The sequence below is a fragment of the Pezoporus wallicus genome, unplaced genomic scaffold (genome assembly GCF_028554395.1).
Source record: "Pezoporus wallicus isolate ANWC-B61680 ecotype Strahan unplaced genomic scaffold, APGP_CSIRO_Pwel_v1 contig_3486, whole genome shotgun sequence".
In the NCBI taxonomy this organism is placed as follows: Eukaryota; Metazoa; Chordata; class Aves; order Psittaciformes; family Psittacidae; genus Pezoporus; species Pezoporus wallicus.
The window spans coordinates 1,354,345-1,489,174 of record NW_026642292.1 but is presented as its reverse complement, the minus strand read 5'-3'; the positions used below and the strand labels follow the sequence as shown (position 1 = coordinate 1,489,174).

Here is a 134,830-nt window from a genome sequence, read left to right as displayed (position 1 = left end):
TGTAATATCTACATTGTTTTTAATGGAATTATAGTCTTTGAGTAACTGTAATTAAATTGAGCATACAATAGTCTGATCTTTTATAATGGGTTAGTAGTATCCAGAAAAACATAATGGTAGAGCCCTTTAAACTGCTAGCTACTACAGCTGGAAACTGCATGACTGCAAGTGCCATGTACATACTCCCCAATTAAAACTCAATTTTATTTCATATTCCTGATTACAAACGAAGGCTGCTTCAGTGAGCTGAAATTCAGATCACTGAAGGGCCCATATTCACCAACTCTGTGAGATGGTCTTAAAAAAAAAAAAAAAAAAGAAGATTCTGTCTTTAACACCATTAAAAATCTACAGTATTACATGATAATTAAATCAAGCTGCTTATTTTGGTGAAAGGCACGCTTCCATTTTTTGTTGATTCTCAGCACACTTTGAAACCAGAATTGCTGGAAGCCATGCAAATAATAATTTATGACCTCCTCTTCTGTGATCTGTACTTACCCAGTATTAACCAGAAACATAAGGGTAACTTAAGCGTGTGCATCAGCAAATTTCTTACTCTTGAAACAGCTGCATTTGGAACACTTTGGTTTTGCCCGAGTCCCATACAAAATGTTATGTTTGGATGTAACCCCTGCCCCCAGAATCTTTCACCCTCCTGATACTGGAATAATCATTAAAGGAGAAAAAAAGGCTTCCTGAGTACCTTTATTTAGTATCCCTAGCAGCAGCTAAGACAATCAAGTTCTAATGGACATTTATGCTACAGACTTCATACGTACCACTGTACCAGTGAAAAAGAAAAATCTAAACTGAAATTGTATTTTTCAGAAAGAAAGACTACATTTATTTTAAAAGTGCTTTTAAAAATAACATGGCTCACTTACTTCAAACCTCTTTTTACTTTAAAACAAACCAGAGTATTTGTTCAATTTGGAAACTAGTAGGATATTGGAAGGATGTGGTATGCTGGATTGACTGCAGTATGCTTTTGAATTAATACAGCTGTTCGCTGTTACTAATAGATGAAGGATATATTTACACACGAATGAACTTTTTTATCTCCTATCATTGCATGTATTTTGTCTATTAAAAGAATTCTCTGATACTGCTTTTATGAACAGAGTTTGGTATTTCTGGTTTATGTCTTGCATATTCTCTCTTGTGTTTTGTTTGGTAAAAATATTTTAAAAGCTATTAGAAAGATCCAGGAAATAGACTTAAAATAATTTATTCACCAGACTTTTTCTTTAAATGTTTGTATTCTATAGATACTCTGTTCTATTTCTGCTCTGATCAATCCCTTCAGCCATTTTTGGTTTTGTGTACACCCTTATGTAACACTTGCTATTTTAAATCTGTCTCAGCAAGATGTATTATAGCTGGCATTCAGTACATATTTTCTCTAGAATACTTCAGAAATAATGTAGAACATTGGAATAAAATGTTTTGTTTGAAATTTTAAGAGGTCCTGAAAGTTTTTTTTCTGAAGGTTTTAAAATAGTTTTTCTATTTCTCTTGCACTCATCTTCATTGTTCCCCTTGGCGGGCCTACAGCCAAAAAGATTGACCACATGACACACAGTTTGACAGAAGTTTGGGGTTTTTTTCCACACCACTAGTTGGGAAAGGGATGTCCTAAATGGCCTTCTCAGACAGTGCAGCAGGGATGGAAAGGAACTGCTGTAGTATTGCTGAGCTCTGGGGTTCCAAAACCATCACCAACCACATTCAAGATAATCAGAAGAATCACCTAACAACCATGAGGTCCTCTTCAAAAGACTGAATCTGGAATCTGATTATCTTTTCCATTCTTCCTAAATCTGTACGCGATAGCCGCTGCGACTAAGGGTTAGGTACTTTATGAGAAAACATGTAGTATGAAGTTTGTGTGGTAGAGACCCTACTGCAGTAATTCTCAGAATAGCAGATCTTCCCATATGCGACATTACAGAACATCCCTCCCTCCCACAAGGTCCTCCCTCACAGCAAATGTCTCTTGACACACATTTGCCAAAATTTATGCTGGCAAATTTTACATTCAGTAATTCTCATCCATGTGTTTGTGATTATCTGTTATTGAGATCCTTGCAATACCTGGAAAAAAAGAACACTTGAGAGAGAACTCCCACTGCTGAAAAATGTTGAAGTGCTCAAATGAGTTACCTCTTGACATACCCTCTCAGTGCCAAAAAAGTCATCTGACTTCAGTATCTGTGTACCTTGCTGCTGCCTGTAATTGTGCTTCCCTCCTACAGGAAGCTTTAGGTTACACCGAAAGGTTTTTCTCAGCTCTAGATGCCAAACGGCATCAGCTAGAACAATTAAGGTTACAAGCAACAAGAAAATCCAATGGGCTGACAAGTGGCAAGGAATAAACAGTTCTTTCTAGGAGAGCTATGCTGTTCAGTATGTGCATAAGAAGCCTCTAAAAAGGACTGAACAGCAAAAGAACAAAGTCTGCCATAATATTAAGATACTCAGAGCAATAAGAAAAAAAGACGGCTAGGAAGAACTGTAGGAAGACTTCCTAAGACGCCAGGCAACTCATTCTAAAACCACTCAGTAATCAAATGGTTTCTGGTTTGCAATTAAAGTTGGACAGGGTGAGGCACAAAATTAGTTGGATATAGTGCTCCTCCTTGTCAGAGATTCTGAAAACATATGATATTATACTGCACTTTGATGAGGCTTTGTGGGCTAAGCCAACAAGGTATTGAAGGGCCATCATCATGCCCTGGAACAGAAGGTGGTCAAGAGGTCTCAGTGATACACACTGAGAGATTCTGACAGCATCATCAACCTAGAACTCACACTGATTCAATAACGCACCTGCATAATGCTGAATTATTTTGGATCTGTTTAGTCACTTCCACCTGACCCCACTTATTTTTGTGTGACTAGAAATCACGATTTGATTTCTAGTGAACAAGTAGAGGTACTTTAAGGTCACAATATGCAGAGTATTTCATCAGCAGAACCCATCAGTTCTAGCTTTTTATTCTTATCCCATGCCTGCCTACCCCCCCAACCCAAATTGCCACAGTACCTCAAATTAACAAGTTCTCAGACTAGACAGGATACCAATCCTGTGGAAATCTCCAATTTTTTTAACTGCCTGTCCTTATTTTCCACCCTGAAAATATTGGGTAACTATTCAAAACCATTGGAAACTCATCAACCACAGTGCAGGACTTGGACCTCATTGGGGCTATCCTGAACTTAGTCCTTCCAAGAGCTTAACTTCTGCAGGATTAATAAGAATCAACTTGAATCTTACTCTTCTTTCTGAGCAGGAGCTTTCTGTGCTCTCTGGACTATATGTAATGCTAAGTCTTTTATGTGTTATCTGAAGTCATATCCTTAATGTTGCACATCTGTGGCATTCAGCTGAAGCTCATGAAGCTTTGTTAATTTAGGAGAAGAGGAGCACACTTATTTTGGTTCTCATCTATTCACTACACAGCTGTGATACGGAGTCTCCTCCAGGTTCTCTGTTTTTCTTGTCTCTTTTAAGGAACTAAATCTGTTGTATCAACTTCATTCATCGCACATTATCTAACAGCGTACTAAACAGTCATTACAAAGTGACTGGAATTGCCAGATTGTTACTTGTGTATATACTGTGGTACTTTTTATCAGACCTACTTTGCTGCCAAGAGCCTCCCTGTTGCAAACACTGATAACTGGCTAGACTGCCAAACCCACGCTGGCCTCCTTACAGCTGAAGTTTCAGCTGAAATTAGAGCTGATTTTCTTTCTTAAGTGACAGCACTCCCTATCTTTTGTGAAGGCAAAGCTGCAACAAATCAAAGCAGTTACATGTGTTCTAACAAAAAACGTCTCACTGCAAATTCTGAGGCACTGTCTGAATGCCTGTCTTCTCCACTGCTCACTGTTGACTAGCATATGCATGACAGCACTGAAGTATCAAGCAGCATGAACAAACAGGCAGTTGTGTTTGTGCTGCATGTAAAATGCTGGTTTCAGTTTTACTATAGTTAAAGAATTACCTAAAGCATATGTGGATTACTGCTGCTGCCTAGAGGGAGCCATGGAAAAAACACATCAGTTATTTTTCAGCCAGCTCTAGATTCCCAATTAAACCCTGCAATGATGTGCCAGTATAAAGCATAAGGAAGTGTATTTTGATAACCGGCAATTAGGAGGTGCCAGATGCACATTCCCATGAAAAGTCCAGGAAAAAGGTATTTTTTTTTATTCTTATTCCTTACGTATACTGCTGAAATTTGAGTTTGTTTGCACTTTTTTTTTTTTTAAGGCTGGCTACCTACTTTTCTTTGTCCTCTGTGCACTCCATTTCTTCTTTCCAGATTCTCTTTATGTCTCCTTTCTCTACTGTGGAAGAAACCCAATGCTCTATTTGATGAAGGACTTTAGATTTTCCACCAACAATCTAGTTATTTAGGCTACACGGCAACATATGCACAGCAACCTCAGGAAGAAATTACAAAGCTATTTAATAATATGACAGTGATTTAGGACAGAAAATGAAAGCCAAAAGATATTCTGACTAAACATTAACAGCAACTTCTGCGAAAATTAAGAACTGCTCCACTTCCCTTCTGCCCCCTCTCAAAACCAACTTGACACATGCAGAAGCATCTGTGATGGGAATACATTTCTTCTTTAGCTAACCGATTTTTAAAATCAGTATCAACATCACACTTAACAAGCTGTTCGTCAACTGCCTACACATACACAGGAATTTACCTGATGCTGCTTTAATGTTTTAAGATTAAAACTACTTATTAAATTAGAAAGAAATTCAATTCATAAAAACCAGTATGTCAGAAATATTGCTCCCAGCACTAACGCTTTCTCTTTGTTAAAGCTTGAACAAGGTAAGCTCACAAGGGAAGAGCTTCCTTCCTGCCAAAATTTGAGTTTTCAGGGGGAATGGAGAGGGAAGCAACAGAAGACAGAACAAAACCTAGAAGCAGTGCTTCCACAGGACAAATTCTGTGATACATCCTTTTTAGAAATGCTGTACTCCCCAGAACACTGTTTCCCAGAATACATTACCTGTTGAATCCAGATGGCCTACCTGAAGTCAGCCAGCTGTTCCTCTAAGGGAAAGGCCTGTACAAGAACCTCAGACACAGGTATGGCAGGAAACACAAGGAACCCCGTTTGCGGGGTCTTGCATCAGGATCCTACGACAAACAGGAATAAGACTTTGAAAAACCAGGAAGCCAGGCGGTTCATCAGAAAAGACTGCCTTCCTTGTTTTGCTAGTCCAAACCATTTTCTCCATCACCAGCTAGGAAGGGTTTTACTTTACCTTGGCATTACATCCTCCCAGCTCCGGCACTTGTAAAGCAGCATCCCAATTCTCTTGGGATTCAAATGTGTCTTCTGTTCCAGACATCTAGAGGGCTTGTCCGCAGCGCAGTTCTGCTTCATTTGGTACCTCTAGCAAAGGAAAAGCATTTCTACCTTGACAGAATCACGTGTCCACACATGACATGTTTTTTGTGTTACAAGGTACTTCTCTTTTTTTATTTTTACAATTTAATGTTAAGTCTTTGTTTTGGAGTTGTTGTTGAAATATACTTCTCCAAATTAAACACTTGCTGTTTGCAGTCGATAACTTCTTGTTTACAAAATTGAACTAAAAATGAAGACATAAACTGGAAAGTATAAAGCAAATACACGCAGTTACACATTTTTTAAATAGTTACCAATAAAAAACATTTCAAAATACCAGCTCACCACTATCCATCTTCAGAGAGAGGGGTTTGGGCCTATGGAAGTGAATGGGCAACTCAAGATTAATATGTGATTTTTTTTATATAATGCTGTGATAATGTTAAATGGAAGATCTGCAAGGCAAACTCAACATGTAGGTGACAGTGAAGTTACCTGTGTGTGATTAAAACAAATTCAGAATCTTCAGGGTTATTACACAGTAATCATTAAGCCTCATACATTAAACAAATGCCATGTGCAAAATATTAAATGAAGTGACAAACATTTTTAAATAACATCTTTAATTAAAGTTTTTGCAAAGGCAAAATATTAAACTTAAAATAGGTCTTAGTACATCAAAATACTAAGTTCTCTAATTGTATTCCAAGCATGGCCTTTGAAACATAATATCCTGTATATCACAGAGGAGCAACCTTGATCTGCAATTGTACAGAATGAATTTTACAAACATAATAAATATATTTACCCCCTTACACATAACAGTATATGTACAACAGCAGTTGACAATAGTAGCTCAGAACAGCAAAAAAGGGTATTCCCCCATTCCATAATCTATTGGTACCCTATGCACTCTGGAACACGTCTCATTGGATGACTGCACATATAGCTAACCCAAGGTAGTTCTTCCTGTTAAAAAAAGCTCCTTTTGTTCCACAATGTCTAACCCACCAACCAATAATTAAAAGACACACTGCATGAACTGCCTGAAAAAAGGTAGACAACAGGGAAACCAATGGACTGTTTTTTTATATATTTCCCAACCAATCACAGCAATGGGAAAAAGAGACTGTAAATGCCAGGCACCAATACATAACAATATGCAAGTTTCTCCATTTTGTATAGTCACTAATCTCAGTCTGAAAAGAACTCTTAATTTCCATTGGGGTGTATGGGCAGGGTGGGGTGGCACACAGCAAACCCCACAACGCTGAGTAAGGCAGTCCACTATCAATCCAGTGTGCATTACCCTAAAACCACTGCTCACTTCCTGGACATGTTACTGCACTCTATCAGGAAGCTTCTGCTTTGGGGGAAACTGAGGAGAGGCTTTATTTTTAAAAAAATCTTTTATAAATTGAAGAGATTGAATCAAAATGAACTTCAGTTACCAAGGTTTTTAACTCTCACTGGAATTAAAAACCTTTACTCTGGTAGTGTTATGTGATGACATAATTACTGCTAAGCAGTGGAATTATTTTCACGGACTCAATGAAGTTTAACACTCCAAATTGTGCAGCAGAAATACACTTTTATAAAGAAAAAAATCTGTTACATGACACAACATGTTTTTTTCTAGAAACTGTGCTTCAGAATCACATATCATGTCCTTGGAAATAAACTCGGACCACAGTTACAAATTGCGTTTAGGAAACGGAATGATGTTCAAATGCAACTTGTAAGTACAATGCAGGAACAAGAGTATGAAACCTCAAAGAAATCTTGTGGCTAACCAGCAATTGAGGGGGAATAAAAACATATTTTATTTAAATAGTTCAACATAAAGTTCCTTATGTGACTAAATTCTCTATTATCTCCTTAACAGAAAACATATTTCAATTTGTTTTCAACTTAGATGTTTCAAAATGATTGCACACACTAAACCCCAACAGAATTAGAGAAAAACAGTTGCTTTTCTGATTGAACCACTGCAGGAAATGTTACGCTTTCAGGAATCAAACCAAAGTATTGTCATACTGGCAAAACAGGTATTCTACAAACTGAAAAGGCACAACACTCCCAAGTTTGCCCAGTTGCTCTGCAAGTTTCCATCAGCTGTCATGGTTACAATTACAAAGTTATCTTTCCCATTTTTTTCATCATAAGAAGGTGCTCCATTATCTGTGCAAATTTTAACATAAGCCTTTTTGAAATCATTAACTGTTTCCATAATACTGAACTATTTAAATGGTGTGGGGAAAAAAAAAAAAAAAGAAACACAACCAGAAACACTATTTCTGGGGGGTTGGGGTGGAAATAATCACTTATGAGCTATGGTATGGGAATCCCTTGCCCTCTGAAAGGAATGGTTTCTTTGGAACCTAAAGAAATGGTCTGTTCAGTTACGTTGTTAAAACCACAATTAAAAATTCAAGTACAATAATAAAATTAAGCAAACTACATTCTTAGAGCAAGCTGCTACAATAAAATGAAATTAAAACATGCTTTTTGATTTAAAAAAAGGAACACTTGATGCAGCAATAAGAGCACGGTTTGGTATGTTCATGTTTGACTGGCTTTCCGAAAACTTCATAGGTTATCTGTTTTTGAAGACGAAACTTCTCTGAAAAGCATACCACACAATTAGCTCATAGGAGACTGTGCAAGTTCAGAAAGCTTCTAACATCCTTCAGAACAAGCTAAGCTTAAGTTATCTTTAAAGTTTTGCTATTCCTTAAAAATAAATAAAAAGGATATGCAGCTTCTAGTATATGTATTTGAGTGAAAAAAATCATTAAGATGTATGAAAACAAAGTTTGTACAAGTAATCTGGGTTCCAGTAGTATAAAAAGGGATCTATAGCTAAAGGCATTTTCTTCCTTTTATTGGTTTGGTTGTGCAGCATGACAGGAATTTTTCTGAAATCTACTACTAAAGACCTACTGGTAAGGATACGGAAAAGGTGAGGGAAAGAATTAACTGGTACAGTACTGATTTCATTGCAGCTGTACAGAAGTGTCAACAGTGGTAAAAAAATAAAATATCTGCTTTGTTTGGAAGAAAGCAAACACCAATCAGTTTGAGACAGCTTGAAGCCCCAAGCCAAAAATGCACTCTAAATGATGATTCCATTACTTAAGAATGAATCGGAAGAAACATTTAACTTTTCATAAAGCTTACGCACGTAGATGGCTTACTGACAACCATGCGGCTCTAGATACAGCCTACAGGCAGTTTTTGTCTGTATCAGAGAGCACAGGTGTACAAAATCACAGAAAAAAAAACCCTCTTTACAATGTATAGGTTTTTCTATGTACTACTGAGACTATGAATGCACTCGGGGGCATGTAAATCAGAATAAAAATCAGAGCAGTCATTATACACCACTAAAATACACTGACTTTCTTAAATAATATTCAAAATTTCATTCTCAAGCAAAAAAACTGTCAGAAATTATGGTTCAAATGTCTGCTTCCCTGTGGTTTTTCCTGAACACCCAATGAAACAAATTTTTTTTTCAAATGGTGAGCCATATGAGCATCCTTCCTCCACACTTGCTGAAGTATAATGCCCATTCCCTCTCCTCATTGAAAAGCAAAAGCAGAGCTTGCAAGAATAACCTATGCATGACAAAAAGGTGTTCACAAAAAGGAGAGAAAGGGAAGGAGTGGGGAGCAACCTTATTGCTTTTCACAAAGGAAAACAAAACCCCACCTCTGGAGAAAGCAAGTGAAAAAGTGACTGCACAAAGTTTACTGCATCCAGCTGCCTGCTTTTGTTACCAAGACAGTCTAAAGATACTAACAAAATTTGTGTTCTCAAAGCTGTAAAGCTCTACATGAAATTACATGCCACCTGGACACCTCAGAGAGATTAACCACTGCAGGTAACTTATCGCTACAATTTTAAGTAAAGCAGATCTTTGATTAACAGAGTTGCAGCCAGGATGTTAGAATTTTTATGCAATTTTCTATATTAAAATTTAGTCATTCTTGCGGTCTGTTGAATTATTTGGGGATGTCTGGACTATGGATGACATTCCTTCAGCAGGTGAAGGAATGCATTATATTATGCCTGCATTTGATCCAAAAGGTCTGCAAAGCCTTTAAAAAAAATAATTAAAAAATAAAATAATGTCAATGGACAGTTAATTAGTTGTTTCAATTTAGTGATGCTGAACCACAACCAAACAGCAAGAATATAACTAACAAGTTAAGCAATCTGACTTGCGTGGGGGGAGTTGCTTTGTATTTAAAAGCCACAGCCGTAAATAAAAGGGATCACATGAAATTAAAATAATTTTGAAATATAAATGATCATTCTACCACTTTGTAACTGCCAGGAACAACCACCTGTTTATGGGGAACCGAAAACAACAAATAGATATAATAATTAATGAGCATATCAGAATTAAAAATATTTTCCTTATACAAGTTATTTAAAATTTAACACCTTAATTCTTACCCTTCTGTACAAAGCTTGCACGCAGTTTAAGTAACATTCTGACCATCCTCACTACCAAAAGGAAGTGTTCAAAGCAAAGATTTGTACACACAATAAGCATTTTCAGATTAATAATCTATCAAAGGGAAGAGTTCCTTCAATCAATGGAAGAAGTATTTTAAAATTGTAAATCAAGGGAAGAAGGGAGGGAGGGGGGAAGGGGAACAAAGCCTTACATGCTAAATACCAGCTGTAGGTACCTGTATGTAGAATTGATAATTAAGGTATTCCTAACACACAAAACCAGCTCCCAGACAATGCTATAGCTGCTACAGTCCATGGCTTGCTCAGCTGAAGTAGTGTCTTTGTTGCCCCATTTTACCTTTGTTCCAATATTTTTGTTTATTGTTTATTTCTGATGTGCAGATACACATTTGATTAGAGTACACACATCCAAGTCTCAACCTTTCCTGCTTTTTTTTTTTCCTTTTACAGGGAGTTTTTTTGTTTTGTCTTTTAAAACTTCACCATTCTGCATCCCCAATGGCTTTGGAAAATACATAATCTCTTCCGTTAAGATTCATGATGCCATCTTTGAGATGAAATTTCCATTTGTTTTTACTTCTGTGAATCTAAAAATGGAAAAAAGTCGAACTATTAGTCTGTATCAGATATAAATAATAACGCGTAAGTAAATTTTAAGGGCAAGAAAAAATGATAATAACTATTAGATATACATTACTAAATTACTACAAATTTCAAAAATCAATTCTGCATTTAACTATGAAAACCAAAAATTATTTTTTATTACAACAGCCACAAAGCTCCACCTGAAAGCCAGAAATCCCTTTTCAACCACTGTAACAGAAAGACTAATGTTTTAAACCAGCCCTGAAGGGGTGAAACACTAAGTTTTATTACTTGGACCTCTTGTGCAAACTCTTTTCTGCATGAAAGCTAGTTTGATTATGTTACATATAGATAGCTGGCCTGTTCATAAGGGGGCGGACTAAATAAAATCAAGAAAACATCAAATGGTTTGGGCTGGAAAGAACCTTAAAGCTCATCCAGCCCCCCTGCCACAGGTAGAGATGCCTTCCACTAAACCAGGCTGCTCAAAACCCCATTCAACCTGATCTTGAACAGTGACAGGGATGGGACATCCACAACTTCTCTCACACATGCCATCGCCACAGTGGGGAAAAAAACCCAATCAAACTCCAAAACTAATTCCGTTCTTCCTCCCCAGAGAGTCCATATTTGTGAAGCCCATAACATAATGGATCTTCAGGTTATAACGGGTATTCATGTTGACATAGAATAAGAATAAAACAACAGTTTTATTCATATTTTCTTTAAAAAAATAATCTGTCTCAAAGCAACTCTTCTTTCTTTATGCCTATTCCCAAACAAATACTACCGAACTACAGGAAGCAGGTTGACCAATGTGCTGAAGAGACATCAGAGAAGATAAAAGAACAAGAAATAGCTGTAGTCTTAAGATTTCAACTGTATTGCCTACTGCGCGAACATCTATATGCAGGATTGTGGCCATTTTAGGTATTATACAGTCAAGTGCTACTTCATGAGGAAGCCAAGTCAGGAACCCACAAAATACAAAATCCCCTTGGTTCAAGACAGCATGCAGGGTTTCCATTAGAAAATATCACCAAAACTAACAGCAACTATGTACGACAAGCATTTTCCCATGGGCACCAGAATAGATAAGACCATAGCCCTCGATCAGTTATTAGCGGCATCATTTGGTCTGTGCTCACTTTAAGCTAAGAAGTCAGTGGAAACTGAAAATGAAGAAGGAAGGGTCTGGCTTACATACTCTACGTACCCTTCCAAATGGCATTGAACAAAAATCCCCCATCAGAAGCATCTGAGCTGCCACGAGGTAAGGAGCAAGGTCCTCAGATGAATAAAGATGGAAAAACAAGGGTAAAAAACACTGTTTCTACAGTGAAATGAGATCATTCCAGAAAAGATTTGTGCTGGCTGGAGTCTGCACTGTTTAAGAATTCACTAATCATATGGAAAATGACAAAACATCACTGACTGTACAGAAGGACAGTTACTACACAGCTGCAGACTGATGCTACTGCCCTAACTCATTGTGTCATAAAACAATGGTGGCATTCAAAGTATAAGATAGTTAACAATATAAAAAAAAAAAACAATTCCAACTTACATGGATAGAAAAAATGATGGGTTTAAAGTCGACAATTACAAGTCCAGAATGAGATCCCCAAGTTCTAAGACTCCTCCATGGGAACATCAGCTCCGAGTTCAGTGGGGTCAAAAGCACACATGAACTACTGCTGAACATTGCTACACCACTTAATAAATGAAAGGTTCACCTGCATTGTGAGTATCTCTGATCCTCCCCCAACCTTATCTACTTGTATCAAGTAAGATACAGAAGAAAAAACAGATCTGGAGAATTAAAGTAAGAACAATCAAATATTTGCACAACTGAAAAAATAGCAACCAAGCAAAGTGTAGCTCTGATTTCAAGGAGATGACTGAGGAGGGTTATGATGGTCTGCAATATCGTAAAAGGCACTAAGAAAGCAAAGAGGGAACAATCTCCTAAATAAACAAGTAGAAGGTATCATATGAAACTAATGGGATGAAAACTAGGTAATTCTCCACACATCATCTATGAAACTTCTTGTCATAAGACAAAGATTCAAAAACAATCTAATTAATTTCTGACAAATTAAGGAAAAAAATCCCCTGCTGGCCATCTGATACTAAGCCACTATATCTCCCTCAAGTTCACAGAAGGATGCTAAAATGTTCCACATGAGCATCACAATCTGCCTGTCTCACTGTTCTAGAGGCACCCACCATCAGCTGATGCTGGACACTAATACAAGAGGGAACTCTGCTCAGAATAACTGAGCTAATCCTGTGTATTTTACAGAGACAAACTGAATAATGATTGTTTGATAAGCGATGAGGGTCCTTTCAAAGTATGTGGTGCTAGAGGTTAATGATGGACAGTTCTCTACAGAGTTCACATTCTTAACTTTTTAAGAGGATGAGGATTTCAAAGTAGTTCCTGACGCTCAGCTTTAACAGCTCCCAACAAGATTTTCTGACTGCTACTTTTAGGTTCCTCACCGTCCTCACAAACTGCCCTAAAACTAACATTTTTGGATTACAGCCTTGAGAAGACAGATGGCTGAGATGCAAATACTGATACCACTTTTCTCTATCTTAAATTCTCTGTTGAATCTGATGACAAGTCTAAGCAGAGTCTGGGCATAACTTTAGATCTTCTAAGTGAGGCATTCTTCACAACATAGGAGTTTTTATTCAACAAACTCAGAGATTTTCTTTCTCCTTTAAAAAGAATCCTTATTCGTTACAGTCCAATTATTCTAGCATAGCAAAATAAAGAAAATCCACATTGAATAATCTTTCCGCATACTACTACCTCACTAAAAAGTTGATTGATATCCTCTAGATGCATTTAAAATAATTCCAGACATGGTGAATTCTTGCATACTCCAGGACAAATATGCATGAAGAAATTAGTCATTATAGAGGAAGCAAGACAGCTATGCAGAATTTAAAGCAAGATAAGCAAAAGCATTCCGCATGGCCATTTCAGTAAAGAATGCAAAGCACAGAAAGAACCGTCTCCTCTGATAACTATTCATCAAGAAGAGATACTTTTAGTGATCAAGGAAGCTTTCCACAAGTGTAAATCGTAACTGCTTTTTCCATTCCCCATCACAGCAAATGTACAAACTTCTTACAACAGTTCACTTCTCCTCAGCCCAGAGGACTGACCTTTGCTAAAGGTCATAAAAACACATGATAAAGAAAAACAAAATAAAAAGAAAACGCACCCAAATCCATCTAAACTTTACTCGTTATCAGGGTTATACAAACGTGTCACACAAACCTTGTTTTAAAAAACAAACAACAGGCAATTCTAACACAACCATTCACATTATAATCTTTACAGATCTACTTGTACTTAGCAGTCACAACGATATTTCCTAAAAAATATGATTTGATAGTAAGAAGAACAAAGAGTAGACTCTTTGGATTCTCTTCAGTAGAGTTTACCTTATCATACTGGCACACAACAACGTTTTCTGTATCAAACAGTTCTTGTCCTTCCTCATCACTCACATCATCTTCACTGTTAAGAGGCTCCTGAAACACATGCAAAATGTTATGCTGATTAGTAAAATCAAAGTACTTTGATTATTTACATAAGACTACAGTCTTGTGTATGAACTATAGGACCTAAAATTCATTTGAGGTGGTGAATATCAGGCTTTCCAGCAGAAGGCTGATGTACATACACTTCATTCCTGTGCTCCATCCTAAGATACCCTTACCAATTTTATTTGGTACTTCAGCGTCCAGGCCAGACTCTGGGCACAGCAGCTTTTTATCACCACAGCCATTCCTGCTCTTTTCCTGTAAATGTTCAGGTGATTGCAATTTGTCTTTACAAAAAATTTGCCGTTACACAGATTTTTACATACAAAATAACTTCTCCAGACCTAAAATTTATTTTCATGTCCCTTAAAAATTACTTTCCTTTTTTTCCCCTCTTTCTCCTAACACTCTTCCAGAAAAACTTCGGCGTTTTCTTTTTCATCTCATGTAAATACACACATTTCAAAGTTAAAACAACCTCTAATAAACACAGAGCAACTTTTCCAAAGTCTTCCCATGTTTTCACAAATATGCAAGATAAATGGAAGAGAATGCTAGTGAAGAAGAAAAAAGTTCCAGTTCCTTCCAAATTAAGACTTTAAGTGACTTCAAAAGCTTTATGGAGCTGGTCCAGTATTTAAGTAACTGTGGATGAACATGGGTAGCAGAAGTAACAGGAGATGTCTGGCATGCTGATAATAAAGTCTTGGCATATTCAAAAAAAAATCCACAAGAATGCTACCATTAAGACACTATTAGAGAATACTTAATATTTAAGCATGATGACCTACACTTGAGGCAATTATTACAACATTCAAACTGACATCAATGCTGATCAATATAGTGGAAAAGTGACATGAACCCAACCTAAGTTGTAACAGAAAAATTCTATTAGACATCACTGTAGAGGTACTACAGAAAGCCTGATTTAACTCCTTGACAAAAAATTAGAATTTTTACATGGATCTACTACATGGGTAACAGAGACTGTGAAATGCTACATATGCTTCTCATGCTGGCATTTTTAATGGAACCTTAATTAGAAAGGTTGCAGAAAACTGATTTGACAGTTCAAAATGCATTTTAGGGACAGATGTAAGGAGTACCAAGTTTCCTGTCAAAGACTAAAATAACAGTACTTTCACCTTATTAGCATTCCCTCCCCAGCTTTAAAAAAAAAAAAAAAAAATCTAATTCTTATGGGACATTTTGGTGCCCCAAAATTTCGGCACACCAGAATTTAGTAAGAGCCACTGGCTCAAGTCCAAACCCAAGAAAATTCAAAGTCTAAATTAAGCACATATTGTTAAAAATGCAACAAGTCATGAAGAATATTCACTCCTGCTCCTATCTCCTGACTTCATTAAATCAAGGTCAGGTGTATTTCCAGAAGGTGCTTTATAATAAAATTTGAGTTCTCAGGCTTGTTCTAGTGTAACAGAAAGCAATGGAATACCCAGCGAGATGAAGGTCTATTTGTTCTGTCACTAAATATATGCTGAACTAAACTGTCTATTAGTTCTGAACTAAATATATGCTCTCCTTTCTGTCAGTCTTCGTAACACCTTTCTTTTGTATGCACTTATTCCCAAGTGAGTTGATTATTTCTGTTTCCAGAATTCCATGGCTGACCTCTCCATAAGATCAGAAATATTATTGCTTAATTTTTAAAAAGGGCATTAAAGACAATTAGCAGTTTTTGCTGCATCTCCCCACTTTTCCCAGCTGCACTTCAAGGTGCTTTGCTAACACACACAGTTTCTACAACTTCGATATATGAAATAAAGAAATTGAAGTACAAGGATAAAAGTAATATTCTCAAAATTACTGGCATATAAATACAATATTATTTGAAGCATATTGTTTTCTTTCAAATATTGCAGATAAAGACAAAACAAAACAAACAGCATGCTCCAGTCTTCTGAAACAAATTTAAGTTTACCTCTTCAACTTGGCCATCTTCACCCCCATCTTTTTCTTTGTCTTCCTCTTCCTCATCATCATAGTCTTCTTCCTCATCTTCTTCTTCTTCAGATGATGTGTCCCCTGCTCCATCAACTTGGAGAACAAGCGGTGCTTGTGGTTGTGCCGGCTGTTGTTGTGGTTGTTGTTGACCAGCTGCAGGAATCTGTGCTTGAGCTGGTGTAGGGGCAGCCACTGTTGTAGGTATGACTTGTGTTTTATTTCCTGTAAACAGGATCTGCTGAGGCTGAATAATCACTCCTGTCTGCTGGGAAATCCCTCCAGGGATAGGAGCCAAAACCTGATGGAATATCATTGCAAGTGCTGTGGCTGCTACCGTAACAGACTACCACATCACTCACAGAAAACAATTAAAGCATATTAATCTGACTCGCACCTGCTTAAGATAAGTATTATGTTCAATAATATACCTGCTTTCACTACTTGGTGTTAATTTTCTGCATTTTGCATTGCTGAATCTAAGAAAACCTGCTCTCATTCCATTCTAAAACATTAGCACTACTGCCACACCCGAGTGCCAAGCACAGCAGAGGAATGTTTAAATTCAAGTAAAAGATTATTTTTCAACCTTCTTTATAAAGCATTTAACTTTAAACTCTCTACAAAGTGTTCTTCACGCTTAAATTGCAGAACTGTGTGACGCAGTGCTAAACTCAATGCTTACACAGTCAGGACACACAGCTGAGCTTGTAGCTGAACAAAAATCATTGTAAAACATCCTGTATTCACTACTAAAATAATCAAGGGAGTTGTGTATGTTTGCTTAGGTATTTTCTTCTATATCTTATGTGACACAATAATTTTAACTGATAAACGCATTTTTAGAAAGATGTAGACTAGGATTATGATGTAGCAGTCATCAGGGGATGCACAAAAGAAATTTTAAACTGCAGCCAGTCAGAATTTGACAAGAATAAAAGTGACATTGAAAACACCACTTCAAAACTGTGCATTTTTTAAAAACACTTCTTAGCACAATTCTCTTTTTTTCTTTTTAAATACACCCTTTCTTTGTGTTCTATTACAATTTGCTCATAAAAATGCAACCCTCTAGTAATTACTGCAATGTTTTTTCTTTCAAGTGTACCTACTGAATTTTTTTTTACCTGCTGTATAACAGGTGCTTGTACTCCACCAGGCTGCATTTGTGGTATGACCTGCTGCTGTAGAACAACTGGCTGCTGTGGTTGAATGATATACTGAGCTCCATTTGCAGTTCTAACTACTTGGAGGATCTGGCCTGTAATAAAATAAATGTCAAACTAATCAACTGTAGAAATCACTTTTAGAATGATCATAATTTAGAAGCTTGTTTCCTGGAAGAACAGCAATGATAAAGGAGAGTATTTACATTTCACTTTCATCAGTGAAAAGATACTATGCTGCAGCAGCTGTGTCTGAAAAAATACAGTTGTTTATCATCTGAATAGGATCATGAGGTATGCAATCCAAAAATAAGTTCATATATGCAAGCCAAAATCTAATCCTTTAACACAGCACATATATTAGCTCCCACTTCTGAACATTAATCATGTTTCAAAACATGATTTTACAGACAGAAATACAAATTAACATATACCAAAGTAAGAATACAGGTATTCACACCACAAAGCCTCTATCCACTGCTGACGCTGTCATATTTCCAGGGTCCTGTCAGATTATTTCCTTTCCTCACATTTTTTCCTCTAATTATCAAATTACAAGAAATTCCTCCATGCATAATTTTCTTTGCAATATTATTATGCAGTTGCCTTTTTGAAAAATCTATCCCTACAGCTACTATCCAACTCACCTTTCTCTTCCCATAACATCTGCACTCCATTTTATTATCCTATAGATTTATCATTATATCTTTCCTCATTTCACAGAACGCATCTAAGACTCAGATGCCTTTGGAAATGACTTCCACGTCTGAAAAGGAAGCGCTAAGATATATTTCAACATTAGTTTTTCACACTTCTGATCAGAAAGATGTGGGAGAAGAAATTAAATTAAATAATCCTGAATTTCACACATTTCCTTCAAAGACCGATTTTAGTTCTTGTTCTCCCTCCACAGCAAAATGCCAAGCCCTATTTACTGAAATAACTAAGTATATCTGAAAGAAGAGTCTACCCTAGTCCCTTATTTAAGAAAACGAACAATAAATATTTGTAACTGATGAAAAAAAATTATGACCATAACAAAAGTAACAAATGAGAGCCACAGATTATTCTATGCTATGACACAGACGTGCTTCCTGAAAAATTGAAAAGATGTTGGTTTCTAGAACAGCTATGCATATAGATTTTATTTCAACTGTATATACATTAAACATTCAAATGTTTAAAGCAGGGAGGTTAAGTCCCAGGTGATTCTGAGCAGACTAGATGAATCACCCTTGCCTGCCTTCTTGCTTCATGCACCTCTCTAAACAGCGGGGAAAACTTGCACAAAATCTAACCCAGACCACAGTTAGGTCAGAACCACAAGGCTCGTTAAGTCTACCAAGTCAATGAACTAAAGAGTCCAAAACTCTAGTGGAGAGGCTGCACTGCCTTCTAAGCGTGGATTCCCAGGTTTTGCTTTATCAATATATAACAGGGAGTAAAACCTAATTTTTCCCTCCCAAGCACCCTCAAAACCATTGATCTGAATGTTACAACAGTTACCTGAATTTGTAAGTATCTGCTGAACAGGAGTAACACCAGCAGGGAGAGCCAATGTAGCCGCAGTGGCTGCAGCACTCTGTAATGTAAGAACAGCTTTTTAACCACAGACATTATTGCCGGTGCTCCATCTTGCTACATGCTGCCTGAAAAGACATACCTTTTTAGTGCCGTTTACAGTGTTTGCACGCAAGTTTCTGCAGCTACTGTAATGCAGGCATTAATCAACTCTACATTGTACTACGTATAAAAATTATTTGCTTTCTTCCTTAATAGGAAGACTGAAGTAGCAATCACAAGGCATAACACCTTAAAGTAGGTCCACGTGGTTTCTTGCTTTATCTGCAAGCTCAGATTTTTTTCCTCCTCTGCCAAGTACTCTAACAGAGTACAACACTGCACTGCTCATGTGGCAATTTTACTTACACTTTTGTAAAGCAGCTAAAGGTATGCCGACAAATCTGAAAAAACATACAGTACTGAAGCAGTGATCATGTTCCCATCTTGTTTTCACATGGAGCAGTAATCAGGCTTGCACTCTTCATTCTGTAAATGATCTGCATTTCACGTACCACATAACACAGCTCTTTTGACTGAATATATGCATACAGTGTACTGACTGTTCACAGAATGACTATTTTTTTGCTCTGAAGACAGCTAGTTAGAAGCTGAAGACTCTCAGTGAGTAGCGATTTGAACTTAAAAGGAAACTGAATACCAATACAATTATGGGAGCTCCAAACACAAAAATGTGCATTAAGTCCTTAACTCACAGAGCAAGACAGACTTCTCCATTTCAAGGGTCTAACTTCAGCTGCCTATCAAAAAGCCTCCCTTTCCCTACTATAAAGGAACCAGGGCTGCTCCCTCTTTGCTACGGAAAGGATGTAAATATTTTATTACAGAGTACACACTTCCTGTTTATAAGACATATGAACTTCCTGTATTGGCTGGTTAACATAAAAGTTATAACTGCCAAAAGCTGAGATCACCAAACAAACTGAAAAGCGCTTGTCCACATCCTCATGTCCTAGACAAAGGCAGATGAATAAACTCTCAATACTCTCTGCCTTCCGTAATAGTCAAGCTCTGTCAGATCCATTCTTTAATACCATCTTAAATGTTTCTAAAAAACCACACATAATAATTCCAAATTGATCGTGTAATTATTTACTGAACAGTAGTCTTCTGTGGTATACAATTCATCTACATTTTGACAGCAGCGGAGTTTTAAAATACGGCATACTCATTTTTCCAATGCCCATCAGTAAGATCTAACTGAATAAGACGTTTAACTGTTGAACTTGGGAAGTTACAAATCACATTGAAATGACTGTAAAACATGTAAGGAAAAGGTAGATGTTAATGTGCTCACAGGCTCTGGGTTAAATCATGCTACACAAGTAACAAAGTTCAGGTTTTTTTCTATAGTAAGGTCAGCAGGTAAAGGAGAAGTGAAGCTAAGCAACCTGTTGCAGCTTTGACTAATCATGAAACAGTTTCATGTGCTTTTACCATGAAAGTAGTAAGAATATAATGTAAGAATTCCAGTCTTAATACACGTATTTAACTTGTATTAGCTGTTGCCTTCATCACTTTGCAAACAATTTTTTTAATTAAGCCAGGGCATTTAAAGCAGGATAAGATAACCAAAATAAACCTCTAGAGATAGAAACTGCAAGAAAGGGATGACTGATGATACCATTTCATATGCTACTATAAAAATTAGTGAATCAAATTAACATGACAAGATTGATGTGAATTGCTAAATAATCTCTAACTTGATATAAGATTATGTTTCAGAGTAGTTAATGATTCTTCCTACATCTAGCCAATACTGTACACTTGCACTAGTTAATAGTGTTGTGTTGGTAGATGACGAGCACATCATCATGCAGATTCATACCCACAGTACTCCAAATTATGTTTAAACAAAAAACATGTTAAGCACATTTAAAGCAGAAAGTCAAGGTAACTCCTAGATTTGTTATCAAAGCTGAAGACCTAGGTTACTGTTCCTGGATTGTCAGTGCAGCAGTAAAACTCAGAAAGACGGCAGGCAGCTATGTAAGTGTGGCCTAAATTACTTCTAAGCACTGATGACTAATACCAGACTTCTTGTTTACTATTTAATCAAAACAACTTACATAATGACAGTGTATGCGCATATAAACTTCTGCTTTTCTTACCATGCCTGACGCATTCATGTGCGGTATAAGCTTGGAATCTGGCACGATAACTTGCTGCTGAGCTGCTAGAAACAAAAAAAAAAATAGCATTTCATGAAAACTGTGTAGTCTGTCCAAAATAACATCAAAGCCAGAATAACTTAGAAAGAATACCACCCATACATAAGCCAAGCTTTGTAACACAAACAGCTACTGAGCAGTCTCTGCTCTTAATAGAATAACAGAATAGTTAGGGTTGGAAAGGACCTTAAGACCATCTTGTTCTAATCCCCCTGCCATAGGCAGGGACACCCCACATGCCACCCAAGGCTCTGTCCAACCTGGCTTTGAATGCCAACAGAGATGGAGCATTCACAACTTCCTTGGGCAACCCATTCCAGTGCCTCATCACCCTCACAGTAATGAACTTCTTCTTTATATGTAATCTAAACTTTAGAAAACTTTTGGTAACTTCAACTAGGGAAGACACCGAGAGCAGATAAGGATAACTGCCCTACTCTAGGTATTGGTCTAGTCTGAAGAGAGCACCCACATCAAGTTGATGTAAGCATCACCATGAACTACTCTAGAAAAATATATTCCAAATGAACAACAGTTCAAGAAATATCTAGGAATAAGGCACTTGAGACATTTAACAGACTGGCTACATATTTAAACACACATTATGGCTCAAAAGTTCTTGCTCTGGAGGAATGAACAGTACTGTATGTGGGAGAAGGGGCTGCTGCATGCAGAACCCACTGTCCCTTCATACAATTAAGGCAGCATTGTGCACAAGGAAGCATAGCAGGACATTACTAAGTTTTACTCTGAAGACAGTATACAGCAGCAGCTCTGAGAAGCTGGCTATTCTGCCTTCACAGATTTTATTTCAAGGGCTTCAGTTACCTATTCAAACCCCAAGTAAAGCAATATATAAAATATATTTCTGAAAGTAAAGGTATAAGTGGAATGTTGATAAACTTGCAGACATCCAATATCAGAGTTCTCCAAAAGCATCGATTCACAGTGACTAATTCTTAAAATTGACTTAAGCAAGATGAAGAATATGTTAACAGAATGCAGCAGTTAGCCTGAGTTACATCTAATCAGCATTAATCTTATGATCTTAATAGTCTTCCTAATGCAGCAGAAGCAGATGAAGTATAATCAACCACCTGTCCCACCCAGAAAAATTACAAAATAGTTTTTAAGGACTAACTGAAATAAATAGCTTAACTATACAAATAACCTGCTGATAATCTAGAAGTGCAAAAGCATCCTAGTATGTGGAACAAGCAGGTTACCAGTGCTAACACAGTGGCAGCAAACTGGAAAATGACAGAACAATTTTAACAAACTGATCATCAACAAGGTATTCTCCATCCAATCCTATAAAACAAGGACACTTAAGAATACTGAATTTCTGGAACAGATTTGGGGGAGGGAAGGCCCACAACCCTGCACCAAGACCTGAGGCCATCTCTCCAACTTTCAGAAAATCCAGGGAGGGCAAAAGAGCCCCAGGACATCTTGTGATCCTGTGCCAAGACCACACACAGGACAACAGGAATCACCTTGCCAATTGTCCTGATCTCTCTCTGGGACTGCAACAGGTCATGCAAAGAACTACTACACCATCTCCCCCATGGAACAGAGAAGTCAAGTAATTCAGAAAACTGCATGTCTGTGATCAAAGGGTTTTGATATTCTAATTTCATTTAGCCTTTAGCCTCCACACTGTCATTTGGTTACAAGCCACAGCATGGAGCAACAATAAATCAGTTTTAAACGTACTACTACAGGCAGGATCTTTTCTACCCTAAGACACACGCAAGACATGGATCTCCCTATTAGCAAAATCACAGCTGTTCCACTAAGGCGCCACTAGAGGTCTTGGTGAGCAACTTTCCCAGTTCTGCTGACTGTAATTTAAACCAAAACACTCGGATTATTTGAAGCCACGTGTATTTACGGCTCTTTATCTCAAAATTAGATTAAACTGAGATATGTCCAGCCAAAATACAAAGTACTGTAAGAAAGGTAGAAAAGGAAAAATACCCAAACAACCCAAGCAACAAACAAAAAAAACAACCAAACAAAAAAACAACCAAACAAAAAAACCCCACCCCAACAACAGGTTCTTGTCACACTAGCTCTTGTCCCTTTTGAATATACAGTGGTTGGGTTTGGGGGTACAGAGAGACAGCTGAGGAACCACCTCATAGCTGTCTTTTGTACCTATAACAACAGAGGTCCTGATCTATGAAATCTGATAAAATGACTGAAGTCTGTGACTACCACAGACAAATATTTTATGCCACAATTTTAGTAGCACACTGAAAACTCAACTCAAGCATTTTGCAGGCGGCAGATTTGTTTACACAGCATATACACAGTAAAATCCAGCAGTATTTACCTTAGTTTTCAAATGAAATTGTAATTGGCAAAAAAGTTTCCCTTAAATTAATGTCTCCATTAAACTAATGGAGAATACACAAGGCAATGATTGTAAGAAACGGTTAATGACTAGCTAAAATATACTTACACAGTACACAATCTTCCAAGACCACAAAACCACCCAGCCATTATGCTTTTTACTCGAAACTTACTCTAGCAGGAAAAAACATCTTCCAAACAGACTCTTATACAAGTATTTTTCACATCCCAGCATCCACTTACACTAAACAATATGGGGGTTTTAAACTAATTTGCTCCTAATCACACTAATACCTCAGGACTAAATTGTCAACTGCGTATGTGTACCAGCTTGAAATTACAGAGCTGCTAACGAATCTTTGACAAAATCTGGAAGTCATGTGCTCTGAGAACATAACTGACATAGTAGAAGATCGAAAGAAAAATTTCACTTTTCCAAAATCTTCTGAAGAATATGGCTAACACAAATACCAAGTTGTTATCACCAAGCCAGCTCTCTTGATCCACTAAATAGACACAAGTAGAGACAAAGTTAACATCAAAACACAAAAGCCATCCATCAGATAAACATGCTGCCCTAGATTTAGAACATACTAAGGAGTTGGTCTAACTTTAGAGCCTTTTGCCAGAGAGGTTAGAGAAAAGTCTGACCTTGCTGAGATGCTGGAATAAGGACCTGTTGCGGCTGAGACTGCTGCTGCACAGTCTGCTGTGGCTGAGGTTGTGTGTGATGATGGTGGTGATGATGCTGCTGTTGCTGCTGCTGTTGCTGCTGTTGCACCTGCAACAGAAGTTGCTGTTCTTCTGAATGGAAGCCATCTACAGCCTTGGACTGCATCAATTTGTTCTCCCACAGCTAGTTTGGAAAAGGAAAGAGAAATCTCCATGTACCATTTTTACTCAACAGGATTTTTAACAATATAAAAACAGTACTCCAAAACTGAATTTTCACAGTTTATCTTGTGCTGCCTATTTAGCCCAAAAAGCCCTCACGAAAATACAGACTGGAGAAAAAACTCCAGACAGGTAATGTTTTAAGAAGAGGAACTAAATATCCCATAAGAATTGTCAGTCCAAGCTTAAGTTTTAACATTCTTAATTTACCCAACTGTGGAAGATTTGTAATAGCCCTAACTGAAGCATGAATAGAGAAAGACTGGGAATTTTAAAGTAGCCTTCAAGTTTTCATTTCTCTACCTTCTCCCTTTCTTACCTCTTAAATCACAAAAACAATTCTTTATGTTCTTATTCTTTCCTCAAGCCATTTCTTCTTGGAACTCCTCAATAAAAGCTGCTCAAACACTACTGCCTTACAACAAAATTCAACAGAAACTAACAGTATTCCTAAGATAATACCTCTGTATAAGCATTTATGTAGTTTCTATCACAATACCAAATTCAGCTTCTCCAGCCCTTCAGTTCTTGACCTCAGCTGACATATCTTCGAAGAAAAGCAGCTCTGTACAGACAGCAACACAAGTATTCCGTAATACAACAAAAAGACTACAAATAGGGCTCCTGTCATGGTTTAAGCCCAGCTGGTAACTCAGAACTGTGCAGCCTCTCACTCACTCCCCCCAGCTTCTTCCTCCTGCTGCTCCTGCAGGGATGGCGAGGAGAATCAAAAGAATTTAACTCCCACGGGTTGATCAATAACTAAGGTATAACACAAAACTACTACTGATACCATCAATAATGATAAAGGAAATAACAAGGGGAGAGAATACAACCATTTACCACCTGCCAACCGATACCCAGCCTGACCCAAGCAGTGATCTAGCCCTTCCAGGTAACTGCCACCAATTTATATACTGGGCATGACATGCTGTGGTATGGAATACCCCTTTGGCTGGTTTGGGTGAGGTGTCCTGCCTCTGCTTCCTCCCAACTTCTGCTCCTCCCTGGCAGAGCATGAGACCCAGAAAGTCCTTGGTCAGCGTAAATATTACTTAGCAAGAACTAAAAACATCAGTGTTGTTCCTAGGCTGAAAGTCAAAAACACAGCACTGCACCAGCTACTAAGAAGGTGCTACTGCTGAACCCAGGACAGCTCCCTCAGCCTTCCTCTTCAATAAACTCTTTTCTTCTCGGCTCTTCCCTCATTCAACCTGTTCTAACATCATTTGCAGAACACGTCTGTGACACAGACACCACAATGCTTTTCTTACAGTACTCACTTCATTATCACCAAAGCAAGATCATGGTTTCATGGAAAAATTCTTTACCTGTTTCTGTCTAGTCAAACTCAACATTCCGTTCCCACTCCATCCATTTTTTAATAGCTCAAAAATACTGAGAGCACAGGATGTCCTGCTTTCTGACGAAGTCCTTATTCAACAACTGAGATAAGTGGGCACCCAAGTTCCCAGCTTCCTTTCACTTTATTTCTTCCCCTTTTCTTTTTTTCTTCCTTTTCTCTTGCCTTTTGAAGGGCTTCTTTTACTCAGGAAGAACATGAAGAAAGCCATAGTAGACCCATTAGAGCTCAGTTCAACATCCTCCCCTTTCTTTTAAATCCTTGATAACAGCTCAAACCCACTGTATGCAAAACAATTCTGAATCTGGGATTTTTGGAAAAGCATGACATACACAGTGCAATTTATTATGTACCACCCTCCAGAAGCAACACTTCAGCAAGCCACAAACCATACATGCAAAAATCTGACAATGTAACTCCCCTTTCTTCAGAAAGACAAAAACCTCAAGCAGAGCAGGCGTTTTATTTTTCCTGCAGAGAAACCTTAAGAATTGTCTGCCTCGAAAATAAGACATACCCTCTGCCCCTCCCCTCTTTTTTTTTTTTTAAGATACAACATTTTGGGGACACAAAACCCACTGAATTTGGATGCCTGCTCTTAGTTTGTATCTAAAGTTCAACATGACAGAGAAAATAAACAAGGTGAGCAGATCTCTTTATACAGCAGGGTAGTTCAAATTATACAGGGCTACAGATATGCAGATTAATGCAATGCTTCACTAACTAAAAATTAGTATTTTTACTGCGTACAACAGTAGCAGAGCCAAAAAAAACAACTGCTGCATCGGTCTATTAAAAAAACCTTTTAAGTTGCAACTTACTGTTTTGAGTTCCATAAGAACTTGCTCATCCACTCCTTCATCCAGGAAAACTTCTCTGACATCATTGATGACGTCTTCAATTACAGACCTGTACAATTTAGGCTTAAAAAAAAAGTAACTGATCAGAATTGTTTTGAAAGAAACTTATCACTGTAACATTGAAATAGGATTGCCCCCATCAAAAAAAAAACCTCTGAAAACTGTACTGCAAAATACACTGCATGTTTCTGAATAACTAAAATATCCAAGGAGGCATAAATCAGCAAGAATTGCTCAAATGAGGTGAAAACGTAAGGGAACATTTGCTACCTTTTGTGACATAACTACAGCATGAGTTTTCAAGCCCTGAGGAGCGTAACTCAAAACAGAGGAAAGGAGATTATTTTCCATCCAGTCAATTTGTTACCTGCTCACCAATGTATATACTGAATATTCAAAAATATTTGCATGTGTGCAAAATATTAATCTCAAGAAATGTTAAAAATTCAAAAGGATATTAGACAAATACAGACAAAAGAAAGTTGTTAGTGCTTGCTAGCTCAACAGGAACTATATATGGCTCAGAATGATCTCAAGCTGAAAAACACTGAAGGCTCAAAAACCTGGATGTATTCATGTGAATCTCCTATTCTTCCTTTGGCATCTGTTTACTAAACTACTGAAGAAACTATATAGGGCTAGACACTTCTGTTTCCCATCAGTACTTACATTTTTACATTAGAAACTTTTCAGAGAGACTAGGCTATTATGCGGATTTTAGGCCTACACTGTCAATGGTGAATTGAATTCTCAATTCACTTAAGGTTGCCAAGAAGAATTGTGGAGTTTCCACTCCTAAAGATACTCAAAAGCCAACTGGACATGGCTGTGGGCAACCAACTCTAGGTGGCCCTGCTTACGTACAGGTGTTGCAAGATGACATCCAGAGGTCCCTTCCAACCTCAACCATTCTATGAATTTTAAAATGCAGGTATATTTTTAAGAAGAGCATATACATACTTAACCTGATCAATTAAAGCACAAAATTTAATTCACAGGACCAGAAGATAATAGTACTATACACGTTCTGTACCTTTTAAACAGTACGGCTTGGACCTCTCTCATGCATGTGAACCTCAACAGTATTTTGGTTGGGTTTAAATATTCATACTATTTAACTGCAAGGCAGCACTATAAGCTCTAAATTAGGGTTGATGAATCTGCAGCCTGTGAACCATATATATTTCACTGACCAACACCGCTGCTTGGGATGGGGCTAGGCCATTTTTAAGCTCATCTGAAAGTAGCTACAACTTTCTGTAAGCTGATCTCTTCCTCTATAAAGTTCCGTAACTTCCTTAGGGAATAAATCCCAAATGATGCCACACACAAGATATGTTGTCTACATGCAAAACAATCACTCTGTGCTTGTGCAGTAGGTCTGGCACCCCAGGAGGGCTATGACTCAAATACACACATAGAAACCCTCCACGAAGTACATACTGGAACTACAGCAGTGCTGGAACTATGCAGATTTACTGCACACACTTGAAACATGTATTTTATGCATACACAGTTGCCTGATGCCTCCCAGAAGTGTTGAATTTGCTACATATATTCTAAAGATTATATTGCACATGTTAGGGAAATTGTTATGCCTATGTTATGGAATAATGGAGGGGGAATAACATCACATGATGTACTAGTCTGGGAAAACGCTGAGTGGCCAATAAGCACAAAAAAAAGGTGAGTATCTTTGCGTTAAAACGGTAAAAGAAAAAAAACAAACCACAAAAAAACACAAAAAAAAGTCCCACCACAACAATAACAAAACAACATAAAGGAATGCACTGATATTAGATGGGGAGAAGTTAACCTATTTGGAAGCCTGGAACTAACAACTAGGCAGTCTGATGGCTGCACAGTGCATTATGTCCTTAGAATGTAAAACAAACTCGAACTGGGACATAGTCAAGTGACTTTTCTTAAAAAAAAAAAACAAACAAAAATTAACAACAAACAACAACAAAAGCCCAATGAGGAAAAAAAAATACCAAAACAGTAATAATAAACAATCAGTAACAAGCCACTCTGTGTTACTGATCCCACATCAGTATTTTGGCAAGTGACATGCTATCAGCAACCTATTTTTTTCCTTCATTTTATATTTCATCAGTTTGCCACTTTTCAGCTTTAAAACATGCTGCTGCAAAATCAAGTAACTGAAGCGTTAGAATTCATCCTTTTGTAACTTGTCTCACAAAAAATTCTAGCCCTAAGCAACAGTAGGTCTGCCATCTTTGAAAACTACGCTTACAGCACCTACGTTCAAAACTTCTTCAAAAGAAACAAAACGTGCCAGACTACTTGCATACTTTTCTGTTTCAAAACAATGCAGCATGCTCATGTTATCCAGGCTTCAAGTACAGAATTAATTATGTTTACAGAGACATTTAAAACAGACTTTCAAAGCCTATTTAAGTGCTATCATTTTAAATCTACATAGTCACTTAAAAATACCAAGCATCATTAACAAGATTATTTTTCTGCTTGGATTTAATTCATAGCAGATGCAAAAAGCCATTTTACTTAATGATATTAAGTCCTATTATTTATATAATGAAACAAATCACATAAAGCTTAAACGATCCAACTAGCACAGAAATGCTACTTAACCTATTCCATATATTGTTCCTTATTGTATCAAAAGCATCTGCTGCTTAATGCCAAAACCACATTCTGCAAATAAACATGCTTAACCTCTGGCATGTGATCTGCTTTACTTCAGTCAAGAGAACTACCTGCATGTCTGAAATTACGATCAAAATTCCTGCAAGATGGAGACTGCACTTTCTCCTTCAATCTTCCTTTCTTTAAATCCTCTATTAGGTCCACTTTCCTAACAAAGCAGATTTTACATAAGCAAACTCTAAGAATTTCCCCCAGCAGTTACCTTCTCCTGTCTCCATAGTCAGGCATTCTTGTAATGCTTATTCATTACAAAGCCTCCTCAGTCTATAAAGTCATAGGAAAAAATGCAACATTCACGTTGATATTTGTAAAACAAACTGACCCTACAGTCCAACAGTCTGCTTGGGAATGTTTCCTTCTTTTTCTGCTTAGTCAGGAAAAAAAAAAAAACAACAAACAAACAAATTTAAGCAGCTGGGTGCTGGTTTCTGGCGTCCAGCATTAGTGTAGCAAGAGAGCAGAAAGACAGGTTAAGAGCATAGATGTTCATTCTGCCATTGACACAGCATCCTTTTGCACAACTTCCAACAGCCCAAGCAAGCAGCTAAGGCCCACAAAAGACAATAGCACCTCGGGTGCAGTGACCCTAGTGCAGTGCTTAACAAACCCACCAGCAGTTTGCACATGCATGTGTCTCTCCACATGAGCCACACAGTGCACTGGATATAAAGATGGGTCAGAATTTTTGGATGATGTTCTAATCACGCAGTATCCCAATATATGATACAGTCATGGCTGTATACTTAGAAAGGAGGGAACAGAGAGGAAAACATCTGCACACTTAAAATTAAACAGTGTCTGTTCGATTTTACCTATACATGTTTACACAATACTCAGAAAAATCCTGTTTGGTTGAAAATATTCCCTTGTGTGCAGTCCTACTGAACATCCAGCCCAGGTAGATGCAACACCTTTCACAGAGGGAGCAGCAATGCCTTCAAGAGCCATCCATAGTGGAATTTTGAAAAATATCACAGGATGCTCTTTTCCTACTTCAACAGAGGTGAATCCAGGAACATTACAAAACAGCCTTGAGCCCCGGTCTTGAAAAGGAAGCACACTGTACGGTTTTAGATATGCGCTAAATGTTGGCTTTAAGCATTATTTATATGCTGTTCAAGCTGTTTATACAAACCAGTTGAATGACAAAATTATTTTCATATATTGCTTACTCAAAAAAATAAACATGGTAACACAATTACTGAACAGGTCTGAAGATGGGACAGCAGGTGAGTTAAGCTTTCCAATAAATTTCTGCATTCAGCCAGCAAAAGCAATGAGAACGTAATGGAAACTTTAAAGATTGCTATTAAAATAATCATGCTTTCATCTGGTTTATAAAGTGCCTCCCTCATAAAAAGTACATGGCTGTAAATTTCAAGCTCTTTTAAAAGCAAAATACTCAAATCACTCTTCAATAAACACTATTCCAAACACTTACTATAGATTAAAGACAACAATTAAAATTCCTGATTTATTAGATACAACCACAAACACATAGAAAAGATCTGAAATCTAGTACTTCCCCCTCTGGGAACATAAGGAAATGATTATTATTTCACTTTCTCTGTGTATCTTGTAAAGAAAATGCCGAGTATGGTGAGACTGCTACATACACACACGCTACAAATCCAAGAAGCAACCAGCATGCTATTTTAAGAAATGCCACATGCCTTTGGGAGCTTACACTTCCTACATTCCTCCAGTTCAAGACTACAAAAACTGCATCTCTTTGTAATTATTATCACAACACTTGGGATTTTGGCAATAACCAACACATTATGGAGAGATATACCATGGCATGCTTTGTGCACTTGACAGTAGTTTGTCTCTGGTTGCTTCGGCAGTTATCCCCGAATACTGCTAATCATTCTCCTGTCTGTGCAGTTACAGATGGAAATTAGCCTGTTCGAGGAGCACTGTAAAGTTTTAGTCACAATTACATCAAAGATGTGCATAATAAAGACTGTAAGCATCAAAATATTTATATCTTGCCATGAACTTTCACAAGTAAATTACCTTTGTCACAGAATGTTATCCTGAATATAACTTAACATCTTGTATTTGTCCTTTATTAGGAAATACAGATTTCTAGCAATTCAGACTTGATCAGATGCTGACGTGGTACTGTTGCCACATTAGGCTCAAAGTCTAGCTTCCTAAAGTTATCACCTGGTTGCAGTATTTCAAAATGTTCCTATTCATCTTTGGTAACCCTAAGGTAAGCACTGTGATCCTTGCTATGGAATGAAACTTGAATGTAACAAAGCTGACCACACACAACTGCATAGTTTTACTACTTAATTCAAAATCAAACTAACGCATACCTACTATTTGAAGCACGTTTGGTTTAAGCTTGGATTTTGCTATTCCATACCCAATGCTCAGACACCTTTCAAGAGAACTTTGCAGAAGTTATGACAGCATAGAAATACAGCCAAGAGAAAGCAAATCCTAGTAAATTGCTGAATCGAAGACATTTACAATACTCTGTAGATTATTCAAGATATGTATTTTGTACTAACTTGGCCAAAAAAAAAAAAAAAGCAAGCCCTTCAATTTAGTGTATGAAAATAGATCCTTTTCTTGTAATAAAAAAAAAATAAAACCAGAGATTTATAACAAAAGGACATCTAACAGATTCAGATCGCACACATTCAACATGCATCCTACTGAGTAACTGTCGTGCATAATGGCTGACTACTTCCCTAACATGTCCTGATAAAAAACGTGATGAAGTAGCAAAGCAGTGCTGCTACTTTACAATCGCATGACCCTAACTCACAGGCAAGTCTCTAAAATTTCAGATTTGGAAAGGAAAACTATGCTGCTTTCCATTCTTTTTTGTATACTGTTTTGCAGAATACCAAATATTGCAGGTAAACTAAATACTAGTGAAAATTCTAAAACCCTTGCCCTGCCTGGACTGTAATTAAAAATATTTGTACGCTTTAGTCACCAGAAATGCACAGAAATCATTGAGTACTATCTGCGGCCCTTGACCCACAGACTGAACTTTAATATTAAATATTACTTGTAGGGCAACAACTGTAGTCAGACCTTGGCAAAGCGCCATAAAGTAAGGACCACATCTCTCCTTGATGCGCTAAGGACCGTTTAAAATCTTTTTCCCACCCAGCAAAAAAAAAAAAAAAAATACTTCTAACAGCTTATGGGGGCACTGCCATGTGTGCTAGCAATATGCTGCGGACAAAGAGCAAAAAAATAGAAACAGGCACAAAAAAAAGGAAAAAGACGTAAAAAAGGCAAACTGTTTCAAATGCACGAGAGGGTGAAAACTGTCTTTGTGCAATGCATAAAGCAAAGAAAGGCCCATTTACACCGGCCGGGGCCAACATCACCCCTCCTCAAGCCGGTGGCGACGGGGACGGGTGGCTCAGACGGAAGGGAAACCCGGCGAGAGCCCGGCTGGGATGCGAGGGACCGGGCGCCCGTCCCCCAGCCTCCGCCGCGGACTCATGCACCTCCCAACCCGCGCTCCGCGGTTCGCTCCCTATTTAAAGGCTGATGTGGTGTTTAAATGGAGAGGCGGTGACGTGGGGCTGGAAAGCACCTTCCCATCCGAGCAGAGTCTATATTAGAGAGCGGCAAAGCTCTATATAAACAGGGCAGCCACAGGGAGGAGGAACACAAGGAGCAGGGAGGCAGGAAAGCAGGGGGAAGCCATGATGGATCTGAGAGCCACAGACAAGGGGGCCGAGCCCGCCACCAGGACGCCGGGTTTGTCTCCTCCAGCGCTTCGGGGCGGGGGTCGCGGCCGGGGGCGCGCCAGGGGGAGCAGAGCGCGGCGGCCGTGGCCGGAGCCCGCGCAGGGCTGTGTGACTGCTTGTTGCAAACCTCCGTGAGCACAAGTGCAGCAGCGAGCCACCCGCCACGGTGCAGAAAGCACGAGAAGGGAACGGGGAAAGGGGATTTTTTTTTCTTTTTTTTTTTTTTTAAATAAATACTGCCTCGCTCCTCGACGGAGGGAAGTTGAGGGCTTTCGATCCGGCTGGGCTGGGATAAGTGCTTTACAACCATCGTCTCCTTCTTACAAAGCAACATAAAATGGCTCCAGCGGAGCCCGGGCGGGCTTCACAGACACCACAAAACCGAAACCTGGCTTGGGCGCCCCTTCCCTTCGCCTCGGGACAGCGGCGGACCGGGCGGCAGCGACCGCGCTCCCGCCACCCGCTCCGGCTCTCGCCCCTTCCCCTGGCGGCTCCCTCCGGCGGCAGCGCCGGCGCCCCCCGCCCTGCCCTTCCCCTCCCCACCAGACCCCCGGCCCGCGGGCGGCGGCCCGACCCTGGCCTCCCCCACGGGGCCGCCCTGCCGCCTCCGAGCCCCCGCCCCGCGCCCCCACCGCCCCTAGCCCGCCACCCCCGGCTCCGCTTTCTCCCTTCCGCCGAAGCGGCTGGCGCCGGGCGCCACAAGTTGTATCGCCGCCTCGGGGTCGAGGCCCCTTCCCGCCAGGGGTCGGGACCGCTCGAGGCGGGCGGGCGGCCTGAGCTTGCGCGCGGCCCGGAGCGGCCGTGGCGGGGCAGGACGAGGGGATCGCAGGGGCAGGTAGTAACTCGCCCCGGTTGAGTCCCTGGGATCTCCTTGCTCCACGGCAGTCGAAACCCGCAGCCGTCTGCTTCCGGACAGAAACGTCTCTTCCTGGCCTACAAGAAGGGGGTGTTAAGTCCTGCCTGGCCCGGTGAGTGCTGGTGCCTTCTCTCACATCCTCTGTCTTCATCACATTTGTCTATGGCAGCCTGTGAGCGGCATGTAATACAGAAGTATCTTTTCAACCATTATTCCATTAAAGTTAACTTAACCACTGCCACTTTCACTTGGTCCTTAGCACTACTTTTGAATTCCACTCATCCCTTAGATCACCATTCACTTGAGTTAAGTACCTCTCAAGCATAAGTGACAACACTGAATTCTGATGGGACATACACAAGGGATAGGAGGGTACGTATCTGCAACACATAATGTGGTGCAGACTGCAGTTGTTGTGTTACCTTCAGCCTGCAGTCCTGCCTATTAATTAGCCCAAGTAACAAGTTCAGGAATTCCTGCCTGGTACCTTTTGGCAGGAAAGATTTGTTAGTGGGTAGAGGAAACCTGTCTCTCCCATTTCTCCAAATCCTTAATTTCATCAGGAACAAACACTCCCCTTCTGGAGTTCAGACTTTGTAGAGGGTTGTGACTGGTTTCCATAGGCCAGCTAATGAAGCCACTGTTCACACTGCTGGAGCCCCAGATGACAAATCTAAAAGGTTCAGCAGACTACAGAAGGCTTACCCAGAAGGTAAGACCTGTGTGCATAGCCCTGTCAGTTTCTTTTATATTAATATCAAGTTATAGTGCAGCACTGCAAACCCCAAGTGCTTCTAAAGAAAATTGTTGCAAACAAAATCAAGCCCTCACAAGAAATGCCCCATTGAGTCAGACTAATGGTCCATCTAATTCATGGCAATTCAGCTGCTGCTTAGGGAGAGCAAGCAAGTTAGTTGCTTGGTGGAGTCTGTTAACTTTGGTTTTCCCCAGCATCACAACTGCCATCTGTATCAATTTTAGGGGATTCTACTTAATTCAGCTTTTTTCTGTAGACTGGAATAATGTACACATTTTGTATAGAATCATTTAGATTAAACCTTAAAGTTCATCTAGTTCCAACCCACTACCGTATGGGACACCATATGCAGGGGTTTAGTGACACCCCGTTGCTCAAAGCTCCATCCAAACTTGAAAATTTCTAGGAATGGGGCATCCACAACTTCTCTGAGCAACCTGTGTCAGTGTTTCACCACCCTTACAGTAAAGAATACTTTCCCAATATCTAATCTAAATTGACCCTGTTTCAGTTTAAGCCATCCCCCCTTGTCCTGTCACTACATGCTTTTGTAAAAAGTCCCTTTCCAGCTTCCTTGTAGGCCCCTTTAGGTACTGGAAGGCTGCTATAAGGACGTCTGGAGCCTTTTCTTCTCCAGGTTGAACAAGCCAAACTCTCTCAGCCTGTCTTCATGAGAGGTGCTCCAGCCCTCTGATCATCTTCGTGACCCTCCTCTGGGACATGCTCAAGCAGGTTTACATCCTTCTTGCGCTGGGGGCCTCAAAGCTGATAACAGTACTACAGGTGGTGTCTCATGAGCAGAATAGAGGGGGAGACTCACCTCCCTCGACCTGGGAGTCACACTTCATTTGATACAGCCCAGGATATGGTTGGCTTTCAAGGCCTCAGGTGCACATTGTCAGGTCATGCTGAGCTTCTTGTCAAGCAGTGCCCCCAAGTCTTTCTCCCCAGGGCTGCTCTCAGTCCCTTTTCCACCAAGCATGTAGTTGTGCTTGGGATTGCCCCAACCCAGGTGTATGACCTTGCCCTTGTTTGTAGCAGAAGAATCCCTTGCTTCTCCTCAGCAGAGCAAGCTACTTACTACTGCAAGAGTAGCTTGCCAAGTTAAAATAAAGGGTCTTGGACATTGAGACGGTTTTAGTTCATCTCCTTTTTTGGTCTATCACAGAACTACATCTTTTAGAAGAGAGATTTGTTAGAACTTGTGAGGAGGAAGCTGGCAAAGTGGCAGGGGGGGGAATAAATTCTCTTCAGTATGATTTTTAGGTTGATTGCATTTCCATTCTAAAATTCTAGGGGAGTACTAATAATTGTTCTTCACAGTGTATCTTTCAAGTAGATATTCTGCAAAGAAATAACTGATGTATAGGTACTTGCTAATGAGAGATGTGACACACTTGAGTCTAGAAACTCAAAGATGCTAAGTACCTGTGATTGCCACCGAAAGCCACCAGGTAGCAATTCAGATGAAAATAAAAACAACACAATCTTGTTGCTAAGTCAAAACACAATAAATTTCAGTTGTGATCTTAATTTTTTGTTTATTTGTGTTTTGTTTTAAATAGAGGATTTTTGGTTAATTTGAAAATGGTAAAAAAAACTGAAGCTACTTTTATGCCTCCCAAAAGCAGACAGAGAGTAAATCTGATCTCCTACACCTGAAGAAATCAGTACCAATGAGTATCAGTATGGCCTCATTTGTAGAATCATAGAATCATAGAATAGTTACAGTTAGAAAGGACCTTAAGATCATCTAGTTCCAACCCCCTGCCATGGGCAGGGACACCTCACACTAAACCATGCCACCCAAGGCTCTGTCCAACCTGGCCTTGAACACTGCCAGGGATGGGGCATTCACAACTTCCCTGGGCAACCCATTCCAGTACCTCACCGCCCTCACAGTAAAGAACTTCTTCCTTATATCGAATCTAAACTTCCCCTGTTAAAGTTTTAACCCATTACTCCTTGTCCTGTCACTACAGTCCCTAATGAAGAGTCCCTCCCCAGCATCCTCACAGGCCCCCTTCAGATACTGGAAGGCTGCTATGAGGTCTCCACGCAGCCTTCTCCAGGCTGAACAGCCCCAACTTTCTCAGCCTGTCTTCATACGGGAGGTGCTCCAGTCCCCTGATCATCCTCATGGCCCTTCTCTGGACTTGTTCCAACAGTTCCATGTCCTTTTTATGTTGAGGACACCAGAACTGCACACAATACTCCAAGTGAGGTCTCAGGAGAGCAGAGTAGAAGGGCAGGATCACCTCCCTTGACCTGCTGGTCACGCTCCTTTTGATGCAGCCCAGGATACGGTTGGCTTTCTGGGCTGCAGGCGCACACTGCCGGCTCATGTTCATTTTCTCATCAACCAACACCCCCAAGTCCTTCTCCACAGGGCTGCTCTGAATCTCTTCTCTGCCCAACCTGTAGCTGTGCCTGGGATTGCTCTGACCCAGGTGTAGGACCTTGCCCTTGGCATGGTTAAACTTCATGAGGTTGGCATCAGCACATCTCACAAGGTTGTCAAGGTCCCTCTGGATGGCATTCCTTCCCTCCAGCATATCAACCGAACCACACAGCTTGGTGTCATTGGCAAACTTGCTGAGGGCACACTCAATCCCACTGTCCATGTCAGTGACAAAGAAGTTGAACAAGACCGGTCCCAACACCGATCCCTGAGGGACACCACTTGTTACTTTTCTTTGAAAGCATTTCTGATCATACAGCAAAGCATACAGTACCTAGTATGAAATGTTGCTGACAGTTGTTTATAATTTCTTACTTCTTAAAACAGAAAAGCATGTTAAGTATGATCATGTTGAGTATTTCCACTCTGACCCTAGGAGGGCTGTTAATCAAGAAAAATAAAAATTTGTTTTAACTCTATTATGGGAGTACAAACCTTAACACGGATGGCAGAACAAGGTTTGCTGTAAGCATGCCTTCTAGATTTGTCACCATAGCTCTTATCCACATTACCTGTTATGACCACATTGCTATTACATTGCTGTTGTAGTTGTGCTGGCATAGTCTCCCTCTGTGGGTATGAAAACAACATACAATATTACACTTCCTCCTTAAAAGCAAACTAAGCCATTGAACACTTTTCAGAAGGTTTTGGCAATGTAGTATTATTATTAGTCGAGGAAATGAACTTTCTGACCCAATCTCTGAAATGGCAATTTTCCAGAAGAATGAGGAGATACATATATAACTTTAAATTACAACAGCATGTGTTAAAAGGATAAAACAAGAACAAACACAGAACCAAGCCAGTCTAGAAAATATTAACAGGGAACAAAGCTTCTTGAAGTTATGTTCACACTTTGTGAGTTTAGAGCTTCACCTTTATGTTTAACTTGCTCTTGCTGCTTCCACTCATTGTACCAAAGAGAGAATATAACATTAAATAAAATTTGAGCTCAAAAAAAAGAAACAGTAACTGACCCAAACTGCAATCCAAAACTTCAGGCAAAGACAGAAGTTAACAACTTACACATCATACCAAAGATTTTCTGGATGCAAGCAACCCTGAAGAGTCAAAGAGATGCTGACACATAATGGAGCTTTTCTAATACTAGTTTTAGAGACTGTTCATTTACTGTATAAACATTCTTTAATTAAAAAGTATATAATTTATAGGGTGACATTTTCCTTCTAATATCCCTCATTTTCAGCACTGTTTCCCCAGAAAAAATTTTAAGCAAGGCAGAAATGGAATGAAATATCTCCCATCACCCTTATTCCAACAGATCTCTGTTTGTCTACATGAATTTACTTTCACATTTAGAATTTGAAGCACAGCAATATGCTTTACTAAAGTACACTATCACCAGTTTTAAGGGTCTAACATATGCACAACTCAACTGTCTTCCTCACAGCCCACAAAGGACCAAACCATGTCATCCTCAAGCAATGTGGTTTGTCTCTAGTAACCTTCTGAGGGTAGGCATTCATGCTTCATCAGATTCTCAGCTTGAAGTGCTAAAGCAGGCAAGGCCTTCAGAATAGCTTGCTACACGTTAAACTTTGTTTCATGATTAGACTCCTAGAGTCTCAGGCTTGCTCTGCTCTTACCAAGTGCTTACTCAAGCAAAGTAGGAAGCACAAAGTGTTTTTCTTTAATACAGACTAAGACTGTTTACTGTTTAGGATGCATATAGTTGTTTGAAAACAACTGAATATACACCTTTCTCATTAGGGCATGTCTAAACAGGACAGTAAAACTATGTACTTAATTGCACAAAGCCACATAACTACCAACATTAGAAAGCTATCTTCCCTCCTCCAAAGTACAGAATTTGTGTCTTCACAGAAGACTACATTAGCAGGTGACCAACTACTATAGTTGTTTTGTTCCTGTAACTCCTTCTGTCCCCATGTATCTCCAACATACCTCTCATGTTTTCAAAGGCCAAGGAACACCAGCACAAAACACAGAGGCCTGTAAATCAACCAGAAGACTTCTAAAGCTGCCACTAATTGCTAGACACTCAATACTACAATTTCTCCCCTAGCAAAATTACCCCTCTCTCTTTTATACACAAACTCCATGTCAGATATTGCAACACTTAATTTTCTAAACACCACTTGTACCCCCCACACTGCTTAGAGGATTGTCTTTCCTTAACTTTACTCAGCCCATCCCTCAAAAAATCACTTCACACAGCTGCACCATGGTCTTTATAACAGCTGTTTCCAGTAAATGATCAGTGACAGCTGGAGGAGGCAACAAGCTCTTTTCTAGGCTGTTGCCATGTGCTGCATACATTTACACCTTAGCAGAGGTTTCTGCTGACATAGATTTGTCAATCAGAGTTTCTGTGTTTCATGTGTCTGGTTGGCAAAGCTTAATTGAGACACTGACCCCGTGGTTCTCATGACCCCCATGCATTCAGTGATAATGAGGATTTCAGGCAGTCGTACTTCCTTCCCATACCACTGAGTGCTCATTCTGTCCCTATGCCATCACGTTCTGCTTTTGCAGTTGTGCCAGTTCCTTGCTGTGAGTTTTTTTAATTCTCCTGCACTGGCTAATTTTTAACCCGGATCAGTTTCCTGATCTGGTTCATCGGGCAGCCCCACAAAAGATGCTTAGTGAGACTGAAAGAGCTGACAGGAGTAGAACTAAGTGACCAGAAGAGGAAAAAAATCAACATTGTTGCCAAATGCTTTGTCATGTAGAAGAGTCTCCAGGCTTCCTTTTATTGAAGACGAATTGGCCATTACTAAAATGCACACCCTGCTTGCTGTAAGCAAGCTCTAATGTTTGTAGTAGGAAGATCATTGGTTTTAGGGCAGAGACCACCCCTATTTTTCACGTGTATACATGTTTGACCTAATGCTTAGGTCTCTACAGACTGAATTAATCATAATTTGAATACAGAGTCCTGATTCTTAAATAGCTAAAAAAAGCCCCTAAAATTCTGAAGGTTAGAGCTTCTCTGCAAGGGCATAAGCTCAAGGAATAGCTTCAAGTTACACATTCTGTCAGTACTACCTTGCTTAAGTGCTTTTTAAGTTGCAGCATTAACCACTTGGACTGCGACTGTTATGAATCACAACTACTCAACTGTGATGAAGTTCTGACAACAGCCAAAATACTACTGGCTCTGATCCATGATGTCAAGCAACAAAGAAGTTAGGTAACAAAAAAATCTGCACTTAAAATACCAATTAGTCTTCCTACACACAATGTCATAAAATCGTAGATTCATAGAATAGTTTGGGTTGGAATGGACCTTAAAGATCATCGAGTTCCACCCCCCAGTGCCATGGGCAGGGACACCTTCCACTAGACCAGGTTGCTGATTCCTGCTAAGTTAATTTGCTAAACCTTCTAGTCAGTTCTCTACACTTTATTCTTGGAGACATTTGCATTGATTTGCCATTTTAGACCCAAAATGTGGGTGACGTTTTTTGGTTAGGGGGTTTTGTTTTGTGGTGGTTTTTAACTACAGGTGTTTACCATTTGAAAACTGTGCTGAAAGAAAATACCTTGTGGGACACTACCATTTCTTGAAGTGCACATGCTGCCTGGCTTGGCCCTGGATACTGAAATACTGATGAGCTCCTGTGAAAGGCAAGAAGCCAGGAGATCACCTTTGCACAGGAGCTGCAAAGTAAACACAATTATTTTGAGACTGAATAAACCCACCAGCTCAGCTGAACTGAGCCATCATGAGTTGCTGCACATTTCTGTTGGGTCTCCACACTGAGTGGAACTTTAAGTTATAGTGATAAACGTATTGCTGGAGCCACCTAGACAGACACTGCATGTCCTACATAATGTCCTACATTACTGATCTAAAACAAAGCTTTACCTAGCATGCCGATAAATATTTTTACTGATTACTGCCATATATTCCAGCCAGCAGGTATGATGTGCAAAGGTTCACAGCAAAACTGAATTTGCTTCAGCAAAGTTATTCCTCATAGATAACAAGCATCAAAAAGTGAAATATTCATAGAGAAAAATTTGCACAGAATGATCCATAGTGTGGCTTTACAACCCTTACATACTTCAGGCACCACATGGTCACTTAGGATAAAGTAATCACCCTAGAGTATGCCACAATACAAATATGCAGCATATAGCTACGGCACGGTGCTGGTCTGTGTGCATGATAACCCTGTGATTCCTTAGAGAGTGTGTGGGTTTGTGTAGCCTTGGCTTTCCTCACACAGCTGGCAGGATGGGAGACTGCACACAGGCAGCTACTGCCAAGCAGCGATGTGCTGTGGTGTATCTTACTCAGCAGTTTGTTCTGCAGCCACACATTCACATGTTCATAAACTAAAAAGGCTTTTGTGCAAGGAAGGATTCGGATGCTTACTGCCTCCTGCTTAGTAGTCTGTTCCTCTGTGCCCAAGGGAGTGTCCTTGCAAATCATGCAAGCTTCTGACTTACTGAGGATCCAGTAGAGCTGCTTTAAGGGCAAAGAGGCAACAGCTTTAATGGAAAAAACCATGGGATTGCCATACACTTCGCAGCCTAATCAGAGGTGATCATATGTCCCCTCTGGGACCCAGCAATGGGAGGCATCAGGCAGACAAGCCGAATCTTTTATTTATTTTATTTTATTTTTTTTTTTTTTTTAACATATGTATTTTTTCTCCCCTAAATGAATTGTAGGGTTGTTTTTCACAGGATTTGGTGGAATTCGCAGGAGACAGCTCCAGTTCAGTTTTGGCTGTGTTCAGCCTTCCCAGAGAAGATGAACTCCATTGTGGCCAACCTATGGCTTACCAGCAGTTAATGTGCAGTTCCCATGCTGAGGCTAATTATCTAACTGGCAAACCTATGCTAGTGTGAGGGTTGCTGGGCAATCCTAGTCCCTGGCTTTGAGAGAAGGGAAAACAGCAGGAAGGAGCCATCCCAGCTCATCCTGTAATGGAGCTATAGGACCTTAGGCATTAATTGCCGTTTCTAACCTGTGACCCATTTCCAGAGCTCCTTTCCACTTGAGTTTTCATGCTAAACGATGTGTAATCTGGGAGTCTTGGGCATACCAAGATTTTGACAGCTGCAGACATGTAAAAAAATGGGAAGCTGCACTTACAGACCACAGTTCACATTTCCCTCAGCTGCTTGTTCCTACTCCTTCTTTTGCTCCTTTGGATGAAAGATTGTTTTTCCATTTTAAGCATCATCTTCCACTATAAATCCTCCTAGATTTGCAATATGACCTACTGTTGTCAGCCGTCTCATTTCTCCCACAGACTCACCCTAGGCAGATTAGTAGTCAGCACGTCTGTGTCTGTTGAATGAAAATACTTCTAGTGAGGCATGCCATCACAACTGCTATACCTGCAGTTTTGCTGCTTGCTCTCTGTTTCATGTTCTGGAGAGAGCACATGATGAGCAAAAAACAGCACTTCTAGTTTATAGAGTTTCAAGAGATATGCATTTCTGCTGGAAAGACTGATCCACGCTCTGGCCAGATGCAGTCACAGTATTAACAACTACAGGGCAAGGTCCCAACACTGCTTTTATTCTCTGGGGTCTGTAAGCACCACTGATGTTTTTTTTGAAGTTGTAGCTCTTGCTGCAACCAGCCTCTGCCAGAGTCTGTATGGGGCTGGGCTCAGCTCACATGAATGTTTTCACTGGCCAGCTGCCAAAGAGGTGCTGATGGGTATCATCTAACTTGAAGCAGATGAAAGTACCTTCAAAGCCAAAGTGATAATATATTCACAGCACCCGGACAGTTTTGTAAATGTATTGAATCGTCAAAGCCAGTCCCTTGCCCTGCTGCCAAAGCCAGCTGAAATCAGAGATGAACTTGGAGGATGCAAACAAGTAACAGTGGTGCAGATCTATGGAGGCACTTTTTCTAGACCTAACAAAGCAAGAAGACCAGCAGTAGTGTTTAAGTTGTGCAGCTTATTTATTCTCTTTCCTATACTGTAGACCACTGCTACAAATTTTCAGGTCCCTCCTAACTGCTTTCCAGCAATGCCTTTCAAGACACAATTCACATGTCTTTCTGTATGCTGGGGCAGGCAATGTGCTGTATTAGTATCAGTGTATATTACTAAGGAATAAAGAATACAAGGGCACAGACCAGAGACACTCAGGTAAATCACACTACTAATGCTTAAGTCTGCTAAAGGACCTTGAAGGAAGAAGCTGTTCTTCTGGATTGGGAAAAAATGGAGGGACATTAGACTTACATTCAGCTAGCTTAGCTTTCTTATTGTCTGAGAGGTACAGTCTTTTATTTCAGTTAACTCTTCAGATAGTTTAATTTCTTAATATTTGAAAAGGACTATGTGATATTTATATGGAAGGTGATATGTGATGTATGAATGGAAAGTGATAGGAAAAGGACAAAGTGATATCCTAAAATGTATGAGCCATGAGTTTTTGCATTACTTGAAATTATCACATCATCTGGAATATACCTTAATAACTCTTAGGTGGAGTGCAGATGTTTGGCTGTCTTGATTTTGAACATTCTGGATCAATTACAAAATGTAACCAGCATGAATTATCACAGATCTTATCAAACATGTTCAGTTGTTCCCACATGAAAGTGAAAAAGAATCTCTCCTTTATATAGAAAATTATTGTATGAGAGATGCTCAACGTAATGGAGTTGTTTTGCCAAATTTCAGGAGGAGGCTTATTATCAGGAAGGTAACTGTCTTGAACTCTGTGGATGCATTGTAAATGTTTCTTTTCCAAGTCGAAAGTAAAAGATGTAGCCACAAGAGGGAGGCAGAACTCCTATGCCGGTATAGTAACCCTAAATCGGAGCCATGTGTTTTCAAAATTTGTCAAAATTTGTCCACTCAAAATTGAAGCACTTTTATGACTGTTGGCTGTAATCCATAAAAGTAGGTTCATAATGCATAAGATGAAAATTAGTAACTAATACATCTTTTTCTTAAATCTAAAATTTAAGTAAGAAATTATTTCAGGACAGATTGAAACTGATTTTCATGTGCTGTTTGTGGATGCTGGGAAGGAAAACTGTCCCCATGCTGTAAAGAAGGCATTTACTTCAAAAGCTGTAGAAGGATAACTTTTAACTACTAAAGCATTTTCTGTTGGAGGTATTTGAAGTGCTTTATGGACATAAAATTAAACTGATTCTGTGCATGACTGTGCAGACAGGTAGGCACTACTTAAGTTAAAAGCAGCCAACACCACTGAAAAATTGACTTGTTGGCCTTTCCTCAGCTAAAGATGGACTCAATTGAGACAGTCAACTCTTACACGTAGTTTTGAGATCTAATGGTTTTCCGGGTGTCAGCAATGGACCAAATTCTGCATGTAGGACTGCACTCAGTCCTGAAACCCAGTGAGACTTGGGTTTCATTGAGTCTGCTCAATGCAGCAGGTCAGTAGTCCAGGCAGAAACCTGGCAGCTTGCAGTGACCACTAGAGAGCAACAGTCCCTTAGCTCCTGTGAATAGAGAGAGCGTGGACACACAGCTGAATGCCTTTTTGTACCAATCTTCTAGTTCACTTCTTCAGGTAGGACCCATACCACAAATTACAACTTACCCACGTCACGGTCAACTGACACTTTCATCATCCTGTATCTCTAAGGTCCTCTGCCTTGTACAATTTGAGAGCTGATTTTGGCAATGTGGTTCAGTTCCAAATCCAGTTCTAGTTGTTCACAAACCTTCTGATCTTTCATAATATTTATACTAATTTTTTTACTATCTTTTCCTTTATTCTCAGGATCAGGGTGTGTAGATCAGGACTCCTGAAGTCACATTTTGTTCATAGCTCTTGACTTGTCATGGGATTTCATGAGGTATTAACACACATTTTTCACTGTTGAGATTGTAACTTCAGCGTATCCTATTTTGCCACCTGTGCTCCCCTGGTTGTTCCTCTTGCACCAACTGTCACTTCCTGACTGCCAGGGACATTACTCCCTCCTGGGCAAAGGGTACCTATACCTATTTGCTTGGAAAAAAAAAAATAAAGCCTGCTGACTGTCGCAGTGCAGTTTAGGCAAGATTTTGATCCAAGGAAGGTGGAGACAGAGGTTGCTGTAGCAGTTGTATTGTACTAATCTCTTAGTTGAAAACTGTTTGCAATTTTGTTTTTTTTTCCTCTTGACCAGAAGCCAGAACTCCACTGCAGTTCTGCCTGCATCTGTGCACTGACATGAGGCTTTCCCATTCAACTCCTTTTTAATCTGGGCACTCTATGTATTAACTCAATTGCTGAACTGACGACTCCCTAGCAATCTTCATTGCTTCTACACAGAGTAGAAGCTTTCCTTTTCTGTTCTGCATAAGGGAAACCTTTATGAAAGAGGCTATCACCTTAGGAAATTACTTTCAGCTGTATTCACCCTGGATTCACCTTTTTGCTTCTGAAGCTCTTTAGGCCAAGCTGATTGCTCCCAGTTTATCTACAGGCTCTGAGGCAGTAGCAACTGGAAGACTACAGAAAACTAGACCAGGAAAGGATCCCCTGAATCCTAGGGGTCCTGCCACTTGCTGTAGCACCCTAGTGCAGCTGCAGGCAGTGGTATAGTCACCTATCAGGCTTTGCTGTCCCATTATTCAGGGTTGAGAAAGACAACACCTTTCATAGCTGGTGTTTAAAGTACTACTCCATCTGCTTTTTTACATGTGGCAGCTGCTGCTAGGCTTCTGCTACTGTGACCAAAAGGACAGGAGTGTCTCTGGGACTGGTGTGCTTTATGTTTCAGACACATTTGCTGTGACACAGACCTGCACCTAAGCTGAAATAATGAGCTGCTGATCTGTCTTTTGCTTTACCTCGGCTGACCTTCAGCAGCTTTTGTCCTACTCATAAATACTACATGTCCCGATTAGATGGTAAAGCCAATCATGGCAACTAAGAGCAAAATAAAAGAGAAAGAAATCTGTGGGATTTTTTTGTCTCCAAATCATGCTATCTTACTATAGTGATGCCTTTTGTTTGGGTACACATTGTGCTGGCGCTCTGACTTCTCCGTCTCTTGCAGGGTGTTATTTTGGCTTGTCTTGAAATACTACACTGTTGCCAGGGAACTTTGAGCACCCTTGTTTCAAACTTTCAGCTTTTTCTATAACTCTCTTTTTTTTTAACACCATTTTGCATATTATCTAATTATCAAGGTTAATGTGTTTTATAGTATAATTTCCTAATGTCAGTGAATATCTAAATTATAGGAAATAAACTATTAGTAACAGTCCCTGAATCTTTCTATTTAACCTTCCTTCTTTCTTCTGCCTGACCTGACTTACCCTTGAACATGAGGCATTGTTCCCTGCGTACCTCCATTTTCTTATACTGTAAAATGATTAACTTACTATCACTTGTACTGAGGCATACTACAGAGAATGTGCTGAGCTCAGAGCAATAATCTGAGCAGCCCTTATGATGGGTATCTGATTTTCTTTGGTCAACGAGACTGCTCAGGTCTTCAGTCTGATACAGGGAGTGCTTTTAAGAAAAACAGCAGATTGCAGCTGGTCACAGTGAGAGAAGTGGAAGGATGTATGAAATATGTGGGTTACTCAAGTTTCAAATAACACAGAGAATCATAGCAGAGGACTCTCTAAATAGTTTAGACCCTATCCTTACACTTGCTTTGCAGACAGATATTGTCATCGCAGGAAGATGCTGCTGTTGCTGGCTGACTCCCGGCTTTAGCAGTCAGAGAACAGAAGCAGAAGAGACTGAGGAGAAGGTTCAATTCTCAATCACTTAGTTTTAGGATGGCTTCATTCAAATGTTGGATCATCTATATTATGTCAGCACTGCTCCACATCTGTTATGTCGCTGAAGCTCTGTTTCCTTGCAAGCCTATCATTCAGTGTGGATGATAAAATGATATAATCTCTTTTCTCTATATAGTACCATTACTTTCAATTACATCCTTTATGCCATTACCCAGGGAATTACAGACCAGTCAGTCTCACCTCTGTGCCTGCAAAATCTTGGAGCAGATTCTCCAGGAAGGCATGCGAGGGCACATGAAAAACAACCAAGGTGCTTGGTGACAGCCAGCATGGCTTCACTAAGGGGAAATCCTGCCTGACCAATTTGGTGGCCTTCTATGATGGGGCTACAGAACTGATGGACAGGGGTAGAGCAGTTGATGTCATCTACCTGGACTTGTGCAAAGCGTTCAACACCGTCCCACACGACATCCTTGTCTCTAAATTGGAGAGACATCAATTTCATGGATGGACCACTCGGTGGATAAAGAGCTGGCTGGATGGCCGCACACAAAGAGCTGTGGTCAATGGCTCAATGTCCAGCTGGAGACCAGTAACGAGTGGTGTCCCTCAGGGATTGGTGTTGGGACCGGTCTTGTTTAACATCTTTGTCGCTGACATGGACAGTGGGATTGAGTGTGCCCTCAGCAAGTTTGCCGATGACACCAAGCTGTGTGGTTCGGTTGATACGCTGGAGGGAAGGAATGCCATCCAGAGGGACCTTGACACACTTGTGAGGTGGGCTGATGCCAACCTTACGAAGTTTAACCATGCCAAGTGCAAGGTCCTACGCCTGGGTCAGAGCAATCCCAGGCACAGCTACAGGTTGGGCAGAGAAGAGATTCAGAGCAGCCCTGCAGAGAAGGACTTGGGGGTATTGGTCGATGAGAAAATGAACATGAGCCGGCAGTGTGCGCTTGCAGCCCAGAAAGACAACCGTATCCTGGGCTGCATCAAAAGGAGCGTGACCAGCAGGTCGAAGAAGGTGATCCTGCCCCTCTACTCTGCTCTTGTGAGACCTCACTTGGAGTACTGTGTACAGTTCTGGTGTCCTCAACATAAAAAGGACATGGAACTGTTGGAACAAGTCCAGAGAAGGGCCACGAGGATGATCAGGGGACTGGAGCACCTCCCGTATGAAGACAGGCTGAGGAAGTTGGGGCTGTTCAGCCTGGAGAAGAGAAGGCTGCGTGGAGACCTCATAGCAGCCTTCCAGTATCTGAAGGGGGCCTGTGAGGATGCTGGGGAGGGACTCTTCATTAGGGACTGTAGTGACAGGACAAGGGGTAATGGGTTAAAACTTAAACAGGGGAAGTTTAGATTGGCTATAAGGAAGAAATTCTTTCCTGTTAGGGTGGTGAGGCACTGGAATGGATTGCCCAGGGAGGTTGTGAATGCTCCATCCCTGGCAGTGTTCCAAGGCCAGGTTGGACAAAGCCTTGAGTGATATGGTTTAGTGTGAGGTGTCCTTGCCCATGGCAGGGGGGTTGGAACTAGATGATCTTAAGGTCCATTCCAACTCTAACTATTCTATGATTCAAAACATTCCCTTTTTCTCTTCTGAATTTAAGACTTCTGACATCAGATTATACAGCAGATACAATTTCAATTTCACAGTGAAAATGTGGACAAGATGTGTCATTTTAACATTTATTTAAGTTTTCCCATAGTTCAAACAAAATACGACATCCCATTTCACCTGATAAAAGAAAAAGATAAAACACTTCTACAAAGTTAGCCAGTGTATAGACTTTCTTATTTTACAAAACAAAAAGGTAGCAACATGTTACAAAATAATCATCAAACCAATCAATGTCAATAGTGCAAAGAATGAACTGCCAGTATAGGAGAGAGATGGAGGGAGGGTAGGATGGATGGGAGGATGGATGGATGGATGGATGGATGGATGGATGGATGGATGGATGGATGGATGGATGGATGGATGTGTGGGTGGCTGAACAAAACAGGAAGAATAGGAACAGCTGTGCCTGTTACCACACAAAATTTTGTATCTCACACAGCTCATCATGTAGATTGACCTTTAGTGGCAGAACAAGGTAAACACTTAATCCATAAGTGATCTCTGTCTGCTGCAAATTCTTGTGCTGGCTAGTTCTGGACATGAGCACAGTTCTAGACACAAGCTGCAAAGAGTCATTGAAAGGAATTTTTCACCTTCTGGAACAGAGGTGATCTGTCAAGGGCTTGATCAGTTTGTGTGCATTCAAGGGCTAAGGAAATTACTGAGAATTTAATGCAAGCAACAGAGCAAGTACCTCCAGGCTGAGCTTTATACACTTTTTCCTCTTGCTTTCATGCAATTGCTCTCTATCCTGGGAGGTGAATGATCAAGAGGGAGTTTTAGCAGCTACTACATCATGTGGACACGTAGACCAACAGGTCTTGGGTGTCCTATCAAGTAAATATGCCAGCCACCCACCAGAAAAGGTAAATTATTTCTGCAGTTTCTTATGATACTACTGTATCTGTCCGTTTCATAGGATGACTAAATTTGAGTCTAAATAAAATAAAGGACAAAAATAACACCAGTCAGTTACAGTATTTCTCAGATGAATTTGCCCATTTTCCTTTGCTAGGAGGGTGTCCATAGTTAATAAATGTAAGAAGCATTCACTAAAATAAACTCAGCTGCCCAGAGGTGGTGTTCATCTTTACCTCCTGTGATCAAAGACTGTTTATTTTCTAGACAAAATTCCCTGCAATACTTCAAGTCTTACCACAGTCAAAAATGAAACAAAACCATCATGAAAAATAGAAAGAAAGCTGAAAGTGGGAACAGCTTCAGGGAGTAAATGGATGCTTACCTTGAAGGCACATTTCCTGCATGAAGTACTACAAAGCTTTCAAATACACCAAAAGACAGTGATGATACCTTTTTCAAAAGAAGCATTACACCGAGACTATTAAAAGAGATTTTTCCCCAAGATAAAAAGAAAAAAAATCATTCCCACTACAAGCATAGCTTGTATCTAAATTATTTCTCCTCTAAAACTGACAAACCTCTCAGATCTTTTCTCCTTACTCCCATCAGCAGTCTATCCAAATTACTGATGTAGCCCCATGGATGAAGAGTATATGGTTCATGTACATAAAGTTCATACGTGACAGTATCTAATACTAAAAAATTGGCACTGTTTAATCAAGCAAGAACAGTGGAAGCCTCAAAAAGGGCACTTAGGATCCCGGTGTTCAAATGCTCAGAGCTTGTAATAGTGCTGGACTGAAAAACGAATTCAGTGGTGATACCTGGTGATACCAACACTAGGTTTTCTAAAGATTCTGGCTGTTAGTGCTTGTTTGAAAAATCAAACTACCTGAGTGCTTCACTGGGAAATAAGACCTTTTGAAACTCTGGCCAAGGTATTAATCCTAAACTCTTGAAAATTCAGCAGCAGGTCCATCAGAAAAATGTTCTTCAGTGATCAGAATGGATTAAAATAACTTTTTTATAAACCAGAACACTTTTCCAATTTTGCCTGCATAACTCCAAGGAAGGACTGGAAGAGATACTTCTCTTGTTCTACTAACTACCTGAGAGAGATCAGAGACAGGATCATACTCTTTCTTTCACTCATTAGCTTTGAATAAAAAAAATAAATAAATCAGTGATGAAAAGGTGGAGAAATTACGTAAATCCAGAAGCTTCTGATATGTTCATCTTTCAGTTTTGTGGGCATGAAATATTCTGTGGCTGGAGTATGATAAAGACTGAATAGTTTAAGAATTCAGAGATGGAAAATTATATTCCTTTAATTCTCTCCCCTCTTCAAGGAGTACAACATTGTTTATTTGCTATTACTTACTTGTGTTTTCAAGGGCTGGGCGGCAATGGGCAAACATTCAGACACTAAGCCTGCAGATCAGAGTAGGAAATCTCCTGACTGTTTCTTTCACAAAACATTCCTGAACTTCCTCAGCAAAATCTCAGCACTCCTTCAGCTTGGTTTTGTTGGATTTCTTGCTGGTCCTTTTCAGAAACTAGGAGCTACAGTGAAAAGCAGGAAAACCACCCAGAAGTTCTTTCAAAAGAAGAGTGAATCTTACATAGGAGTTGCCATGCAACTCACCACAGTCAGCCTGTAACAGAGCTGAGAATTAGTCATGAATTCAGTACTGTGCTCTCAGGTATCTTACAACCGATAAAAGTAATCATTTAATAAATAATTCTTTGTACTTTATCAGGAATTTTACTCCACTGATATCAAAATGGTTCATAAAAGTTGATGGTATTCTTCCATTTACAGAGAGATGTTGCAAATGTTTAGTACTAACTGGTGTGCTCTGGGCAGCTCCCTGGGCTTCAGTAGAATTACCCGCAGTAGAATATTACATGCTTATTATAAAATCCTAGAAGGACTGAGACTTTATGTATTTACAGAGGTGTACCTATGTAAATATATGCCACTAAGTTCACCTAGGATTGAAATTTAGGTGCATAAGTTCTCGATAATAATTTGTTTTAAATTCTACCACTACCAGTTTTAGGCTAAATGTAATTAAATCAAGTTTCATTTGGGATTTTAACATTGTAGTGATTTTTAGAGAAGTCACAGTGAAAGTAGCAAATTGAGAATGTATTAATTTTCTGTTATATGAAATGTCAAATAAATCTATAAATTTATAAAAAAGCTTGCATTTTCATTCATTATGATTTTAAATTACATTGCCAAGGCTTTCTGAATGTGTGATTTTAAAGTCAGCAGTAACCTTTCAAAAGATAAATGACTTAATAATTTTTTTTTTCTTTTTACATTTAAAATTACCTCAACATGAAATATTACACAAGCCAGGGACACAGTTACAAAAATTGGGTACTTTGAACAGTTTTCTCTAAAATTTATATGAATGTGAATGAGAACTTTGCCTTCTGCATTTGTATTTAGAAAGAAGCTTTAAGACTTCCTGTTACCTTCAGCTAAGTGAACATAAAAAAATCTCCATGATAGAAGCTTGTTACTAATTTTTGAAAAGAGATTTTAGGTGCCAGTTAGTGGGGGTTTTATAAAGATACAAGTTACTTCTGTTGTAGGTTCAAGATAGAACATGAAAGTGATATTGTGCTGTACAGACTTCCAAGGATTTTCAGGAAGGCAAACAACATTGTCTGTTTGAAGTAATTTTGTTCTGTCATTTTCAATAACCACCCACCTTTCCCACCCCAGAAAACATAAAAAAACCCAAACCCAAAGGCTAGTGTTTCTCCCTTAAATATCTTTCTAGGCAGGAATGATCTAATCTTAGCCAAGTTCCTCCTGTATCACCTCTATAATAAGACACATTCCCTGTTACTAGCAGCCATTACCATGTTCAGTCAAGATAATAGAACAGACTAACAAATAAAAAATTTAAGAAATTGCAGAGACTTTCTTGTAACTTGTGCAGACCCATGAAAATGTGCACAATGACATGTTGTCATTCAGGGGATGAGACAGCAAGGGGTGAACAGAAGAACAGCTACATGATTAGCTGTCCTGTCTGTAGTTCATGTGCTTGCCCATTTACTATGTTTAAGATGCAGAGTTTGTTGATTCTTCAGAATGATGCTCAGGGTTTTCACTCTGTTGATCACTTCAGAAATGAGATTTTACATCATTTTTCACTTGATGCTGCCTGGGTTTTATTTGGCAGTTCAGAAGGAAGTGAATCTTCCAATGACCAAACCCAACAGGCATACAGCAACAACAACAACAAAAAAAGGCTTAATGTAGGAGGGCAAGATTTAAGTGTGATAAAGGCTGCTTTCTGGTTTGACTGTGATGCTTGTCAGACCATACTTCAGTGCAGAAACTAAATGGTGAAGAGGCAGAAAGGCGGGCTTGACTGTAATACAAGTCATTCTGTCTATCCCCCAAATGTGCTTAAATTGTTCCATGGGTCCACTCCAAACAAACCACACACAAGCTTCTTCTCGAAGTACGGGTCATCACAAGGAAAAATAATACTCTTTGGAGCATTATTTTGAGAGTAGTACTGCATACTTTTTAAAAGAAAAATACCAAATCCCTGCAAGTTCTTTCTTCCAGGTTTTTTAATTTGACTACCCATCTTGTGACTTGCAGACTGGTCTTCCTTCACTGCATAGCACATTCATTGACATCTGCTGTATCTTCTCCCTTCAGATCCTCATTCAAGCTTTTTTTCCGCTCTATTTCGACCTGGCAGAGGAGAAAGGGGAAGAATATTGGTGATGAGAAAGGAAACCAAAAGAATAACAAAATCTTTAATGGCAATCCATGTTCCACTAAGGTAAAGAAACTCTTGGTAAAATGAGAGTGCTTTGAAGAGAAATAGACTGAGGGAAAGCTAGATTTTATACTCTTAAGTGTATAAGTCTAATCCAGTGTTACAATTCAACAGTGTCATGACATCTTTTCCAGAAGAGAAAAAGTCATGCAGAGAACTGGTCTCATGTGATTTTATATTAATTACCATCTCTATTTGTACTTTGAATCCAAACCCAGAACAAAATCTGCAGAGGACAGGTGGCTTCCTAAGTGACAGAAGACGACCAGCCTATATTTTAAACTCTGATGTGTAAAGCAAGAGCTTAATCTTCAAAATGCACAGAATCACAGAATCATAGAAGATCTTGAGTTGGAAGGAACCTGTAAGGATCATCGAGTCCAATTCCCTGCTCCTCGCAGGACTGCCTAACACTGAACCAGACATCGGCACATTCTTGACATTCTCAGGCTCAGGTGCTTTGGGCTACAGATGCCAATTTGTACTGTGATGGGGCCAAGGTGATCTACATTTGTGTTCTAAATTTCAACACCTCTGAAAATTCAGGAATGATCCAATGTCCAGTTCTTCAGAGGAATGCTTAGGAAGAGCAATTACCTTCTCCAGAGAATTTAAAAGACTACTAAAAACCTATTACCATTAAAAATATTTGCCATGAGGATCTTTTCATTATCTCTCACCTCTGTTCTTAAAGAAGGCAGGTAGGATGCCAATTTCTCTGCTGAGAATCAGCTAACATGCAAATTTTGGCATACTGAGATTCTTGGCAGGTATCTATGTAGTGCGTTTTCCCATCTGCTCCTCTCCTCAGGGCAGGCAGGAAGAAGAAATATCTAAGCAGAGAAACAATGTGATCCTTTTGTGTGCTGTAGCACTCCCACTGTAGCTGCTATGAAGAGCAGAAAAACTCTGTTCACACTTTTACTGTATTCAGCTTATCTCCAGTATCCATGAGCATGCTTTTCCACAAAGCAACTGCAAGCAAGGTTATTCCATCTTTGCTGAGGGATAATCTGCTGCTTTTTTACCATGAATCAATAGGCTGCACATGGGTAGCTACTGCACAGAGCCTAGCATATGTCAAATTCCCACCGCATCCGCCCATGGTATTTGTCTGCCTAGAGTTTTCAAGACAATTAAGCATGCAAAGTAACCACAGTGATTGCCACATACTCAGTTTTACCTTGTAACTGTAGTGTGCTGAATAGTTGACCCATTTCCTCACATTGGTCTTGTCCTCGACAGAGATGGACCGAACAGTGGCTTTGGAGGCAGAAGTGGTGGGCATGTCAAATTCCACATCTACATAGCGGACAAAACTGGAAGGCACTTCCCGGTCAGAGCCAAGCTCTAGGTGACAGAAGAAGCTGTGAGGATGGCCAGAAGCTGGAATAAAAGCGCAAAGAGACATGAAAGTTGTGTTGGATGGATGTCCCGGGTTCAGCAGCAGCAGTCATGTTTCTCCTTCTTGGTAGCTGGTGCAGTGCTGTGTTTTGACTTTCAGCTCGGGAACAGAGCTGATAACAATGATGTTTTGGTTTGGCCAAGGACTTTGTGAGCCTCATGCTCTGCCAGGGAGGAGGGGAAGCCGTGAGGAAGCAGAGACAGGACACCTGACCCAGGCTAGCCAAAGAAGTATTCCATACCACAGCACATCATGCCCAGGATGTAACTGGGAGTGAGCCGGAAGGGCTGGGAGACTGCGGGGTTGGAGGAGGCATTGATCAGAGCTTGGTCGGTCTGGGGGGGGGGGGGGGGCTAGTTATGGGTCAGCTGGTGGTGAGATGTTGTATTCTCTTCCCTTGTTATTTCCTTTATCATTATTATCATTGGTGGTAGCAGTAGTGATCTGTGTTATACCTGAGTTACTAAACTGTTCTTATCTCAACCAGTGGGAGTTGCATTCTTTTCAATTCTCCTCTCCGTCCCTCCGGGAGTAGGGAGAGGGAAAGAAGTGGGGGGAGTGAGTGAAGGAGCCCTCTGCCTCCTTTTAAACCATGACAATGGATCACAAAAAACAACGTTTAGGAAGAAGCAACACCATGAAACTGCAAGAAACTGAGAATCTGCCTGGCTGAACTAGTTCACACCAAGTGACAGTATCTTACCTGTTTCAGTGCTGTAGGAATTTCCAGAGGAATTAAACAAAACTGCAAAAAGGATTGCCAATCACTCTGGTTTTCTTTTAGTGGGTGAAAATACAAGATGTCAATCAAGCACAGTAGGGTAAAGGTATTTCCCCTCTTCTGATTCCCCCAGTGCATGTAACATGTTAAGCGCATTGTGGCATATACTTCTGAAATGTGTGTATTGGTAATGAGGAAAGGTGGGATTTCGCAGGTATTTCACAGTTGTTTGAAATTGTTATCCTCATTTTTAGCAAAAGAAAATATACTGGATAATGTTAAATAACTTTCCTGGGTTCAAAAAGCAAGCTCATGCATAGCTTGTATGTAACTGTTTATTCTTTACCCCACGACAAGGTGGCTAGTTATTAAAGATTGCAAGGTGAAGAAAGAATCACATTTAGCTCTGTCATCTGTAAATGATAACCTTTGTTATTATTCCCCCCCGTGTTTTGCTGGACAGCAGTGATGTTTAAAAATTGAAGTAGGGACTGCTAGTCAAACTAGACTGGTTTTATTTCTGACTGCAGCCAACTCCCTAACCTCTTGAGCAAGTCATTTAAGGTCTGCACCTTAATTTTTCTGTCTACAAAATGAGAAAGCAAGCCTTCAAAGCCACTTTGGGCTTTTCTGATTGAAGGGATCCAGAGTTCCCTCACAAGTGGAAGGTTTAACAACTTACGTCCCTGCAACAAATCCAAGGAGAGGCTATGCAGTTCAGCAGAGACAGCACTGATATGCAGCACCACAGCTGGAGCCATGTTATGGGTGCAGTTATCAAACAGACTTAAAAACTTTAGTTCTGCAAGCATTAAATTATATCACCAGGACTTTCATCAGGATTAATTATCCCAAGCAGAGTGCTGACTCTGGTTCTAGAGCTGGGAGCTCCCTCTGACAGCACATCCTGGCTTTTTATACCTGGAGCATGCTTTCCCTGGGTAAAATCAGTGGCACACAGCAGACCTCAAAGATGATGCCCACACACCATGAGCCAGGGGCAGCTCCACTGCTCCTGTGGAGATCACTGTGCCTCTAGCACTGCAGGGCTTTTGCTTCTGGCCAGTTCTTGGGCTCGGCTGTGGTGGACACACCTGTGGTGGCAGCACACTCCAGCCTCTGCCATAGGACACTCAGGTGCTGCTGCACACACCTGGTAACCACTGCTCTGTGGTACTGCATTATGAAGATGCCATTCCTGGCTCCAAATTTCTGTGTTCAGCACTCAGTGCTGGCAACCAACTCCCAGTCTCAGGCCCCTCATTTGATCATATCTCTTCACTCACCCTATGCCAGGCTCAGCAGACTCATTGCAATCCTTCCTGCTCATCTGCTTTGCTATGCTTTTCTTCTCTAGATTGCAGTGGGCTGCTCCCTCCTTCAGGCTGCCTGGATTGCAGTGGAGGTCCACAGCAGTCTGAAGGAGTGGCAACACAGCACTGGTGCAAGCCACTGTCCTGGCTACAAGGTGTTCAGCTTGCAAGGTGTTCAGCTTGCACTGCTGCACTCCTGAGCTGGCATATGCTCAGTTGCTTTTGGGATGGACACATGTGAAAGTAGGACTGGGACGTGTTTAACAAGGCTTGAGGACACTGTGTGATGGGTGCTTTGGACATCTGAGCTTTTAAGCTATTCATAATTTCAACCAGACACATGGAACTAGCAACCAGTCATCTAACACACATGTTGGTGGATATTCACAGGCTCAAAAAAAAAGGGGGAGGGAAATAAAGGGGGGGAAAGGAAGAAAAATTAATGCAGTGCAACTTACAATGCAATTTTCCAATAATTTAATTTCTTCTAGTAGTTTTGCCCACTAACAGAAAAGACCATGCGCAACACTCAAACAAAATACAGAAGTTATTCATTTAAACCAGCACATCATGGTAGGCAATAAGGTGAAGTGATTAATACAGCAAGTCCTTCACCAAAGTTATAGCAAAAAATACACAGCACCCAAGTGTCCATCCGTGAGGCACATGAGGCACAACTTCTGTAGACTCTCCATTCAACAGGCTCATTCAGAGCTCTTTCTTGAATGGACAGGTATAGTTTTTAGTAAAATCAGTCAACAGACTGCTTTTGCTTCGCAGCTTCTGCTGCCTTAAGCTATTAACATTTCATTCTGGCAATCAAGCATCTCATAATATAATTCATATATATGCATGGGTTACTGTGATTGGAGAGAATCTGTTCCAAACAACTCTGATATCCCAACAAGTTTGAATTAAAGGATTTAATTTACTTCAGAAAGTATACCAGGTGCCTGGATCCACAGCCAAAGTAAAGCAAAGTCCAGATATCCAGATCCAAGGTTCTGCACATAGACTACATCCCTGCTTCGCTGGAGGCGCATTCTCCCATGATTGAAGACCAGGTGGATGTTTTCCTAATATTCTGCTGGTAGATTAAAAAAACCCAAACATGTGGAGCCCAGCCAGCTGCAACTGAAGCTCTGCAGAGCCTGTAAATAAGCTTTCTTTATCAACTGCTTTGATCACATTAATTGTGATTATGAGAAGGGCAATAAAGATTGACAAGCTGTTCTGGAAAGGCTTTTAGCCATGTGGTTAGTAGACTCCAGTCCATAGCTTTTTCTTAGGATAAATCACAGTCAGGGTACACACTCTCCTTCTTTTGTCATATGCTTTTAAGTGTCCAGTCATAAGCAGCCACTTTGGCTATAGAGGGAACAGATAACAACTTCCTAAAGTGAGAATGCAAAGGGCTCCATCCCATTAGAAAGCACAAGGAGAAAACATTTGGATGAGACAGCAACGCTACTGAAACAGTTTGGGAGCTAGGACACTACAAACTGAATGCAAGCAGCAAGCTTTGGGAGGGACCAGCTCTACTCTTATGTAGATGAGGCACTGGCTGTATTTTTCTACTTAATGCTTGAGAACAGCATCATTTATATGGACTTTTGCAAATAGGTGGAGGTGAGTTATTATACGACTTGTGGGTAGGGCTGGATATAGCCAAGCATACACAAGGTTGGGAGTAGATCACACATTAGTATTGTATGGTCACAAGAGTATGTGGTCCATCAGGAAAAACTAAGGATCAGGAATCAGTGCTTTTCAGTACCATTTATATCCCTCATTGCTTGCCATGTATTTTGAGTAAGGAAAACCATGGGACAAGTGCCATCAAGAAATGTAAACAGTCCCTGAGAGGCAAGGTCAGATTTAAACTACGTTTAGCCTGCCCCGTCATCAATTTTGGATTCCCTCCCTCTCACATAACTCATGTGTCCTGGCCAAGACAGTGCTTGGCCCTTCCTTTCCCTGAAATTACATCTGACCTGACCAGAGGGGTGACGACACTCTCTTCCTCTCAGGATGTAAACAAATACTAACTGCCCTGAGTTCTGCACGGTGACAATGATGGATAGATGCTCTGTGGCAGGGCTCCAACAGCAGCACTAAGTCTGTGATGCATTTCCTCCTGACATGGGGATATATAATAGAGCCTCATACTCGGAGAGACAAGATAAAGCACACAAGAGGCATAGATCAACATCTCCCTCAAAGTAGTGATGGGTAAGGAAGCATCACATCATAAGAGGCAGTAGAACCTGGAGTTCTGCCTCTTCTCCGGGTTTGCTACTGGCATGTTCTGTGACTATGTTAAAGTCTGGGGGCTTTCGTTTCCCCAGCTGTAATGTCTGGATGGTATACTGAGATTTTTGGAGAGAAGATGCCACAGAAGGCCCAATTTCACAGCATGCAGATGGCATAGTGAGATTTTCCTCACAAGCATGTTACTGCTCATAAACAGCCTGAGGTTAATTTTGCATTGCAATATTTCTCGAGTTCCCAAGCTCTCTCTTCATATGTCTCATACTACAGACAACATGGAGCCTTCACTTCTGTTAGCAATACCCCTCCAAATTTGTAATCTATGATATAAGCTGGTGTCCTTGGGCTGAAATGTGGTCCAACAGATTAGAAGACTTGGATCACTGTTCTGCTGACACTATAGCTTAAACTCAGGAAAAAAATATGTCCTTAAAAGTGCCAAATCTGGTACTGAACTTGCCTTCAGGGAATACTGGATATAGAAACCCTCCCAGTCACCCAGCTGCATTACTACAGCATTAATACATTAATAAAGTCCATGTTTGTAAAAAGCTAGTCTAGATCAGAGAAATTCAGAAGTAGAATTCACTATGAATAAAAGTAAACCTGAGTTGTCTAGCTTTATTGCACACTGCAGATGAAAGGCAGGAAGTGGAATGACTGGCAGTGATGGCCAAAGGGAACAGTAGTTTGCCCATAATATTTGAATGTTTAATTATGAACATGTTACTAAAATTACAAAGAATTGTGGGGTTTATGCTGGTATTCCCTCTTCAGGTTGAAGCTGTCTGCACTGGTTACAGAAACACAGCCACAAACTGGTGCTTGGAAATGTCTTCTTTTTTAATGGTTGCACAATATTTTCTGTCCTCTTATAATCCCCATTGCAGATACTTTCTAGGCATTAGCTGTGGTATATGCATTGAAATATACAGCACCGGCCCAGCATGCTTGGCAATGCATGGAAAAGAAATCACATGTGCTGGATGAACTACAGCAATTTACGTGGTTCTGTGATTCAGCGCTGTCGCATAGTATGCTGCCTTTGCAAGTTACCTGAAAAAGCCCCGCTTTCAATAACAGTGCTAAGCCCACAGAGATGTTCGATGCCTAAGTTCCATGAGGTACGCATAAAAGCAAAGCAGAAGGCATATTTTTGAATCTGGAAAACCTAAATCTTTTTTATCATGTTTGTAGGATACACAAAACTACTGCAATTAAAGTTTAGAAAAATGTTTCACGAAACTGATGTCTTTTGGTATACTACAGGTGACTTATCCCTCACTATGTAAGCCCAATGTTCTTTATCTTCCAAAACACGTAACTCCTTCTAGTTTAGGCCTGCAGAGACGATATGCACCACTTACCTGAGTTTTTGTCAGGCAGTCGGTTTATCCTCCATACGATGGAATTAAAGGCATGCTCATATTTGGCAGTTCCCAAAGTTACTCTCATTACTGGCTCAGAACCAGACAGACTGGTTGATCCAAAAGCGGCCCCCTTGTTCACCTTGGCTTTCAAAGATTTCTCCCCCAGGACACTCTCCTTGCGGAAGTTCTTTACCCACTTGTTTGGCACTGGGTAGCGGATCATCACGTTTTCACAAGGGACCTGAGCTAAAGGGTCACGGTTGGAAGAGAACCCAGTGGACATCATCAGCCAGCTCTGCACCTCCACCTCAGCACCACTGATGCTGGCAGCTGTCCTCAGAGTAAAAGGCAAAGTTTTCTCAGCAAAGACAGTTCTGAATCGCATCAGTTCAAACCGGCAGGCATCCAAGGGGTTGAACAGGATAATACGGGAGTTATTAAACACATCTTCATCCACACATGAATGGAACCGACAGCTGTATAATTTAATCCACTTAGTGGTAGTAGTGGGCATAATATCCTGCCTTGCAACTATTTCATTCCCTTTGATCAGGATATCATTAAGGCCTAGTCTGCATTCTGCCAGGCCAGAAAGGAAGCTGAGAACATAGATATGGGTCAGCACACTGTGCTGGAGAATCACACTGTCCCCTTTGGCCAAGATGCCATGAAACTCATCCCTGACATCAACTGTGATTTCTTCCTCCTGATAGTTCAGTCCTACTGTGCTCAGATCTGTTGATGAGGCTGGCAAGTTCATCAGTGTGTCTTGCACAGCACTGATGAAGCTAAGGAAGTCTTCATAATCTGTAGTCCCAAGTTTGATAATTTGCTCTCTCTCTGCTGTGTGAGCAATGGCTGGCTTAGGCTGATACTTCTTTTTCTCCTTGTAGGTTGTGCGGTCCAACCGCACACTGTGTATCCTTCCATTCTCATCATAGTTCTGGAGTTTGCGCTCTGAAATCTCATGATTGATTTCAAGTTTGAATTCCCGGAAAGGTTTCTCCAGTCCTTTCTCATAATAAAGCTGTATACATCCACTGTCAGTCAGCTTGACATATATTGGTCCCCAGTGCCTGGATGACATAATATTCTTCTTCTCTGGGATCCTGAGCATCATTGGCCATCCATCCTTTGGCTGAGCTGATGCCAGATTAAAAAAGGCTGCATCCAGATCATATGGCATCATGGGGTCATCATCAGGCAGGGTAGGGGTGCTCACATGATCTGGGTCTCCAATCTGAAGTTGCTTGAGCTGCTCTACAGCATCTGTGTGGGTTATATTTTTGCTTGCCTCATGGAAACTGATGATATCAGATTCTTGATGAAGAATAATGAGAGAGTCTCTTTGGCTTTTGCCTGGAGCACTGGAGACAGAAGAGCTTTTGGAACGCCTGTCTTGCTCCTCAAAGAATGAGCTGAATGGGTTGATGGGTGAAGGCTGGACATCTCGCAGAGATTCATCCAAGAAGGGATTAGTAGCACTCCATGGTGGTGTTTCAACGGAAGGCAACTTGGTTAAGGAGGAGAGATCGAGTTTTTGAATTTTGGAGAGGTCCCCCAGTGTGCTCTTGGGACGTTCTCTTTTCTTAAAGGATGTAGTGAGGTTAAAGTTAACATCTGGAGTCTGTGTTTCTGCAGGTGGGGTGTCTGTTTTCAAGGGAGAAAGGTTTGCTGGTGAAAAACTGACTTCATTGTCGTCAAAAGTCACCCAGCTGGGAAAGCGAGCTGTGGTTGGGGTAGATGAATGCCCATTCATGGAGGTGTTGTTCAGCTGCCAGTTGACAGCCTCCATATCTATCTCTTCATCTTCCTGGAGAGATGAGGAATTGTCTTTAAAAAAAAAAAGAGGGGAGGGGAGGAAATTTCAGCTAATTACTCTGAAGTTATCTAGTTCTCTTCAAGTACAGAAAACTACAGTCTGCACAACAGTTTGCATGCTCAACAAAGGCATTTTCATATTCTGGGCAAGAAAGATAATCAGAAGACTTGGCTAAAATGCTCAAGAGTCTGTCCAGAATTAACAAAGAAATAGACAGCTGAACAGAGGAAAGGAATACAGTAAGAAACAGAAAAGGAATGAGAGCAATGATTGTATTGCTCTCATTCCAACATGACTGAAAAAGAGAAACTTAGCCCACATGTTGCAGTGATTTTTTTAAAACTTCCCTCTCTAAGCTTTCAGGCTGCATTTCTTCTCTCCACTTACCTTCTGCCATTTGTACCCTCTTGCTCTTGTTCTCATTTTTTCCCTTTCTGTCCCCATACCCTTTGCTCTAGAGAAGAATACAGTAGGGGAGGGAATGAACACTGAGGAAGAGCTCTTCTGCACTTTGTCGCTACATATTTGTCTGCACATTTGCTGTTAACACAAAAGCACATGGGATATGGTGAAGACACCATAAAGGGTATGTAGGTGGCATTTTTGCCCAGGATGTGTTCAGCAAAGAGACTTTTTGGGTTACCCAGGGAGAAAGAGTCTGCCAGTCCTTGGATGTCTTTGAAGAATCTCTCAGAGAAGCCGTGATCTAGGGATGTATGTTAGCATACAGAAAAACACTTCTTTTAACTTATGGAATCTGTCCCCATACTCTGTCAGGACATGGCACCTTTGACCACTATTTTCCTAATCTTGGGCTCTGCCAAGACACTTCCCAGAAGCTTACATCTTACTGTGCTATTTCAATCCTAGCTCTTCCTGGTGGATATAGCTGCAGTGGTAAATAAAGTGTTTTCCAAAATGAGCATACATTCTCAAGAGTTCAGAAATTAAAGGGTTTTCTTCCCATTTTCTTCCCACTGAGTGAATGAATAAAAGTGCTTCTCAAAATGAGCAGCCAGCATGAAATTACACTGCAGCTACGCCATGGGTTTGCTCTATGTATAATACAACAGTACTAGCATTTGTGCCTGTTGCTTCTGATAGATATATAGGTCCTATGTTTTTACCTAAGTCACTGTTCTTCAGTACAAGCAGAGAAGTGAGTGTAAAATGTAGCACTTTGGTATGGATGCACACCTGTGATATTTTACAATATTAACAACAGCAACAATAACAACAACAACTTATTTAAGTCATTATTTAAATTGCCACCAGTTCCCCACAAAAGATGAGCTTCGTTTCCATTCTGCCTCAACCATAATAAGACAATTTGAATTTTCCTTCCAGTTATCATTTAGGATATGGAATAGGGACTATTCATGTTAGCCAAAGTCACACCACTAGCTCATTATAATGTCATGAGTAACTTGATTTTCTGGGCCTCTCATCCCAGCTGCATGGGAGCTCACTCAACTTTTTGACCTAAGGATAAAACACATGATCCAAATTCTAAAGGTTAGTATAACTCATAATTACATATGAAGAGAATGATACCAATTTTTTTTCAAGCCACAATAACAACAAAGCAATAACAAGAATAGATAGCTTTTATAGACTATCCATGCATTTCAAAGTATATTTGAAAAGAAGTGGCACTATCTCAATTTCCCTGATTTTCTTCTCTACCCTGACATTTTACTTCCAGCTTTGCGCCATGCTTCTCTGTAGTCCCTGCTACTGTTTACACCACTGGATGCTCTGCCATCTCCAGTGACCCACAGTGGTAAGACTTTTATCTGTTAAATTTTGCCACAAGACTATAGATTTGTGAGGGGAAAAAAACAAGCCACCTTATTACCATTCATCCAAACCATCTTATTATCACCCTAAGAGAGAAAGTAATAAAAACCCCACCAAGAACAATCTGATGTTGTTCTGATCCTCAGGTCCATACCAATACCTTCCTATGTTGTCTCATGCTTTTCCAGCACTTTGGTTAGCAAGCATGTAATCCTCTGAAGCACAGCAAAGGCAATGGAAAGATGTGGTAAAAGTCTCTGATTTTATGGTATTTCTGGGAAAACATTCCCCATTTCTTTTAGGACTTCTAGAAGTCCTATGTTTATAAGGTCAGGGTTTCTTAAGAGTGGATCACCTTTTCCCTGCCTGCAATTATAATCTTCCCCTTTCCTATATCTTAGCTTTTGAACTACAGAAATCAAATGGGAATCCACAAATAAAGCAGTAAAAAAATAAATAGAGGCAGATGAGAAGACCTCCTTGAGAGTCTATGTGAAAAACACAGAAATCACCTGAAGAATTTCTTTCTAAACTGAACAAGTTTTATAAAATGCTTGTTTTGACTCAGATACCCAGAAATACAGCAGAAGCTCTACAATAAGATGGTTTCACATTTGTAATCATTTGTGTAATTTTATTTTCTAGAACAAATCAGTAAACTGTTATTTGATTTGATATGTGGAAGTGTCAAATCTGGGAAGTGAAACAATCCTTCTTTCTCAAACTAAAATCAAAAGCAGATTATTCTGCTGCCAAAGAACCATATGGTTGGGTTTACAAATGTTTGAAGAATACAAAGGTGGTTCTAGGAAAGAGAGGTTTTTAGCTCTGTAAGGGAATGGCTAATAGCAGGCAGTTTAAAAAAATAACCATATGCTAATGCAGCTAAGTGTCCAAAGAAAGTTCCTGAGAGCTAGATGAAATAGTGTGTTTCCCAAGAGAAATATTGGAACCTCTGCTGCAAAGGCAAATATAGCATGGTGAAAAATCTTGTCATGGCTATAAGATGTCTTAGACAATTACTTCAGATTTTCCCTTCTTGACTTTTTATGAATTCCTGAACATGGGTGATAAAGTTTAAAATGTGAATGTCCTTCCATTTGGCAGCACCCCAGTAGGTCTGGGAGAGGACACTTAAGAAAGTGATTTCCCAGATGAACTCCCTGCTTTTCTAACTGCTTTCAAAATTCCTTCCTACAAAATAAATCATGAGGATTGGTTGCTGATGGGGTGCGTTCTTCAACCCAGAGTGATTCCTGACTAAGACTAGATCTGCATAAAAAAAAGATGTGATCAAAACAAAACACTTGTTTTTTTTTCCTTTTGATTGACTGACTTTGCTTTCTTAAGTAAATGACTTGGATAAGTGTTTTCTTTGCAAAATTAAAACACCTTTTAATTGTCCGTTCTTGTCAGAGTCCAACCTGACAGATTGCTCCAGCCAGCTACAAAACACAGGAGCAGATTTACGAAGGTGAAGGTGCCAGTAGCTCTGTTTCCTTTCCCAGTGACATCAGCAATGTAAGCCCTGGGCAAGCAGCCTCAGGCTACCCACACAACTATGCATCTCTGCATTCATTCCCCCACCTAAGTGGTGCCTGCAACCAGCACTGGCTGTACCTTACTATATACATGTCTCAGTATAATTACCAAGCCATTAAATAATTGGGAAACTTAAGTCCACAGTGAAGAATAAAATGCCAACCTGCATTGTAATGGTTTTTTTTTGTCCACAGACCTCTTCATGTTTTGTTGATTTTACAAGGGTTCAGTAGGGTTCAGTAGCAAAACAGTTAATAATTTCAGTATGATAAAACTGAAAACCAGCATTGTTATAACAGATGTAGAACATCTCACTATGATCAGCCTCTTGTGACTCACTACAAGGAAAGGAGGCTTTGGTTCTCATCTTTTTATTTTTCTTTTTAAAGTATTTTGGCCAAAACCACCAGGTATTATCATGCTAAAGGACACTGATAGAGACTGGAACATAGATTTGTAAGCATTCCTGCAGATATTGACTCTCTGCAAGATCTGACGTGTGGAAGGGATGAATGCTCCTATATACAAAAATTTGACAGCAATCTAGTTTCCCAGTGTGTTGAACTGTTAATACAAAAGCTATGTTTATAACTTCGTACCTTATGGCACAGCTAAGAAATGTTACAAAATCACCACAGACTAAGTAACCATCAGGAGAAGGTGCAAGATGAAAGACTGAGGTAACAGACCCAATCTCTACGGTTCTTTCTTATTTCTTCTCATCCTACTTGGCAAGTTTCTCAGATCACATTGAAAGGATTCATACTTCAGTAACTTTTCAGGTGATCATACTCTGTCATATCCTGTCATTAAATCTCTTTGAATTTAGGTGTCTAAATTTAGGCCATGTAAATCAGTGGCCTGATTAAACCTAGTACAGTTTTATCCCAAATCTGTAGTACTATATAGTCTGTTCCCAGCAGTGGGTTAATGACTAGTTAAATATGATGCCTGTTGCTTGTGATGCAAATTCATCACAAGTCCCAAAAGAAGTTAAATAATCTGAAGTTACAAAGAAGTTACATCACTGAGCTTCCATCTCTATTTAAACACAATGAATTTCATCTATGTTCAGTTAATTTATCCCCATGTGTCTCTAATCTTTATAAACTCTCGTGTTTCATTTTAAGTGTAAGCCTTCATACAAATACTAAACCGAAGATGAAATACAAGCAAATTATAACTTAGCCCCACACAGCTAGATTGCAGCAGTCCTCATACTGCAAGAACAATGTTGAAAAGGACTGTGCTCCATCTACCATCTTAAAGGGCTCTAGAAGTTTTTGGGGACTTTAGTTTTTGATGTTTTGAGATTTTCTTACCATTCTGTATCTACACAAATGTATGTATTTATGGGAAGGCAGAACAACTGTATTTCAGGCACTTATGCTTACTGTGCTTTGTTGCCCTGAATTATTTGCCTTCTGTCTCCTTCACTCATGCTGCATCTCAGTGCTTGGAGAGGGAAGAGGACATCTTCCCAAAACCTGAGTCTGACCATTAAGAAGCTGGTATTGGACTACTCATTAGAACAGTGGTAGTTGCAGCTGAAGTCTCATTGCAACCCGCTATGATGCTACTTGAGTGCATTTTTTTGTTTCACCTGTTTTCCTCTCCTTCCTGTTTACCTTTCTTCAACTGGAGAAACTAATTAAACAAAGACTGCAATTCAGTCAGAGCCCTGTCATTATTCCTTCAGAAAATGCTCAAGATAACAAAATCTGTTTGTAACTTAGAACTTTCCTGCATGATTAAATTTAAAAATACTCAGTATTTTTATTGTGTTACGTTTACTGAGTAGTTAAAACTGGGTCGTGAAAAAAAAAAATTTCAGATGTGTATGGAATAACTGAAACAACATTTCAGCAACTCATAATCTATGCACTGTTAAGTCCCCTTTTCCTTGTACTGATCTCAGCTACACCGGCTGCTCTTGGCTGCAGCTTGTATCTTTGCAAAAGTTTCTTACATGTTCTGCAGTCTGTGCTGGGCAGCAGGCTGGGCTAGTCTTAAAACAATACCAAGCATCTGTAACACACCTCATGCACAAAACTGGTAAATTAGATTCCTACAACAGATATCCATATTCAGAAAAAGTGTTTTCCAAACATACTGCTTAGGTTTTAGTCTGTAAACACTTAACAGTTAGTCTACTAATACTCTTAGAATTACAGTCACAAACAAACATATAACCTATCCAGAAATCACCAAAACATTATAGCAGAAGATAGATATATATTCCTGGGACTCCATTTAATAACAATTTATCATCTGAACAGTAGATTACAAATTACAGATAGTTCATGAAAGTCATGGACAAGGTTGTTAGTGTCCTGAAGAAACTGCCAGATCTTAATGCCAGGTAGGAATTATGTGGCAAGAAGTTAGAGGCAATAAGGAACTTTAAAAGGGAGTACAACTCTCCTAGTGACAGTTAGAAGGCATTAGGTACTCTAAGAAAAAGCACTATTTATCACCTAAACCCAGTTTTCTTGCTTTTTGTTTTGTTTTGTTTTCCTGTGTTGTTTTTTCTTTTTCAGTAAAGGCTACTTTACAAAGAAATTGAAGTAAATACATTTTGTTCTTGGAACATACGTACAAACTTCTGTGTAAGACAATGATAGTGAATGGGTCCCAAAACTATTACAGAAAGAAGTTTTTTTTGATTTAAACCCAGTTGAAAGTCACAGATCTAGAAAGCAAGTGTTCTACCTGAATATCAGTTCATGTGCTTCCATTAGCTGGCCAGAAGGGGGTACATTAAGACTGATAAAATTAGAAGAAGTCTTCAAGATTTTTACAAGATTTAGACAACACTATGCCTGCTCAAAGAATTCACAATATATATGTGACATAATAATGCTGTTTTATAATTAAGAATCATTTGAGCCAAATTGTGAACAGATTTCACATAAGCGGTGGAAAAAGCATTAGAAACTGCTTGTTTTTCCTTAGAACTTATTTCTATTAAACAAACATAATAGAATCATAAAGTAAACACCACAGCAACTAATCATACGTACGTGATTCATTACAAAGCAACTTTGTTTCTATCCCTGAAGACATAGCATAGATACCACTGACATATTTTTATCAATGTGTCATCTAACTTTGTTCTCAGCAAGGTGTGCTCAGTCCAGAGGTGACCCAGACTGTGACTACACCCTAGCCTTAACCATTATTACTACCACTGGAGTACTTATGCTCTCAGTTTGGCTAGGCTAGACAAAGCTTGCATGTGAGGTGACAGAGAAGAGCTAGGAAACCCAAAGCTGAACCTTTCCACCACAGGGATCAAGAGAACTACAGGTTCTCTGAATTGCTCTGCTTCATCTTTCATCTGAAAGAACAACGAGCAAACAAGAACAATGGAAGACATGCACATAGCATTTTTCAGAAGCAGCTCCTTTCAAAGTACAGTAACGAAGATAAACACAGTCAGTCTGACTGAATGGACTTTGGACCTTGCTTCTACCCAGACGTCTGCTTCCATCTCTGATTTTACTCAGCTGTACATACAGCATATCCTTCAGTAGCAGAACTGCCACTAAGACAAGACCACAGAGCTCGTGAAGAAATATTCTGAAAGTGAATAAGGAAAGAGAGAAGCTCCTGCTAGCCCAGGATATCTTAGGAATTCATTCTGGCAAGCAGAATAAATCTGTAGCCAATCCTTCAAATGCAAAGACAATCCCACATCATCTTGGAGGAGCTGATACTAGTGGTTACATAAATCTCTCGTACAGAGACAATATGCTACTTCATCCTGCCATAATTTTACAAACAATATGTGATGCACTGGTTTTAACCTCTTAAGTTTTGTCTTCAGTGCTTGAGATAGTACCGTGTGGAATAAACCTGACATTCACGGTGCCAGACTGCAGGTGGAAATGTGCCAGCTACTGGATCCTCTCAGAATTTGGGATGCCATTAAGCAGCATAGCCTTTGACTGCAAAGCAACTCACTATGGTCTTAATGCATCAAGTTATGAATCCAAAAGACAGCTGCAGTATTGATCCCAGGATCAAGTTTTATATCATATCAAGTCAGCAACTCACATCCTGTCTGCCAGACTTGTCTGCATATCTCAGCTTATGTCATATTTACACATTACCTTTACCCTGAGCAACAGCAAAATTATTTACAAGTTATGCCACTGCTATTATTAAAAAAAACCAACCCAAGGACTCATTTCCCAATTTGTAATGTAAAGCTCTGTGAAAACTTGAACTTCACCTGTATATTTGAATCATTTAATTACCTGATGAACTGTAAAGACAGATTTGTTCTATAGACAGCACAGCTGATAAATATTTGTAAATTATGGAAGCTAACAGTATTCCAGTTTTGCCTGAAGCTTATGATAATTCTTTCCAACCCCATAGTTTCTTAAAGAAACATTTTCTGTTTAAAGTGCAGAGAAGACCATGTAACTACGTGAGGGTAGCCAGTTTGGTCAGTCCTTCTCGACTCAGAGCATATGAGAGCTACAGGGTACAATGAAGTTTCATGAATTAACAGGGGAGGTGCTCAATGCAGAGCTGAGGAGCTAGAACAAAGCCATGTGTAGGTGAATATGGCTTCTATTTTTTAATTCCTGGGGGGATATTCGACACATAACACAGAGGACCAAAGGCAGTTGGCTGGAAATAGTGTGAGAAAACAGAAAGGACAGCCTGACCTAAGTGTGATGCCTGACCCAACTGGCCTGCCAAAACAACACCCCCATCCTCAACAAATAACAATTACACGTGCTTGAGAAGCAGCATGATGCAAAGTATATGACATAGGAATGGGTTGCAAAAGGCTCAGGTGCTGATATGAACTCTGATTGGCTAAGTGACCTTCAGCTAGCAATTTATGCCCTCTGCTCCTCATAGTTTTCTCTCTGTAGCAAAGCAAAACCACTAATGTAATGGAAAGTGTTAATGGCTGTTGTCAATTTGATGAAAGGCTATGATAACTCATGTGACAGCTTGTGGGCTTTATAGAGACCACACAGGATAAATGGAATAAGCAAGGGAACTAATTAGGGATAGTAGAAGCTGTGGCCCTTGGCTGAGAAAAAGGTAACTCATGTATGCCAAGGAATGTCCTTGTGCACTGCCTACTTGTAGGTAGGTGTATCGAGAGGAGAACAATTAGAAATGTGGAGAAGCTGCAGTAAACAGGTAAGACTGGATGCTTAAGTACAGGATTGGCTGTAAACTGCAAGGAGAAATGCTGGGCATCTGCGTCTTACTGTTTGTTCTTCCCATATGCTGAGAAACAGAGCACTGTCCACATTATTTACAAGCAAGAAAGATTCCACCAAAAATATTGGAGGTAAGCCAAAAAGGTCCCTAGTGCCATTCAGCAATTGTCTGAGATCCAAGTATGACAAATACTGTTTTTTCTAAAGAGAGAGAGAGTGCATGGCATGGTTCCCTCTGCCAAGACTGACCTGATATTAACTGGCAAAACTGATCATAGAAAGAATTCATTTCTCCAGCTCTCAATGAAAACTGTCACATGAATGAATAAGATTCAGTTATTTTTTAATGCGTCTGTCTTGCACAATGTTGGAACACCAAGAAATATTATCAAGGAGACATGTTCTAATACAAAGACAAAATACAGAAAATATCCCTATTATTTTGTTAGAAAAAAACACAAGTATTTAATGCCTGATTTTGCTTCAAATAAAGACCAAGGACTGGGACAAAGAAAAGCTTGTAACACCAAGATTGAGTAGTAAGGTCAGCTGGAGAACATTTATAAAATGGAAAGAGATTTGGGACTTCTTCCAGAAGTGTAAGGTGAGCATACAGTTGTTCCTCACCCTGGGATTGTAAGGGCACAAAGACTATTTATACCTCGTATTTTAACTGTGCAACTGAAGGACCTTAGGTAGGAATTGGGATAACAAAAGTAGGTTGTTCAGAGATCCCAAACAAGAAAAGCTTTGCATTGAGTAAAAATACCGAGAGAAACCCCATAGTTTCCAGTTACCACGACCTTGGAAAGCAAACTCTTGTTGCAGTAGATACTGAAACATGCTTGTTACAGTCAGATAGGCACCACTTTATTCTGGAAATAAAACTTTTTCTACAAAATCCATATTATGCTGTTGCTAAAGTGGTTGCAGGGTTGAGTCGGGGTGCTGCATTGCTGTTTTTCACCCCTTGAGGCCTTTAAAGATGTGTTCGGAGCAAGATGGTTTATACAGATAGGACATAGTAAGAAGAAACATTCCCACTGGTGGTAACCAAACTTCAGCCTCCTTTATGGTGACACTGTTCTTAGTTTTTGCCCATCCAGGAAAACTATAGTGACATTACATGGGCTGTCTTGGACAGTGTTTCTAAAAGCACAGCTGTACTGGCCCTGCCAGTCTGACAGCACAACTTCAACCAACTTTGGAGACTAAAGGAGCTGACCTAGCTCACCCTTCACATGCATATAACAGAAGGACTCACGAGGATGTCGGAAAATAGAAAACTTGTCAGTCTGTTCATCCAACCACATTTTAGGTAACTGATCTTGCTGTATGGCCCTCTGACCCAGTCTGAGTCTTGTTATTATCCCATGGTGCTATCAGCATCTCATCTCCAACCTCAAGGCAGCTGCCGACCAGCCCTGAAGGCTATTATGAGGGAATGGCTTGTTTTACAACATATTGCTGTGATTGATGAGGCCATTCCTCCCTTTGCACACTCATCTGTTCCAGGTCTGGGACTCCCTTAGTGCAGCCCTTCCTTCAGCCCAGGCTCCCACCATAAAAGCCCAGCTGTTGTCCAGCTATTCACAATTGCAGGAAATCAACAGAACCAAATACTGGGCTGTTATCTATCTTATGTCATTTGTAGTTTTGTTTTTCCTTTTTGTATGTGTATGTGGAGCTACCACATTACACAGGATTATTCAGGGTCACTCCACAGCAGCAGCCAAACAGAAACGATCCAACAAGCAGTTTCTTCCTCTCTGCCTTGGGCCATGCTGGTGTGATTACAGTGAACAGAAAGGCACAGGTCTCACTGTTAAATGTGGGAGTTTGACCAAAAGAGACTCGTATGAAGAATGGAAAGAAGTAACTCATGATGTTATCACAGCACTTTGTGATGAGAAGTGAAGAGGAAACCTGTACTTCCTCCCCTTATGCACAGACTGTAACTTCCCATCCCTCTAAGTTATGATTCTGCCTGGGGGGGCAAAACACAGGGTATACACTGTCCAAATTCCCTTACACTAGTCCTGCATAACTTTCTCAGCCACACTGATTTCTTACTGTAAAGTTTTAGCTCCCCCCATCACCACCTAGTCTTTGCTGTTTGTCCTCTTTCTTCCCCAAATAATGCTCCGCATTCTTCTGATGGGAGTGCAAAGGGGGAGGAATTCAGCTAAGTGACTTCGTGAAGTCACCTCTTTTTCTTTGTAAGATGGAAAAAAGTTACGGAAAACATTAAAATAATCCTGTGGAGAAGTAAACAAGAGACCCCAAATGTCAGCCATATCAGTTAGTGAGCCCCTTACTGTATACACACACACATATGAATATATACATGAGAGAATAAGTTGTCAGCTTTCAAAGTGATGAAAGTTTCTGTCCTGGGGCAGCAGTTACTAGGAATCAGGCAGGGTACAGCAGCTGGATGGGATGGGGCTCTGATAGTGTGAGGGCAATCTGTGTATGAAATACACCACAGAAAGCCAAGTGGAAATAAACTTCTGTATTCTTGAAAAGCGGATGAGACCCAGCAGGTCTTCAGGGTACAGGACAAGATTAGGTGAGGAAAAAATCAAAAAGGAGATTGACAGGGTGATAAGAAACCTTACTGCCTGTATCACCAAACTGCATAGCTGGTGGCAGCTGAGAGACAAGAGCTGAGCACAGAATGTGACTGATGTGAAGGAAAACAACAGGGCCCCCACAGCTGCTGTGCCCTGTAAACAAAGCAAGGCTTTCTGAAGGGCCATGTGAGATTTTGCAGAAGAGCGCTGAAAGAACTGAGGTCTGCCTGAAGGAAACAACAGGGATTACAGAACCAAGGAACCAAGGGATAATAAGATAATAGGAGGACTTTACTGAGCTTGAAAAGAAAGCTACCCGGACTATAAAAGGCAAAAATAATTATTAATGTATTCCTATAAGGGGATGAAATGGACATTCAAGAAATGAATGGGCAACAAACACTTAACAGGTAATTAAAGTACCCTAAAGCTGCACTGACTGCTGAAGGAGATTTGCCCAAGAACAACACTGCTATGGACAAGAATGACTGCTTCATTATATTTGTTTATATTATATTTATATTCACCCATTATATTAGAAAATTTCAATAAGTCAGTTGATCACTTCCTAGGACACAGAGGTTTTTTTAATTCGTGAGATAATGTTGCAGAGGTGTTTCAGTATATCATGGAAATGTGGGGTGGGGAATTTTTTTTTCACTGCTGGTTTACTTGGGTACAGTGAATAAACTACTCACAAAGAATCAGAAATATGTGTCAGATGAAAATGTACCATCAGCAGTCTACTAGGTTAACAAGTCTAGAAGAAATATCTAAAGGGGCTTAGACACATGATGCAGTCTGATCTTTCGTGCTGCATCTCCCAGGTTCGCAGGTTGGTACCACTCACTGAAGTAACGTCAAGGTCAAACGGTGGAAATAAAAAGACCAGTCATGTGGACAAGAACATGCCCCTCATGGGAAGCTTTGAATTTAACATCTCATGTGAAATGGCATTTCTTGTAGGATTTGTTATGCATATGAGCACTTGAATTCATGAAGGAGAATTCTGCACTCACTCTGGCTTAACGAAAGCATGTTTCTGCTTGGGACAAGGAAAGAGATTGTACTGGGAGTGTGTTTATTTGAACCAGAATTAATAATGTCCTAGAAATGCTGACAGTTTGGAAGATTTAATCCTGTATTTACTAACTCAGCAACTAACTCTGATCCTTCCCGCTAAATATCCTCATCATCTGTGCACCACAACATAAGGGGGCAACCTTAGAAAACAAGATACCTACTTAACACGTGGTGAAATCTGTGCTTGAGCTCTGAACAAAAATCTCCCTTGGGTCAACTGTGCTGATGATTTTGGATATGAAAACTGGTTCACCCATAAAGCAAACTGAAACCCAACTCTTTTATTATCGGATCTGAGCAGCTGTCAGATGGCAGTAACCCGACTATGCTGGGGTAAAAACTGTGCCACACACTCCTGCGAGTGAGACAGGCTCCTTGGAAATAGTTTCACCAGGCATCGGGAAGCAATTACCGAATCCCAGCAAAACCTAATTATGCCCCATCTCCTCCTGTGAGAACTATCATTTAGGAGAAGCCAGAATTATTTCTCTTCTCTCTGCCCTATAGTTACAACATAAATTAAGTGGATGATGTCCCCCCTCTTTAAACTTTTATCCCTGTTTAGTCTCTGCTTCGTGCCGTGCCTTTTGTCTCCGGGACAGGCTGCCTCGCTGGGGCTGCGCCCCCCCTGCCTGGCCACGGGCGACGGGCAGGCATGAATGAACAGGAAGGAATGTTAACCCCTGCCTGCCCTCTGCCTGCGAGGGAAGGGACAGGATTGCCGCACTGGGGTAAGCGGCGTTTTAAGGCAGTGGCAAGCGCCGTCGAAGTGCGCAGGGTGCAGATTAACTTTCACGCAGGGCGCTCCTCTGGAGCATCTGCTTGTCCAGACAAGCCTTTTTGCTCATTACAGAATTGATATAGACCAAAACAACAAGCACCAAACAGGTTAAAACCCTAATGTGCCTGGAACTGGCATCCATCTGAGCCCACCAGAAATGCTGGAGAAAACAGGACTGTGCTCAGTTGCAGTCATTTTCCAGGATGCTTCGGCTCAGTAGGGATGTTAAGAGGTAGTTTTGCAACTTAAACATTCAGCAAGAACTAATTCTGCACATTTTATCTCTTTCTCCCACACAGCATGTTACAGTGTGAACCATTAGCAAGTCATTTAATGGAAATGGCAAACACTTCCCAAGCACAAAGAATAAATATAGATAGCATTGGTAGCATTACCCTCTGTAAATTCAGAGTCGAGTTAGGAGGAGGAGCTACTGGAATCCTGTGTGTTTAAACTAACTTTTGGCTCTCAGAGTCGAGTCTCTTTATGTACATGCAGCTCTGGAGTATACACGTTTGTACACTCCACACTTAAGACTCGCTGTCCAAATTGAAAGCTCCTGGTTACTTTTGTGATAGGCAAAACATTTTTTTTAAATGATCTTTGATAGAAAAAAAAATAAAGAAAAAAGATCAACTGTTAGCCTTTTACTTCCCTTCTCACTACTGTAATGCCAGGGTACAGAAATAGAGGGAACAATATCCAGCAGACAAAGCAATTCCCTTTTCAGCCAAGAGCCGCCTTGTTTTTGATTCGGTTGGAGGCTCAAGGATCTCCCTGCAGCAGCTGCCCACTCCAACAGTTTGTAAACTATGTTCATATAAATACACTGAAGTCTGAGTGTTTCTTTATCATCTTTCTGGCCTGCAAAGCAGACTGAACGTCTCTTGAGAAAAGGAGCTCTCGTGAGAGTTATCTGAACTTCAGGTCAGGACACAAAGTCTCCTGGATCAGCATTCCTGACAACATTTTAATGATTCTCTGTTGGTCCCAGCTGGAACCTGTACATGCCGAGGCAGCTGCAAACAGACAATAAGCTAAGCTCAACTGAACAACTTCTGGCTTTGGAAAACCTCTGGAGTTTGGCTTCAATCTGGGAAGGAGAAAGTTCAGGTTGATTCTTTTCCTCTACCTTGCTTCATTGATTTCCTAGTAAGGGACCACCTGGAAAGCAGATTGCCGTATCTGCCTCTGGATGGCCAGATGCCAAGAAGATTGCCGTACTCGGTGAAGACGCTCCTGGGCTGGTTAGGCTGTCTGCACGCTGCATGATGAGGCAGATAAGAGATGTAAAGCAGAATTCCTGTATTTGTGAGCAGCAATTTTGCTGAAGAGACAAAAGGGAGCCTCTCTTGCTACACTGAGCTAGTAAGAGCTCCTTTTAGATGGAAATAATTCTGTACATCTCTTTTACTGTCATCTGTAAATGTGTTTTACTGTGAATGGTGTGTTCAGTAGTATGTATTTTGGGAAAATGTGCATGGAGTTCACTCAGGTAAGGAGGGTCGGGGGAAGTAGGGCAATGGTATGGAATGGAGGGTACCTTTAGAAGCAGTGATTCTGGAAAAGATTTGGATGGTTATCACTTCTAGTGCAATTCTAAGGCTAAAAAACTGACATAGTATTAAGGAAGAGAGAAACATGAAACAGAAGGGAAGTCATTCCACTTGTGTATGTAGATGGCCCGGTTCCTGGTGGACCACTACGACCCAATCTTCTGTCCAGAATTCAGGGAAGTAGAAAAACTGAGGAGGGTTCAGAAAAGATCCACAGCAACTATAAAGGAATAAAAAAACCCATCACACAGCAAACCACAAAAGCTCTATTTAATCTGCTCTGCAGGAGATTCGGGAACAATCAGTCTGTAAGCTCCTACACAGAAAATTATGAAAGAAAAATTGCTGTGATTTAATAAGTGATATATGAGAGTTGGAACACAACACAGAGAAATTGAGATTAGAAATCATGCAGAGTTTTAATAGCAAAAGCAATTAACCATGGCACTGATTTACCAAAAACTCTGTGCAGTGAAATCTCATGATACGGGAGTCCTTTAGGGCAGGTAAGGCTTAAGTTCTCACAGGGACTAAGTCAGGGGTATGCTATGGTTTTTGATATGCAGCAGCTCCAATTACATGATCAATTTAAATCTTTTTGACCTTTTAATCTGCATGGGAAAAAAAAAATAGCAATAATTATTTAAGTAGCTCCATCTCACTCTCCTGTTGTGTGATGAATTTTGAAATAGCTGCATGAATTTTAGTGCTGCTCCCTCACAGAAAAAACATGTAACTAGATTAAGTATGGAGAACTGAGGTCAAATTGAGCATTTCAGAACTGGCTGTAAAGAATGGAAAGTAAAAGTTACAAAGAAAGCTAGGCCAGTATTCACGATGCCAGATATATCTGTGAAGATGTCCTCACACAACCTGATCTCAAAGTCCTCAGACCTACATGCTCCAACACATAATAATACTGCAGTACAAACTGCTGCTTAAAAATAACAGAGGAAGAAAAAAAAGTTGTATCAAATTATCCTCTCTTGTAGATCACAACATAGCTGAATTTTGATTTCTGCACTGCAGAACTCAATTCCAAATTATGTGCTTATGTGTAAATCCAGCTGCTTATTCTTGCATACACGATGGCAATGCATTTCTTGTGTTTTCAACAAACACCAAAACACTGAAGTCCCCTAACAATGAAGCACTTGACGAATCTGAATTGCTCACTCACCCACTGAAATTCTATACAGAGCAGCTCAGAGCTGTTAATCTCACAGCAAAACCTGCTTCCAAACCTTCCCATTCTTGAGCACCTCAGCAGGCACAGAGAGAGATTTCCATTATCCTGTCAGCAATATTTGGAGAAAATTCACATAGCTCTTTTTTTTCATGTTTCAGTTTATCTTCTTATACTACACAGAAGTTTTTATCAACAAGGAAGCAGCCTACTTTTGCTTGTGGGATCAGAAAAGAAATAACCTCCCACAAAAGTTCATGAACCAAGCAGCCCTCCTCCCCCATATCCCTCTCAGCTTTAAAACACGGTGCTTTTGTACCAGTGCAGCAGGCACTAGGAATAAGGTGCAGGAGGACATTACATACTGATTTAGTTGTATACATACAATTTGAAATCCCCTTTTTAATCACTTGCTCCTGGAGGACTAAAAGCCAGCCCTCTGCCTCATCCTACCAGTGTTCACAGCATCAAACTCCTCCTGTAAGTAAAACTTTCCCAAGTTACTGGTATGGCATTCAAGGTTCCCTTGGACTTCACGGGAAGAAAGTTAATGTCTTTCCCAGTCTTCTCTCTCTGTAGTTCACCCATCAGTCATCCTCCCATATTCCCACCCGACCCCGTCACTTACGGCCCCTGCTGTTAAGAGTACCTTTCTTCTAAATGAAGTTTAGATGCTCCTCCTCCCACCGATACTACATTTCGAGCGCTCAGATGAACAGATTCTCTCTTTGCTGCACTTACCCGGGGCTCAGATAACTTCAGTTTGGCGGTGCCAGCTGCAGGCGCGTCGATCGGGCTGGCTGTCTCTGCCCAGGTTTGTCCATGGCTGCCTCTGTGGGAGCCGGGTAGGGAGGTATGCACTCTGCGTGCTGGAGCAGGAGCCGTGGCTCCCCGCCTGCCAATCAGCCCCGTGACACTCCGCAGGGTGGGCAGGGCATAGAGATCGAAAACTGTGCAGGTTTCGTTCAGATCTGGCACTCCCAGGAAAGCAGAAGGTGGGGGCAGGCAGAAAGGCTGGGAGCAGCAGGCTGAACGGGGACGAGACCTCGTGTTAAACGCTGCCAAACAAATAAACTAAGTTTTGCTTTTTCCTCTTTCGTGTAAAACCTACCTTCTGGGGGCAAAGCTAAAACAAACCCCAAAACATTCCAGCTGATCACCTTGCAAGAAAGGCAGCAGGCTGCTCCCTTGTCATCAGCTGAATCACCGTGTCCAGTTAACTCTTCAGATACCAGATGGTTTTAGGACTGGGATCCTCTTTTGTCCCCTCAGGGGAACTGTTTTGGCTCTACTTCAGATTGGGTAAATACAAAGGTAACTTTTAGGTGCAAAGTACTTGCCACATGTTAAAGAAGACATGCATTTTTATTCTCTACATTTTCACCTCCTTGGAAGTATTTTCCTATGTCTCTCAAACTAAAGGACAGAAATTAGAGGGTGGTTTCTGATCATTGGAAGTAAATGAGATTCTAGTGCAGTCTTACAGAAGGGAAACAAAAGGCATAAGAATCCTAGTTTTAAAGACCAAACAAGACAAATTTATGATGGCGATAACAGAATATGTCTATTTGTGATAGCAGGGGATCTGACTTCACGATCCAGGAAGTTATTGTCAGTTCTTCCCGTAAAAGCCAAATGAAAGAAGGAAACCTAACCTACCCACCAAACAGCCAAGATCACCAACACAGAGTGCTCCACCTGCCAAATACACTTCTGGGTCTTCCCAAATGTCCCATTTTAGGCTACGTCATTTCTGCCCTTGCCTCACCCCTGCCCCAAGCAGTCTGGATGTAAGGCTGAAAACCACAGGGACAAACTGTGCCTCTGAGAAACAGCCAGCATCCTTCTGCTGCGTTGTGACATTTCTAGGGTTACTCAGGTTTTTCTCATTTCCCCTTAGGGGTTACTATGGAGAAACAAAATGTACCTGGGATTTTGACACACAAAGGAAAACAAACAGATTGTCTGAAGGCAAGGTTATCTGGATAATTTGGAAATTATGCCAGAAAGTATTTGGCTCACAAATAAATTATTGATTTGACATTTAAACATTAATATAAATCAGTATAGATTTATATATTAAATCTATAATTTTAAGTACACTGAATTAACTGCAGAAGGTAAATGTCTTTATGGTTTGAATGGTGGAGCATGACAGGGTGTAGAATCAACAAGGAAAGACCACGCTACGATTTTCTGAGTTTTGGTCTGTAGCTGAGTGTGAATTAAATGATGAAGTGGGGACTAGATGATGGAATGAATGACCAGGTACTGTAGGGACAAATGTGTTGTACAGGAGTCTTTCATGTAGGAAAGGTTCAGAACAGCATGCAGCAAAACTGGTGCCTGCCAGCCTGCAGAAGAGACACGACTGCCTCACTGACCGGGTATGTTTGTGTTGGCGGTGAGGGTGTGGAATCAGTGGTTAGATGCCTCTTCTGAGGAAAAAAAATCCCCATATTAAGTGTGGCCACACACTGTCCCCCCTTGTACCAGGCTCTCCATTTGGGCCTTTGCAAATCTGAGTTTATGCTACCCATCTGAAATAAGACAATTAACCGAAGAGCTGGAACGTTAGTCTTCTAATACCCCCAGGTCTGCCAGCCACAAAGGTGTCCCTTATGCAACGCTGTCACTGCTCATCTCCCTCCTGCACTTTGTTGTAACAGCTTCATACAGCAGATAGGGCTTTATCTATCAGTGTAAGAAAAAGCGCTTTTTGTTTCACAGAGGCCAAAAATTCCCAGGCTCGCAGCAAGTTGAGGCTAGGGCAGAAGGAGAAATTAGCCCAAGGGCAAACTGCTTGAACAAAAACTTTTAAAGGTGTAAGGCTTAAACAAACATGCTGGCTGGAAAAGATGAAAACTCAGACCTGCTCTAGTGACTTTCCAGATGAACAACGGCTCTTTCCTCATTTCATCCTCCCTCTCCTCGGCTGAGGGAACCTTTATGTAGATAATTTTGTCTGCTGTTCTGTCTGTTGCCTCAAACTTTTTGTGTGAAACAGCAATGTAAGATGAGCAGGGAGATGAAGTCATCTTCCTTTAGACTCCCTCCTTTGTTTCTTGTTCCCAGTTAAAGTCCATAATTAATCTGGCCACCACAACAGAGCACTGCATAGGGTGCTGGGATGTTGTAGACATACTGAAGCAAACTTGTTTCTCAGGAAACAGAGGGTATTTTTCCTCACGTGGTATTAGTCCCATGACCCTCTGCCTGATAAAAAAAGCACTTAAAAATGTGCACATCAATTAACTCAAATTAGGAGCAGAATCAGATCTGGGGAGGAGAGTGAGGGCGGAAGGAAATCTCCTTTCCAAAAAAACACATGTACTAAAGTGCTGCTGTTATCTGTAAGCTGAACACCTCAAAGACTCTCAACAGCCTTTGTGTGAAAAATCAGGATAAACCCAGTCAGTCCAAAATGCCTGCTAGGCTGGTGACTCAGGCTTTCTGCTTGGCTGTGGGAAACGTAGGTTGAACTGTATTGTTTATACATGAGCTCAACTTGAGCTTTGTGTCCTTCATGTTCGGAAAGAACCCTACCCACCAGGCTATTGCTAGTTTAGGTTGAGCCTGTCAAAACGCCACCTTGGACCTTAATGGAAGTCCTGTCAAAACCATTATGGCCACAGAACTTTCCCAAGAACCCCCTGCAGAAAAACTAAAAGCAGCTGATCAGTATCAGGTGTATGGTTCATCCCTTCCAAAACTGTCTTTTTCATGTTTGACACTTCCTTGGCTGCTACTGTTGTACATAGCTGGAGCTTTTACTACTGGGGCCTGTTTGACAGCCTAATGCATATCAGTGGAGAATAAAAGTCTCTAAGCATTCCCAGTTATCCATAACAAGGTCTATTTTTCATCACACCTCACCAGGCTTTATTCATATTCATCTTTACAAAATATGAAACCTGGATGAAAGTCTGTTTCAACTCTGTTTCCTGAGGCATTTGAAGCGTTAGTAATAGGTAAGGATTTGCTCTTAAGCAGTATCTTGTTGCTGCTGGCCTGCGTTCATCCTGTAGCAGTTGAGAAAGCGAAGGAACCAAGCCCAGCATGTGCAACTCAGCTGAACACAACCCCCCATCAGCCACATTTGGCTTGTGTTTAACTTATCTTGCAATCAGCAACTTCTGAACTGAAGCTATCCCAGGATCCTTTTCTTGGGAGAAGATGGCAAAATTAAAGCTCAGTGGCCCAGAACAGGTTTCTGGAGTACCATCCTGGCAGGACAAGATGTTTTAGGCCAGGATATATTCAAAGTAAAACAGCACATAAGGAATGAAAGGCATTAATACACACTGTGAGGAACAGCCAGATAATCCTCAGCTATACAATAATACATGGCTTAATCCAGTCAAGTAGTCAGAGCTAAATTCAGCTTCTCAGGACTGAAAATATGAATAGACAAACACACTAACACTCAGGAGCTCTGAGACATGGTATCAGATGGGTTTCTGCTTGTTACATGTTTCCATATGTTTGAAGTGCTATTTTGCTAGTAAGTGTTTAAGGTCTGTGAGAAGGAGAGTGTGTAGAGAAGTTCACAGGCCACAGACTACCGCCTAGCTGGTCCATTTCTCGTACTGGGAACTCTCAGAGATGCCTCCTTCACCCCCAAGGGTGCCCTAACTGTGCCTGCCATTCAAATCCATGCCAACGTTGCTGTGGTTAGAAACAGACCCCTTCGGATGATAGGTCACATGAAACCAAGCCCTTCTCCAAGTTGCAGTCAGGAGCTCTGTCCTCCTCAAAGACAAGGCTGGTTCAGAAGAGCCTGAGCATGCTATTTTCTTCATACACTGGTTGGATACCACCTGACAGAAAACATTTCTCCCGGTGCTGTGAAGCAATCTATGCTGGGGGCCAAGGACTCCTGGATCTGTGTGCATAAAGGGTGGTGAGATGGGCCAGAAAGCCAGGGTTTGGACAAGCGTGTTAACAGCAACGTTAAGCTCTATCCAATTCAACAGCCACTGGGTTGGGTTTGTGTGATGCTCAGCCTTCCCTTCCAACAGAAAACATGGGTTAGATTTTGGTTTGATGTCTTGCAAGAACCTATAAATAAAAGCATGCACACACACATATATAAATAATTATATGCATACACACACAGAATGAGGGAGCACTCTGGCTCACTTGCTGCATGTTTTCACTGCCTTGTGACTTCAAGGCACAGAAAAGGGAAAGGCTTCATCCAGTGCCTGGGGAAAGAAACCTGAAATCTTAACTCCTGACTCTAATGAATGGACCAATAGAGTAACACTGAAGGAACATAGAGCTAATCTGAAGCAGCAGCAAAACCAGTGCCAAAGTAAATGCATCATCCTCAGGATTTATGATGAAGAAATACAATTTAGAATTCTGGCCTTTCATTGTTCTGGAGCAAAGCAAACTCTGACATGCTCAAGAAATAATATATTTGTGAAACAACTCCTAAGGCTTTAATGACTATTACAAAAAGCTGTCTGCTTTGTTTGGTATTATTTGTATAACTGGAAGGTGATTTTTAAATCAAAAACTCATGTGTAGTCTGCAATGATACACGAAAGCCACACCTATTGTAACTTACTCCTGGTCATAAAAAAGAGGTGGTGAACATCTGGACGGCAATGTTTGAAGGTTGAGAAAAGCCTCAGTCACCCTAATAACAGACATATTGCATAACCAAGTTTCTTTACCTTAATTTAGAGAAAATCTAATCTATTACATTTCCTAGCAGGTTGCCAGCAGACACTGCAGAGTGACTAGGACAGCTGGGTGTTACTAGGTTTATCCTCATCAGCCACTCGCTTTCAAGGGATAGGGAGTTACATGGCTAAAATCGCATGCTGCTGAATTACTTGAGGGATGCTCCAAGTGATTTACCCTGCGAGCAGTAGTTGCACCAAGGGATGGCATGATCCCACCTTGCCCAAGGAGATGAGCTGCAGAGCTACTAATTGTGTTAAGAATGTGAGAAGCCAAACAAAGGCTTTTCACATCTGAGGCATCACGGCTGATTTGTCCAGGTCATGGTCTGAACGGATGATGGGGCCAAATAAATTCTCCAGCCCAGCAACATGAAGCTGAATGAAGACTTCTTCAGTCAGCCTTATTAGCAAAGTACTCTGCAGTGCCTAAGGAGGAGGGGCTGCCCTGCTTTCAATAGGACACAAAGGGTGCTAATTTCTAATCTGTGCTCCACTTAATGCTCTTTAAAATTCACAGCCAAATTATAAAGTATGACAAGCTCAGGAAAATAAATATGCAGTTGATAAAGGCAGCCTTTGTACTCAAACTTCTGTGGGAGAAACCAGAGTAGAAAATTATGTTGGAGGATCTTCACTGTTCCCACCATTTTACCTCATCACAGGAATTAAAAATGACTTTATCCTTAGAGTGCTAGTAATAAAGAGAATTATCAACAGTCCTGATATTCATCACTGAGGACAGTGAAACAGTAATGCACATGCTGTAGCCATAGTTAATTGCCTTAGTGATTCTAGCAGTTCTTTTTCAACAGAATTCATATTTGTTCACCATTTTGTACATGTGTTAACTTGAAATTTACTTTAAAATAAACTCTACTGGCAGATTCAGCATACAGCTTGGAGACCTTAAATATTGCTATATATTCACTGTCATGTTTTCCTCTTTTTAAACATCTTCCTTTTGGTTGTACATAGTCAACATGGAAACTGACTTTCTTAAATACACTGTAAAGCCAACTCCATTTATAGGAAAAAATGTAGAATATAGCATTTTCCAAACACCTGTGATTTTCTGCAGGCTTTTTAAAACAATAAAAGTAAAGGAATAAAAAGGGAGTGCTAGATTCTTAAATTTGTGAGGAAAATTTGTGAGGAATATGTACCTCCAGACAATTACTATGCAGTTAGGATAAATGGCACAAGAACTTATTTTACACTTTCATTTGGGTATGTGACAGACTTGGTGAGTCTCTAGCAAATCTGCCTGTGTTATGTGGCTCTCTAGCATGCTGCATGAGGCACTGTAGGTGATTATACTGTTAAGTGTACTGATCAGTTGCTTTCAAAACTTATTCACTGATTTGAGTGGCATTTTCCCAATTTATGCCAAATTAAGTGGGACTAGAGTCATGGTGTTAGAGTATAGGAAATAAATTATTTTGGGGGAGTGGGGTAGGGGAGGGATGGGAATGATTTAATGAATTTTAAAAAATTAAAATATCCATCAAATTTTCATTCAGAAAATTGAATTTTAAAGATAACACACTTTTCCTATGCAACAGCAGAAATCCAGATACAAGACTCGAAGTCCTCGAGCACAATACAGAAAGAGAAAATGGCTGGAAAACCACAGCAGTTTTATATTACTGTAAGGTGCAAAAAAAATCATCACTGAAGAAATTTAAATGACACTGCAGGACACTTCAGTTTAGCATTAGCTACTGCTAGAATTGGGAAGCATTTTCTCAAAGAGTACCATTACTTCATTACCTTGCAACAGTGCTACTGTAATTATCCAGTCAAGAAATAGCAACTTAAGTTCTTAAGCAGAATATGAAGACGTTGTTTTGCACACAGAGGGGTCTTCTGCCACGTAAAGGGGAATGACAGCCCCTTTACCCTTTTTACCTTCACTGCCAGAAGACAAGATGCAGCAGATTCACCCACAAGGAACAAGCTGAAGCCACCTGCATCACACATCTTAAGCATTTAAGTTATCTTCAACTGGAAAGGAATAGAAGTGATGCAGTACCCAGAAGAGGAAATATGGACAGAAAAAAGAAAAAATCCTGATATGGAGGAAGAGAAAAGGGACCTTATGGATAAAAGAACATTTCTTAGAGCTAGGTGATGGATTTTAGAGAGTTCAGCAACTGAAGGCAAAATTGTGTCTCTGCCCAGAATGTTTCTGCATCATAGGTATATGAAAGTCCTGTAACACAGGAAAAGAAATCCTGGACAGCACTACAAATTTGGATGAAGCTCACACAGAAGCTTTACCCAGCTTTGTTAATATGGTGTTTCAGTGCAGTCTGTACAACAGACAGGCTGTTGGGCTGTTCAGAAAGTATTTGTTAAAAATCTAGTAAACATGTAAGGCTGGCAATTGTGGAGGAAAAGAATGACCTCAGTTATGGTATTACCTATGTACAATATGGCAGCTTCCAACCAAAATGACCCTAGAGCACTGCGTGGACTTCACTAATGGAAGTATAACCTTTGTATCATGAATTAACAGTCATCTCTGAGAAAGAATACAAAGTCTTTCTAGAAGTGTACAAAAATCAGTAAGTGAAAAACAGCTTTTTCTCCTTAAAACTGCAAAAGCATGTAAGAAGGCAGTATCATTTACAATTATCACACCTGAAACAGAGCTGCCTTTCACCAGGAAGCCTTTGGTGGCTCCCTTTTATCTTCAAAATGTACTGGCAGCCAGGAGGCTTAAGAACCACCCTGAAACTTCTCTGTAAAGTAGGGGATGGGCTAGTGCATGGGAATTAAGGCTATTCACTACTTAACATAGCAAGAAAGAATTCAAATGCAGAAAAAGTGTAGCCTAGCCATCTGTCCTCATATTTCCTTCCTCCTACTTCTTTCCTGGAAAAAAAAGAAATAAAGAGGCACTTGAGCTGGGTCTCCCAGTCCCATGCTGTTTAACTTGAGATCTCCTCAGAAGCAAGCCCCGGGAATTAATGAGTTAATCCCAAATGCTCTGCTTGCTGAAGAACAACTCCTCTCCCAGCAACCTGATGAGGGATGTGCTGATTCCTATTGACCTGCTTTTCCTTTTATCCAGCAGACAAAGGGCTACTGGCTCAGACAAAACCCTTCTCCCTTCACACCTGTTTGCTCGATTAGTTCATACTTGGGTAGATCAGATGCATAAGATAAGCTGGCTGTGTTCTGTGGTGAAAGTGGATCACACTCAAGGCACTTTCTCTGTATGTTCTTAACCCCCTCCCAATAGCCCCCCATTACCACCAGCATCACTCTCCTGGGAACACTCACGTGCCTTGCCTCTGCTCTGTTATTAAGATGCCATCTGGTGTTGATACCTTAAGTACTGAAGCACTGACCTCTCTCAGCTAACCTGCCTTGACCTTTATGGATTGGTTCATCTGACACTGTCCATCTTTGGACACATATATGACTAATCAAGAAATCAAGTGCTTTCCATGGTGTTTTAACTATGCTGTGACATACAGGCCTGTCCCTCCAAGCCTAGGACACAGAACAGCCAAGGGAGCTGAAGCAGATTTCTGAGAAGAATCACTGAATCCTGTCATTTCAAACCAAGCAGAGACTGAAAGCATACCTGCAGGGTTTGATCATATCGTAGGGTACACTTGTTTGTACTAAAGAATCTGCAGTGCCACAGATTGTAGCAGAGATCTATGGTCTTCACAGAGCCCTTCGTACACACCCTTGTTGCTAATCCATGGCACTGTCTTTGCTGCTTTTGTAGCCATGCTAAATCAAGCAGAAAGCTGCCAATGAAAGATGCAATATGTATTTACCTTAAGGCTAGATTTACCCTGAAAGCCTGAAGTCTACTATCAGCAAGGACTGACCTGTGTGTACAGAGATAACATGCGCACAGCCCTCCTTAAACCTCCTCAGCTAAGCATGGTCTCAAATACAGCCTTTAAATCAGTACAGCTTGGTGGCTTTACCAGGAAAAGTATATTCTACTGACTGAGACAAAGAAGCAAGATGAAGACTGTGAAGCAGACTGTGAAGCAACTGCTAAAGAGACACACCGACATTCAAAGAAGGGTAACAATGTACATACAACTGCGTCAACAAAGTGAAATGCCTTTCTGTATCTCCCTCCTTGGAAACAGAACTCAAAAGGTTTGTTGGGAATCCTGCAGGTCTCCCAGGATACACCATAGTTCACACTAATAATGTGTTGCTGGAGGCAACCGAGCCTGAACAAACAAATCAATCTGCAGAAGGAGCAGTGATGGGTTCATGAAAGCAAAACCGCCAGTAAAGCCCCCCTATTTCTTTTGTGTAAGACTTCCCACCCAGACCTTAGCTCAGGCTGGCGGGCGAAAGGCCTGCCGCAGAGGAGGCAGAGCGAAGCACCCTGGGCCAACCTTGTGTCCCACTTCCAGACTCAACTTGCTGTTCTGCCCTGAAGTGCAGTGAAGCAATGAGGCTGGCGTGTCAAATGCACTAACACCCTCCAGTTGTCTGCCCTGCCAGATGGACCGCATGCCCCTCTGTACCCTGCGCACTGGCATATGCTCCCATTCCATCCTGACCCCTCCCAAGGACTCATGCCTACCACAAAACATACAAATGCATGTTCAGTGGAGGTAGAACATAGCTGGTACAACCACATAGAAATCCTTGTGCTTTTTGCACTGAATGAACATCTCTGTTGGGCACCTTGGGAGAAGGAACAGTCTGTATGTTTTGAAGAAGAGAATCACGAATGTTCTTGGTGCTTATGAAAGAACATGAATTTATTTCACTTCATTCAAAACACTCTTCTTACCACACATTTCTTGTAAGAACATGTATATCTCAGCACCACACTCACCATTATGCAACCACATTAAGAATTTTCAGAAAAAGATTAATTTTAAATGTGAACATAATTAAAAATCTGGAGAATGGCCTAAAGCTTGGCTGCTGCCTGTGCTAGGTACATTTCCTTGTGTAGAGACAGAATTGTACAGATAGTTGTACAGATTATACTAACTACTATCAGACGGCTGCAAGTGTCGAGACTATGGCATAGATACCATCTCTTCAGAAGTCTCACAGATCTGCCCAATCAGTTTGAATATAGCTGCTCCCTCTGGCCATGTCAGTGTTCCTGTGGAGAGCTCTCCCCTTCATGTCGCCAGAAAACCAAGGCTTTTAAAGGTCTATTATAACATAACCTGAAACTTGGGAAAGGGACAAGTCTAAGCTTACACATAATCTGCCTTTCAGATAATAACCAAAACAGCTACTTGCTGAAACACCTACTTCTATGGGTTCATTTTATATTATGAGTTACCCATTGCCAGTAACCACCAATTTCCTCTTGTCCTACTCTTCTCACTTTTGGTATGGAGCATTGAAGGCACCCAAGTGTTAATTTACATGTTTACACTGCTCATATACTAAATTATTTCATTGCTCCAAAATCTGCCTTAGGATGTTTCTGGAAACTGCACTTTGTTTTTACCATGTTTGTGAAAAGGAGCAACAAACCCTAGGGCTAGAGCCAAAAGCTGTCTGTAACAGGCACCTACCTTCTCAAATGATATCCACACCAAGACTTCAATCAGTGAAGAGATTCCTACAGGCAGTTACACCCACAGAGGTCACAATCTTACCTCTACGCTCATCAAAGTTTACGTCTCTTCTAAGTGCCAGTGTGCATGTTTGGTCTGTATATGTAAAGCCAGCAAGGAGCAAAAACCAAATATCAGCCAACAATACTGGACTGCCAACACACGGCAGGTTGCTGGCTGCCCTCTGCCAAAAACAGATGCTGTTTGCTCTGCCTCCCACGGCTGATGCTGACCTCACACAGACCTCTGGTGCTTGCCCCAGTCCTGCCTAAGGCGTGGAAAGCTCTCCTGCAAACTGCAGTTTCCACATTCTTAACAGCAAGAGGACCAGAAAGCCTCTGGTTCCTCATCTTCATTAGACTTGCTTCTCCCCTCCCTGCAGTGGAAAAAGACCCTGGCCCAACTCCTCTCCTGCTCCCACCCTCTACTATGAGGAGCCAAGCATGAGATGCTGCAGAGACAGGTCCTGTATCCTCAGGCATGGTGAAGCAGGAGGGGATAAGAAGCAGAGAAGGAGTGAAAAGGGACTCCTGACCACATCCACAGCTTGCTGGCACATTAGACTCCTCATCTGACAGGGTGTCTCTCCCCACTATTGGACACTCCTGCCCAGCTCCAGCTCCTCTCCTCATGTTCCCTACCTGAGCAGAGTGCACAGCATGTGGCAATACAGTTGTGCCACTGTACTAATGTGAGTGCTGAAGACTCACTTCTTCCCTTCACTCCCAAATGTTAGTTATGCATGCTCTAATCAGCATGTAAACCTAGCAGGAAAGGATCCTACCCTAATATTTTGATTTTCAAAGCAGATTTAGCTTCATCCCTGGTCTAAAGTTTAAGGCACAAAATGGAGGGATATTTCTCTTTCTTACAGAGATTATTTATTTTGTCAGTCTCACTGTTTGATTCTTCCCTACTCTTACTGAAGACAAAAGCTCAATAAGGCCAACACAGGACTAGTCAGCCCTTGAAAGCTGTGTCTCAATGGGGCTTAACTTTCTCAGAAATAATCTCTGGTGGTAATGTTACATACTGGAGCTAAAACAAACCTCGTATATGCATATAGAAAAAGCAAGGAAGCGGGGCTGTGGTGATAATTAAACATTAACACATCTAGACACTGTGCCAGAGCTAATGAACACTTTGCCACTGCTCTTTAATAAGAATGATGATACAGAATGTAGTGATAAGTGCACAGGAGGCAGGCTAGATAACAAAAAGGAGGGAGTGGAAATGGAAATTAACATTAATGAGGCAAGAAAACATTTTGGAGAGGTTACTATGCTCAGATCAGGAGTTCTGATAAGCTCCCTTCCTGATATACGTAATTACAGTTTTCATCACAAGGACTTTAAAGGAATCAGTTGAGATGGGGATGGTACCACACAACTGGAGAAGAGAACATAATGTAGCTCTATTAATGAGGGGTAAAAATTACTTTGAAAAATACAAGTTTGAATCTGACCACAATATTATGCAAGACTTTGGAAAGGAAAAGTGAAAAGCAGAAGATAGAAAAGGGGATGGAAGCCAGCTTTAAAAGAGGCAGTTTGTTCCAACCAAACCTAACAGATTTCATTGACAACAGATCTAGAAGAAAATATAGCCTGTATTAGAAAAAGCATTTAATATGGTGCCACCTGTGAAGGAGTTAGAATAGAGACCAATACCAATATTAAGACAGAAGTAAAAACCAAGCTAAAAGGAAGATTGCCATTAAGTTTTAAGAGAAATATTAGGCTACAGCAGCCACAAGTACAATTTTTTGATTAAGACTACATGATTAAGACTATCCATATTTTTAAAGAATGATCATGGCACAGAAATGAACATGCTAAGGGTATTTGCTGAATGCACACGATTATGAGGAACTGGGCATATAAAGGAAGCTTTGAACTTCATACTGAAAGGAGCAGTTCATCTTGAGGACTGGAGTAACAGAAATGAGATTAAATTTAACAATACAAAGTTTACAGTCAGGCATTTCAGCACAGATACATCTGTTATAATGAAGGAACTCTTCAATTATGTATGAAAGTGATCTAGGATACAGACAGACAATCTGAATAGAGCAAAAGGGTACTTGCCTCATGCACCAGCATAAAAGGAAAGAAGATGTTGGGGTGTATCAAGGAGAAAATTGCAGAAGATGGGGATACAGTAATACCTTGATATCAGGCTATGATGAGATCTCAGCCTGTGCACAGTTTTGGTCACCACATCCAAGAAAGATTAATTTAAACAGGAACATGAACTGAGAAGAGCTTGCTAAGATGAGGAGGAGAGTAGAGAACCAGAATACTAAAAAACTTTCTCATTCAGTTTAGCAAATGAAAACAGAGAGAGATATAATCACACTGTATAAATATATTAAAGGGCTTACATTGCAGAGGGCAAAAAGCCATTTGAAAGACAATATTGGCACAGGAGCACGTGGATAGGAAGTAGTCCTGAATACATTTACACCAGTATCCTGGGAAATAGCTTCCATTACTATCATCTGAAGTAAATCATATTTACTGCTTTCCAAAATGCCTGCATGTAAAAATATGACAGCTTCAACAAATTGGTGACTGAAGTCTGCACTTAAATGGCATAATTTCTACAAAGCCTGTCATGTGCAGAGCTAAAGGTCATATATTGACCGGATCTCTACTCTCCGTTTAGGCACTAAATTAATAGGTTTGGAGAGGGGCAACTGAACCGCAGCTATTTGAAAATCTTGCCACACCATAGTAGGGACAGCTGAGACCTGAGTATTTTGGAAGCAGTGTTAGATGCCAAACCCAGATGTGGGCTCCTGCATGATAGGTGCTGAGTGCTTTAAATAGGTTTTAAATATTGAATCCTAAGTTAATAGTTCAAATCAGTCTCCACAACATTTACTGCAATACTAGTAGGGAATTTACAACAAGTAAGTTAGACTGGCTTCCATGTGACAAAATGCTGAATCACAACCCTTATTTCTGGTAAACAAGATCAGAATGAAGAAAGTAGTGTGAAGTCTCCTCTTCATCTTGTGTAACAAGCATGGCCATAATGCAAATACCAGTTTGTATTGGTTCTAAGATTAGGCAAAGGATTTCAGTCTCATCTGTCAAATGTAAGGGCAATTAAGACCAAATTTCTTCTAATAACAGATGAACAAGCTCATTATGCAAGATTCATGTCTTATATGTGCTTCAGCATTATTTGGTTTGATCAAGGGTAGATCAGCTAGCAAATAGAGATGTTGAGCATCAGCTATTTCCCTACAGTACTCTCATCCAACTCTGTTCATTTCTTTTTCCCTAGCATTGGGGCTGAAAAAAAAAGAATAAAAGAGGCAGAAGTTTCAACAAAAATGGACATCCAAAATAATCATAACAAGTTTCTAAGTGACCAGGAAACATAAACTGCTAACTCAGAAGCTGGAAGTTTTGCTTAAATGATTCATACATTCTTCTTGTTTTTAACAAACCTGCTCCCCATTTTATCCAACACTGTTCTTTGAGAGGATGGCTCTATAACTGATCCCCTAAAGGCATTCATCCTTACTTCCAGTTCTTGTGCTGTGTAATCCAGTGGTCCCCTGAGCCTTTCTTAAGTTGCAGATGACATCATAGTAAGTGAGAAATAAGCAATTCCATGCATTTGGGTATCATGAAATTTCTCATTCTTACTTGCTGTCTGCTCCTGCCTGCCTTTTCCCCTGCTGTTTTACACCGCCAATTCTATTCAACCCCTTAGTATTCAGACAGGAAATTCTAATTAAAAGAACATGAAATGATTTACAGCTCCTGTTAATTAGTACTACTGCTGAAACCTTACTTACTTCTCTGCCATGTAAAATTGACAATGGAAAATGCAGTCCTCAGGTGGTAATTTCTCCATCTGGTGAACCCCACTGTTCAGAATCAAGTTCTCTGGGGTGCAGCCAGCTCTGTGGGGCACCAGCTATATCACCATGTGGCACAAAGCTGGGACAATGCTGCACCACCACTAGATACCACTATAGATCATTTTTTACCTCCTGTCATTGGTATGGCAGCATGTTGCCAGGAACTGAAGGCAAACGGTGAGATAATGACTCTGAAGATTGCCACTTTGAAAGAGCTGGATATGTGGTGTCTTGGTGCTCTTCCTTCATTCAGAAGGTCTTTAACTTCCGGCAGTATTGCTCCAAACAAACCTAGACTTTCCTCTTTCAACAGGGCAATCACAAATAGCCACTGCACTTAAGTGCTCTATCTCCAATTAAGCTTCAAACTGAAATGTCCTGCCCAGCTGCAAAATCTCCTACTGAACTCCTCTTACTGGCTTATCACATAGGCATGTGGCTTTCTGCACTGCATTAAACAGCAACTGGAGCCAATGTAAACACCATGGCTGAGGAATCACAGCCTTACAAACACAAATAGAGGGCTTCAAACCACCTAGTCTGCCTCACTGACATGAGACAAACTGCAAGGCATCTAACCACATCTATTCTCTTGGGATACTGCCCATATAAAGGGCATAAAGGGAGATCAGCATGTCAGTCCCGTGACTGGGGCTGCAATTCCATTTGCCTTCCTTTCAGCTGATCTGACTATACAAAACCATCAGTGAATAGGTGTCAAAAGAGTGAAATTCATCAAGAACACCACATAGGCTCAGCTCTTGGTTCTTTTATAACAATGAATAACCCTGCTACAAATCCAGTTACTGTAGCCTGTACTTCAGAATAGCCATAAGGAAAAAACTCAGCACCTGACCCTTTAGCTGTCTGCAGCACAGGTCCAATGGACACAGATGACATCAGAGCTGACTCTATGCTTTGATGCAGGCAAGAAAACAATTAAACAGCAAAATAACAATTTTTAGAAAACAAGTATTTTTAAAATAAAAATGGTTTTAATTAAAACATTTATAAGCAATATTGAAAATCAGACCCAGTTCTTTCATGTTACCTCTTTCTCCTCTCACACTTTACCACTTCCTTTACCGCACTTTACACTTGTCCTGGGTTTAGCAGTAGCAGTCAGTTTTTTTCCTTCTTGGTAGCTGGTGCAGTGCTGTGTTTTGACTTTCAGCCTGGGAACAGTGCTGATAACACTGATGTTTTTAGTTGTTGCTAAGTAATGTTTACCCTGACCAAGGACTTTGTGACGCTCATGCTCTGCCAGGGAGGAGGGGAAGCCATGAGGAAGCAGAGACAGGACACCTGACCCAGACTAGCCAAAGAGGTATTCCATACCACAGCACGTCATGCCTGGGGGGAAGGGGGGGGGTAACTGGGAGTTACTCAGAAGGACACGGGGTCTTCCGAGTGGGACTCGTTTCTTGGCCGGTGGTATAGTATTCTCTTTCCTTGTTATTTTCTCTTATCATTGTTGTTGTTGGTGGTAGCAGTGGTGATTTGTGTTGTACACTGGTTGCTGGACTGTTCTTGTCTCAACCCATGGGAGTTGCATTCTTTCGATTCTCCTCCCCATCCCTCCAAGAGTGGGGAAGGGGGGGGGGAAGGAAAGAAAGAGGGAGGAAAAGGGGGGGGAGTGAGTGAATGAGCTGGCTGGCTGGGTTTAAACCACAACAACACTCTTCACCTGGTGCTCTCAGTATGTAGAACAAGGAAGACCTGTTAAATTCACAGGAGTGAGCAGGTTAAGACTCAACCTAGCAGGAATTCAAAGGATCAGACCCCTTTGAGCTTTTTCCTAACTCCTTTCTAGTTATTAGAACAATGTTATATCCCCCCTCCTATACCCTGAAATTCCTATACCCTTCGTCATTCCTGAAGAAAAAGCATGAACCTGACAGTCCTATAGCACCTTTAATCACTCTCCCTTAGGAGGCAGGGTAATAAAGAAGGTAACTAATCAGTGTTGTTTTCTGGGGCACAGACGAAGCAGATACTGAACCTTTCGAGGTTAGGAGACTTCATTTAGCCTCAGCTGAGCACACTAGAGCTGGCAGTGATATCTCAATTCTGCTTTGAGTATTATCACTAGGACAGTCTTTTTCAAAACTGAAGTTTCAAAGGGTTGGAGATTGCTGAACAGGGGCAAATTTTGCTGCAGCTAATGTTAAATCAGAAAAATACTATGGACATATTTGCTCAGGATATGCTATATCTCAAACTGAAGTTATGGGTTTGGTGCAGAAATGACTGGGTGAGGTTCTTTGGCCCAAGACATGCAGAAGGCCAGATCAGATGATAATAATGATATCATAGGCCTTGTTTCTGACCTTAAAGTGTACAAATCAGATGACTGCCAACCAAGCTTAGTTTGTAATCCTCTGTACTAAATAGATCGAAAAACCCTTTTGCTTATTATTGTACCTGCTATTCCCTCATTCTAACACTTCTCCCCTCCTGACAGATTTTCTGTGCCTTTTCTTCCTGCCATAAGGAGGGACTGAGACAGTGACTCTGGTCCATGGTTTATACCTGCAGTCTTCAGCTGCTTCAGAGGGCAAGACTGACAGACTGTACAGCAAAGACCATTTCCACTTCACGTAGGTCCAGCCTGCACAACTGAGCTCCAAGCTGCCCCACTGCAAAACAGGGATGAGGATTCAACACTGCTGCAGAGGTCACTGGGATACTGTTGATTTCTCAGAGTGGCCATGAAGTGTCAAAGAACAGCTGATTTCCAGTACACCGGTCTGAGTTGGGATCAAAAATTTTCTATTGCTATGAATTATCTAGACCTAGCTTCCCAGTTCTGCCCTAGTGATGCACTAACCCCAAAGAAGTTAGAAATGTCTTTAGAAAAATATGGGACAACAACTATGATATAAGACTCCTGAATTGCTAGCTGGTGGCTAATACTGGACATAAGGATGAAAAAAAAACCCTCTGCCTCTGATGTTGAATTTAGCCCTCCCAGGTTGGAGTTGTGCAAGAACACGTTAGCTGCTATTTGCTCATGGTATTCTAGGGTCTCCTGCTCCTTGAAGCAAGGGTTTGATGCTCCCCTCTGTAAGTCTCTCCAGCTGCCTTTGGCAGGCTCACACATACAAATGTTTTCATGTATCTGGGACTGGGAGACCAGAACAAGTTGGTTAATAGTTACACAGCATAACCAGAGTGCAGTTCTGGGAGAAAGGTGGCAACCATCAGCGAATGCTCTTTTCCCCTTTGCTGTGGTAATTAACATGGAATATCTTCAGATGCAGCTTGTTTCTGGCCTTCAGTGCAAATACATTGCACAGCTGTATAATCTGTTCAAAGTTGCTTGTTTGAAACCTACAGAACACCATTCTTGTAGTCATCAGACAGGGCTCAGTATGTAGCTGGATACAGTGACAGAAAAAAAAATCCTATCTGTAAGAGAACTTCTGCAGAAAAGCACTGGGAAAAAGTTTGAAAATCAGTACTTGCCCTCCATTACCTCCAAGAAATAGCTGGAGCCAAGCCTTCCAGAATTGTAATCTCCAAGTTTTAAAATAGAAGCAGCAGAACCCCCTTAAACCATGCGATTTACTTTGAAAACAACAATATTCTCAGAATTCATTCCTTGTGCTATTTATTAACTTTCTGGATTTTGAGCAGTTAGGGGTCACACATGCAACCTCCTATCTCCAAAAATGCAGATGTTCTCAGAAAATAATAACAAAATGTTTTCCTCAGTATCCCAGTAGTCCCAGAGCTTCAGAAGAATGCCAACAGAACAACTGGTCAGCAAACTGAGCCCTCAGCATCAAACACGGTGTAGCTGCAGCTCTGCTAAGATACAAATCACAACAGAAACAACAGAACTAGCAACAACACACCTAAAATAGCTGTCAGGGAACTTACAATTACAAAGTTAATCAGCTTTTGATACACATACAAACACACAGAGCATTATTATATAATACAGATAGCTCATATATTCTATTAAAATTAGATAAATAAGATTATTTTAGAATGAATGTTGAAATGCAGAAATCCAAATCAAGCTGTGAGGTATTTATGCACAACCTCAGAGCAGATCCCTGTGCTTCCAGAGCTATAATCACAGCTACAAGAACGCCTCTCCCTTACTCCTCTGACATGTAGATACTTGGCCTTTTTTGAAAGCTGACAGGCATTTGCTTCAGAATGAATAAATACTTGTAATCAGTAACAGAGATGTCCTGTGTTACTTAACTTGCAGAGTACAGCACAAATGCCAAAAGTTCCTGCTTCTTTTCCATGCTCATTGACCCAAGCTGAGCAACACAGCCATGCATGATAGGAAGCTCTGAGGCAATGGGCCTCTTCACCAGCACCGAATATATCTTCACACACAGTGTGAAACCCCAGCTGCTGTAAAGTGCTTGTTGTTATAACCATATAAATATGCTCATGTTAAATGGGCAATCTGCTACTACTTGACCCAAATTTATTGGCTAGCAGCTGCAGGCCAAAATAGCCCCCCATGCTGACAATGACAAAGATAATATAAAAGGCTTCCTTCTTGATGCCATAATTCAAACCAGCACAGGCAATAGAAGTGTAGCATCTTCTAGCTGCACTTTGAAAAGCAAATCTTTCTCAGGTCTGCTTGTGTAATATTTACCTTCACCACTGCCAACTCTGCTGCCTTTACAAGACATCACTGAGCTTATACTGACCCCACCACTGGGGAGGCTTTCTGCAGTCCCTCCCCCATAGTGAGGATAAACTCTTAGATTTGGATCATTCAGGCCCCTACCATCTTTCTCAGGTATCTCCTCCTAAGTCATATCTTACGTAAACACATGCACTAGATAAAGCTCAAGCCCATGAAATTGTTTTACACTTGTATTCTGTGTCAGTTGTGAGAAAGTTGATTCCCAGAATGGGCGTTTTGAGAAAAAAAAATGCAAATCAAGTACTTGATTCAAGTCAGGTTTAAATAACTGAATTTCTGGAGAGGAAAGAAGAACACGATTACGCATTTTTGTCCACTTACACCCTGTGAGGGTGGGTGAACAACAAAAAAGCAGCCAGAACTGCCACCAGGTCCTCAGCTCCTTCACCTCCACAAACCTTGCCTGATGCCAGCAGGCACCTCCAGGGGTGGCCTGGGAGCCATCCCATGAACAGGAGCAAACATACGTGCTTTGTTCATGCTTCCCTTTTGCAAACTCCATACCTGGCGGTAGGAAGACTCAGTGTATTTCTTACTTCAGGTTCCTATACCACTAAGGTAGTGTATCTTATGTTTTAGCTAATGACACAGCCATCTTGCCTATATTACCTACCTTTTTTACTTTTGAAAATCTATAGGTGATTGGAATTTTTTTTTTTTTTTACCTGCTTTGCTGATTTAACTGTTTGTGACTGACTGGGATAAAAATGGAGTAAGGTTACACGCAAAGCTTCTATTTAAGTATCATCTTTTGGCCCTAAATAGCAAATAATTCTGTATGTATGTCAGCGATATACAGCAGCACTTTTGCCTCTCATCTCTCCATATGATTCAAAGTCATATGAGCTGGGCATCCCTCATTTCCCTTGCTCACACGGAGACAGCCCCAGTGACAACATCCACCTTTTGGCAACTTATAACAAATCAACAAGAGAGCAATATCCGGCACATGCTCCAAATGAAAATTCTTACCTTTCACCCTAATAGACATGAGCTCATCAGAACAGAACTGATGCCCACGCTGGCATCCAAACAGCTGGCACACAATGACAGCTTGCCTATTCTTTCTACCGGTGCTTTCCAAACTTGGAGGTACAGACAAACAGAGCATTCTAAAATCAAAATGGTCAGACTGACTGTAGTAAATATTATTCAAAGAAGGAAAGGCCTTTACTTATCCAAAGTAAACACTATTTCTCCACAAATCCTTTCTCTTAAGCACCCAGCCAGTACCTACCCATGTTGCTATATATGAACCTTCCTTGACATCCAACCCAGTTTCACTGAACCATAAAATAATACTCTTTTCACATGATGTATGTATATGTTTCTTATGGAAGGGATGTGTGACCTCAGTGGGACTTAGGAAATCCATTCTCCCAAAACAGATCTTATTCCACACATACTGTGACATTCACCAAGAGAAAACACATTAAATACCTCAAGTGTGAGCTATCATGACACCAGTGAATCAATTTTTATCACCAAACTGGGTAGCTACTGACCTTCCTCAGCTTGGGGTGAACAGCTTCCAACATACTGCAGGTGCTTCCTCCTGGAGCTGTGTATTTGTATCCTTTTTGTGTCCTGACATGCCAGCTCTTTCTATGCTCTGTGAAAGTTTGTTTTGTTATTCAGGAATTCCTGTCATCCCAATGCTGCATGACCCAGGTTACACCACTCTATTTCTCCTCATCCAGAGGAGAACGGAGGAGCAATGAGCTACAATGCCATGCAGCACATTTTTCCACATTCAGGACGCCATCTGAATAGTTCCCTACAAGGTCAGATAAAGGATCCTTAAATGATCTAAATCTACTATTGAACCACCCTCTGTCATCTCCTACACTGTCTCTGAATTACTTTATAGCAACAGTGCAAAGCACAGTGCAAAGAATGCAACCAGCAGCCTGGATGTATGTCTTGGCACTCTGTGAAAGAGAGGGGCATGTGGACCCGCCTCAGCTGTATACACTGGCAAGCTAAGAAAATTTCTGCATAGAATTTTAGGAAGGGCATCCAGCTTCTCCCACAAAATACTGAGAACCAGGCCTTAGATCAGCTTAAGTGGAATGGGAAAAACAGAAGTGCTCCAACATTTTACTCAAGTCCACCAACAGGTACATAGTTACACTTGGCTGTTTGGGTGCCTGTACATACTATGGGGTGTGTCAAATCCAGATGTGTTTTTTTTGAGAATTGGACTAGAACAAAATGTTAGTCTGCCTAATCCTGGAGTTTGTACTGCTCCGGATCCATTCCCCATAGCTCACTTCTAAGCACTGAGCTTGAGTAGCACCAAAAAGATTTGAGATGGAAGCTTGAAGGCTTCTCTCTTACCAGCTGAGTCTGCTGCAGATGTTCTTCCACTGGTCAAGTCCTCAGTGTTAACTGACTGCAGATCTGTGTAGGAGGGAGCAATGCTTGGGCTGCTGGTGTCCTCAGAGTTGGTTGTCCAGCTGCTCTCAGAGGCATGTGCTTGCTTCTCAGAAGAGCTGGAGGAGGGGCAAGTCCAGCTGGGTGCTTTTGATGGAGACACTGGATTGCAGAAAACAAACAGGTATTGGTTAGAGACTTACAGGGCAATCTTCCAAGATCACTCTATATCAGTGTACCGAAACTCTGTAAACATAAATTCCAACATCCACAGCAACAGTTATTTTATAACAAACACATAGCAACTTAACTAGTGCCTGCACTGTTAACCCTCTGGCACTACTCGGCTGTCTGCCTTAGATCCCATACTGCTGGCTGCTGTGCGTTTTCCTGTTGTTCAACTACTGCAGAAGCTGTGACTTTTCAAACCAAGAAGATTTCATGTTTCTGCTGCTGCTAAGATCTGAATATCTGTGTTGTGCAACACAGTGGAGTTTTTATAGTACCACAGCTTTTTATAAATAATGTTATTAAGCATTCCCTATCTGTGACACCCACTCAAATGTAGCTGTCATCTCAGGAATGCTCCACATGGGAGGAGAGTATAAAAATAAACTGAAATTGACCTATTGATGGGCACTAGAAATGGCTTTTGTTTCTGAACATGCAGGATGGAGCGCTGCAATCTGAATTAACTGCATAACATTTCTGCTCAGTGTAGGCCAAACATCCTGTTGTACTAGCCACATTTGCATGTCAAAGACTTAAGTCCTGCCTAACCATCACCCAGAGTTCAGAACACAGTCTTATACATCACTACTATGAATTCCTGTTGTATACTCTCTGTAGTGCCTACTCTTTGCCCACAATATCACATAAATGTTCATAACAATGGGTGACTCTAAGATGTGATAAAAACAGTCTTGCTGAACTAAGAAAAGGTGCTGGTAGAGACTAATCCTAATTCAGTGTCAGCATAATAACTGTTTTTTGAGTTAATACATCTATGCTTAGCTTTTAAACCGACAAAGATCTCAACACAACCCAAATCTTGCAGTTACAGAACTACTACTAACACAGAGGCTCTCTTCACAGCATGTAATACATAAACAACCCTTATTCCTTATTACTCTGAGAGATACTTTGGAAGAGAATGGCAAAATAACGTTAAAGATTATCTCTCTCTCTACTCCTTCCAAGTGGTGTGAAGGGACACTTTGGAAACCTTGCTGTATGCACAGAGGGAATATCCAAACAATGCTTCCTGCCTTACCAGCTGAAAAGTGCAAATTTATTTTATATAGCTGCACTGTGATTCTCAGGTAAGCATGCACTAATGTATTTTATCTGTACAGCTGTGAGCTGTACTGAGCTGTTTCCAAGTAGAATCCTCATCCTAAGGATGAGGAGCTGAAAGTCAGGAGATCTGATTCCTTACCACACAGGTTGACAGTTGTTGTGTTAGTGACATGACCAAAACCCCCCACTTCTCCCTTCAGTAATTCTACACTGTGTTGTGTTTGATGACTGTAGAGAAACAGTGGCAAGTGTATGATTATGATCTGTTGGTTCCACTCTCAGGCCTTTTGTTAAACATAGCATGAGGCATCTGAAAGTCATCCTTAAAAGTTCACCTGAAATTGCTTTGACAGACACAGTGCTTTATTTGGGCATAGAGGACCAGCTGAAAAGCTGAGCTCCACATGCAAACCAATAGCAAGAGCCAGGGATTTTAACTATGTTTTCTACATGGTACACTGGAAATTGTGGAATTATTTTATAAAAAAAAAACTTAGATTTTTAGCATTTCTTAAAGTCAGACACAGCAATATGAAAAACATAAGCTAATTTAGAAACATGTAAGGTTTAATAACTCATATACTGTCAACTTGATGTGCTTTCCAAAAACAATTTTTGTCTAAGAGGGAGACTAACTGTAATACTGTTGCAGAATATTTCTATATAAGGGAAAATTAAAGTTATTCCAGATAAGTTGTGCCACTTTGGAAGAATATGATTATTTGATCTTTCTAAAGAATGAGACTTGTACTTTGGAAAACTGTAACCACAGAGAGCTTTTCTGCAACAGATATTCTTTAAAATATTACTATAGTCAGCTTCCACCTATGACTGTTCCAGGCTCCCCCAACACTAACCTCTGGAACTAGTAAAAGTGCATTTTCCCCTATGCTGAGCCAAACAACAATCTATCAATCTCAAAGAGTAAGACAAGCAAAAGTAAACTTCTACATGTTTAGGTCCCTCTTCAGATGCTCCTGCTGCTCTTCAAATTCCTGGAAGCACTGAAACCAAACTCATAAATAAAGTAGGACTTTTTTTTTTTTTCCTAGAAAATTGGAATCTGGTCTGTAATGTCAACAGATGCAGATTCACAGCCTTTCAGCTGCAGAAATTTCTTGGAAATCAGTTTACAATGAAAGACCAGTGCCAGAACTTCCCCTAATATGCAAATCCTGTAGCATGCATAGGATACTAAAAATCAACTCATTGATTCATTTCAAACTAAGAAATGTTTACTTCTATGTGCATTTTAATTTTCTTGACATGTTTGTTCCTAATATGATGGATTGGCTTTTAGCATGCAGATTTACCTGTAAGCATTCATTCTTCTTTGATGTTTTGAGGACTCGTTCCTTGATCCCTACACTGTATTACAATCAACCTTGTTAGCATCCATTCCTTTCCTACCATATAGCACCTCAGATTTTCTGATTTTAGGACAGCATCAGATCTGGTCTAGTTTTAGGCAGCTGATCTTGTGTTGCATGTACTTCCTATTTGCATACAGAACAGCACTAGATGGTTAAATTGAGATTTGCCTTAGTGTGGGGCAGCCTCTCCAGGGACATGGTAGGAGTCCAAGTTACTTGAGCCATTTAAAACTAGACAAAGCTCTTGGAAGAAGTGGGGGGTGGTGTGTGTGTGGCGTGTGAATCAGATGATGTAACAGATCTTGCCTTGCTCTAGTTTTGGTCCTTTACTGAATACCTCATTGAATTCAAGAGCACAGAGCTAACACTGGCAGAATACAAAATCGAGAGCTGGAGGCCCATTGTGTAACAAATGCAAATGTCGTGTCACTGGCTGGCTGTGATCATTTACAGATTGTGTCATGTTTGTGATGCAAGCACTTGGGTGAGCCTAAAACTCTCATTTGTCATTTTTGCAGTATCAATTTGACTAGCCTGATGGTAACCATGAGAAAAATCAAATTTTTACTTTCCCCAGCAGAAGGAAAATGGGGAAGAATGCATCATTTCTGCAAGTAAATATTTCTGTGGCTTTGCCCAAGAGTTACTGTTACCCCCTGTGGATTTGGCAACTGTGAGTTGTCTATGCATAAACCTGAACAGCAGAAATATTTTGAAAGAAAGATTTTGCCTAGCATTTAGTCTGCCTGAACCTAGTAGAATGGTTTACAACAGTGTCTTAAATAAAGATAATTTCCACTAAGAAACTCACAATGGGCACTTTTCATTTCTATACCTCAGGTTTTGACTGTTCTTCCCACCTACCAAACTCTTTGCCTGTGTTTTCAACCTTGTTTCTTGCTATCAGTCCCCCTAATTTCTGCTCCCCCAGTTCTGTCTTCACTTTTCCCAGGACAACAAGGGTCCAGCATCAGCCTTGGTTTTCTTTTAAGTGTATTTCCTATATGATAACCACTACATTGCAGTTATCTGCAAATTACACCTGGGTCGGAGCAATCCCAGGCACAGCTACAGGTTGGGCAGAGAAGAGATTCAGAGCAGCCCTGTGGAGAAGGACTTGGGGGTGTTGGTTGATGAGAAAATGAACATGAGCTGGCAGTGTGCGCTTGCAGCCCAGAAAGCCAACCGTATCCTGGGCTGCATCAAAAGGAGTGTGACCAGCAGGTCGAAGGAGGTGATCCTGCCCCTCTACTCTGCTCTTGTGAGAGCTCACCTGGAGTATTGTGTGCAGTTCTGGTGTCCTCAACATAAAAAGGACATGGAACAGTTGGAACAAGTCCAGAGAAGGGCCACGAGGATCATCAGGGGACTGGAGCACCTCCTGTGTGAAGACAGGCTGAGAAAGTTGGGGCTGTTCAGCCTGGAGAAGAGAAGGCTGCATGGAGACCTCACAGCAGCCTTCCAGTATCTGAAGGGGCCCTACAGGGATGCTGGAGAGGGACTCTTCATTAGGGACTGTAGTGACAGGACAAGGGGTAACGGGTTAAAACTTAAACAGGGGAAGTTTAGATTGGATATAAGGAGGAAATTCTTTCCTTTTAGGGTGGTGAGGCACTGGAATAGGTTGCCCAGGGAGGCTGTGAATGCTCCATCCGTGGCAGTGTTCAAGACCAGGTTGGATGAGACCTTGGGTGATATGATTTAGCGTAAGGTGTCCCTGCCCATGGCAGGGGGGTTGGAACTAGATGATCTTAACTTCCTTTCCAACCCTAACTATTCTATGATTCTATGATTCTACTATTTTTTTTTCAGACTGAGCACTTTGGGATAAAAAATTGCTTCCAGGGGAACATGTGTAAAAATTCCATAGCCCTAAGTTCTGACAGCATTTCTGCCTCCTAGGGCCCATCCTCCCTACTCTCATGGCACTCTGGAAATGCCACATCACAAGCCCTTCTCAAAGTATGTTTCCAGGCAGCCTGGCCATCAGCCTGGGCAATTATCTAGTCAGCTGTGCAGCTGCTTCTGCATGGATAGACAGACAACTTCCTAACAGTGCTGGAGCTGGGACAGGAATGTGGCTCGGGGTGCTGAACCTTCACGATGTTGCTCTTCACAGCTGCCTGCACAGGAAACAGATTTCAAGCGTCTCTATCCTTCTCACACCAATCCATCTGTCCATACTTGGCCTTTATACTCCCCACCCCCCACCCGGCTATTTGCTATTGTTCTTATGTGGGCTGTTTGCTACTAGAAATGAGTAATTGCTGCCACCACAGGGTTTCCACTGAGCCTGTCAGCATATCCCGGTTCTAACACAAAGTCTCCAGCTTTGCTGCCGCCCATAGGAAGAAGACGTGACCTGCAGATTAATTGAGAACAACCGAAGGCTGAAGTTTATCCTACCTCTTGCTGTCAAATGCCCCTCAGAGCTCAGAATAGTGGGCCAGAAGCAAACACCTGTGATCTCTTCTGCCCCATGACCTTCCCTTTAGAGGCTGTCAGGTGCAGTGTTCAGGCCATTTATAATACGGGGTCCAGAACAGGAGTGGGACTAGCTCACAAAGAAGGATTTTAAAATAGCCACGCCACTTCCTTAGGGGTTCTATACAGTTAAAGAATAGCAGCTTTCCAGAGAAGGATTACATGGAGTACCTCCTGATGTGACTGCCAGGGGAACCATCCTCCTCCACGAATCTCAGTCAGATGCTAAACATTTGGGTGTAAGTACCCCCCCAGTGGCATGGATCACTTGGGACAAGACTTTACAGGACCACAAATGGGTGCCACCTTCAAAACCAGTATGTTTTTGGAAAATACTCTCTGATCACCGCTTTTGGATATCCTAGACCTCTGCCTACAACCTAGTGTCTCCTGTGACTGAAAACACAAACCAAGGGGCAGTGCTTTTGCCAAGTACATATCCTAAGCCTAAGCCTGGACCGTGTCCCTGTTAGGATGGGAAATCAAGTAACGGACCATGAGATTAGTTTTATGGAAGACTCTTTGTTATGGCTTTATTTAGGCTGAGCAAAGAATTTGGGTTTTTTTTTAAGCTCAATAAGAAGGTGCATGTTAGAGTTTTCCATTCAAGAAGGATATTGCAACATCAGGAAGGAAACACAGTGTCAGAGCAACCAACAGCTACATTTGAAAAAGCACGTGGCTGCATGGGTAGGGGTAAGGATCATCTAACCATGAAATTAAATAATAAGGAGGGAGACCACCTCAGTTTTACAGGTTTACACTTACTGGTGCTCTTCCTTCTCTCCTCACCACCATGATCAGTAAGCATTTACAACTAACAACAACCAACAAATAAAGATAGGAAGGTCTTAAGCAAAACTTAACAGAAACTTCTTTTTTCCTGAAGATTCACCCACCTCTCCTGCACAAAAGTCTAACCACTGTCTCAGATTAGTCTATAGCATCCATAAAAAGAGCAAATGGAAAACTACTGGGTTTTACCCAAAACCCAACCCAAAGTTGCCAATCCAAGTTTTCTGATAGAAGCATTATTCACATTACAGGGAGTATTTGATGGACCCAGTAATCAGAGTAAAGCTGTAACTCTTTTAAACTGCTTTAATAAATATCAGGAACAAAGGGGAATTAAGAGAGAATCTCAAGTTAAACATGAGAAAGTAAACTAATGTTTATTTGGGCAATTGCTCCACAGCCTCCTGCATGGAGAGCCAGAAGTTTGTTCATACACGAAAGCTAGAAGCTTATATAGCCATATCAGTTAGCATAAGCTGAGAAGGCAAGCCAGAGGCTTTGCATGCACGTTTGAAGTGTGTCAGAATAAACTCTTACATTTGAAAAGTGCACGCAGTCCTGGAATTACGGTCAACTTTGGTTGCCTTTGCAATTCTCCACCTGCTAAATCACAGCACCAAAAGACAGCAGAAAGTATTTATGGGCACTGGCACACTAGTTGTTGGTCTCACTAAGCTTCCAGCAAAAACCATACAGGGATATGAGCAGATAAAGACTAAGAGTACAAAGGACAGTGATCACCATTCCCTCAGTTCCAGATTACAGAGGCAAACATGGCTCAGACTTTTAAGATGGCTGTTCATACCTGTACATGAAGAAATGTCACTCCTGAAAACACTACTATATTGTTTCCCCATGAATGCATTTCTCCAGGGTCAAGGCATAAGTGGAATGAATCACAGAAATCTTTCATTTTCTTTACAAAATTAAAATACTGCTAGTTCAACCCAGAACAAAATTATGAGACCTTTTTGAAACCCTGGTAACATTAGCTGTGTCAAAGTTCAGTACAAACTAGTCAAAGTTCAACCTCTGAGAAAAGAAAGAACAAGGAAAAAAATCCTGTAGGCTCTCAGTGTATTCTGTTATGTTACTGGAAGGGACCTTTTCATGCATTTGCCTCACCTGCTTGCGCATGGTTCGATGGAGCACTGGTCCATGGCGCATCTTCAAACTGAACCCAAGTACTGATGGATGATGACAAATCAGTGCTGGGACCCATATGGTTCCCAAGCACAGCAGAATCCACCTTGGGTTGGTCAGCTGCATCTTCCTGCTCTGTGTGGGAGAGGTCTTGAAATTCTCCATCCGCATTGTGGTTCTCTTCTGAGGAGGTGTCTGACGAAGAAAAACATTTCTCCAGAGGCTCCTCAGTCCTACCTAAAAGAGAGATGAAAACAGAATTGGTAGAACTCACCATCACTTCATTGTTTTTTACTGAAATACCTGAATTTGCCATTAAATATAGGCAGAAAATGTCCTTCACCTAATGTAGTTTTTAGACTAACACTGGGCATAGATTTGCACTTGATTATAAAAGGTGAGACTTCCTCCATATCTCAAAGGACAGATCCATACCCTGTAACAGATCTATGCTAAGGAAATCTCACATTAGAAGAGTATTTAATACTTTGGCCCAATTTCTCCCGTTATGCAAGGGTAGCAGGAGATAATTCAACCTCTGCACACACTGCTTACACTCAGAAGGCAAGCTCTGTGATGCCAGATATCTGACAGTAGTTGGTCTAATTCAAACAAAGTCTCACAATGTTCAAAGACAATCAGACAGCTTACCTCGTGGGCTAACAGGGAGGAGCAGCTCATCACTGAAGGACACCCACTCAGACTGGTGGGAGGCAATGACACTAGTCAGAGAAGTCATATTCGCAGCAGGCTACTCATCTTCACTTGGGGATCATAAGGAGGAATTAGAATGGGAGAGAGGCACAGTGAAGAGGAGCCAACAGAGGGAAACACCTCCTTTGCACTTTCTTTTCTGTTCAAGCACTGTTAAGATAAGAAAGGAATAAATCATGTCTTTTATTAAATGGGAGAAATAAGTGCCACCGTAACCAATTTATGTATGGCAGGCACAGTACTGTCAAAGTGCTGCCAACTTTGAGACAGGAATGTCTCCTGTGTCTAGAGGGGGGACACTTAAGCAACTCCTTAACTAAAGCATCTGACGGTCTTCAAACAGCCTCATGTTAAAATCATCAATCACAAAAACAATGGTTTATTCCTTACCCAGGGAGCCATGCCTCTCATAACCCCAGCATGAAAGGTGGTAAGACTCTCCCAGGGTTAGCAAACTTCAATTATGATGGAGCTTAACCCCAGTTCCAGGATGTCAGCATGTCCTTGCTCATCTTGCTGCTTACAATGTCTGATCCCTCTTAAGAGCAAGCAATAAGCTGCATGTCTCACTATCAATAACGTTTATGTAGCTGGTTCTGGGATTGTGATAGGTTGCCCATCATTCTCATCATGGTCTGGGTATGAATATATGTCCTCTCAGCCAGTTGCAGTTTCAACTCTGCTGCTAGACTGGAACTTCGCAATTTTAAAAAACAATATATTTGATGTTGTTTGGAGTTAAGCATGATTTTGCTGTAGCCCAGCAAATGTTTTCACAGGCACAGCAACTTTTAATTAGTATGCACTCCAATAGAATGTACCCCACACAGATCTGGGAATCTGCTAGATGGAATGTGCCACTGCAAAAGGCTCTGGTTGCTGGCTAGTAACTGAGGTTAGGTCCAGGGACAGAAATTCTCTGACAAGCACCCATGACTGCTTCAGATTTGCAGACCACTTCAAAACTCTCAGAGGACTATTGCCTCCTCCTAGGGAAGCATGTGAATTAGGTACCCAATTATATCAAGCATTGAAGCTCTTGTTGCCATGGTACTCAAGTACTTGAAAACACTAAAACTCAGACTTGGCTATTCCAAAAAACTTTAAGTGGCAACTCTTGGCCTGCTGTCTCTCACCTAACTAAAGGTTTTTTTTGGGTGAAACTTCAAGTTGATGTGCAAGAACAGATACTTCACTGAGACTTCTGTTTACCCTACATTAACAACATTTAGGTCCAAAGAGCAGACTGAAATTTAAATGCATTCACTCTAAGCACTGACAACAGGAAGTTTGCCATTAAATAGCTTCCAGTATGATTATTAGCCTTCCAAAGGCAGGTCAGCAAATAAAAGCTGCACAAAAGAGCTGAAAACTTCAGAATTTTGGAAATCACAAACCAGCCTGACACTCAGAGACTTCATGGGCCCGCGTTCATTGTCTGAAGAGGAGTCTTTTCAAGCAGAACTGAACACAAAATGTACAGTTTTCTGCAAACACACAAAAAAAAAAGGATTCCTGAAGAGAATCTTGATGGTTAAGTGCAATTTGTCAGAAGATTGATTCTCTCTCCATAGGCTTTCTGGAGCCTATGGCACCTCACAGTCAGTCACCCTGCATATCTTTCCCTTATTCCACAACCAATTCCCTAGTGCTGGCAGAACAGCTGCACTTGAGCCCAAACCACTTTTCCTCTGCTCCCATGGCAGTGTGGACAGACACCTCTGCTTGCCTTGCACAACATCCATTCTATTACTAGCATTCTGGGTGCTATTAATAGAAACTACAAAGCTAAACATAGAAGCAAGCTAAGAAAAGAAAAATAATCAGATGCTTAGGATCACCTGGACACCATATGAGCAAAGGAGAGGATGATCTCGGCATCTTGCTTTCCTCGTGTGACTAGTTAAGCTGCATGTTTTGGGCTTGTTTAAATATCTGTAATCAGGTCTCCTTTTCCCAAACAAATGAATACTGACCTCTCCTCTCTCCTGGAAAAGTCCTGACAGAAGACTGAAATGTCAGGAAATTAGAAAAGAAAACAGTTTACCTTGCCCTTAATGCACAGACACTCCAGTAGAGGCATGAAAGAAGCAAGAAAACAGACTGCTTCAGCTGTCCAGGCATGCGGGAGATTTACACCATTATTTTAGGATGATTTTGCTCTTTTAACCTACTGCCCTGCGACAAGCACACTTTTCTAAATCCACTCAGTACCAGACAGCAAAATTTAAAATACTTTAAAACAGATAGTGAGCACTTAGAGCCCAGAAAAGCAACAGAGTACTATGTAGTGCAGCATGGAGTGCATACTCCACCTATGCAAATTCCCCATAGCTGGAATTATCTACAGACTTCCCAGTTTGGTAAAGGGAATCGTGTTGACTTATCAGAGTTACCACAGTTTTTTTGACAAGCGGCCTGAAAGAGAGAAAAGTCAGCCTGAGTGTATCATAATGTCAGAGATTCTCAGAGTAGAGGCACTCTGAAAATGCATGTATTAGGATGAAAAGAAAATAAATTAAGATGACACATGACTTACACGGCAGCACCACTGAAAAAAAATCCCATAATCCATACAGTGATACTGTTTTTCTTGCTTATATATTTTCTTACAAACCCAGGGACCTAAACATTAACTGGTTATTGTAGGAGACTGTGTCAGGGACAATAAATAATGGTCCATGGCGAAACACACAAAGATAGAAAAGTACCGTTTGTCTGCTTTGTCTGCTCCCCAGAAAGTCCTGCTTTGGTTCCTACCTGGACAGTTCCGCTTTAGAACTCCCCAGAAAAGTCTCAGGCCTTGAAGACCTTTCTAGATACTGCTGGCCACTTCTTCTGACACAGGCTGGCCCCCTGCGTCAGAATGAGTGTGCATTTTTGTCAGTATAAAAGCCCGAGCCTCATGTGATGTGGGGAGGCAGACCCTCATACCACCCAGGTCAAGACTGCCTCTGCGTGGACACCCGCTAAGGTTGAGCCTGCCACCTCACACTGCAATGATGATTCTCAGAGCTGGTTTCCTGATCGTCTTCACAGAGTCCTTGGGGTTGGTAAGATAACCAGACATCAGAAGTATCCTTTACTATCTCTATATTTTCCTATATTAATAAACAAGTTGCGAGTTCTCTATTTGTCTCTCATTTTCTCTCACCTGGAATCCTCAAACTCTGGAACAGAGACCATGCAAGGGAAAACAACTAGACGAGCTGTTAAATTCTCCATAGCAGAAAAAGAAACTAAGCCAAAGGGACAGTAAAGAAAGGAAAGACTCTGACCATGGCTTTTGTTGTAACAATAAAGTTTCACTACCACCAGGAAAGTCTCAAGGAAAAATACGGCATTTTATCTTGACCACGTGTTTGGCAAACCTGTACAGACAAAACAATGCAGTAGCACAAACTGAGGAATGATCGCTGCCTTGGGCAAATTTCCAAGTGTAAGAGAGCTCAACTTGCCCTGTTACAAGGACTGACCATCAGTACAGCATGACCTGAATAATAAACAAGCTCCACATTGAAAATCTGTTCTCAAGCATCAAAAGGAAGTCCTCAGTACTTCAGGGTGCCACAGCAAAACCAAAACCCAGTATAAATGACAGAGAAAAAAACCCCAACGAACCAAACCCCCCCCCCCAACCAAACAAAAAACCCAAGCACCAAAATTTGAGATGCCCAGTGAAATAAAGGAATTGGATTTTATTATTATTACTGAAAATACTAGTCTCTGCCTAAATGCCTAGGTAAACTTACCATATTAATTACCTAGGTAATGACAGGAATAAATTAATATTTTACTATTCAACTATTGTATTCTTAATATGACAATCATATTTTCTTCATGTATAGAAATTATAAATTGTCCTAAGAAAATCTTTCAGGTTTCAGAACACCAGGTTTCAGAACTTACCCCAGTTTCAGTTACTCCAATTCATACATGCCCCTTCAAATTCATACATGCCTGACTTCAAATGTTGCTTAAGCAGCTCAAGTTACCTCTTGGTACATAGAACACTCATACAGAAACTCTCAATATCTAAGCATTAGGGCTCAAAGGGAGCCAAACAGATGTCCCTTGTGAAACTCCTGCAGCCTCTCTGGAAGCAGGAATGGCTTCTCCCATTACAGATTACACCTAAGTGAATGGTAACAAGGGCCTTGATAGAGCTCTGTCCTCTGAGCTTGGTCAAATCCACTTTTTGCCATTACCAGGCAGGTCATTACTGCTGTCCCCTGGCAATTTCAGACAGAGATGGAGTGAGAAGGAGTGTGGTATTGAATGTGACTAGAGCCATGTTGGATGACAGAAAAGCAGTGGGGGTGTCCCTGAACATGGGATCCAGAGCAGCCACACTAGTTAATGACCGCAGCAAATTATTCCAATAGATACGATCTGCCTAAATCCACACTGCAAGTCAGCGATAGAAGCAGTGTTAAAGCTGAGTTGACCTGTAATGTCCTTATTTTCTATGTACCACAAAAACCCAGCCACAAAGCATAAAACCATGTCCTACAAATACACAGCTTTGTTGTAAGCTCACATTTCCTAACAGTTAATACAAGAAAGCTTGCAGGGAACACGTTGGCAAGAAAGTCATAAGCATCTCCCTCAGGAATATTTGCGTCAAGGCTAATATCTGAAAGGTCAACAGCTGATGTTTTCTCTACACAATTTATCTGCCACAGAAGCTCCTGTTCTCCAGAGAGAAAAAAACACCTAAGTTCTCCTGCAGGCAATACCAGGCAGTTAAGAAGGCAATGGTCTCTCTTCTTCTAGATGCATCATAACAAGGGCCAGTTAGACAAGATACTGTTTAGCAGGCTTCAAAATCTGATACTGGAAGAAAACAGTACAACATCTTCTTCTACTCCTTGCACTTCCAAGAACTTCAGAAATGTAGAAAGGCACCATAGAAAAGCAACAATTAGAAATCAGAAAGAATGTACAGCGGGCAAAAACCAAGGGAGCAAGCCAGACAGAATGTTTGGCAGTGATAGCTCACATCCCCAGTCACACTGGCAAAGTATAAGCTCTACATTTCAGGACTTTAAATACAGCTCACTGTGAGTCCATGATGCGTTCAAAGTGTAACTGAAGCCTCCAGTCATGTAATTGCATTAAAATTTGAAGGATAATTTCCTGAACTGCTAGCCTTCCAACTCAAACAAGAATCTGAGGTAAAGATCAGCAAATTCTCTTACCATATAGAGCGACATGGTAGCACATTAAAACTAGATTAGTACAAGATCACAGGAAAGAGGCAACATGCCAATTTGTTTAGCAGAACATTTGCATCTGTAAAATCTGGGATGATTCCCCCCCCCCCCATTAGTATTACACAAATATGAAAAAAAAGTAAGCAAAACACTAATTTAGAGGTTTGCCTTCCCCAGGGCTAGACTAATTCAGACTCACTTTACAGATCAGGTTTTTCTTTGGTCAACAAAATTCTGTTGGCAGTAACAGGAGGCAACAAGAAATCTAAGTGCAGTAAGCAGAGAGAGGTTGGTAGCATCATCTGATGAAAGGGTGAGTACAAGGTCCTCACCATTCTTCCTTCTCAAGGACTCCACAAGGCAGAACTTGAAAGCAGCACCACTCCCAGACATCCAAACCTGACCATTAAGTACATCACACTTTTGTCTGCTTCAGGATGGTGAATTTGCAGTATTCACAACTATTGCACAACATAATGCTATAATAAGTGATGTTCCAAACCATAGTATGGGAAGGACACTGAGCTTAAAAACTGGTTTCTTCTTTCAAACATGAAAAAGGGAATAATACAAGAAATTCATAGAAGAAAGCTTCCACTGAGCATCCCAGTTTACACATGCGATATTGATGCTTTTATATGTTCTCGTCTAAACTGAGCATAGACAAGCTATAGCCAGATGTATTCCACTTACCAAACCCTCCAAAAGCTATTGTACTTTACTTGCTGCTGTGATGATTATCAAGGTGTGGTATTTAAGTTATCTCACATAATAACCATTATGTTCTACAATTAACCACCCTTGAACCAACTATGTCATTGAGGCCTGACATCACTGAAAACAGCCATCAAGAGGTGAACACAGATCACAGAGCCCTGCCTGTACCTATCCTTCTTCTAAACTAGGACTAATGACAGAAGAAACAGGGAGGTGAGTAAGCAATCATAAGTTTGCTGGAATATTCTGCTGCATGGTAAACACTCTTTTAGTAAACACACATCCTGGCCTGTATGAACTGCCACCCTGTTCTGCCTGCCAGGTACTAACATTCCAGGATTGCCTGTATGCAACAAATCACTGCTTGTACAGTGAATACTGGTAAGCTCAAAACCTGATCCTGCCTCCATTAATAAAAGGAGAGCCAGCATAATTCTTCCTGTGCCTCAGGACTAGTTTCAGTTGCACACATGAAATCAGGGCTTTATCTTCTCAATTGCAATAAAGATCGTTTTAGAAGTTAGCTGAAAAATCTTCCCTGAAAATGGTAGGTATAATTAGTTGCCATTAATCAGTATCAGTTAAACTCATTTTAGACTAAGAAAGCTAGGGGAAAAAAAGAAAAAAAAAAGACACACACACACAAAAAAAAAAAAAAACAGGAAAGAAAAAGAAAGAAAGAAGTAAAGCCCTCAAACACTAGCCACATTCAAGACAAGGGAGAAACTGGATTCTATAGACAGAGATGCTTCACTGGAGGCTGTATGGCTACAGAAAGGATGGGCATTCATCTAGCTGAATTGTGAACAGGAGAACAGATTCAGAGTAAGGGAAAAACACAGAATCCAACTGTGAAAGCATCAGGAAGACAAGGACCATTGAGGAAGCGATGCAGTCATGAAAGAAAGCAAAGAAGTTTTCCTGTGCTGAATGCTGGCTGGAAAGAAAGATTAGGAATACTGAGTGAGAAAGTCATCACCAGTTCAAGCCTTCTCTGTTACTTCTATATAACTAACAACTACATATATAAAAGTAACTTCTATATAACTGCACTTTTACGTAACATCTTTTATAACTTCGAAGTTGTACCAGCAGCTTGTCCCTTGCCAGGGAAAAGGGTTTAAAAAGGGATGTTTATTACAAGGGAGATCCCTTTTGATTGTTATATATAAAGGCAACCTTACAAACTGTGGCTGTCTCTCAGCTTAAGGAAGTCCTGCATGATTATTTAAAGCCAGACAAATAACAACACTCTGGAAGAGGTATCACAGGGAATAAGCCTGCCCTGGCAGAAAACTCCATGGATGATCCAACTGGTCTTTCCTCATTTCTAGTGCCTGGAGAGTCAGTTGAGATTATGCAACTTCGTGCGATGCGAGGTCACTGCAGCCCTTCAGGGCAATTCACAAATATCACGTTTGTTGTCACTCTCTATTTTAGACATTCTAAATATAGGCCTATTAGACTTGATGGTGCTGTTCGGTTAGCATGACTACTCCTGTTCCAAGAGAATGAAAAGCAACTCCAGGAAAAAAACATGCCTGTGCAAAGATTGAATTTAAAGGGACTTTAAAGTTAAATGGAATTTAAATTTCCCAGTGCAATAGGGTAGAGTTCATTGCTGATAATGAAGTTCAGAATACTCTGTTTTCTAACTACCAACACTTTGGCATCATCTGGAAAGGTGAGCAGCAGCTGCTCGTCGTTATGGTACTACCCATTTGATAGTTAGCTATGCCTGTGAGACAGCAGGCAAGCTTGTGCATTTCAGAAGAGGAATTCAAGATATTTTGCCATCTATCTGCATGAGACACATGTAAGTGCTGCAGGGGTACACTGTGAGAAGCAGACCCCTGTGGCATATGGAGGCATCAAATCACTCATATTTTATTACACTCAGTATTTTGCTGAGGAACCTAGAAGAGGAGCCATTGCAAGTATGAGTATCAACAGCAGGAAGAAGGACCAGTTGTATCTCACACTAAAAAGCATCATATAGTTAATACCGACATTTCATGCGATGCTCATCTTTTAATCTGACACAAATGTCCAGTTATGAAGCATTCAGGGTGTTGACAAAAACACAGTATTATACATTGAAATTCATATGAATTCACTCCCACAGTGTGTGGCACAGTCCCTGGTTTCACAGTGCTTGGAATGCCTCAAACAAACAGCCACTGCACCAATGCATCTGTGAGGCTATCCACCAGCAGATCATAAACCAGAATGATTAAGAAGAAAATAAAAGCCAAAACCCAAACCATGGACAACAGCTAATCACTCAATGGTTGGGGCACTACTGTCAAAGTAAACTGTCAAAACTGGCACAGCAGGGAGCTAAAAACCAAAAACTGCTGGGTAAGCTTCTGTAATGGCAGCTCCTCATGTCCCTGGCTTGAGACAGTGGTACACAAGTGCTGTATATGCTGTATGTATAAGGCGCATGTACTCGCACATGGTAGAGTGAATCTAAACATATGGGTCTTTATAGGTACATGAAAAAAACTCCAGTTTTCACACAGAAATAGGAATGTGATATGATCTTTCAAAATTTCGTGTTTTGAGGATATGGAGTAATTTGGAGCTGCCTACTCCAAATCAATCCTCTTATAAAAGAAAAAAAAAAACAACAGAACAACAAACAAACCAAACCAAGTGAGATATTTCACTATTCTTTTCATACAACTAACTCTTCAGTTTCAAATAACAGGCATTTGTTTTATCAGTAAATCGTTTAAAATGTAACTGCATTAGGTGACCAGCCATTCTGGGTATCCCAAAGGGTGCTCTAGTTGCCTACACTTTCAACTTATGTACGTGGAAACTAAAAGATGAAACTCACATGGTAAGACAAGTGAAGTCACAAACATACTCAGCTCTCAGTTGGATTTGGTTAACACAATATCCTGCCTCCCAAATTTTTAGACAAGAATTTAATCCATGTTACGTTTCTGGGTGTTGTCAGATATTGTGTAACCCAAAGGTAATTTTCTTTGAAGGAAGGTATCAGGTCTGACTTATGCATCACCTGTTTTGTGTTAACTATGTGCTTTAGTAGAACAATAGTGTACAAAACCCCGCAATACCTAAAACCACCAAGACGACCCCAACCCCAACACACCCTTCCCACCCAATCTCCTAGAAGTGTAAGATAGGGTTAGGGTTGCCTTGGAGACTCTGTAGTCTAGTCAGGAAAACAAAGCAGAGAACTTTATGAAGACTTTACTCACTTGGTTGAAAAATGAACATAAAGCACTGCAGACACAGGGATGGATCCTGGGCACTTCGGTACAACAGCAAGGACTTTTTTCATTAAAAAAATCTGGAATCTGGATATCCTCCTCTACGCAATCCCTCTCAGGTAATACTAGCAGCAGTGCTGTCTGTGCAACAGCACGGCTGCTCACTGAGCCTGCTCTACAAGTGGAAGTAACGCAGTCAGGTCACCTCACTTCCCCACCCAACCTTGTGTAGCCATAAGCGACCACGGTTATCTTGCTCCTCAGCCCATGATACATCTCAGTTGCACAGCGTTAAGATATGCGGAAATACCAGTTCAAGACAACGTTAATGCAGCGTTACTGCTCTCTTGCCAGCTCTAGGGAATTTGAGCCCAGCTAACCTTTGGCAAAGACTGCCTTACCGAGTGGACATGTTTTGGAAATGGGATGCAGACAAGTAGATTTTAAAGTGTTTGAGATATTTACCTCCCTCTCACAAAGGCCTAGACCCTCAAGGGGACTGGGAGTCTGTTTCTGCTACCAAGACAGAAGTTGTACCTCATGACTTGCTGGCAGAGTTGCAGATTTGACACTGGCATAATTCACATAAATAAACAAAAGCATGTTACAAACCACCAAAAATCAGCAGAATTACAAGAATTACAGTTTTTTTCAAGACAGCCTTCTTGAAAAGAAGGAATTATCACTTCAAAGTTAATTCCTGTTTCAGTATCACTGAAGACCTTAATGCAGCTCCCAAAGGTCTGTGCCCACCCCCGATCAGCCTTAGCTCCAAACATACTAATATCAATAGCCTGGATTTAATAGAGGGACAATTTGCAATCTTTTGGGGGAAAAAGTGAATGCTGGTGCTACTCTGAGCATGCACATAGTGCAGTAAACTAACACGTCTGCCTCAATGCAGAGAGATTGGACAACTAGATTGTAGAAGACAGAAATGAGTTATTTAGAAGGGGAAAGCACTGATCTGTGGAACCTATTTTACCTCAGTTTTATCCCTTTCGGTGACATTTGAGATTCTGGCAAATCCATGCACCTATCAGCTGAGATCTTGCTCCTCATGCTGAACTCACATACCTTGTAATTTGGAATGAGATTTAGGAACACGCAGTTGAAGTTTGCGCTATATATAATTTTTATAACTAGGATAAACTTTTTAGCCAGGTAAGTATTTGAACTCCAGTGAACTGGAAACAACATAGATCAGAGAGAAAGAAGCATTTCTGGTAGTGTCTGTCCTCAGGAGCAGCTAGCAATTAAACAACTAACCATTAAACTCCATAAGCCAAATTCTTCCCTACAGCTGTTCCACTGAAACTACTTTATTAGAAAACAAACTGGGCTTGTGCTGTGGAGCACGACCAGCTCAGGTTCCAGTTATGCAGCTAGTAATACTTTTTCTTTTCAAAAACACTTAGTAGTACTTTTTCCATGCATTTCCATCACCCACACAACCACAAAACCACCATGCAGTTCTGCAAAATGCTACCTTCTGTTCACAAGAGGCCCCTGCTTCAGACCGCAAGAGAAAAAAATTACTATATCGTATACTCACCCCCTTTTTCAAAAGTCAAGATAATTCTTTCATTTTATTTCACAGCTGGCAAACCCAAGAGCCCACAAAGAGAATTAGTTGCTATAAATATTCATGCCTATAAATGCCAACTAAAACTTGGCCTAAAAGAGTATAATGAAACAAGAAACACAGCTCAGCAAAAAGACATCCTTTCTGTCCAGCTCACCAGGCAGGTCTGCTGCCCTTGGACCAGGAGCTCTCCTCCGATTCCCAGCTCCAAAACACACCGCCTGTTCTTTGCACATTAGGGTAGTTCTGCACTACTAGAGCTCCTTTCTAGGATCCTGGAGCATACCGGTCAGTTCTGTCCTCTGTTTCAAGCTGAAGGAATTGTGCAAGACATGTAGTTTAGTTACCTCAATAAAGCAAGATGGATCACATCTCATTTCACTCCAGATGCCCAGTTAGACATCTGAGATAGTCACCTGATGCTCTGTTTACAGTCAACAGAAGGAATACAACACCTCCAGAGGATCCTTCCTCTCATCTATTTTTGAATGAGGTAAACCCCCCTCCAGAAAGGCTATGGCAATTAACTTAGGCTTGCATGTCTTCACGCCCAAATTAAGGCAACCAAATCACAGCCAAAAATACAATACACTTATTTCCCCTTTCATTGATACACCGTGTTAGTGTACATCCCCCACCTCTTCCAGGGAGTCTAATTCCCCAAACTCTACAGTACACACTCCTGGTCACACAGTGTCTATGCAGGTATTTCCTGTTATAACTAAATAACTTCCCCCCACACACACACATTTTCAGGTTTTATTCCTATGCTACTTTTTGGCTCCCTCCTTCATTACTTCTAAGGCTGCTATTTATTTCTTTCAGGACTCTTTCCTAGGAGTTTCACTTTGTTCTGTCTTCCCAGATTGGAATGTCTGCAACAACGCTTAAAAACCACATTTATTATTCAAGGTAAATGACATTATACAATAAAATGTATCAGTATGACTGCAATCTGCCTATCCTGCCTTGTCAGTATCAAACACAGAACAACTGCCTTCCTCTGCAAAGAATGAACAAGAGACACTCAGCAGTGGTTTGCTGCTCAGAGACTTATTTCTCATTTCAGATGAATGCCTCTGAGCCGTACAAGATGAAATCACAAAGTGCTGACTTGAAGTAATGGTGCAACTAATCAAGACGTTCCTGGAGCATGACCTCTTCCAATAAATAAAAATGTAAACTTCAACAAAGCCTTATACATATTTCTAGACACTTCAGTGCAGTGGACTGATAAACCTCAATATATCACTGCTGAGAAAATACTTTCAACATTTTAGAAAACATCTGCTGTCAGGAAAGTACCTACTGAAGGATTTTGAAGATGGGTGAGAGCAAAAGGTCTTTAATTTCATGGCTGCCTTTCACCAACTGTTTCTCTGTAGAACTGATGTTTAAGAAACCTATACATTTTAGTAAGCTACTCCTTTTAAGATTATTTTCTATTAATAAAGCCTTATTTGTTTCTATCGTTATTTAAGGGACACATGCATTGAAGTCTTAACTTTTTTTAACCTTACACTATGATGTTTACATTTTTCCTTGTATTTTTTTTTCTGTAAATATATACTAATGATTATGTCACATTTAAAAAATTGTTAGTAAGTTGTTCAAGGTGTTATATCCTAAGTCTACACTAGCAAGCAGTGTAAAACCTTACAGGTAGGTGTAGAGCTATAGGGTGAAATACTTGGCATCGAGGGCACAGCTTTCACACTACTCTCTTTTTTTTGTGGCTTTTACTTCCAATTATCTCCTACCTGATCCTGTAGGCTGAATTTGCGTTAGCACTCGGAGTACATTAAGCGAGCTCCTGGAGTAGCTCTGACGCAGTTTTATTCCAAACAAAATCAGTTTACTTGCTCTGAGATGCAAACTGAAGTGCAGTAAGTGCGGATGATCAGGACAATCATTTCAAAAATCCATTCCTGCTTTAACTAATGCACTAATATATTTGCATCCATATTTTCCAGAAAAGAAGGAACTCCTAGAGCACTGATGCTTATCCCCTGGTATCTCCATGGGACTCCATTCTCTCAGGTCTTTTTCAGTATCGATCTCTAAAATTTTTCACCCTGAAGTTATGAAAGAAATAGGACCTTCCACACCATTCACCTTATTTGCATATTTAAAAGACAGTGAAAATTGATGGCAGAAGTTAAGAGGGAATCCCTATCTGGGATTCATTTATTCTGCTAGTTTAGTAGCAAAGACCATGACAGGTGCTTCTCACATAGCCTTCGTGCGATACTTGGATTAAAAGCTGCATGAAGAAAGGGTATAACAGGAGCAAAGTGTCAGAGCAGGAGAACCCACAGCTACAACCTTGTAGCTGAAACCACCTTGGCAACTGCTTCGCTGAGTGGAAAAGTCCCCTGTTCTACAACAGGGGCAGAAGCCTTGCAGAGCAGAACATCTTGAGAGAGTTGTAACACACAGATACCACTTCTCATCTTCATTTGCTGATGCCAGACTTGGGTTAGCTGAAAATTAAGGACTTCACAATTTAGCCCCCTCACAGTATGGTGTTAACCCACACACCGTCTGGGTTTCTCAAACAGGGAACTGTACCAGCTGCTAGCTCCTATGGAGATAGCTGGCAAGGTAACATAAACTATGACTTGAGATGGGGAGCTCGCCACTACTAAGATGTAGCTGTTGCTTTCTCACCTTGTGCCCCTTGGACTGTTATCTAAACCAACCACACAGCAGAGTATTAATTATAACACTGTGTAATGAGGGATCTAAAGAACTCATGTAAAGGAGAGATCTGCAGTTAAAGACCAAGGTATGCTGTTAAATCCTTAACGACAATTAAGGACATGAATTATAAGAGAGTACAACTAGTCAGAACTGAGATACAGTGCAATGTATGAGAGAAAAATCCCTTGACCTTTTCTCTTATTGGAAACTTTAATATGAATGCCTGCTGATGGCATTCATATTTTAAAAATAATTTAAGAGTTACAGCTATAAAAGAGCAACAATCACTAAAGCTGCTAGCTGTATTCCAATACCTAAGGAAAACGGTATGCCAGATCTGCTTGGGAGCTACTGCTACTTTGTACTTCAGACCTCCACAGGAGTATCATGAAAAGCCTTTAATGTTATACAGAAAAAGTCAAAGATTTCCCCAACAAAAGCATGATATAACAGATTAAATGTAATTTACAGCAAATATTACTTTATATTACAATCAATCAAATCTGAAAATTCTTGGAGAACAGAGAACCCAGACATTTTAGAAACTAAGTATTTAGGGAAGTCGTAAATGTTGCATAATCCCATGTAACACATCTCACTGGAGAAGGGGACACTGCTTGTCAAGCTTTCCTGGGATAACACAAACTGCGTTTACTAACATAAACCTGCTTACCTGGAAAAACATTAAGGCAAAATACAGAGCTCACTTGCCTGTGTAACACCAGGGACATTTCAGTCCTCAGCAGAGGAAATAAACCAAGAAATCACATGCCACATGTACTGCACACAGGCATTTTGCAATCAACCTGTAGTTCAAAATTAACTTGCCCAAACTAGTAAGTTTACAAAACGCATGTTTCACAGGAGACAAGTGATTCATTGCTGATTCACAAGTAAAGAAATGCCAACGTTTGCCAAATTTGTGCCTTGACAATACTAAAAATGCCCTCAAACCAATACAGTGAAGTTATTCTAAGGATAATTCCCAGCAAAAGGCACAACCAGGCATGGGAAGATGTGAGCTGTAAGGCATCGCCTGACCTAGCCCAGCACTGGAGTGTTTTTTTAACCTGCTTCCTTCTGAAAAACTGAAGTCTCAGAAACGATTTGGGGGGGGGGGGAAGAGAGAGAAAAATCATAAAAGTTGCGTCTGATTACAGCCAGTTAGTCAACAAAACAATTAACAAAAATCAACAGAGAAAAGTGGAGCTGCAGTACAGAAAAACATGAACTTGGCAAACATGTAGAGAGGGGGCTGTTTGGTCATATATCAACATCAAAATCCACTTGGCATGGAAATATCTAATTTGAGCTTTTAAAACCTATAATTTACCTACTGTATTCAAACGAGACCACAGAAAGATGAGCAGTGATTTTTCTTTGCTTTGCAATATCTTACCCGCAGAAAAACGTTTCAAAAGCAGCACAGTTTAGTAGACTCAAGCAAGGAAAAATCCAAAACATGAGCAATTGCATGGAGCAGCTGAGGGGTAGGTGGATCCATGCAGCTTCCACATGCCGCTGTTAATGACTCATTAACCCTTCTGCAGATGCAGAGTAACGAGTTGCTAGGGCTTGCATGGAAACAGCGTGCGTTATTACAGACCCTAGAGGACAGCCCTGATTTGGGAGAGGTTGGCTGGGGGTTGCTAAGCTGCTTATCAGAGTCTTCCTCGAAAACATCCATGAGGCGGGTGTGAGATCCGGGGGAGGGGGACACACGGACACGCAGAAGCTCAGTCCTGCAGGTCAGGTCTGCGAGCGGAGCCGTGAGCCCCGGCCAGGGCAAGGGGCTGGGAGACGGAGGTGAACTTGGGCTCCACCGGGCGCGCAGCGAAGGCCGGGCCCTCTCTGAAGTACAGCGGGATAAAGCGGCAGCCCCGGCTCCGCCACCTGCCTTCGGTTTAGGTTTCCCCTTCTCCGGCGCCTGGGACTCCTCCGCCTGCCCCTGCGCTCCGACGAACCGGAGCCGCTGCGCCCGTCCCTGGCTGTCAGGAGGGGCGCGCATCCCCCGCTCCCCACCACCCGCTTCCCGCGCAGACCCACCTGCGGCGGCTGGGGCGGACCGGCGCGGCGGGGCGCTCCCCGGGGCACGGTACGGACAGCGCCGAGCGGCGGCGGCGCGGCCCCGTGTCGTCCCGCCCCCCGGGTAGCGGCAGCGCAGCGCAGGGCAGCCACCATTGGGCGCTCCTCGGCGACGCGGGGGGCCGCGGAGCCGCATTGGCCGGGGCGGCCCGAGAGGCCGGGCGAGACCCGGCGAGCGGCCCCCAGCGAGTGGCCGGTGCAGCCGTCGGCGGTGGGAGGGTTGGAGGAGGCGGTCGTATGCTTCTTCCCGGAACGGATCCATGATGAAGAGGTGCACGGCTTGTTGTTGAACACGAGTCAAGAGCCAGCGCGCGTTGCTGCCTCACCTGCAGCCACCCGCTCTTGCAGAAATGCAAAACCCGAATGTGTAGGTACGAAACATACAACACAAAAAACTCATTCTGCTCGGGCTCATTCCACTGGCGTGCTTAAATACGACAATAGTTAGTTGTAACTAATGATTTTGTGTACCCGCTTCTAATACAAATTAACAGAAGTGTCTCTCTATTCTTTTGTTAGACGATGGATTTCACAGATCAGCAAATAGCTCACAATTTATACCAGTCAGGACTAATCGAGCCAACTGCAGGATCTGTGAACCGAGTTGGTTTTAAGCTGGCAAGTGGTAGTAGCATTACAGACATAATAACATATAGCTAAACTATCATTTGTGTCTTTAAAGATTTCAGGTCGCAATTTGTATATGCAAATGTCATTATGGAGGTTTTAATTTGTAACACTACTACAATTTCAAAGCTTCCAATGAAGGCAGGTTATGGATAATGAGCACGTGCGCCAAAAAACACACACACAAATGCGAGCGTGGCTGTGCACACACCCACCCACTGGTGGATTCGGAGGCTGACTCCGGAGAGCTGAGGAAGCAACAAAAGTCACCTAAGAGCTTCCTACAAATCTGAACGTTGCAAGCTGAGAAAGACTAATAACCTTAATTAGATGCACTAGAACATCTTAAAGCCCTTTCCGACTCTAACCATTCCATGGTTCCAGCATAAAAGCTTTAATTAGTAGTGGGGACTCACTGTAAAAGAAAAAAAAATATTACAGAAATGTAACTCTTCTCTCGGTGAACTATCAGTTTTTTAAGTGCTCATGTAAAACACTGGGGAAGTCTCAGGTGAAAAGTGCCAGGCAACCACACAGTTATGATAACTGGTGTTCTGCTTGGCAGTTTAGCAGCACTGCTTCGCTTGGTTGTGTCTTGAAGGAGCTTTCAAAGAGGCTTGAAGGTTTACTACTGGTACATACTACTCTGGGGACATGCGTTAAAACATGACACTCAAACAAAACACGCCACTCAGAAAACAAAGCCCCCGTGGCAGAAGTGGGGATACCCTCTCGCACAAAACACTGACAAGAGTGCCAGCTAGAGGTGGTTGGGAGAAAATAATACTCAACCCGAACATTGCCAAACTATTCGCACATCGTGCATAGTCTTACCCAGAAGTGTGAAACTCCCCCGTGTTTATTTGCATATACCGAACATTTTGCCGTGAGAGGTTAAGGCTGGTAGCCATGCTCATTTACGTGTGTAAAGGTTAACTACAACAAGGACACAGGATAGTTCTGCTCAGGTACAACTGGTGTCTTTGTTTCTTCTCATAATTAATTTATGGGCCAAAAGAACTACAGATTAGCTTTCCAGTTATTTCCCTCTATCTCCTCCATCTTTAATAAATACAGGGGCCAGAATAACATCACTGACCACTGATGCACAAGCGTGGGAGAGATCCTGACCTGAAACACTCCAGGACCATCAATCCTGTCCTGGTTTTGGTCAAGTCCTGAACCCTATTTCTTCTTTTTTCTTAATTTGTTTCTGAATAGCAGCATCAGGATCAGCCATTACAGAGTAACTTTGCACAACAGTACTCTGAGCCTGTAGTCACAAAGGCAGCTACAAATGCTGCCAGGAACAGTCCCAACAGCTGCAATAGTTGCCGTATCTTGCACTGCTAAAAGCACACAGCCTGAAATTTCATCAGTCAGGCTGTAATTAATACCCACTACTAGAAATACAGGTTATGTTTTCCAGCTTTGCTGTCCTTTTCACCCTCAAGTGTGTTTACTGCTAGCCTTTAGATAAAGGTTGAGGAAATAGATGTTTCTTCATTTAAAAAGACATTAAAGGAAGAAGGCTTTCATATAATGTACTGCTTTTTTAGCACTTTTCCCTCTTTTATGTATATTAACAGGTTTAATCTGGCTCTAGCACTAATTACTTTTTCTGATATCAAGTAAATTGAAGTTCCTGCATTCAACATCCTTTGGGGGGGGGGGGGGGGGGGGGGGAAGGAGGAGATGATTTAGGACATTTGGTTCTCTTAAATTACTTATTCCATCAAAGTTATTACACCATTACCAAAGTATCAGACAGCTCTGTTCAATACCATTATGCTACTTGGACTTGTAAGAAATTTTTACTGTTTTTGTTTCCAAAATACTTTTATGAGTAAGGTCTAGAATGGAAGGACTTGCAGGTAACATACCTGCTACAGGTTTCTTATGTTTTCAAGCCTTCTCTGAATTGAAGCTACAGAGCTGTGTGTTCCTGTGTTTAGCCATGAAGTGGTCAAGCAGTTGGACTAGGTGGTCATTGTAGATCCCTGATGTAATATTCTATACTACATTCAAATAGCTATGCATTAAATTTCTGGTTGAAAACGATTACTCATACAATAGCAAGGGAAATTACGATACTCTTCTTGAAAGCTCCCCCTCCTCTCCCTCCAATGTAAGAGTGCTGGTGGCAAAATCACACACACTCCAGAGTCTGATCTGCCTACTTCAAATAGTTTGGGTTTGAACAACAAAGATTACATCCTTCCATTTTCTAGAGAGACATAATGTTGCATATTAACCATACAATATTCTGTTGCTGACATTCTGACCTATGTTGAACATGTATTTATGGTGAGACTCTACAGGATTAGAGCATGTGACATTATAACTATAAACATACGTACTTAATAACGAAAGGCTAGACAATCCCAATTCTAATTCATTTTGAATATAGACATCACCTGACTTTTTGTTTTCTCAACCTGACAGATAATTAGGGTTTTAAATGTTAATATTTCATTATAAAGACAATTTATTAATAATTCATCTTGGGAAACGTTCAGTTATGCTTTTGTTCCAATGCAGAACAACAATTCACAAGGAAGCTTTACTGCAGATTTAACTGAATACATCAGTTAACAAAATTCAATATACTTCATTGTATTAAATGAAGTGAGGAAGTGTGATTTAACCCTTGGTGGTATCCCAACAGAGACCCCATTCAGAAGTGTACAGAAGCACTTCCAGAATTTTTTACTCATCTGGACCTGCTTCCACAGTTAAGTCTGTACTTCACATACTTTATACTGCGTCACTAAGTACAGGCTTACAGTTCATGCATGATCCACAGCCCATGGGTTGATATTGACGCAACACGAAAGAACAGTAAGAGAAAATAAGTGTGTTGTGCCAAAGGACTGTTTGCTTAGCTTCCTTACCTTGTACATATGCAGATGCACGTGAACAGCTTTTGCTTCAGCCATCATATTTTGCCTGGCCATCATATTTGAGAAATCATGGCAGTCAGGTGAAGTTCCCAACGACTGGAAAAAGGGAAATATAACCCCCATTTTCAAGAAGGGGAAAATGGATGACCTGGGGAATTACAGACCAGTCAGTCTCACCTCTGTGCCTGGCAAAATCTTGGAGCAGATTCTCCTGGAAGGCATGCTAAGGCACATGAGAAACAACAAGGTGCTTGGTGACAGCCAGCATGGCTTCACTAAGGGGAAATCCTGCCTGATCAATTTGGTGGCCTTCTATGATGGGGCTACAGAACTGATGGACAGGGGTAGAGCAGTCGATGTCATCTACCTGGACTTGTGTAAAGTGTTCGACACTGTCCCACACGACATCCTTGTCTCTAAATTGGAGAGACATCAATTTGATGGATGGGGCACTCAGTGGATAAAGAACTGGCTGGATGGCCGCACACAAAGAGCTGTGGTCAATGGCTCGATGTCCAGCTGGAGACCAGTAACGAGTGGTGTCCCTCAGGGATCGGTGTTGGGACCGGTCTTGTTTAACATCTTTGTCACTGACATGGACAGTGGGATTGAGTGTGCCCTTCGCAAGTTTGCCGATGACGCCAAGCTTTGTGGTTCGGTTGATACGCTGGAGGGAAGGAATGCCATCCAGAGGGACCTTGACACACTTGTGAGGTGGGCTGATGCCAACCTTATGAAATTTAACCATGCCAAGTGCAAGGTCCTACACCTGGTTCGGAGCAATCCCAGGCACAGCTACAGGTTGGGCAGAGAAGAGATTCAGAGCAGCCCTGTGGAGAAGGACTTGGGGGTATTGGTCGATGAGAAAATGAACATGAGCCGGCTTCAGTCTGCGCTTGCAGCTCAGAAAGCCAACCGTATCCTGGGCTGCATCAAAAGGAGCGTGACCAGCAGGTCGAAGGAGGTGATCCTGCCCCTCTACTCTGCTCTTGTGAGACCTCACCTGGAGTATTGTGTGCAGTTCTGGTGTCCTCAACATAAAAAGGACATGGAACTGTTGGAACAAGTCCAGAGAAGGGCCACGAGGATGATCAGGGGACTGGAGCACCTCCCGTATGAAGACAGGTTGAGAAAGTTGGGGCTGTTCAGCCTGGAGAAGAGAAGGCTGCGTGGAGACCTCATAGCAGCCTTCCAGTATCTGAAGTTAAAACTTAAACAGGGGAAGTTTAGATTGGATATAAGAAGGAAATTCTTTCCTGTTAGGGGGGTGAGGCACTGGAATGGGTTGCCCAGGGAGGCTGTGAATGCTCCATCCCTGGCAGTGTTCAAGGCCAGGTTGGACGAGGCCTTGGGTGAAATGGTTTAGTGTGAGGTGTCCCTGCCCGTGGCAGGGGGGTTGGAACTAGATGATCTTAAGGTCCTTTCCAACCCTAACTATTCTATGATTCTAATATAGCCAAGCCTGAAAGATCATACTTCAGGAGAGATTTATGTAACTGTATGTCTCACTTATGGCAAGACTAGTTTAAAATCCATAGCTCTGGGAAAAGGCACTGTTTGCAGCGTGGTAGGCTGTCAATCTTTCCTATTCATAGGCTGGGTATTTTCCCCGAGGACAGCAATTGCTCAAGTGTCCAGACTTTGCCGTGTAACAGCAAACCAAACCATTCAGTAGCTGCAGAGCATGTTCAGCCTGTGATTTGACCAAGTGAAGTATTTGTAGAATAGCAGTGCTAGGGGTGTTACGGTTAGTGGAGAAATCTGGAAGTACCAAATGCTTAATATAAGCAGCACAGGGAGAGATAGAGGCTTAACGTGTTCATTTATATAACTTGAAAACTTCCTTTTCTGTATCTGCAAAAAGTCTGTGATTTAACCTCTAGAAATCCAGAGGAGACAGTGGAAACATATTTTATTTGTATTTGGATAAGGAATAGCTTTTTGAATTGACAGTCTATCTATTGTTCTAGCACCTTTCACAGTACCAAAGAGACAGCTAATGGGATTTGAAAAGGGAATTTATTTTTTAGGTTACTTTTCTGTTCATTTTCAGTATTTACCATAAGAGTTCTTCAGTTCTCAGGCAAGGTATTATTTGCCAACTGTTTAGTCTATAAAAGCTCTGTTTTATGATGCTGAACTGGTATCACCAGAAACAGTTAAAAGTATTTCCTGTCAATCCATCTTTTGGACCTGAGCTAAGAATGACAAACGTAGTGAAACACAAACTTCTGGGAGCCTGCAAACTCAATGTAATAATTAGGCCCCAAACCAAAACAGTAATAGAAAGAAATGTTACATGTGCAAAGTAAATTTATTTTTTTTTTAATCTCTATGGAGCTTTTCACTGAATACGCAGGATAGCAGAGTAGGCATACATAGTTTATATGCAGCATTTGCTAAAATTATTTGTTAGTTGAGAGATAATACCTTAATGTAGAAACCCCTCTTTCCTTCTCTCTTTTGAGAACTTCTTACCTACTTGCACCCTTTGCCTTCCATAAAGATCAGACTTCTAGTAGGAAACTCATTAAGGCTGTTTGTTTAGGAAAGGGGCAGAAAAAGCCAACACAGCTGTGTGCAGTGAGATCACATTTATCTCACTGGGGCTGAATTCTTTTACTATAGCCACCTCCCTTCTGTGCAATGTTTCCCAGATTTCAACAATCAAGTCAGATTCAAAATTATTTGTAAAATATATAAAATCCTTTAGTTACCCAGTTACAGTTGCACATGTAACATTACACTCTGGATTCCACAATATATATCATTTTGGTATGCATATTTTGGTGTGGCGGTTCTTTCTGATAGGACTGTCCAGTCCTATAAGCAATATAATGAAAACTAGAGATGGAACTAAATACAACTGGAAAAGAATTAATTCAAGGCCTCTTGATTTCACAGCATCAGTAACAAAGGTAATCAACTACTGGAAAAACTTACCAAACATGTAGATTTTCAGGACATTAGTGTAAAAATTCAAAGTTGGATGAGTCTCTAAAGAATATCCTATTTATAATACAAAGCCTTAATCTGAAACGTGCCACAGTTTTAACATCAGCTATAATAATGACTTGAAGTCCATGAAGTGTATTTGATACTTTTGTTTTCACACATCCATTTTTAATACTAGTAATACAAGCCAGCTCTTCCTCTAAGATCATTGTCAAATAGACCTGGGAAATCTTATTTAGAAGCACCTCCAATGCCATTAATGGAATTTCAGTATATAGCAAAGTCCAGAGCCTACCAACTTTAGGATTCCACAGAAAGCAATACTGTAAAATATTGTAAAATACAATTTTCAAATTATTTGGATAGCTCAAATATTTCATCAGATGGTCTCATCAAAAATGTGATTTTAAAAGACTCTTCATCACCTGTTGCTAAGCACTTTCCCTTGCTTTAGTGGGAGTTTGTAGTCTAAGAAAATGTGGATTTAACTTTGCTAAAGAGCCACTGTCCTGGAAGCTGTGCCCAACTGTATTTTGCATATTTTATCTGTACATAATATTCTAAAAGATGTTGCAAGACAGACCAGGATGGCAGCAAGTTGATGGACATACATATTAAAAACCCTTTAACAGTCCAGGGAAGGTAATTCTTTACAGGGTCTTTCCAGAAGCCACAGTGATTTTTAATTTTGGACTTTAGCTCTGCAAATATGAGAAATAAGAGCACTGAATTATTTAAATTCAGTAAGTTTCTGAAGCTCCTGAAACCACTCTTTTCTCTCGCAGTACATATGCATGTGTGTGCACATATATATGTGCTCCCATAATGTAACAATGACTGAAACTGCGTTATTTCTTTCATGATCGCTGAGGCCTGAAATGCTTTTAGCAACTCCATTTGAGTCACCGTTTGATATCTACTGCCCCATTGTGGCTGAAAACACACAGAGCAGGCACAAATTTTTCTGCCTGCAAAAGCAAGTAATTAGAAGCAACAACAACAAAAAAAATGCATGAATATTGTACAGAAATAGAGTCACATTCATAAATAACAGATGGGAACTGGAACATCGAATTCTACAGTACAGTTTTTGCCCATGTTTAGGAGGAAGGATGAAGAAAAACAAGCATAGAAACAAAATAATAAGCAAATACAGAAAATGCCTGATATAATTGGAATAACAGAATAAAGTGTTTTCTGACACAGAAATTAATCTTTTTCCAAGTTATTTTCAAAAATCTGGGAATGAAAGCCCCTGTTATGTGGAAAGCCCCAGAAGCTGGGTAGCTAAGAAATAAAAATGTGAACAACATACCCCTTAAAGTGGGGGTCTGCCTGAAATACTGATGCACTCAGAAAAAGCTTACCAGAACAATTGGCAGTGGCACTGATACCTTTTGGGGTAAAAACATTGTCTGAAACTCACTACAGAATTCAGCTGCTGTCCTGTGGGAGTTAAATCACATTTACCTTTTCCTACCTGAAATGCAAGTACAACAGTGCTCCATGACCACTCATTTTTCTTTCTGAAAATGAAAGTTAAGACTAGATGTTAAAGCAACCATGCCAAGAGCAAGGTCCTACACCTGGGTCGGAGTAATCCCAGGCACAGCTACAGGTTGGGCAGAGAAGAGATTCAGAGCAGCCCTGCGGAGAAGGACTTGGGGTGTTGGTCGATGAGAAAATGAACATGAGCCAGCTTCAGTGTGCGCCTGCAGCCCAGAAAGCCAACCCTATCCTGGGCTGCATCAAAAGGAGCGTGACCAGCAGGTCGAAGGAGGTGATCCTGCCCCTCTACTCTGCTTTAGTGAGACCTCACCTGGAGTATTGTGTGCAGTTCTGGTGTCCTCAACATAAAAAGGACATGGAACTGTTGGAACAAGTCCAGAGGAGGGCCACGAGGATGATCAGGGGACTGGAGCACCTCTTGTATGAAGACAGGCTGAGGAAGTTGGGGCTGTTCAGCCTGGAGAAGAGAAGGCTGTGCGGAGACCTCATAGCAGCCTTCCAGTATCTGAAGGGGGCCTGTGAGGATGCTGGGGAGGGACTCTTCATTAGGGACTGTGGTGATAGGACAAGGGGTAACGGGTTCAAACTTAAACAGGGGAAGTTTAGACTGGATATAAGGAGGAAACTCTTTCCTGTTAGGGTGGTGAGGCACTGGAATGGGTTGCCCAGGGAAGTTGTGAATGCTCCATCCGTGGCAGTGTTCAAGGCCAGGCTGGACAGAGCCTTGGGTGAGATGGTTTATTGTGAAGTGTCCCTGCCCATAGCAGGGGGGGTGGAACTGGATGATCTTAAGGTCCTTTCCAACCCTAAATATTCTATGATTCTTACCTGGAATGATGGTACACCTCCTTCAACTTAGCTTCAGAAAAAGTCATTTACAGTCTCATGATTTTTTGGTGTTTTTTTTGCAACAAATAGAGTGACTTCTTCCTCAATAATTCTTTATAAACATAGGAATTGAAATCAGGATTCAGAAATGCCACTAAGCAAATGATCATTTAGAGATGAGGAAGAACATTTTGGTATTATACCAAGTAACACTTTCTAATGGATCAGGTGTCACAGGTTTACAAACTACACTTTCTATTAGTATTTTCATTTTACTAGAAGTGTTTTAGTCTTAGACTGAGAAGAAAGCAGCGTAAAAACCAACCAAGCCAGGAAACCAAACCAAATATACTGGGTTTTGATGAGCATTATTCAGTGGCTCTTTATTAAAAAACAAACACCCCCCATCTCCCTCCCCCTCTCCCCACCCCCAAAAAAAAAATCCAAAGACAAAAACCCCCAAAACACACAAATCCAGCATTCCCCCCACTTTCACAGCTGTGTATATACTTGGTACTCTGTGCCCACCACAGAAAACAACTCCCTGTCAATAACAGGCTACAAGCAAAATAGGGTATTTACTCTTCTGACCTTGAACACATCGCATCTGAAGCCAGAGGCTCTTTTGCAAGGTGAGGGATGGTCTCACTAATCTTCAGCTATGTCAGTCAGACCCAGGCTGGTTTTAGCACCAGCAGTTTTTTCCTGCCTGCACCAGTTGACAATGTGGGGAGCCTCCAGATACTTCAGAAAACTATGTAACTCGGGCTGTTCACCTATTGATGCCTTCCGTAGCTGTTATCATTGCTCCTTCACCCTCCATACTTTCCTTCTCCCCAGTTGTTTTCTTCCAAATTAATAAGCACATTGGAAAGCAAACCAACATAATAAATTTATGAGGGAGGGATCCAAGTGTCCCCAAGTGGAGCATGAAGGGATGAGTAGGTTGAAAAAGGCCTAAAAAGTGAGCAGATGTGTCTACTTGGAGCAGTGCCTCTCCCAGTATCTGTTTCTAGTCACTGTATTTTCCCTGTATTACGATTGAAAATGCAATAGTAATCCTAAGGATACAGGTCACTGTTCTCAAACCATACAGCAGCTCTGGGTCTGCCACACACAGCATGGACACCGTATACACTGAAGAAAGGGTCACACATGCACACATATACAGAGGGCAAGTTTCTTAGCACAACTAAAGACAGAATGCGTAATTTTCTATTCACCTTTTTTGTGCACCTCCAAAATTAACAGATTTATCTTTGTAGAGAAATAGAAGTGTGAGTATCCTTATAGGAATCCGGGATTCATTTAGCAGTGGCGTATCAGTGCCTAAGACTAACAACTGACATCCTTTGGTATCATAACCACTGTGAACACTGAGGGTAACCACATAGGTGGTATCTTTATTTCACAAGATTAAAGATACAGTACAAAATGAATCTGTACATCTTTCTATTAACAGAATTTGTTTACACAAATATATTACATTTGACCAGCCTTTATACTGATTTTAAATACAAAATAAATTTACAAAACTCCTACAAGACCCTTTAAAGAACTGCAGCTGATAAAAACAAAGGGCTCCCCCCAATAGTTCCTATTTGCCATATGCACTTGCAGTAGTTCAAATCAAACTAAATCTTTTTAGTTTAATATTCTTTGAAACAAAAATAGAATTTCAGTTCATTGTTGCCTATTAAAAAAGGAAGCAACTTGCAGAGGTGTGTTCCCCTTTTATAGTGTATTCCCCTTTTATAGGCCAAAACTAGCATATAATAGGTGTACATTAGATAATGCATAGTCTTAAAAGTCCTTTCACAATCCGTGTTTTAACGTTCTCTCAAAAGAATAGCATCTGATAGCTGGGTGGTTTTGGTTTTGTTTTTTCTTAAAGAGCAGCTGACTTACGGAAGATGACTAAAAACTGAGTAAAACTGTCTCATAACAGTTTTATTGGGATGTTTGTATCAAAAGCCTTATCTTCTGTTGCATTGTGCCATGATGGACAATATAAAGCAAAAAAAAAAAAAAACAACCCAAAAGTATTTCAGCAGACAGCTCTGGGACAGGTTTCAGAGTGAAGAACTACAATCCTGTTTTCTCAACAGTTCAGCATTTTTTCAACCAGCAAGTGTATCTGATTAATAATTTGAGATACAGAACGACATTTTCCCCATATCTTTCCACAGTTGTCCTACATATAAAACTCCCACCGACAGCAGTCACTGCTCTGTAACTGTTTCATCCTGGAAAGCATTCAGAAGAGCATGTGTCCGAGAAGGTCAAATAGGCAAGCTTTGGCCTACATTACTACAAAGAATACAATTTTTCCATTCAAAGCATGCTGAACATAACCAGAAAGGCATCTCTTAAATCAAGTTTTCCTTCTAAAATACTTCTGCATATGAACTGCAAGACAACCTGTGTGCTACCAAAAGGGAACAAGTTCTTCACTGCAGTAAACTGAGCAACCCAGCTCCTTTAGGAAAAAAGCTGCTTAATTGAGTGCACAACAAGAAACATATTGCTAGTAAAAGTTAACTACCTTCAAAATGCAGGTTTCAGAACAGAGTAGCAAGGGATTGTCACAAAAATGTAATTCATGTTGGAGATAACCGATTTGAATTTATTAATTTCTTTAATCCCTGAGTTAACTCACCATTACTTACGGTAAGTACCTTTCTACTACTACCACTTAATTCAAATGAATGTCATCTGAAAAATTAGTGGCAATAATTTGGTGGAAGGGAAAAAAGCAGGAGAAAGACTTCCTTATTGCTTCTTCAAAAGGCAGTTCTTTAAAGTGAAATAACTTGCTGAGCTTCAATCGTTTTCTTCTGCTGATTTCTTGGGATGGAAAAATGCATCAGGTTCACTGAAAGTCAGCTATAAGACTGTCACATACCAGAAATGATGAGAGATTCTCATGTAAATAG

General features: G+C 40.9%; 2 protein-coding genes across 6 annotated transcripts; both read right to left on the bottom strand.

Moving 5' to 3' along the window:
* Positions 1 to 10,281: 10,281 nt before the first annotated feature.
* Positions 10,282 to 26,502, bottom strand: GTF2A1 (general transcription factor IIA subunit 1). 2 transcript variants are annotated; one of them, XM_057428684.1, is made up of 8 exons: positions 26,345 to 26,502; positions 23,918 to 24,122; positions 20,849 to 20,913; positions 18,663 to 18,738; positions 17,118 to 17,251; positions 15,971 to 16,291; positions 13,927 to 14,016; positions 10,282 to 10,466 (listed from the first exon to the last, which is right to left on the bottom strand). In XM_057428684.1, the coding sequence occupies exons 1-8, from the start codon at positions 26,357 to 26,359 to the stop codon at positions 10,359 to 10,361; spliced, it is 1,014 nt and encodes a 337-aa protein (XP_057284667.1). In that variant the 5' UTR covers positions 26,360 to 26,502; the 3' UTR covers positions 10,282 to 10,358. The 2 variants fall into 2 exon arrangements, with proteins under 2 accessions (XP_057284667.1, XP_057284668.1); XM_057428685.1 differs by having other exon boundaries at positions 20,849 to 20,910.
* Positions 26,503 to 52,645: 26,143 nt separating this feature from the next.
* On the bottom strand, positions 52,646 to 122,538 carry STON2 (stonin 2). 4 transcript variants are annotated; one of them, XM_057428679.1, is made up of 7 exons: positions 122,387 to 122,538; positions 107,459 to 107,671; positions 106,790 to 107,044; positions 99,678 to 99,875; positions 59,958 to 61,793; positions 54,064 to 54,266; positions 52,646 to 52,792 (listed from the first exon to the last, which is right to left on the bottom strand). In XM_057428679.1, the coding sequence occupies exons 2-7, from the start codon at positions 107,544 to 107,546 to the stop codon at positions 52,709 to 52,711; spliced, it is 2,664 nt and encodes an 887-aa protein (XP_057284662.1). In that variant the 5' UTR covers positions 107,547 to 107,671; positions 122,387 to 122,538; the 3' UTR covers positions 52,646 to 52,708. The 4 variants fall into 4 exon arrangements, with proteins under 4 accessions (XP_057284662.1, XP_057284664.1, XP_057284663.1 ...); XM_057428681.1 differs by having other exon boundaries at positions 106,790 to 107,002; XM_057428680.1 differs by lacking the exon at positions 122,387 to 122,538 and adding an exon at positions 118,255 to 118,420.
* Positions 122,539 to 134,830: the final 12,292 nt, after the last annotated feature.

Coding starts and splice junctions, on each gene's coding strand:
- GTF2A1 (XM_057428684.1), bottom strand. Junction 17,252..18,662: donor GCAGATACTTACAAATTCAG/GTAACTGTTGTA, acceptor ATTTTATTACAG/GCCAGATCCTCCAAGTAGTT. Junction 10,467..13,926: donor TTGTGTGCCAGTATGATAAG/GTAAACTCTACT, acceptor TTCCATTTTTAG/ATTCACAGAAGTAAAAACAA.
- STON2 (XM_057428679.1), bottom strand. CDS start 107,546: ATGACTTCTCTGACTAGTGTCATTGCCTCCCACCAGTCTGAGTGGGTG. Junction 61,794..99,677: donor ATCTGCAGCAGACTCAGCTG/GTAAGAGAGAAG, acceptor TTTTTTTTAAAG/ACAATTCCTCATCTCTCCAG. Junction 52,793..54,063: donor CAGCACACTACAGTTACAAG/GTAAAACTGAGT, acceptor CTCCTCTGCCAG/GTCGAAATAGAGCGGAAAAA.